Here is a 144,179-nt window from a genome sequence, read left to right on the forward strand (position 1 = left end):
CAGGTCCCATGCTCCCTACCCCCTCTTCCAAAGATTCTAATTGATCTGGGGTGGGTCTGGACACGGGGATTTGTTTAAAGCTCTCCAGGTGATTCTAATGTACATCCAGGTTTGAGAAACACCGATGAAAGCCAATCAGAGTAATCCGGTCTAAAATACTGAATTGCAGTGTGGATGAAATGGATGCCTCCCATTTCCATAATGCTGACTGGAGACCAAACATGTCATTACTATTATTATAGCCACTGGTGGTAGCACTTTGCTCTTTGCTACTAAATGGAGCATGCTCTTTTACTTTCATGGTCTCCGGAGCGATAGATTTGCGAGGGGTGGAGGACAGACAGTCCAACAGCTGTTTGGCAGTGGAGGCACACTCCATTGGCATGTTTTGTATGGAAAGAGGTGAAAATCATTTAGATCAGAATTTGTGGCAAACCAGGATTTGAACCCAAGTAGTCTTAATCCAGAATCTGAGCTCTTAACTGTGGCTGCCACAGTGTCACTCCACATGAGGTTATGGCCAGGCACCTCCAATGAGAGAGAGAAGCACCTTCAATGGTGGTGGAGGAAATGAAAATTCTTCATTTCATGTGCAAACATAATGCAGTATCTTTATAACTGCCTGTAACATTGAAAAGAGCTTATATTTCTGGATTTAGCTCTTGTTTGGACATAAATTCCATGTCAGTTATGATTCATACCACCTCTCCCTCCTTAATTTCAGGGAAAACTTCCTCTCACTTCTCAGGAAAAACAAACCATGAAGACAGTGGTTCTCAAATATTTTGGTCTCACGACCTCTTTATACTCCTAAAAATTGAGGACCACAAAGAGCCTTTGTTTATATGGGTTATATCCACTAATATTTACTATACTAAAAGTTAAAGCTGAGAAACAAAAAAATTAATCCATTAAAATAACAATAAGCTCATTACATGTTAACAAATAACCTTTTAAATAAAATATAACCATAATTTCTAAAACAAACAAAAAAATAGTGAGAAGGGTGCCATTGTTCTAATTTTTGTAAATCTCCTTAATATCTGGCTTATGAAAGACAGCTAGCTGGATCTCACATCACCTTCTGCATTCAATCTGTTGCAATATAGTTGAAGGCTATAAACCATAGAGATAATGCAGTTGGGACTTCCCTGGTGGCACAGTGGTTAAGAATCCGCCTGCTAATGCAGGGGACATGGGTTCGAGTCCTGGTCTGGGAAGATCCCACATGCCACGGAGCAACTAAGCCCGTGTGCCACAACTACTGAAGCCTGCACGCCTAGAGCCTGTGCTCTGCAGCAAGAGAAACCACTGCAATAAGAAGTCCGCGCATGGCAACGAAGAGTAGCCCCCACTCGCCGCAACTAGAGAAAGCCCACCTGCAGCAATGAAGACCCAACACAGCCAAAAATCAAAATAAATAAATCGATTTAAAAAAATACACCTCTTAAAAAAAAAAAAAAAGATAATGTAGTTGGAAAAGGAGAGCCTCACAGACTTCCTGAAAAGGTCTCAGGGATCCCGAGAGGTTCTTGGACCACACTAGGAGAACTGTTGTTCCTGGTAATGCAAAGCCATTGAAAGATCATCAGCAGAGGACAAGCTGTTATTTTGTGGCAATGTTAGGGTGAATTAGAAGGAGGAGGACTGAGATTAGGGCAGCAAGAAGGAAAACTATTAAAAGGGTTCAGGCAAGACCACAGGAAGCCCTCCACTAAACAGAGACAATGTGGATGCAGAGAAATGTATTCACAACAAGTTAGAGTCCATGGGAGCTGGTATCCAACTGCATGCAGGTTGGAACAGAGAACAAATCGAGATGACTTTAGCTATTCAGGGATGGAAATCCAGGAGGATGGTGATGATAAGGGTATAAATAGGGCCAAATAAGATCATTTCTGGTTTAAGTTGGCCAAAGAGGCAAGAGATAAGCCAGAAAGAGAAATGAAGATTCAAGACCATTGACTCAAGGAGATCCAGAGAAATGGACAGGCCCTGGGAAACTTATCTGTTTAAACTGCTATACTCAATATGGTTTAAAATGACACCAACACAGCATTTGCCTTGAGAAGGTAAAATTAATTTCTTTAAAAATGCAAATATCCCTGAAAGTTATGGAGAAGCTCCCTAGCCAATGAAGCACACCTTGGCATTAATTAATTTAGTCAGATTGCTTTCTACCTTAATGAATACATGAGAACTTCAGATCACAGACCAGAGTCGGGCAACTGGTCTGGGTAGGTACCATGGTGGGACTCTGGGTCTACTATGGGATAAGGATAAGCATGGAGGAAAAAGAGAGGGAAAATGTTAATCCCCTGTGGAAGATATTACCATGTGGATATTTCTAGTTTAAGAAGTGACTGGAGGGACGAATAAAGTCACTGGGTAGCTGGTTGGCAAAAAGTGCTAGTTAGAGCTAAAAAAGCACCAAAGACAATTTGCTCACTGTAAAGGATTTTTAGGGGCTTCTGCCCAGTTCCAGAGATCAGATGAGATGCACATCATCCCATTAGAAATGAACTCCATTCTCAACCAGCTTCTCATTATGCCTGAAAGAGTCTAGAGAGTTGAGTAATATGGATTTTGGGGTGTGTGTGCATAATTCAAGTCTGAGACAGATGCAATCCCCATGGGCCAGGTAAAGAGGGCAAAAAAGGTGATATCTTTTACCTTCTAAATTCTACAGGTTAGGGGCCCAAATCTACAGCAGGAGCTCTCTTTCTCTTCCACTTTCTGAGCAACAGGGACCCATGAACAGTTCTCTGGATTGAGCAAAGGATTACTTTTTGTATGGTCAACAGAGTTCAGCATATTCCGAGGATGCAAGAACAAGCAAGATGTACCAATAACACAGAGTACAAATTAAGAATACAGATGCCTGGGTGTAGAGCAAATGCTTAACTTACTAAACATAATTGCTCCTTAACTCTAAGTATCCAAACAACTTTGACTTAAATAGATATTGGTATATAAAAACTTATTTTCATGAGCTCAAAACGATTGTCTTGGTCTTCTTAAAAATGAAGTAGGGTTTCCCTGGTGGTGCAGTGGTTGAGAGTCCGCCTGCCGATGCAGGGGATGAGGGTTCATGCCCCAGTCTGGGAAAATCCTACATGCTGCTGAGCGGCTGGGCCCGTGAGCCATGGCTGCTGAGCCTGCGCATCTGGAGCCTGTGCTCCACAACGGGAGAGGCCACAACGGTGAGAGGCCCGTGTACAGCAAAAAAAAAAAAAAAAAAAAAAAAAAAAGAAGTAATGCAACAAATTTCCAGTACACAGCACCCAGACTAAGACCAAATCTTTCAACTCAGAATTCAGCACCTCTCCAATAATGTCACATTCTTCAGCATTTGTGATGATGCTCCTTATTTTCCATTATTACTTTAAAAAAAAATTGTGACATGGCCTGGGAAAGGCAGCCTTGATCGTGTCAACTCCCTCCTCTGTAGAATGAGACCAATGATAATTAATGTCCTGCTTGTCTAATAAGGTTTGTAAGGATCAAATTCTGTAAAAATGTCATTGACAGATGAATGGATAAAGAAGATGTGGTACATACATACAATGGAATATTACTCAGCCATAAAAAGGAATGAAATTGGGTCATTTGTAGAGACGTGGATGGACATAGAGACTGTGATGCAGAGTGAAGTAAGTCAGAAAGAGAAAAACAAATATCATATATTAATGCATATATGTGGAATCTAGAAAAATGGTGCAGATGAACCGGTTTGCAAGGCAGAAGTAGAGACACAGATGTAGAGAACAAACGTACGTACACCAAGGGAGGAAAGCGGGTGCGGGGTGGTGGTGATGGTGGGATGAATTGGGAGATTGGGACTGACAATACTAATATGTATAAAATAGATAACTAATAAGAATCTGCTATATAAAAAAATAAAATTCAAAAAAAAATTCTGTAAAAATGTTTTGTCAACCAAATGTCAGTTACAGCAGAGCTCCTAGAGAGGCTGTATCCTTCTCTTGCAGACAGGAAGGCCCAATAAGGGAAGAGGCATTTACTGTAGTTCTTCTATATACCATGGTGGTCATATCCCATTTTATATATGAGGCACATGGAGATTAAGTAACTTACCTAACATAAACTACCTAATAAGTGGTAAGGATAGGATTTGAACCCTGGTTGGCAGCTCAAAAACCCAGGTATTCCTGGCGCTAGCTTCACACCTACTTTATTACTTAGGTCTAAAAAGGAAAAACGAATGCAGCATTTGTTTTTTACATAATCATGAAGGTTCTCATCACCACCTTCATCCTCAAGCTCTTAGTCATTCCAAGGTATTGTTTAAAATGTGTTAAACCTTCCCAAAGGGCTAAAGCTGGCAGGATGAAATACTCAGTATTGCACTGTGGGATGAAGCCCAAGAAATAAAATAAAGGCAGAGACAGTCAGTTGTAATAAAAGTAAAATATTAAACCCTCAGCTGCCCTGCCTGCCAAAGACTGCATCCCTCAAGTACACATAAGCCTCAATGAGTGGTGTTTGTGATGTACTGACGAGAGAGAGCTTGGATTTTTTTCAGCCTTACCTGACATCACTAATAGGATGCAAACTTTGCCCATCATGGGTTAGAACCCCCCCTGTCTAGCCATAGAGGCCGCACTGCTCATTTTTTCTGTGTGTGGTGGAGACACCAGGCAGGATAAAAAAAATGGACACGAACAAAGAGGTCCGAGAGACCTGGCTGTGAATTCCAACCTCATCACTCACCACCTGTTCACCCTCAGCCAGTCCTTAACTCACTCATTGCCAACACTTCTTCTTATTGGTGCATTTACCTCTGGAGTGAGTGAGATGGCGCACGCGAACTCATCAGCAGAGGTCTGGGAACACAGTGGGCACTCCAGAGGGAGGAGTTTCTCTGATGAACCCCATGGACTGGCTCATGTCCACTAGGAAGTGCTTGACTTTTTTTCTTGTTAAACAGATACTCTCTGGTAGACTAAAGATGGTCACACATTTCTACTACTCTTGCCTTTGAGAGGTGGAGTCCAATCCCTCTCCCCTTGGGTCAGGGTTGGTCTTAGTGACTTCTTCCGCCAATACGATGTGGCTGAAGTATTGTTTTGGGATTCAAGCCTAATTCTTAAGAAGCCTTGTAGGTTTTGCCCAGGCCTCAAAGCCGTGAGGTGCCATGTATAAAGTATGACCACCCTGAGGACACTATTGCTGTGAGGAAGCCCCACTTTGTCCTGTGAAAAGGCCTGAGGGAAAAAAGCCCCACCTCTTGGAGTTATTCCAGCCCAGATCCCAGCCACTGTGGAGCAGAGAGTCTGCCAACCCCTGACCAAACTGCAGATTCATGAACAAAATAAATGATTGTTGTTGTTTTAAGCTACAAAGTTTTGGGGTGATTTGTTATGCAACAAAAGATAACCAGAACACTCTGTCCCCCCTCCAAATTAAAAACATCAGTTTGCTGAGTCACATAAAGTAACATAATAAGTTTATGTTGACTCTATAGTTCTCAAGTCAGTTTTAGACACTGAAAAACCATTTTGTTTGTGGACAATGTTAATCCAGGCATAAGTGAACAATTGGCTGACCAATGACATATATGATATTGTTTGTGTATGTATGCCAGAGTTTAAGTTATCTAGGACTTTACTAAATATCTAACTCATCTCATGAAAAAAAATGCTATAAATAACAGCCTGTCATCTCAGATGAACTTATGAAAACCACTCTCTGAAGTCAGACTAACTGATCTTAGTTAGTCCCAAGTGCTTCACCCTTTCAGCCGTGTACAGAGCTGGGCTCCAGCCCACAATCAGCTACCTAGTAATCAGTGTGGTTTATTGAAGGCCACTACCCACCTCCTAATCTGGGTTGCTTGCGTTTCTAGGCAAGCTTGCAAACAATGAAAAGTGTTAAGACAAGGTTAGTTTCTGCAGCTATCCAGATAGTGTTTGAGGAAAATCCCTTCAGCTTTCCAATATGTTGGACCTGGGAGGATGGGCACTTGTTATAGAATAAGACTGGACTCTAAACCACAGAATACTTTTCTGATGCCTTTCAGATAATATATGACCTTATAACACTATGCACACTCTGGGGCATACAATCAGCACAGGTGAATTCAACAAACATTCTACTGCCTTCTAAATCTACTATGCTCTTTTTCATTTCTTGTTTCTTTTGCCTGTAAAACCTGCCTTGTTTTCTTGAGGATGTGTGTGTGTGTGTGTGTGTGTGTGTGTGTGTGTGTGTGTGTGTGTAAAATCCTATTTATCCTTCAAATGTTCCCTATCCCATCAAGGCAGAATTAATCATTCCTTGATGACACTGCTTCTTCAATCCATAAAGCCTTTTCTCTAACAAGCAAGCTTATCATTAAAAAAAAAAAAAAGGCAAAAACCCCTATAGAATACATGGAGAAAGCACAGGAGAGAGTCCCTATAACTCTTGGCGATGTTCCATCAGGCTGAAATCAGGCTGACGTGATCTGTGTTTCAGGGATTAGAATTCAATAGCAAAAATGAGTCAATTAAAACACCCAACCAGAATGCTGTCTGTAGATAAAGTGCTTTGCACTGGGGGCACAACATAACCTGAATTGCTAAATTCTAAGGGCTGACTGGTGATTTGCATCTCAATCTCTTTTCATGTTATTTCCTTGGCAAAAGTTAACAAGGAGCCACCCAGCCTAGGAAAGATAGGTCCTCTATTTACCTCAGCAAGAATTAGACAAGCACAGTGAATTTCAAGTTTTCCCAACTCAATGCCTTTGGTTTGACCCGGAGTGAGCAACGTCTGTTGTCCCAAATGTGTCAATCTGAACATCAAACCCGCCAACTGGTATTGGATTTTACATTCATTCAGTGACAATCCAATCCCAAAGACTACACACTCCCTATATGGCAACTGGCACTTTGTGGCACAATAGGCAAAACACATGAACAACCTGCAGAGAAAATCAGGATCGAACACTTCACTCTACCACCAAACCTAAACAAACCACATTTTCACCACTCATTATCTGAGAGCACACATAACTATGCAAAACATTCCAAGTCAAAGGCTGTACAGTCACTGAACGGTAATAGGTTCTATGTGACTAAATCCCACAGCCCACCATTCCCTCTTCACGAGCAGCCCAGAGGGGATCATACCGGAACCCCCTTTATTCTGCCACAAAACCAAGAGTAATAATGTTTTTGACACTCATTTTCAAATTGACTGTGCTTAACGTGCCAATTTAGAATTATCATAACAAAGCCTACAGTAATTATGTACAGTAACTGATGCCCAAGGCAGTAGAATGACTTAATGCTTGATAATTCAAGTACCTAGATGAAGCAGAGGGAAAATGTACTGTCCTTTACTGACCAAACCCTGGTCTTCCTCCAGAAGGTGTGTAAGTTTCTGGCTCTGGGCAAACTATAACATTGATCTGTTCTAGGAAAGAAGAAATGTGACATCAACTTACTTAACAGTTGGCAATAGAGGGCCTGTAAACTTCTCTTCATGGTATCATCTGGTCCTGCTTGTCCTCCAGTTTATTCATGATTCTGTCTAGGAAATTGGGAGAAGAAAACTGTTACATCTGGGAAGCAGAATTCAAGTCAAGAATCAGAAAGAACTCCACTCAATATGATCCTGGTTGTAAGGCCCAAAATACCTGATTTGAAGAGAAAAATTCTTGGAGTAAATATACCATAGTACAGTCTACGTTATAAAACTACCAATTAATCAATTAGATTCTGAAACTACATATACCACTCATATGGGCAACTAGAGGGTGAGAATCTGGCTTTGGAACTTTTGAGGACTTCCAATTCTTCTCCCCTGCATCTCTAGTCTTGAAACAGGAGAAACAAGAAACTTCTAATCTCAGTTCTGTTATTGCTCACCAAACAAAACACCCCAAAAGCGTCACCAGTCTGAAACTGTATTATATTAAATAACTTTTCTATTATTTTCTGATTATAAAAGATACCTCCAGTGAAGAACATCTGGAAAATACAGCTAAACAAAATATAGATAAGGGTGTACAAGAAACTACAAACTACCTATCTCTTCAGCCTTTCGTGTGTATACTTCTACTGGTCTGTTTTGCTTTATGTATTATACATTCTAATGTTTCTCCCTAGCAGTAGTGACATCTTCCTGTGCTGTTACTGTACTTTACTACCTTTTTCTTTTCGTTTTTTTTTTTGGCCACGCTGCTCGGCTTGCAGGATCTTAGTTCCCTGAACCCAGGCCCTCAGCAGTGAAAGAGCGGAGTCCTAAGCACGAGACCACCAAGGAATTCCCACCTTACAACTTTATTTTAAATGGTACACAGTATTTTTTCAAGATAAATTCCTAGAAATGGAATCACAAGGACACAATCTAAGGCTTCTAAAAATATATTGCCAAATTGCCCTTCATCAATATCATATTATGAAAATCTCCATTAGACTGCAACTTACCCAATGATGGAAATTTGTATTTTCTTTCCATCTTTGTCAAGAAAATCAGCACATATTCCATCTCATTACTTTAATTTGCATTTTATAGGTTTATTAGTCATTTGTCTTTTTAAAGTTTTAAATTCACATTTGACAAAGAGTATTTCGTCACACTCCTGAAACTTCTCCTAGGCCTATCTGTGAATTTCCTTGTAAAACCTGGTGAAAGCAGCTCTTTTGCCCCTTTCCCACTTCTGTTCCTATTGTAACCTTAAAAGAACCTAATTACAGGAATGGATCATTAGGCAATTTAACCTAACTCCTGACTTATGCTCTCCTGAATGCATATCATGTCTTGTTTAACCTGCTGGTTCTTTTCCTAGACAAAAAGAAGAGTGAAGAATGAAGTAGTTATAGAATGACTAGCTCTCTACCCTCAACAGCTCCCTAAGGAATAGTGCAGGCAGGTCATGTAGGCAAGATGACATCTGAAGAGAGAGTCAGCCAGTCTGCACTCAATGGGGAATGATACAGAACCCAACCTCCTGTCTCAATGATTCGCTGAGAGTCTTCCCCCCATTTTTCCCTTTAAAAACTGTCATGGCTGAGCAGAATCTTTGGAGTTGGTCTCTGGACACGAGTCTGCCTTCTCCTCAGATTGCCAGCTTTTCTGCTTAAAGCACCTTTCCTTTCTACTGACACTTGCCTCTGGAATTATTGGCTCTTGAGTGGTGAGCAGCCAAACCTGAGTTCCGTAACACTAGTTTTAGCAAGAACCCTGCTAAATCAGTTTAACCAGCACCCCAAACCCTCAATATATAGTCACCCTCAATATCTGGTCAGATTTACTCTACTACCCCCAGGTGATGACGGGCCTGGCCTGCCTTCAGCAACAACCCTGTTGGGCCAGTTCAGCCAAGCCCCTGACCCCTGATGCTTCCTGTTAGTAATTTTCCATCCACTGACCCCACACTGCTCCTTGCCCATGCTTTGTTCAGAGTGGAGCCCAATCTCTCCCCCAACAGTAAAATCCCACTGCAGTGGTCCCTGCACCCATCCAGATGGTCCTGAATAAAGTATGCCTTGCCACCTTTAACAAGTGTCACTGAATATTTTTTAAAGACATTCTTTAATCATTCTCTATTGGCATGCTGGGTTTATTTTTATGATACCCCAAGTGGAACTGATTTATCTTTAAATGTTTTCTGAGATATAATTAATGTATCATAAAATTCAGCCTTTAAGTATACAATTCAGTGGTTATTAGCACATTCAAAAGTTGTGTGACTGTTACCAGTACCTAATTCCAGAAAATTTCCTCACTCTAAAAAGAAATCCCCATGTTTGTTAGCAGTTATTTCCCATTGTCCCCTCTCCCCAGTCCCTGGCAATCACTAATCTACTATGGGTTTACCTATTCTGTACATTTCACATAGATAGAATCATATAATATACGGCCTTTTGTGCCTGGCTCTTTCACTTAGCATAGTGGTTTTGAGGTTCATTCATGCTGTAAAGCATGCTGGTTTTTTTCTTATTTATTTATTGTAAGAACTATACACACACACAAGCACACACATTACCATGGTTAGAAAGGCCTTCTTTACTTAATTCAGGATTACATAAATAGTTGCCTGTATTTTCTTCTGGTATTTTCTATTTCATTTAGATCCGTTTCTGGACTTTGTGTTATGTTTTACTTCTCTGTCTGCTCACTGTTTCATTAAACAATATGTGTTGTTTAAACTAAACTCTTGGCAGAATTAGTCCTCCATTATTACTCTTCTTTTTAAGATTTACCTTGTTCTTTGAGCTTATTTTTCCCCCCAAATTAACTTTAAGATAATTTTTTTTTTTTTTTTTCCCTGTACGCGGGCCTCTCACTGTTGTGGCCTCTCCCGTTGCGGAGCACAGGCTCCGGACGCGCAGGTTCAGCAGCCATGGCTCACGGGCCTAGCCGCTCCACGGCATGTGGGATCTTCCCGGACCGGGACACGAACCCATGTCCCCTGCCTCGGCAGGTGGACTCTCAACCACTGCGCCACCAGGGAAGCCCCTCACTGTCATTTTAAGGTCTTAAAACAGAGATGGCAGGTGATTTCTCTACAGCACAGCTTCTAGGGAAGCACAGTTTTCTAGACCAGGGTGATCAGGTGTCCCTCCCTTACAGGACTGGCTCCCACTAAGAGGTTTAATAACAGCAGAAGAACTTAGCACGAAAAGAAAGCAGTAACATCCAATGGAGGTTAATTTAATTAGTTCCTCCCTCCTTCCAATTTTTTGGGGTCTGGCAATATTCAGGGAAGTTCAACAAATTAAATTTCTTATGCTTCTACTGTTGAGATACCTCCTGAATTGTTTTTTAAAGGTCATTGTTCCTGGGTAGGAAAATGATATCTAACATGGCTTAAGTATCACTTCTTGACCTGATGTAAATGAAATCAGGGTTGACATATCAAAAATCCTAAAGGCCTTCACCCTGGACATTAGCCCTTTGGCCCAGATGCTCTAACAAAACCCTGTTGCCAAAGGTCACTCCCCACATTCACAAAACTGCAATATTCAAGGCTAGAGAAAAAAATACTTTTTCAAGTGATAACAAGTTAAAAGCTGAGATCTCTGTTGCCATGGCGATTGGATTTTTCTGCAGTGCTGGCCTTTGCTGGCAGATGAAGGTAGTACTATAATCAATAAGAACATAGTACTTTCCCACATTCCTCTTGGGGAAAGGATTCTAAGCAAAAGCATATAGAACCATATTTGATGGGTCTTAAATGTTCATGGGTTGAAATTTCCCCTGTGAAATACTAGCATGCTCAATAAAATGCCAGTCTATGCCTTCACCATTCTCTGCTGAAGGATTCACTAAAAGTCAGAGTATACAGGCCAATTCCTGACTTCTATCGGTTCCTTGTCAATATGTTTCTCTACTGCTTTTGGTTCCATCTAATCAGTCCTTCATATGTCTGAATTGCTTCTTAATCAAGAACCAACTTGAGTTGAGAATCCCTTAGACCTTGAATTTTGGAGTAAGGTTAAAGGGCGTAAATGAATCTGTCTAGAACCCTGTGTCTCAAATTTGCAATCAAGTAATCTGCTACTAAACATCTTGGTGTTACTTTATTCCGTTATCATTTAATCTGAAATCTCTCTGGCTTTGTTTTTCTTTTGATCATTTGGTTATCTTGAAGTCCTATAATGTTTTCTTCTTCCCCACAGAGGAACACCTTGATAGAGAGGAACAATCATTTAAAGATTTTCCTAATATAATAGATGAATGGATGATATCTCCTCTTACTTCCCATGTGTGTATACTGAACAGTCAGCAGCCACTCCCTGTAGAATTCCACTTTAAAAATACGGTGATTCAAGCAGAGTATTTACACATGTTTATCCCTGACAGGAGAGAAATCCTCCTCTATGTGTAACAGTCTTCTCCTTCCAGAGAAAAGTAAATGGAATAAAATAGGGTCAAATGGATATATGCCTAACCACTAGATCAGTCCATTTAAACACCCGGGCGTCATTACACGTAGACACCCTAGAACTAGGACGGTGTGCACAGGTATGGGTAGCAAAAGGAAAGGGAACCAAGGTAGAGTTAGTACTATGGATCCACCAAACTTTTTTCTTCCTTCTACAGGTCATGAGGCCAACTCCATTTCCAAAGCTCCCGTGCAGTTAGGTGGGACCATGTGGCAGAGAAGTTCTAGTCCGTGGCCTGGATACAGACCCATCTCTATCCTGCACCATCCTCTACTCTCTTTCTAACTTAGTTGCCAGGTAGATACAGAGAATCCAGTGGAGGGATGCTAAATGTGAGGAGGCAGACTTACATTATAGAGAAATCCTAGGTCCCTAAATGGAATAGGGAGGGCCCTTCTCCACCCCAACTCCTGCCAACCTACACTGGATGAGGATGTGAGTGATTAATTTTTATGTCAAAACACTGAGATTTTGGCTTTTTGTTAATGCAACCAGTATTACCTATCCTGACTAAAAAAGGCAGTAAATGGATCCTGAGACATCGTTCCTTTTGTATGTTTAACCCACCTTAGGAAGTGTCCTGAACTAATCTTAAATAATTCACATTAGAATTTTGAGGCAACTCGTGGTAGATGGACACTGCTCATTGATCCTGTGAGCTTAAGGATCAAGAAGCAATATTCTTAATAGTGCAAACCTGGAATTGATGGCCAAAAACATAAATAAAATTTCTTGTCCTTTACTTTCCCAAGCTCTCCATGCCTATGAAAAAAAGGAATAAAATAAACAGGATTGCCTCTAGAAGCTGGAGCTCACAAATGTCATTTCAGGGTAGGGACGGGGAGGACAAGGGAAGGAGAAGGGACCGTCTGTAACGTCTAATCTCTTTCAAATTATTCACTCATCATTTCTACAGGGAGATTATCCTCCTCCAATACCACTTTTCATTTTGCAAATGTGTAGTGTGCAGACTTTCCTGGTTTGATGGGAAAGGTTTCCAAGAAAATTAAATGTCAAGGCTGCTTGGCTTATTGGTTTTGTTCTGTATAAATTCCCTTTTTAATTCAGCTTTGAATAATAATACTCTTCAGTGTCAGTGTGACAAATTAGCTTCAATCTTAATGGGGTGTGAGAATTGAGAAAGGAGGTGAGGGCTAGCTAAGGTCCTCATCTTAGCAGGTTAGAAATAGAGAATTAAATCTAAAAGACAGCCTTTAATGGCTCTGAGGAAGAAATGGCACATAAAGCCTATTGATTATTTGTTCCTGTCTTTTTCCTTTTCCAGAGGTCAGTGACCTGATATATGCAAAGATTAATGTAAACTAGGACCCTCCCCTGAATGTAGATAGGAAACTGCTTGGAAACCCCTGTTGTCCTGTTAGATCCCCCTCAAGACTACTCCCGAAGTGAATGAGTTAGTGAGCACCTTGGAGACCCAGGCCCAGAATTCCTCCCTAACCCTCAACCCTGCAGGAGCCCCACGTAACACTATTCTACTCTATGGCTTCCACCATTGGGGTTGGCAGTGGTGGGCTGATGGTGAAGACTGGCTTAGGGGTGGAGCTAATATTTAGTCAAAAAAGGTTTTAATCTTTCTTTACCCCCTCCCCTCAGTTTACATATATTAAAATAAAAGACAAAAGCTAAGAGAACAGTCCTTGTACATATGTGAATCTTATCAGTCCAGGCTCTCAGAGATAAAGCTTTAGTCTACGTTATCTCCACATGCAGGCCACACATAAGCATGCGACCTCAGGATTCTTTCCCATTAGAATAAAAGAATGTTATAACCGTGGAATGCTTAAAATAAAATATAGTGCAATTCTTTCACGCTACAATGTGAGGATACAGCCCAGAGAGGCTAACTGACTTGCCCAAGGTCTGTTTCTCTGATATGACTGACTGACTTGATATGACAGGATACACACACACACACACACACACACACACACACAGGAGAAATGATATACCAATTTGCACGTTAAAATCTCAAATGTCTGGAAGCAGTATGATATTTAAAATACCATATCTTCAAAGCATGTATCATCCAGTAAAATGATTCTTAAAGACTTGAAATTTAGGATTAGAAAAGCTGTTGCCAATGTGGTTGCCAAGGTTTTATCAAAAGGAAATTTGGATTGGGAAGACTTATTTCCTTATATGCTCTTTCCAGGGATAACTGCACAAATCAGTGGACGACACATTTCCCAGAGATTGTCACAATATGTTCTTGACTGACATTTCCATTTCTACTCACAAACAGGACAGACTAGTTTTCAACTGGGTTTTGATTCCTAAGCCTTTTCAGAGTATTAAAACTTGACCCCAGCACAGCAGTTGATGTTTTTAAAAATCATTTTACATGACATGGCTTTGCAGGCACGACTCAGAGCTAGGACAGTAAGAAATAAATTACAAGCTGTGTTTATAGCAGGAACAGAACAGTGGTATCAATTCAAATGGTTTGAGAGGAGTTAACCACTCCCACTTCCAATGTTCTGAAAGTAATGTTCAGAAATGTGCCTCAAATGGATCAGAAATTGTTATTAACTCTGTGAAGCAACCCTTAACAGTTCCTAATAAAGTGGACAGTATTGGCTCTAGAGAAAACAATAACAAATGAAACCAAAAAAATGGGTATTACTCTTGACTTTCCAACATGAGAAGGATATCAAGCCTGCTCTGGAGACTGCATCCTCTGACAGACTGAGAAGGTCCTCAATTCATCTGCTAAAGGCAGCAGAGGCACCTGCTCATTCTTGGGTGAGAATTTTCCTATAGCTGGAGAAATTGATGAGCACTTGTTGAAGTTCTGCCCCTTGCTCCACAGCTAAGAGTTCACCTGTAGGATCTCTGGCTCTGCAAACAAGAAGGGGAGTGCATACACAGGCAGAATGTCAAGGAAGAGCTCACCAACTCTCCCTTCAACCTGCTCCACTGCAGGCTCAGGGGGCCTTAGACTACTGCATAGGGAAAAAGTGCCTGAGCACAGAACAAGAGAAACCTGCATGGCACTGGACATGAAACGGTTAATCAGGCACACCTCTGAAGACAGGGAGAAGTGCAGGCAAAGGGCAGAGTGAAATCTAAGAGTTAAACAGAAGGCACCCATGTGTCCATTCAATGGGGGCAAGAACAGTTTCTGGCTTGGACTCCCAAGCAGAAAGTTACTTTTCCAACCAAAAGTAGCTGGAAATAGAGTAATGAAGTCATTGCATTGAGAGAGGACACAGAGTAGAGAAATATAGACAGAACCAGAGCAACAAAGCCAAGTCAAACCTGAATTAAGTGGTAGATCAGGCAGCTGTAATTTTGAAGAATGTGTGGCAGGAAACAAACTTCCTTCCAAATACAGCAATGAAGATCATATTTGAAGAGACCTTTGAGGAGGTGTGTAAGCAGAAACTGGAATGAACTCTATAGATGATAAAGAAAAACCTTATTGATGTACTATCATGCAATCAAGAATATCATGGAAAAGAGTCAGCAGGGAAAAAAATTAGTGTTCCATTGAATATCCTTTTACAAATTAGCTACATACATTTATGGTTTGTTTAATTTATCACAGAATGTATGCAGTGGGCTTTCCAAGTGTAACCCACAGTGCCTGCAACTTAGAAGTGCAGGGGAGAACACAGCTTTGAAAATATCCTCTGTAACTAACCTGTCTTCCTTTTGAGCCCTCATCTGCTCTTAGAGAGAAAACGAACGTTACACTATTCACACTCTTAACCAACCCCCAGTTAACTGACCTGCTGAATGAACCAGCACCCTCGTTCCTCTCCATATCACACTGACCAATTCCCTTGCAACACTGAGAACTCACAGGTAACGGTTTCTCTCTGGGGTATCTCCACGTCGTCTGCTTTCAAGAGCCAGTTGTGTCTCCAAATATGTTATGCCCAGTTTACGTGTTATTTTAGTTACATAGCATAACACACTGTGAAATGAGAAAGGAGTGCCTGAAGAGAAGGATTTGTCTGTATGCAAACTAAATCAAATGCTTTGAACAGACTTAATTAAGGCAAGTTTCCTCTAACAATGCTTTCAATTAGGTGTCAAGGCAACTGTAAAATATTTTTTAACTGTAAAAACTCGAAGATTCTATGCTCAAATTTCATTGCAAGAGTCAAATAGTAATTGACGTAATAAAGAAACTACTACTAGAAATTGTAGACAAAGCATTATGATTTATGCCAGAAATAAGCAACAGAACTCTAATTGGAAGACCAATATGTAAAGAAAGAAAAGGTCTTAGGCCCGCATTAAAAGATTGCCATATGAATGTACATTTACAATAAATTAAAATAAAATGTTGACGATATATACATATATAACTTTTCTTATGATTCTGTTTTAACCACTTAGTAAAAAATTAGTTCTGATCACTTCTGATGTAACACCTTTTACTGTAACTAAATGTCCAATCCAGCTTAAAATTTAGTCCAATACAATAATTTTACACGTTCCTTTAGAAAATATCCAGATTCTCTGATAGCGTCCCCTCTTCCTATAAATGGCACTGGCCCTCCCAGCATCTGGTGGGGAGAGTCATCAGGCACTGCACGAGGCCTGACACGTGCACTGCCTCACACCCACTGGTCTGCAGTGATATCCCTTGTTTCCCTGTCACCATGTGCCCTTCTGGCCTCTGATAGGAGGCTGCCCACTTCTTTCACCTCCAGCAACGCTCCCAGGTAGGTCTGGCCAACTCCCCTTTGCTGTTTAGCTTTTCCTCAGCTGGCTGCAGACCCCAAAGTGTGCCCCAGCACCATTTGGCCCCGGGCTGCCTGTCCGCCCCTACATTTGCTGTGATGCTTCTGGTTCTCACCTCAGCATGGAGAATGTCTGCACAGGGCTCCTTCCCACTCCCCAGTCCCAACAGGAGCACAGAGATAGAATCTGGTACCTGGGCGCTTCCCCGAATGCTTCGGTCTCCCAACACCAGAGCTCAGAGAAAAGTCTGGAGATGCCCCTCTTGTTCTTGCTTCTGTCTCCCTCCCTCTTTCCATTTCCTTCCTCCCATCTTTACCCTGGCTGGGACAGAGGCAGACCTTTTATTTCTCTTACATCACGTTTTCTTCTTCCTGACTCCAGTCTCCACACTGTGGGAGAACCCTGTGAGCTGGGCCCTTCAGGCTTGTCTTCTCTTTACCTTAGGAGCAGGTAAAGGAATTTAATGGGCCTTCCCACTCCTCTCTGACTGCTTTCAAGCCCACCATCGTGCCAGTCTCCTGCACTAACCCCATAAGCCCACTGCGCCTTAGGAATGATGAGCTGCAACGAGACAGGACTCTAAGGGGGGGAGGGGAAGATGCATTGGTTTAATACCTGTGAACACATACATTTATTTATTCATTTTTATTTATATATTATCATTCCAGAGTGAGAGCTGAAACATTCCCAACTAATACTTTTGTTATTATTATAAAGTCTCCTCTACCTCCAGCTAAGGATTAACACCTGCTATTGCTATATATAGATGTCTGGACTGAACAGTACATTCAGTATGCTGGTGCCAGAGAGGACACAACTCAGTGAGGTGCACCTCCTACAGAAACAGCTTTTACCAAGGCATATTTTGTCCGGGTGCTATTTCACAAGAGGCATCCTCCCTGGACTCCAGAAGGCTTCACTGAAAGGACAGGTGTATTAGGACACCTCCAGCTGGGCTCTATGCTCCCAGACAAGGGAAGAATGAGGTTTGCTGGCTGAAGCAGCTTCTCTCACACACATAGGCGAATAAAGGCAGAAGGCAGTATATTTAAGGTTACAAGCCTATTAAAACATGGAAAGAAAATGCCTTATCATGAACCTTCGAAGTAGCAGACATAAAGACCACATCATGACAACAGTACACCGCTACCTAATGACCATGGGGTTCCTAGGATTCCCCTCACATGGTCTGCTAATGCGTAGATGTGCCCAGTGATTAAAGCCATATGGGAATCTCAGGCTATTCTCCCCAAAGTGTGACCCCTGCAGGCCTTTTTAAAGAGCCCGCTCTCACAAGCCCTCTGGGGAGACTCCAATCTATGCATTTTCCTAGATAAAAGCAAAATTTAATCTTTTATATTCTGTTAGGACTATCAGTCCTGAAAAGTTAACCTTCCCTGCCCTCAATGCAGTGTGGTCAATTGATCTACCACTGTCGGAAAAAAGGAATCTGCTTCCATTAAAACTGGAATAAAAAGCTAGCAGTCAAGCACCTGCAGAAACTATTAGACCTTGACAGGTGTGACAGATAAATGTTGGAAAATCAAGTCAAGGGGAGCTGCCTAGACAGGGTGAAATCTACCAGATGGAGTGCTAGGGAAGGTAGATTTGGGGTTCAGAGGCAAAAGCTTACTGCTTAAGCTTTTAGCAGACTAAATCCTCTGTTCAACTGAAATTTGTGCTTCTGGGTTTAGTCTGCTAAAAGTTTAATTTTCTTGGAACAGAATCACTCTTTGAAAACTTTTATATGTTCCACTTAAACGTGCCTCAAAATGTTTCTCTCTTTGCAATGAGGTCTCTTCCTTAGAGGACAATCTCTGACTGGGTCCAGGCTGTGGGAGGAGCAACTTTAGTGATGAAGAAGTGATCCCAAGCCTTCGGTATTTAGAAAGAACGCAGATTTTGCTCTCAAAAGACACAGAACTAAGGAAGGAAGCTGTCAACTAGACTGAAATTAAGCACATGTGTGCACGCTTTCCAAGTTCAGAGCAGTTGTAAGGAACAATGCAGCCCCCGGATGGCTGCTAGGGGAAGAAGGGTTCTCTCTTTTCTTATGATAAAAGAAAAATAAAGAAGTCGGGGGTGATGGGGCATAGGTATGGCCACCCAGGCTCTTCTTTTCTGGACAACTGACCACAGGTGAGACTCATCTAAACCTTTACTGGCACTTGGCATGGTCAACTTCCTATGGTTGCCTAGCTTTCTGAAGATCGTCTTTATCTGAAAACGATTGGGAAAAGAACATTCCCTGAATAAAGAATAAATTGACTATTTCTTGGAGTGTTTTTTAGACAGAATGGCCCAATAGTACCATACAACATCCTTTACTTCACACAGAATGTTCACAGCACAAACATAATGAACGTGATTCAAAAAAATGTATTTCATGGCTTCATTTTATTTCCTTTGTAACCAAATGATTCTCTCTGGAAATACCTACTGACTGATGATTGTCTAATTCTACCAGCTCCTCATTTGTTAATGCTGTTTATGTGACTCAAGCTGTTCTCCAACACCACTTCCAACAACTTCATGAATTCTAGCCTTGTAAACAGTAAATGTTTAATAATTTCTATGATGAGAAGCAGAAAAAGGTAATGTTTAAAAGGAGAATTCTGGAGCCATCACCCAGTGCCCAACCTTGGTTCTGCCATTTCTAAGCCACATGTCCTTGGAAAAATTTCTGAACTCTCTGTGCCTCAGTTTCCTCATCGGGAAAATGGGGATAATTTTACCTTATAGGGTTGCTGGTGAGGATTAATGAAAAGCACTTAAGAGCAGTGCCTGGCACACAGTAAACACTGTGTAGGTGCTGATTATCATCATCAGAATCTGTAGGAAATGTTCAGGAGCAAGAGTCTTGGTATGCACAAGTCATGGGAACTTCTGACACCCAAAGTGGTAATCAAGACATTAAAGTCGGTAAATGAGGTAACTAACAGTTCTGTATCAGGTAATTGTGAGAATACAGCCATTTGTATTTTTCTTTTTTGAGACTGAAAATTTGTTTTTATTATAACCCATCTTATTATAAGTCTCCACATTACTGCCCTGAAGCCTTTGCTTTTCTTGAGGGGGGGGCCGTCACTCTTCTTTTTTTTTTTAATTTAATTTAATTTTTTTATACAGCAGGTTCTTATTAGTTACCTTTTTCATACATATTACTGTCTATATGTCAATCCCAATCTCCCAATTCATCCCACAACCACCCCCTCCCCCCACGCTTCCCCCACTTGGTGTCTATACGTTTGTTCTCTAGATCTGTGTCTCTATTTCTGCGTTGCAAACCATTTCTTCTGTACCATTTTTCTAGATTCCACATATATGCGTTAATATACAATATTTGTTTTTCTCTTTCTGACTTACTTCACTCTGTATGACAGACTCTAGGTCCATCCACCTCACTCCAAATAACTCACTTTCGTTTCATTTTATGGCTGAGTAATATTCCATTGTATACACGTGCCACATATTCTTTATCTATTCATCTGTCGATGGACACTTAGGTTGCTTCCATGTCCTGGCTATTGTAAATAGTGCTGCAGTGAACATTGTGGTACATGACTCTTTTGGAATTATGGTTTTCTCAGGGTATATGCCCAGTAGGGGGACTGCTGGGTCAAATGGTAGTTCTATTTTTAGTTTTATAAGGAACCTCCATACTGTTCTCCCTAGTGGCTGTATCAACTTACATTCCCACCAACAGTGCAAGAGGATTCCCTTTTCTCCACACCCTCTCCAGCATTTATTGTTGGTAAAGTTTTTTTTTTTTTTTTTTTTTTTTTTTTTGCTGTACGCGGGCCTCTCACTGCTGTGGCCTCTCCCGTTGCGGAGCACAGGCTCCGGACACACAGGCCCCGCGGCCATGGCTCGCGGGCCCAGCCGCTCCGCGGCATGTGGGATCCTCCGGGATCGGGGCACGAACCCGCGTCCCCTGCATCGGCAGGCGGACTCTCAACCACTGCGCCACCAGGGAGGCCCGGTAAAGTTTTTTTTTTTTTTTTTTTCGGTATGCGGGCCTCTCACTGTTGTGGCCTCTCCCGTTGCGGAGCACAGGCTCCGGATGCGCAGGCCCAGCGGCCTTGGCGCATGGGCCCAGCCGCTCCGCGGCATATGGGATCCTCCCAGACCGGGGCACGAACCCGTATCCCCTGCATCGGCAGGCGGACTCTTAACCACTGCGCCACCAGGGAGGCCCCGGTAAAGTTTTTGATGATGGCCATTCTGACTGGTGTAAGGTGATATCGCATTGTAGGTATGATTTGCTTTTCTCTAATGATTAGTGATGTTGATCATCCTTTCATCTGTTTGTTGGCAATCTGTTTAACTTCTTTAGAGAAATGTCTATTTAGGTCTTCTGCCCATTTTTGGATTGGGTTTTTTGTTTTTTGATATTGAGCTACATGAGCTGCTTGTATATTTTGGAGATTAATCCTTTGTCATTTGCTTTGTTTGCAAGTATTTTCTCCCATTCTGAGGGTGGTCTTTTTGTCTTGTTTATGGTTTCCTTTGTTATGCAAAACTTTTAAATTTCATTAGGCTGCATTTGTTGATTTTTGGTTTTATTTCCATTTTTCTAGGAGGTGGGTCAAAAGGATCTTGCTGTGATTTATGTCAAAGAGTGTTCTTCCTATGTTTTCCTCTAAGAGTTCTATAGTGTCTGGTCTTACATTTAGGTCTTTAATGCATTTTGAGTTTATTTTTGTGTATGGTGTTAGGGAGTGTTCTAATTTCATTCTTTTACATGTAGCTGACCAGTTTTCCCAGCACCACTTATTGAAGAGGCTCTCTTTTCTCCATTGTATATTCTTGCCTCCTTTATCAAAGACAAGGTGACCATATGTGTACGGGTTTATCTCTGGGCTTTCTATCCTCTTCCATTGATCTATATTTCTGTCTTTGTGCCAGTACTGTACTGTCTTGATTACTGTAGCTTTGTAGTATAGTCTGAAGTCAGGGAGCCTGATTCCTCCAGCTCCGTTTTTCTTTCTCAAGATTGTTTTGGCTAGGCAGGGTCTTTTGTGTTTCCATACAAATTGTGAAATTTTTTGTTCTAGTTCTGTGAAAAATGTCAGTGGTAGTTTGATAGGGATTGCATTGAATCTGTAGATTGCTTTGGGTAGTAGAGTCATTTTCACAATGTTGATTCTTCCAATCCAAGACCATGGTATATCTCTTCATCTGTTTGTATCATCTTTAATTTCTTTCATCGGTGTCTTATAGTTTTCTGCATATAGGTCTTTTGTCTCCTTAGGTAGGTTTATTCCCAGGTATTTTATTCTTCTTGTTGCAATGGTAAATGGGAGTGTTTCCTTAATTTCTCTTTCAGATTTTTCATCATTAGTGTATAGGAATGCAAGAGACTTCTTTGCATTAACTTTGTATCCTGCAACTTTACCAAACTCATTGACTAGTAGTTTTCTGGTGGTATCTTTAGGATTCTCTATGTATAGTATCATGTCATTTGCAAACAGTGACAGTTTTACTTCTTCTTTTCTGATTTGGATTCCTTTCCTTTCTTTTCTTCTCTGAATGCCATGGCTACGAGTTCCAAAACTATGTTGAATAACAGTGGCAAGAATGGACATACTTGTCTTGTTCCTAAGCTTAGAGGAAATGCTTTCAGTTTTTCAGCACTGAGAATGATGTTTGCTGTGGGTCTGCCGCATATGGCCTTTATTATGTTGAGGTAGGTTCCCTCTACGCCCGCTTTCTGGAGAGTTTTTATCATAAATGGGTGTTGAATTTTGTCAAAAGCTTTTTCTGCATCTATTGAGATGATCATATGGTTTTACTTCTTCAATTTGTTAATATGGTGTATCACGTTGATTGATTTGCATATATTGAAGAATCTTTGCATCCCTGGGATAAATCCCAAGGGATTTCATCATGGTGTATAATCCTTTTAATGTGCTGTTGGATTCTGTTTGCTAGTATTCTGTTGAGGATTTTTTCATCTATGTTCATTAGTGATATTGGTCTGTAATATTCTTTTTTTTGTAGAATCTTTGTCTGGTTTTGGTATCAGGGTGATGGTTGCCTTGTAGGATGAGTTTGGGAGTGTTCCTTCCTCTGCAATTTTGTGGAAGAGTTTGAGAAGGACAGGTTTTAGCTCTTCTCTAAATATTTGATAAAATTCACCTGTGAAGCCATCTGGTCCTGGACTTTTGTTTGTTGGAAGATTTTTAATCACAGTTTCAATTTCATTACTTGTGACTAGTCTCTTCATATTTTGTATTTCTTCTTGGTTCAGTCTTGGAAGCTTATACCTTTCTAAGAATGTGTCCATTTCTTCCAGATTGTCCATTTTAATGGCATGGAGTTGCTAGTTGCTTGTAGTAGTCTCTTATGATGCTTTGCATTTCTGTGTTGACTGTTGTAACTTCTCCTTTTTCATTTCTAATTTTATTGATTTGAGTCCTCTCCCTCTTTTTCTTGATGAGTCTGGCCTATGGTTTATCAATTTTGTTGATCTTCTCAAAGAAAAGAAGTTTTAGTTTTATTGATCTTTGCTATTGTTTTCTTTGTTTCTATTTATTTCTGCTCTGATCTTTATGACTTCTTTCCTTCTACTGACTTTGGGTTTTGTTTGTTCTTCTTTCTATAGTTCCTTTAGGTGTAAGGTCAGATTGTTTATTTGAGATTTTTCTTGTTTCTTGAGGTAGGATTGTATTGTTATAAACGTCCCTCTTAGAACTGCTTTTGCTGTATCCCATAGGATTTGGGTCATTGTGTTTTCATTGTCATTTGTCTCTAGGTATTTTTTGATTTCCTCTTTGATTTCTTCAGTGATCTCTTGGTTATTTGGTAACATATTGCTTAGCCTCCATGTGCTTGTGTTTTTTACATTTTTTTCCTGTAATTTATTTCTAATCTCATAGCGTTGTGGTTGGAAAAGATGCTTGATATGACTTCAATTTTCTTAAATTTTCCAAGGCTTGATTTGTGACCCAAGATGTGATCTATCCTTGAGAATGTTCCGTGTGCACTTGAGAAGAAAGTGTAATCTGCTGTTTTCAGATGGAATGTCATATAAATATCAATTAAATCTATCTGGTCTATTGTGTCACTTAAAGCTTTTGTTTCCTTATTAATTTTCTGTCCGGATGATCTGTCCATTGGTGTAAGTGAGGTGTTGAAGTCCCCCACTATTACTGTGTTACTGTTGATTTCCTCTTTTAGAGCTGTTAGCAGTTGCCTTATATATTGAGGTGCACCTATGTTCGGTGCATATATATTTATAACTGTTATATCTTCTTGGATTGATCCTTTGATCATTATGTAGTGTCCCTTCTTATCTCTTGTAACATCTTTATTTTAAAGTCTATTTTATCTAATATGAGTATTGCTACTCCAGTTTTCTTTTTATTTCCATTTGCATGGAATAGCTTTTTCCGTCCCCTCACTTTCAGTCTGTATGTCCATAGGTCTGAAGTGGGTCTCTTGCAGACAGCATATATATGGGTCTTGTTTTTGTATCCATTCAGCCAGTCTGTGTCTTTTGGCTAGAGCATTTAATCCATTCACATTTACAGTAATTATTGATATGTATGTTCCTATTACCATTTTCTTAATTGTTTTGGGTTTGTTATTGTAGGTGCTTTTCTTCTCTTGTGATTCCCACTTAGAGAAGTGCCTTTAGCATTTGTTGTAGAGCTGGTTTGGTGGTGCTGAATTCTCTTAGCTTTTGCTTGTCTGTAAAGCTTTTGATTTCTCTGTCGAGTCTGAATGAGATCCTTGTCGGGTAGAGTAATCTTGGTTGTAGGTTCTTCATTTTCATCGCTTTAAGTATATCGTGCCACTCCCTTGTGGCTTGTAGAGCTTCTGCTGAGAAATCAGCTGTTAACCTTATGGGAGTTCACTTGTCTGTTATTTGTCACTTTTCCCTTGTTGCTTTTAATAATTTTTCTTTGTCTTTAATTTTTGTCAGTTTGAGTACTATGTGTCTTGGCATGTTTCTCCTTGGGTTTATCCTGCCTGGGACTCTCTGTGCTTCCTGGACGTGGGTGGCTATTTCCTTTCCCATATTAGGGAAGTTTTTGACTATAATCTCTTCAAATATTTTCTCGGGTCCTTTCTCTCTCTTCTCCTTCTGGGACCCTATAATGAGAATGTTGGTGTGTTTTATGTTGTCCCAGAGGTCTCTTAGTCTGTCTTCATTTCTTTTTATTCTTTTTTCTTTATTCTGTTCCATGGCAGTGAACTCCATTCTGTCTTCCACATCACTTGTCCATTGTTCTGCCTCAGTTATTCTGCTATTGATTTCTTCTAGTGTATTTCTCATTTCAGTTATTGTATTGTTCATTTCTGTTTGTTTGTTCTTTAATTTTTCTAGGTGTTTGTTCTTTAATTCCTCTAGGTCTTTGTTAAACATTTCTTGCATCTTCTTGATCTTTGCCTCCGTTCCTTTTCCAAGGTCCTGCATCATCTTCATTATCATTATTTGGAATTCTTTTTCTGGAAGGTTGCTTATCTCCACTTCATTTAATTGTTTTTCTTGGGTTTTATCTTGTTCGTTCATCTGGTGCATAGCCCTCTGCCTTTCATTTTGTCTATCTTTCTGTGAATGTGGTGTTCGTTCCACAGGAGGCAGGATTGTAGTTCTTGCTTCTGCTGTCTGCCCTCTGGTGGATGAGGCTATCTAAGAGGCTTGTGCAAGCTTCCTGATGGGAGGGACTGGTGGTGAGTAGAGCTGGGTATTGCTCTGGTGGGCAGAGCTCAGTAAAACTTTATCTGCTGATGGGTGGGGCTGAGTTCCCTCCCTATTAGTTGTTTGGCCTGAGGTGACCCAACACACTGGAGCCTACCTGGCTCTTTGGTGGGCTCTGGGAGGGCTCACACCAAGGAGTACTTCCCGGAATTTCTGCTGCCAGTGTCCTTGTCCCTGCGGTGAGCCACAGCCACTCCCTGCCTCTGCAGGAGACTCTCCAACACTAGCAGGTAACTCTAGTTCAGTCTCCTGTGGGGTTACTGCTCCTTCCCCCTGCATCTTGATGCACGCACTACTTTGTGTGCCCTCCAAGAGTGGAGTCTCTGTTTCCCCCAGTCCTGTCAAAGTCCTGTAATCAAATCCCGCTAGCCTTCAAAGTGTGATTCTCTAGGAATTCCTCCTCCTGTTGCCGGAACCCCAGGTTGGGAAGCCTGACATGGGGCTCAGAACCTTCACTCTGGTGGGTGGACTTCTGTGGTATAACTGTTCTCCAATTTGTGAGTCACCCACCCAGTGGTCATGGGATTTGATTTTATTGTGTTTTCACCCCTCCTACAATCTCATTGTGGATTCTCCTTTGTCTTTGGATGTGGGGTATCTTTTTGGTGAGTTCCAGTGTCTTCCTGTCAATGACTGTTCAGCAGGCAGCTGTGATTCTGGTGCTCTCACAAGAGGGAATAGCCATGACCATCATCTATCTGGTGGTAAATTATCTAGATGACAGGGGAAGGAGAAAGCCAGAACCAGTGACCTCGGGCTCACAAATAAGTGAGTAAGATAATGAAAAAAATATCAACTGATGACCAACTCACCTCACAGAGCTGTATCTTGCTAATAACAACCACTGCTTTTACTTGCCTAATCTTCATCACTTTCCTAAATTTTAGGAACATGGGTCAGAGTGATATGAGGTTTAACTGTTCATTATCTAGGGGTGGGAAAGAAATCAGTCTGAAGATTAACCATGCCCGAAAGGTATGCATAGATAATTGTCTGTCAAAAAATAAAATCATCACAATTCAGCATGAATATCTACATCTTTGGATGTGTCTTTATATCAAAAATATATACTAATGAATAGAGGTGATAACCCCCCTACCAAAAAAAAAAAAAAAAACGAGCAGTATATTTTAACAGACTTTGATCTTTTTAAAACTCTGATTTTAAATATTTTTGATTTTAATATTCTGACTATTTCTTTGCTGAGGAGGTAAAATGATGTTTATTTGCTTGCACATCATGAATACCTAAATTGTTTATGCTTTTAGATGATGTTTTAGAATGTTAATGTGTTTCTGAATATTGAACATGTTTTGAACTAAATATGTTCACAATTAAAATTTTGGTACCATATTTTGACTAGTTTTGGTTTAACCATGCTTTAAATTATCTGTGATCTTTCCTCTCACTCCATTTATACCTTAGTTAATTGAGAGCTGGCAGATCCTAGAGTCTACAGCAGGGTTTTCAATAGGCAGCATCTTAGAAACTTTCAATGTGCTTGCTTTTTTTTAACTAAGCAGAAATGGAATGGTGGCCTAAAACATTTGGGTAGCCTCAACTGTCTTTTCCTTTTGTATACAATATAGGTCTATGTATGTATAGGTAGACAGTGTGAATAATAGTTTTCCATAGCAGTCATAAATGGAGCTAAAAATGCTTACTTTGGAATTCTTAAATAAATTAATGAATACATAGATAGATAGATAGATAGATAGATAGATAGATAGAATCAATCTCCCAGGAAGCACACTACCATTCTTTACAAGTGGATGGAAAATAACATTGTCATCTCTTACCATGAAGTTTTAATGAAAGTGTTACCTTAATAAATATGAGAATGCTGTGGTATAAAGTTAGCCCTCTCTCCATATCTCCCCACTGCTAACAACAGAGTCCTATTGAAGTAATGAATGCACTGTCAACACACTCAAGAAAATAAAAACTTTTGAATCCAACCCTACCCTTGTTTCCAGTATATCTGTGTTGAGATGGCCCGTTGTTATTCCACAAGCTAATCACATCTTCTGTTGGCATCACTGTTTTTACTCATCGGGGCCAATCTAAACAGCCATCTGGTACTTGGCAGATAATTGCCTTTTCCAAGTCCCAGGAGCCTGTGAGGCATCTCAGGGGAAACTGAACTAGATCTATCTTTCCCCCGTAGAGCAACTACTGGAGCTAAGATGGACGGAAGGTTACAGTGATAATATTCAACTGGAGTAGTACAGATCTTGTCCAATGTTACAATGAACCTGGAGTTTACATGCGAAATGATGGCTCTGATAACACTCTTTAGTATGACTTAGTCTAGAATCTGCTTCCACTTTCCTTGGCAGCCTCGTATCCTACCAGACCAGTCCAACTGAGCCAGCATCTCCAGCCGTGAGGCTCAGGAAGTTGAATAGTTCACGAGCTCTCTCAGGTGATTCTAATGTATAGCCCTGCCACTGGGGATGAAATAGTGAACAGCACACAGTCCCTTTCCTGCATAGATAATACTTTACGGTTTTGTTTATAACCACCATTTTTCTGAGCATAAAATAAATACAAGCTTACTGCAGAAAGCTTGGAAAACACAGAAAAGTCTAAAGATAGGCCCAGAACCATATTATCCAATGATAACCACAGTTAATATTCTATATACACCTGTAAATATTTCTTTTCCAAAATGTAAGATTATATGTACAAGACAGTCTCTATTCTTTTTTCTTCATTTACCAGTATGTCATGAGGAGTTTTTAATGGGATATTGTCTTTTTATTGATTTGTAAACTCTCTTTACAGTCAATGATCTTAAAATGCTCTTCGCAGTTACTCTGAATCACCCAGTGCGTACTGCATCTAAGTCTCCCCAGGCCCAATCTGGATTGGAGGCCCAATCTCTCTGGAGGATCCCAGGGGTATTTATTCTCTCTGGAGGATCCCAGGGGATGTCTTTCAGGCTCCAAATAAGCAAAGAAGCCCTCATGAAGCCTATTCATCTCGATGAGAGGGTGATCTGAAGACTGTCCTCAATCCAGCCCTTCCAGCCACTCTACTCTGCTGCTTTTGACTCTTTTAGGAGTGATATAGAAATATACTATGTAAAGAGAGGTTGTTCTTTATGAGCCCACTGTCTTCCCAGGTGTTCAATAAGAATGCAGAAAAATGGCTTTTAAGAGGATCAACTACAGTTTCATAAATTTAAAAAAATTAAAAAAAAATTTAAATTTTATTATGCTTTATGGAAGTAGAGTTGATGTACAATATTACATAAGTTAGGAGGAGTAACAACTGACACTGCAGAAACACAAAGGATCATGAGAGATTACTACAAGCAACTCTATGCCAATAAAATGGACAACGTGGAAGAAATGGACAAATTCTTAGAAATGCACAACCTGCCAAGACTGAATCGGGAAGAAATAGAAAATATGAACAGACCAATCACAAGCACTGAAATTGAGACTGTGATTCAAATCTTCCAAAAAACAAAAGCCCAGGACCAGATGGCTTCACAGGAGAATTCTATCAAACATTTAGAGAAGAGCTAACACCCATCCTTCTCAAACTCTTCCAAAATATAGCAGAGGGAGGAACACTCCCAAACTCATTCTACGAGGCCACCATCACCCTGATACCAAAACCAGACAAGGATGTCACAAAGAAAGAAAACTACAGGCCAATATCACTGATGAACATAGATGCAAAAATCCTCAACAGAATACTAGCAAACAGAATCCAACAACACATTAAAAGGATCATACAACATGATCAAGTGGGGTTTATTCCAGGAATGCAAGGATTCTTCAATATATGCAAATCAATCAATGTGATACACCATATTAACAAATTGAAGGAGAAAAACCATAAGATCATCTCAATAGATGCAGAGAAAGCTTTCTACAAAATTCAACACCCATTTATAATAAAAACCCTGCCGAAAGTAGGCATAGAGGGAACTTACCTCAACATAATAAAGGCCATATATGACAAACCTACAGCCAGCATCATTCTCAATGGTGAAAAAGTGAAACCATTTCCACTAAGATCAGGAACAAGACAAGATTTCTCACTCTCACCACTATTACTCAACGTAATTTTGGAAGTTTTAGCCACAGCAATCAGAGAAGAAGAAGAAATCAAAGGAATCCAAATCGGAAAAGAAGAAGCAAAACGGTCACTGTTTGCAGATGACATGACACTATACGTAGAGAACCCTAAAGATGTTACCAAGAAACTACTAGAGCTAATCAATGAATTTGGTAACATAGCAGGATTCAAAATTAATGCACAGAAATCTCTTGCATTCCTATAAACTGATGATGAAAAATCTGAAGGAGAAATTAAGGAAACGCTCTCATTTACCATTGCAACAAAAAGAATAAAACACCTAAGAATAAACCTACCTAAGGAGACAAAAGACCTGTATGCAGGAAACTATAAGACACTGATGAAAGAAATTAAAGATGATACAAACAGATGAAGAGATATATCATGGTCTCGGATTGGAAGAATCAACATTGTGAAAATGACTCTACTACCCAAAGCAATCTACAGATTCAATGCAATCCCTATCAAACTACCACTGCATTTTTCACAGAATTAGAACCAAAAATTTCACAATTTGTATGGAAACAAAAAAGACCCCGCATAGCCAAAGCAATCCTGAGAAAGAAAAACGGAGCTGGAGGAATCAGGCTCCCTGATTCAGACTATACTACAAAGCTACAGTAATCAAGACAGTATGGTACTGGCACAAAGACAGAAATATAGATCAATGGAAGAGGATAGAAAGCCCAGAGATAAACCCATGCACATATGGTCATCTTGTCTTTGATAAAGAAGGCAAGAATATACAATGGAGAAAAGAGAGCCTCTTCAATAAGTGGTGCTGGGAAAACTGGTCAGCTACATGTAAAAGAATGAAATTAGAACACTCCCTAACACCATACACAAAAATAAACGTAAAATGAATTAAAGACCTAAATGTAAGGCCAGAAACTATCAAACTCTTAGAGGAAAACATAGCAGAACACTGTATGACATAAATCACAGCAAGATCCTTTTTGACCCACCTCCTAGAAAAATGGAAATAAAACCAAAAATAAACAAATGCGGCCTAATGAAATTTAAAACCTTTTGCATAACAAAGGAAACCATAAACAAGACAAAAAGACAACCCTCAGGATGGGAGAAAATACTTGCAAATGACAAAGGATTAATCTCCAAAATATACAAGCAGCTCATGTAGCCCAATATCAAAAAAACACACAACCCAATCCAAAAATGGGAAGAAGACCTAAATAGACATTTCTTCAAAGAAGTTAAACAGATTGCCAACAAACACATGAAAGGATGATCAACACCACTAATCATTAGAGAAATGCAAATCAAAACTACAATGGGATATCACCTTACACCAGTCACAATGGCCATCATCAAAAGCTTTACCAACAATAAATGCTGGAGAGGGTGTGGAGAAAAGGGAATCCTCTTGCACTGTTGGTGGGAATGTAAATTGATACAGCCACTAGGGAGAACAGTATGGAGGTTCCTTAAAAAACTAAAAATAGAACTACCATTTGACCCAGCAATCCCCCTACTGGGCATATACCCTGAAAATTCCATAATTCCAAAAGAGTCATGTACCACAATGTTCACTGCAGCACTATTTACAACAGCCAGGACATGGAAGCAACCTAAGTGTCCATCGACAGATGAATGGATATAGAAGATGTGTCCCATATATACAATGGAATATTACTCAGCCATAAAAAGAAATGAAATTGAGTTATTGGAATGAGGTGGATGGACCTAGAGTCTGTCATACAGAGTAAAGTACGTCAGAAAGAGAAAAACAAATACCATATGCTAACACATATATATGGAATGTAGAAAAAAGAAAAAAAATGGTTCTGAAGAACCTAGGGGCAGAACAAGAATAAAGACGCAGAAGTACAGAATGGACTTGAGGACACAGGGAGGGCGAAGGGTAAGCTGGGATGAAGTGAGAGAGTGGCATGGACATATATACACTACCAAACGTAAAATAGATAGCTGGTGGGAAGCAGCCGCATAGCACAGGGAGATCAGCTCGGTGTTTTGTGACCACCTAGAGGGGTGGGATAGGTAGGCTGGGACAGAGACACAAGAGGCAGGGGATATGGGCATATATCTATACATATAGCTGATTCACTCTGTTATATAGCAGAAACTAACACAACAATGTAAAGCAATTATACTCCAATAAAGATGTTAAAAACAAATTACATAAGTTATAGGTGTATCACAGTGATTCACAATTTTTAAAGGTTATACTCCTTTTATAGTTATTTTAAAATATTGGCTGTATTCCCTGTGCTGTACATTATATCCTTGTAGCTTATTTTATATCTAATAGTTTGTACCTCTTAATCCCCTACCCCTACCTTGCCCCTCCCCTCTTCCCTCTCCCCTCTGGTAACCACTAGTTTGTTCGCTATATCTATGAGTCTGCTTCTCTTTTGTTATATTCACTAATTTGTTGTATTTTTTAGATTCCACATATAAGTGATATCATACAGCATTTGTCTTTCTCTGTCTGACTTCTTTCACTTAGTATAGTGCCTTCCAAGTCCATCCAGGTTGCTGAAAACGATAAAATTTCATTCTTTTTTCTGGCTGAATGGTATTCCATTGTATGTATATGTATGCATTGGAAAAACCCGAACAAACTTTTTGGCCAACCCAACATATATAAATATCTATATAGATATATATATATACACACACACGCATATATATATATATATATATATATATATGCATACACAGATACATACCACATCATCTTGATGGACACTTAGGTTGCTTCCATATCTTGGCAATTGTAAATAATGCTGCTTTGAACATTGGGCTGCATGTATCTTCATGAAATTTATCTTAAATAAGCCAACTTATATCCCTCATATCAATGGTAGTAGTGTTTTTACATTTTACTATTGTATGGGAATAAATGCATAAAGAAATCTTTTCCCACAAGATAAACTGCATTCCCCATCTACACTGCTATGTACTTTTTTCAATCTGGTATCCTGAATGGATATATTAATGCTATTCCATGTGAACTTTAAAATATACTTGTTACTAATGTTATTTTCAGTAGAAATATTTGTATTATGAACACAAAGTTAATAAAAGAAGTGACTCACATAAGAAGCCCCCTAAAATAACCAGGGTTGTCACATTTAGCTGCAAAACCTGTCATATCCACAACTGTATCAGCAGTGCCAAATGTGGTGCCTGGTATACAGTAGTCATTAATACCTGAACAATATCAGGTTAAAGATCTTGACCATGTCCTGTGGCCAGTAAGTTGGCAGAGTGAGGATGCTCCCTAACCTAGGACTCACTACAAGTGCAGTGTTCCTTTTATATCACACTGCCTCCCGCTGGCCTCTTAAGCTCCAATATGTACAATGCTTGTCATTCATTCTCACCAATGACAGGCTACTGGGTCTTCACTGTTCAGCTTAGAGACCCTCCCTGACTCAAGGTGTCAGGCTTTCCCCACATGGCTCATGAGACTGGCTGGGTTAAGGACTGTGTTAAGCCATTGGCGTGTTCTGTTACCTGAAGAACCAGCCTTTAAAGGAGCGAAGAAACTCTTCACGGTGTTAGAACAAGTCAGGGAGAAATCCACAGCCCTTCCTGTGACTTGACACTTGGTCTTATCTGTTGAGATTCATAAAAGTATTCTTGCCACATAGTAGAAAAAGGCACTAAATATAGTTCATACAAAAGCAGGCACACAGAGATAGCTGTGATGGCTACTCTATAAATTAATTCAACTTAAGAGACCAACTCTAATGCAAGGAAAGGAAAAGGAACATTATGAAGAGACAGTTAATCAAACTGTGCATCTCTGATTGCTACTTACAAGATGAAACCTAGGTAAGGGTAACTAGAAATAGGCAAAATCTTAGCTTGGGTTAGTGAGAAAACTGAAAATCAGAAACTTGAGGCTGAAACAGATAGCTGTCAGAGAACAGATCCTGGTATGGGGCAAACTGGGGCCTTCTCCAGCAGCCCAAGCTTTAGAAACCTGGTGACCAGTGCTGATTTGACCCAGGCAAGAAAAAGGTGAGAGCAGAGGAGGATGCTTCACATTGGACAAAGTTCTCCAAAGGCTCATAGACTCAGGCCACTGAGCACCACCCCCTCCACCCCTCCTGAAGGCAAAGGGCCGGAATACCCTCCCTCTCCCACAGCCTTCAAGGCTGCGGCCTTCAATCTTCTTAATCTGATTTTCCTGGTGCAGAAAGGCCTGGGGATCAGGCAACAGTGCGAGCTCCTGAAGGACTGTCCCCAAGCAGGTCCCAGACGGCCTGGCAAGGGCAAACAGGAACAGCCTTTCCGCCCGCACCCCCCCACTGTCACCCATGACAGCCATTACCACCTGTACTTCTCTGCCCTCCTCATCCCACCCTCCTTGACTCCTGGCATGTGTGAGGAATTGTGGGGCCATTTACCCATGATTAGTGTAAGCTGGGCTGTGAAACACTGTGCCGTTCCAGGGGATCATGTGTGGTTCTCACACCTCTCCTGGCTCTGTTGCCTTCATTGTCTGGCTCTTCCCCACCGGATGGGGATGATAATGACCACTTTAAATGTCAAGTTACTCTAGGAGGATGGATGAGAAGAAAAGAAAAGTAAGGCAAGGAGCCAGTAGCCCATTTCAGAAAAAGGGTTCCCTGACCCCGGCCTTCTGAGTCTCTTTCTTTCCCTCATGAATATTTACGTCTAACTCCTTCCCTTGGTCCTCTCTGGGAGATGGCCGCTGAGAAGCTCAGGAGTGCGGCAAGCGGAAACGGGAGAACTGACAGGCATGTGATCAGAAAGCAGGCCACAGCTATTAAAGCCAGGTTCTCTGGATGTAGACCTCTGACCCAAATCTAGATGGGGTGGGAGAAAACCCTAGCCTCAGACGTTACTATAATGCCCACATCACCTTTTGGAAACCACCTACCCACTGTTCCATACGCTGCCGGAAATAAACAGACAGAATGCCGCTGGGAGCCCTGAGCCCTGAGCCCTGCTCCTCTGTACACCATTCAACTGCATACAAATGATAGCTATTATACAGCCAGGATCCCCCAGGGAGATGATTTCTGTCCCAACCCCTCTCATAACTTGATGAGTCAGCTGAGGTCAGCTGGTTGGAGCAGTGGGCTCAGGGGAGCTGCTTTGGCAGACCTGGCGATTGGCAGAGTAGAGCCCTGCTTCCCCGATTGCAGTCTGTCTTCTCAAGAGTCTGTCTTGCAATGTGTGCTGGACCTGAGGGAGCCTAACAGATGGCTCTTGAAGCCAGAACCCACTACTGGAGAAAAAAAGTCAGGGGTAAAGTGGGACCTGGCCCTACTTGAGGAATTGGGTCACTGTTAGGCTGCGGTAGTGAGATCACTCTTCATCCTGCTCCGCTCACATCAGGCTGTCTGGCATCAAGTTCTTTTCTCTGCCACTAACTGTTGCCCTTTCTTTTCAGGTTCAGCTTCTAATACACAATAGTAAAGAATGAAATAATACAGCAAGTTAATAACTACATCCAATCAGAGTCAGTAAGGGTCTAAGAGAGGAAAAGCTCTGTGATAGGAGATATCTCCTCCTGTCCTAGGTCTAAAACCTTGTAGCAGGAAACCAAGAATGAAGACATATACCTTCTGTGTATTTGGTTCCTAATAAAAAGTTCCTAAGAGTCAATGTTTCCCAAGTAGAGCTATTTAGTATAGTCTTTCTTAAATACCATTCAGTTCAGAATTCACTAAGATCTTTATTCAGTTTCCCATTTTTTGTTCTGTGTGTGTTAACCTGTGAATATCCCTAGTCTCACCCCCACCTCCCCAACCCCAGGTTTCAAGCCTGCCTTGATTCCTGACTTTTTGTTACACTGATTCAGAAAATGGGTCAAATACCTGGTGGTGCTCAGCCAGGCCATGGGTTTTGGAGGAGAGCTCTTTGGTTGGGGGTTGGCAGGGAGACAGGAAGAGAAAATTGGTGGAGTGGCTGCCATGAGTGTTGGATATGATGAGCAACAGAAATGGCGAGACAGGATTTTAACAAGTTTCGTTATAGGTGAAAAATACACCCTCCTACCTTGGGCACATTCTTAAGGGTGTGAGTAAAGATTTGTGCTGCTTTCAGTCATATTTTTCTGCAGGATATCTGTTTCTCTGAACACGTCACTACATAGAATCAGGACCAAATAGAACCCCAGTTACATTAAGGTTCCACCTTTTTGTTTTTTGCTAATATAATTAATACTAATAGTGAACATTTATGGAGCACTTACCACATGTCACTCATTAAGTATTGATCGCCTACCTACTATGTTCTCAACACTAGTCTAGGCACTGGGAAAACAACAACAGGCCCTGAAAGGTCCCTGGCCTCATGAGGTGATGTCCTAATGGAAGTAAAGAGATGAACAAGTAAATAGACAGATTCTCTTTATGTGGCTACTTCAGACTGGGCAATTAAAGACTGCCTCTCTGAGGATGTTAAGCTGGGATCTGATGGGGTGAGGAAGCCGGTCACATGAAGATCAATGGGCGAGCACCTCAGGAAGCAGAAACAGCTTGTACACAAGGGCCAGTGTCAGCAGGTACTTGGAGTGTTAAAAGAGGCAGAAGGTCAGTGTGGCTGAATCAAAGGAGCGAGACTGTAAAAACTGACATCCGAGCCGGAGGTAGGGGGCAGAGGGCACAGGGCTACACAGGTTTGGGTGAGGAGCAGTGTGGCAAGATTAAGAAGTCACTGGAGGACTTTAAGCAAGGAAGTGACGAGACAGAATGTTCATGTTTAAAAGATCTTATTGGTTTTTTATAGAAAATAGCTTTTGGGGGGACAGGGTGAAAGCAGGAGGGCCAGGTAGGAGGCTATTACAGGGACTCAGGTGACAGTGTAGCCTTAATGTCAGATGCCATGCTTTCCATGCACATAGTTCATTAAATCTTCACACAGTCCCTCAGAGAGGTATATGAAATCACACAAGGACTAGAGCTTGGCCTAAGGACAGTGCTGGACAAACCCAGATACACAAGTAGTGTGGGATGGCTGGGCTGAGTGACTTGCAAAAGCAGGTCTTCAAGGTCAACAGAGGTTTGAAGTCACGGCCAGCTGAGCAGTGACAGCAAGGTGTGGTCAACTGATAAGATAACCCTGGGAGAAGCTCCGTCAGTTTTTCTACACAGGAGAGCATTCAAAGGTAGCAGCCCAAGGCAACCCTGCTCTAATTAGGGTTCCTGGCCCCGGGGTCCAAGGCTAAAATATTTTTAACCTTGTCTCCACGGCAGTGTTCAAACTCTTTGGAATGAGCTCTAGGGCTCGGGGACTTCCAGGACCTCAGTGTGCAAACCAGGTCTTGTTTGGTTCTTGATGGCAGAAAAGAGTACCCAGTGGAAGCCCTTTTCTCAAGTACCTTCCTGAAATTTAAAAAAAATTTACTAAAATCTACACTTAAAGGTCATGGCACAGCTTTTAGGTACCTTCCCATTTCACTGCTTCAGTTTTCACAAAATCTCAGCTTCCTGCTGAGGCTGGTGTTTCAGTGTTAAATGAATAACACCAAGTAAATGGGAACAAAATTTAATTACTGAGGTAACCCAAGTATAGTATGTTAATTAGATATTGAGAAAAGTTATCAGGTTCCTCAAGTCACAAAGTTGGCAGTACCTATTAATTTGTTTGCTTGTTTCTTCTCTCTCTTTCTCACTTTTCCTCCCTCTCTCCCCACTCTCCATCTCTGTCTCTCTCCCCAGCCTCCTCTTTTCTCTCCTCTTGCCCTCCCTAAGCCAACAGTAAGTAAATGTCAATCATGCTAGAAAAAGGTATCTTTCAATCTAGGATTCCAGATACGCCTGTTTAAATGGATGTGGAGAACTGAAGGGACAGGGGTTGGATTCTTTCAGACCTACCCCCAAAGCTGATTTTGTCCATAGTTAAGAAAGCTATGCTAAAATATAATATAGGTTTAAAAAATTCTAGCAAATGACATCTGTCAACCTTCAGAGCACTCCAACTACTACTTTTTCCCTCCTGCAATAAGCAGAAGTTGGAAATGAAGTAGCAGAAGAGAACACAGGGCTGGCAGACCAAAGATCAGGGCTGTAACTCTGACAGTTACTTGTGAGAACTTGAGGAAATCTCTTCAGCCCTCCAGACCTCTGTTTCCTGGTTTATGTAACAAGGGAGCCAGGCCAGGGTACTCCCTAAATTGAATTCCAGCCTCAAAAGGATCCAAGCATTCTTTCAAAGTCAAAGAACATCTGAATGAAGATTACAGATGACAGTGACTTAATATGTCACATATGGAGTTACTCCTGTTTAAGCCTTAGATTTCTAAGAGTTGGGCTGTACTCCGCAGGCCAGCGAGCCCTGCACTCGCCCAGAATCAAGACAGAAGAAAGAGCCCAGAGTCAGTAACAGAGACACCAGTGGTTTAATGGATGGGGGAGCTTACGTGTCTGAAGCAGGGTCCTGGAGCAACACCCCACTGTGTGTAGCAGACGGCGGAGGAGGGCAGGACAAGGCAGCAGTCTTTGCTCCCGGGGAGAGAGGGAAGTTATCAGTTATAGCGGGAATTGACGTCAGGATGGCTCATTGGTTACCAAGGAAACCAGGAGCACATCCTTTACTGCCCCTTTGATAAGCTATTGTGGTGGAGATGTTCTGATCTAAAGATTAGAACAGTCGCTAGCTGGGGCAAGTATGTAGGCATTTACTGATGGGGCTCTATGATGAGGGAAGGTCAGTCAGGTGAGCAGGGTGTAGGTGAAGCAGGGACTGGCCAAGCAGGGGATGCACAGAGAGCAAGAGAACAACCATTTTGGGTGGCCTGATCATACACTAACTGAGGTCCTTGCACAACATCATAAAGCCAGGTTGGGGGTGGCAGGGGGAATGAGGGGATACTTATATTACTACCTAATTTAAAGCTGCTCCATTCTTTTTTTGGCCCCAGGGTCCACACCCACTGCAAGGTGGTCAGTACCTACACCCTCTTGCCCTTCAAGTGCGAGGGGTTTGGATAATGGAAGTGAAAAGATACTGAACCACTAAGCCAAATGCATTCTTGCTTGCTAAGATTGCATAAACAACCTAGAATGAAAATGCAGTCTTGTTTTACACCCAAGTCCAACTCTTCAGGCATGGCTATGGTTTGAGAACTGGAACCACACACATATTCTTGTGATCTCACACCCAGACCCACTAACCAAGCAAACACCGTTGTTTCCTCCTAGGATTCCACCGAATGATGTCAGTTCCTCTTCTCCCACCAGCTCCACTTTCCAGAATCTGATCCTCCATCATGGAGTGCTGGCAACAAACACTGCTTTCCCTGCGTGTTAGGCCTTCATGAGCCTGAGGGCTTTAACCCGAAGCTGAGTGATGCACCTGATGTGAAGTAGGCCCTGAGGCAAGTCCACCTGCCCTGGAGGATGCCTTCTGCCAGACAAAACAGAGAGAGAATTCAGAAAAAGGGAAAAGTGGAGGCAGAATGAAAGGGTACAGAGTAGAGTTAAAGGAAAGAGGCCCTAGAGCCATAATGTCTGGGTCTGAATCCCAGCTCTGCCAGTGGTAGCGGCATGACATTAGGTAATTCATTTAACTTCTCCGTGACTCAGTTTCCTCATCTGTAAAATGGAGATAACAACAGTACCCACTCATAGCGTTGTGAGAATTCAGTTAACAAGAACATGTGAAACAGTGCCTGGCCCAGAGTCAGAGCTATGTAAGTGTTAATCATCATCACATCATCAACATTGCAGTTTCTTAAAGCTGAATATAAACTTGTGGTTCTACTCTTGGAGAGAATTATAGCAGAAATATGCCAAGTAAGGTAAAAGAGCCCTCAAAGATTAAGTAGTTGGGGGGGTGGATCCCCTTGAGCAGATGGTGGCAAATAAAATAGCCATTTAGAGCATGGATAAACTCAGCCAAGGAGAACTGAGAGAACTGCATAGGTGTATAAATGTTTTAAAATATCTAAATTCCAGGAAAATGGGCCATGCGGATTTACCTAACTTAATTAAGAAAACTAGAATAAAAACTAATTTACCGGTAGAGACCACAAAATAACCAGAGTGATGGATCCTACTCATCATTGTCAACCGGTATGATAATCACTCACACGTGGAGGGCCTCACCACTGGCTTACACAGGAGACAACCATGGAGGACAGCCTATCAGAAACAGCGGGATGTCACAAGTGAAGGTCTGGGGAGAAGGTGAGTGCAATCTGGGGAGAAATACATGTTTTCCTTTGTGTATAGCAAGCCTGCGTTTTTGCTGTCCTCTTCCAAGCGACTCTTCATGTGCTCCGACAGATACAGCAGGACTGTCACACTCTCCCTGTAGGGAAAGGCTGATGGTGTTTACAGCCTGGTAATCGTATCTACGGGCTGAGCTCTACCTGCTGTGCTACCCAACTTTTCGCACACCTTGATGAGCAGCTGGTTGACATTAGCCATCTGTGGGAAAGGTCAACGGGAGAGAGTAACCAGGGACACTAGCTCTGTGACAGTATCTCTCATGACTGCCTTTTTACTGAACGAATTCTCCTGCCCTGCATTCTTGAGACACTCAGTCTTCCCAGCCCTGCTGGAAGAGGGACGTGGTCTCTCCCCTTTCCTTCCATGAAATGCTGCACATACTTGGGGGTGGCTTATCAAAGTATCAACTGCTTTTCATGCATGATTGAATTATGGGCATTTTTTCTCCGATTAACTCTTCGGCATTTTTTTTTTTGATTATCTATGAAAAATGTGTCACTTTTGTGCTGTTAAAAAAAGAACTAAAAAGTTTGCTTCCTTAGGCCAACTTACTTCACATCTAACCAAGCTCTAAGATATATGAGGCACAAGAGAGAGCAATGTGGAAAGCAGAATTGCCTCTGTTTTTTGTGTCTGTTTTAATCTATAAATAAAGGGAGTTGATAAGACTCACAGGATCATTAGAAGGATTAAAGGAGATAACCCATTTGAAAGTGACTGCTCCAGTGCCTGGCATACGGCGCGTAGAATCTGCTCCCCAAATGGGTTAATCTGTTCAGTCTAAGAAGACTAAGCGCTCAAAAGGCCCACGTCACTACCTCTGGTGCTGGCACCAAGCAGTCTTTCCACACACTCATGCTGCCCGGGGATGGGGTAATCGTTCATCCAAGACCAAAGAGGGGTTCATTCACATGACTAACCTGCACCCTCATTCTAGCTGATGGCTCAGATCCTCAGGACTAGTGACGACTAGACTGGAGGCTTGCTATATTCTTTCATGCAGAAAAAGGTTCAATAAAAAGTGGTGCTGTCTTAGGCACCATCCAAGAGGATTTGTCTTTCTCAAGTTTTAAAAGTACTCTTATTCAAAATGCCATTCATTGCATGGCTCTCAAGAACAGGCTTATAGCCATATGGTCTGAAATGGGTCCATTTTTTTTCTCACAAAGTGAGGAAAGTATCTCAAGTAGAGTAAGAACTTGAAACCTGAGCAAGAGTACATGTTGCCTAAAATAAGACCCAGGTATTACTTTTTGTAATAACTATAGACTAAAAATTTTAAAAGAAAGAAATATATACAATAAAGGTAACTTGTCTTTTGTTATTTTTCAATTATTCTTCCCAATATTGTTATACTCAAATAGAAATTCTATCCTGACCAGTAACTTCCCTTCAATAAAACTATTAATTCTATCTTGAAAAACAGAAGTAGACAGAAAAGCTCAGTTCTATTATGCTATGTAGCTACTTTAAATACCTGATAGGAAAGATGAAAAAAAAGACATGACTGGTTTGAGACCAACAGTTTTGAAAAAGTGGAGTTAGCAAAGATATAAACAACTCCAATATGCAGCAGACAATACCAGTATAACATACCTAGGACCTGAATATACAGGTACTCAAGTAATATGAAGGATGAGTGATACACAGTCTAGTCAGAGTGTGCTAGGAGATTATGCTACAGTAACAACCCCGAATCTGACTACTTTAACATGATAGGAATGTATTTCTTGCTCATGCTGTACGCTCAACATTAGTTGGCTGGGGGCTCTGCTCATCATGGCCACTCGACGGAGCGCAGGTTGATTTAAGACCCAACGATGCTTCCACAGTCACAGTGGCAGAGCAAGAAAGGAGAAAGCAGTGAATCACACACAAGCTGTTAAAACTTCTACCTGGAAGTAACAGATGTCCACTTGGGCTCACATTTCATTGGCCAGAGTAAGGCACACGGCCATACCTAACTTCATAGTTGGCAAGGCAGTACAATTCTTTCATATGTCTGAAAAGCAACAGCTGGACACACTTGGTGAACATCACTAATTGCTACCTCAAATGACAACCTTATTATCTAAGAACTTTGCAAAGTTCTTTTACACTCATCTCATTTGTATGAGGGTATTTGTAACCCATACCCTTACAGTGTGGGTTCTATCAGCATTCTTTTTACAAATAAAATAACGAAAGCTCACAGAGATTAAAACTTGCTTAAATCACATAAATAGTAAATCAAACAGTTTTTGGAACTCCAAATCTTAATCTTTTAGTTAAAAACTTCTGAGGTACAATCTTTGCACCCATAATTTGCAGTGCATTCCAATTTGCTATTTATTTGCACATTATCATTAAACACATTATCTGACATTACTCTTCTCTTTATGTATATTATACATGTACTATATCTCTAAATTGTTTCCTGAGGACACACTGTCGTATACTTTGTGTTCTTCACAGAATCTCATCTCATCTCATCCCTTCTCATCTTATCTCATCTTACTTCATAAAAGGCAGTATATTTCTAAGTTTGTCTTGGTTGACTTATAAAACACCTACAGAATCACCATTTTCTGAACACTGAGGCTGTGCTTTGGGCATCAGAGAAGAAAGATGACAACCAGATAAATTAAATCAACGACTTTATTGTTAGGGAGAACTTAAGCCTGCTCCATTTGGAGATGTCCTCCACATGCCACTTGTCTTTACAGCTGCAGGTTTCATAGGTGTGAAACTTGACCTGCGCGTGCTTCCTGTTTTCATCACATCAAATCACACCACCCGCTACTGACGACGCATCACTCTTAGAACAGCCTCCACAGATTTGCACAGACTTCTGTTTACCTTTGTTTAGATACTGAAAGTCCCTCTCTTTGTGAAGTCACTAGGAGTCATCTTGCCATCATAATGTCACTTCTATAGATCCCCATAAGCAGAACTCCTCCTGAAACACTGGAATGAATGCAGTGCGCCTGCATATAGGGCAAGATTGGAAGACTCAAAAACCAAGTGCTTGATTAGCACCCAAGTCCGAATAAAAAGCAGAGGTGATAATGGTGGAAGTAGTTCTCCAATAGCATGTCTAATTTGCCTTAATATAACCACAGACTGAACTCCCCCAGGACATGCTACTTAACTTTCCTCAATTTCCTTGTTTGTAAAAGTGGGATAATGGTACTTACTTCATAGTGATGTTGTGGGATTAAGTGAGGTAATGCAAAAAACAGAAGAAGCTTAATGCATAGTAGGCACTCACTAAATATTGGTTATTACCTTCCTTTGAATTTTGCCAAATGCTTCCTCTGGAGCCAGTTGAGCTCAGATATTAACATATAAGGAAATTTTAGAGCTGGAAGGGACTTTGGAATCCATCTACTTCAGAGGAATTCAAGAGATTTGTCTGGGATCATAGAGTTTATGGTGGAGCCAAGATGAGATCTGGGTCTCCTGACTGTAATTTTATGTTTAGAAGGAATGTCTTGTTTAGAATAGTGTTGGACACAGTAAAGAAACTATCTACTTGATTCTGCATGAACCAAATTTGATTTACTTTGGTTAGTTTTCATTTCTTCTGAAAAATCCATCTATTTAATAAGTACATAGAATACAACCAACCCCCTCGCTGTTAAATTCTGTCCTGAGAACAAAAGGAAACAAACCCAAATATTAAATCAAAGCTCTATGCAGCCTAGAGGTAGGACTCTAGTCTGAAATTAGTTCTATTTTGCTCACCAGTTTAATGATATTGTTAGTTGTTTGTTTTTAATTAAGCCGCCCTTAACTGCTACACTGAATGAATTTTAAAAGCTAACGGAAATGCTTGCTGTGTTGCAATGTACTTTATAGTGAAATAATTTGAATTGGTTCTGTTTTAAAAGTCTTAGATAAGGGCATTTCAGAAAACAACTTAAAAGTGTTTTTCCAGGTAATGAGAGTCTGGAAATTCCTGCAAGTTTCCAGACTCTCCAGACTCTGATAGTTAAATTTCAATTCCTCTAAAGTAAGCCACTGAATGTCTTTATTTCTGTGAAATAGAAATCATGACCTTTGTAACCCAGGGGAGATACAGAGGAGCCATGTGACAAAGCCATTACCCAAACAAATGGTGGCAATTTGCGAAACAACTATAAAGGTGGATGTCCTCTGTTCATTTTTTCTTTCCAGAATCAAATCAGTGTTCAATGGAGAGCAGGTGTGCCATCCTAGCTTCTCCTTTGCCCCTATGAAGGTTCACCTGAGATAGCTCTTGGCCAAAACAGATGAAGTGAACAGAAATCAGCATGCTGCTATTACACTGAGAAGCCAAAAAGAGATATTGCCTCCTTCTGGGGAAAGAGCCTGGTTGAAACAGTAACGTGAATTCCCAGCAGACCAGCTGTTTACACAGGAATATGCTATTGCTGTTCCTTAGCAACGAAAGCTGTTCTTCAAAGGCACAGTGAATGAAGAGCTAAGTACCTTCTTCTGTCTCGTTTCTGAAGTGTGACTTGAATCTCCAATTAAAATGAACACTCTACTGGCATCTTGGAAGGACTCATTCAACTGACAAAGTTTGCCCATGGAGCTGAGAAGTCAGATACCATTTTGATCAATGGAAGTCTCCAACAACAAAATAAATGCCTTGTCACTCTATTTGTTCAGGTCAATTGTAGATGCACAGTAGCATCTGGTCTATTCTTTTTTTTTTCCCCTTCATGCTTATTTCTTTTTGAAATTCATTTATTTTTTATACAGCAGGTTCTTATTACTTATCTATTTTATACACATTAATGTATATATGTCAATCCCAATCTCCCAATTCATCCCACCACCGCATCTGGTCTATTCTTGTTGGCATCTACCCATGTCATTCAACTTCCCATTCCCTTACCCAGCCTGGTGTTCACTCTGCCACTAGCACTAAAAGAGACAACTGATGCATGAGACAACCAAGATATCATGGAATGGTTAAACAAACAAACTTCTACTTAACATGAGAAGATAACAGAAAATTTAATGACAATCTGCAATTAAAAATATTTAGGAACTGCTATATAGTCGCTCTACTGCTATTTAAACATAAAACACAAAAGAAAGATCTGGCACTCAAATACTTCATTAAATTAGCTCAAACTACAAGACTTGTTTTACTGCAGTACAATGGGCTCTTTGTTACTGTTAATTTAGTGCCACTGCTTAAAATCCTGGGCTTAATGCCTATGATCCTCCCCCACCCCAAGTTTCTAGCAGATTCTTCTTGGAATATAAGGGACAAAATGACCTTACAAAGAATATTTATTCTTCAAAGGTAGATTGTATTTGATTTCCACAGTGGTTTTCCCACTGAATATCTCGAGTGAACTTTGGAAAGTCCCCTCAGTAACCTAGTTCAGATTTATTATTTCTTATTCATTAATTAATCTATTCAATTTATTCAACAAGTATTTATTGAGCATCTTGGTGCCAGGAACTGAGCTAGGTGCTAGGGATGTGAACAAGATAAACATGTTCCCTGCCCTCAGACTTAGAGTCCCAAGAAGGCAACAGAAAATTAGCAGCCACTTACAACGCAGCATGCCAACTGCTAATGACAGAGGAGGATCGATGCTAAAGGAGCACCTGGAAGGTACACTTACCCAGACCTAGAGGGGGTTCAGGACAGACTTCCTGGAAGGAATGGTGATAAAATAGAAGAGGTGAAGAAGCAGTAGAAAAGCATTCTGGGAAGAGGGCGTATCTGGTATACAGGTCAGGAAACATGGCAAGTGAAAGAAAAGGACAGAAATTCACTCTTGATACAGTTGGGTTGGGATAATGAACTCAAGAGAGGTAAACCGGGGCCAGATTATGAAAGGTTGTGGAAGCTAAGTGAAGGTGATTGATTTTAAGAGTATGCGGGAGGCATTAAAAGAGAGGAAGAGGGGAGACTTCCCCAGCGGTCCAGTGGTTAAGACTTCGCCTTCCAATACAGGGGGTGCGCGTTCGATCCCTGGTTGGGGAGCTAAGATCCCACAAGCCTTGTGGCCAAAAAACTGAAACAGAAACGATATTGTAACAAATTCAATAAAGGCTTTAAAAATGGTCCACATCAAAAAACAATCTTTTAAAAAAATAAAAATAAAAATAAATAAAATAAAAGAGAGGAAGAGGGGAGTGTTCCTGGACCATGGCCTCCTGCCATCTTGGTACCTGCTGGAGTGATGACGGTCTGTGCCTTTAGACTACCTCTCCTCATACACAATGACACTTGACCCGACGCAACTATTTTTTTTAATTAAAGATTTTTGGGGCAGGACTTCATTTCTTATTTTATTCCGCTTTTCTTTTTCTTCCAGTTTTATTGAGATATAATTGACATACAGCACTGTATAAGTTTAAGGTGTACAGCATAATGATTTGACTTAATACATCATGAAATGATTACCTCAATAAGTTTAGTGAGCATCCATCATCTAATACAGATAAAAATTAAACAGAAAAAAATTTTCCTTGTGATGGGAACTCTTAGATTTACTCACTTAACAACTTTCATACATAACATACAACAGTTAATTATATTTGTCATGTTGTACATTACATCCCTAGTACCACCCCACTTTAGAAACTATTACAGACATTTCATAACCACTGAATGACTTTTTCTTTGGTATAAAATAACTCCTTTGTTAGAATAGAAAAGCTATCAATTGATCATGTTCTTGATCTAGAAGGGACTCTAAAGATCATACGTTCTAACCCTTCTCACTTTTCAGGTAGGGAAACCAAGGTGAAGAAAAGTGAACTGTCTCATCTGAGGGTCTGTGGGTGCTGAAGGGTGAGCAAGGCCCAAAACCCAAGTTCCTATTGGACATCCCTCTCCACAGCAGTATCAGACAGTGAAGTCTATCAGGCTGATTTAGGCATTTTTATTATTATATAAGCTGGGATAAATGAATTTTTTAACCCTATAGTACATTTGAAAGCTGAGGAGCTCCCTTGACTATTTTTCATTAGGAATGTAATATAAGAAATACTATGATGCAGCCCTGTTAATAATGCAGATTCATATTTTGAATGCATATAAGACCTTTAAATGAAACCTCAGGACTTTGTCCAGTGTTAGGATCATCTAATTAGAAGCACAATCATATGATACCAGCAGTGTCTTCATGGAAGGTAATTTTTTTTAAAACACTGATGCCCTTAGAAACAAAAGGACAATACCACCATCTCAGCAAAACCTGGCGCTCTGGCTCCAAAGTTATCCTATGCATTTCTCAACTGTCCCAAGAAAAACAGCTATTATTACAGACTTCATTTACTGCTTTTAAAGATTCCCTGAAAACGAAAGCAGTAGCCATAAACTTTTCAGGCAATATACACCCCACAAGCATAATTTAATTTAGCACATGAGGTTGAGTTTTATAACCTGGGGAAACATTTGGCTAGGAATTCAAATAGGCCATGTCATGGCTTCTGCTCATTTTAAAAGACCATGAGTATTTTTAAAATTAGGAAAACATAGGCAAATGTTAGATTCTGTGCTTTCTTCTTTTTTTTTTTTTTTTGCGGTATGCGGGCCTCTCACTGTTGTGGCCTCTCCCGTTGCGGAGCACAGGCTCCGGACGCGCAGGCCCAGCGGCCATGGCTCACGGGCCCAGCCGCTCCGCGGCATATGGGATCCTCCCAGACCGGGGCACGAACCCGTATCCCCTGCATCGGCAGGCGGACTCTCAACCACTGCGCCACCAGGGAGGCCCTCTGTGCTTTCTTCTACAGTAAAATGACATATAAACCGTGGCCCAGGGCTCCCCTGGTGGCGCAGTGGTTGAGAGTCCACCTGCCGATGCAGGGGATACGGGTTCGTGCCCCGGTCTGGGAGGATCCCATATGCCGCGGAGCATCTGGGCCCGTGAGCCATGGCCGCTGGGCCTGCGCGTCCGGAGCCTGTGCTCCGCAACGGGAGAGGCCACAACAGTGAGAGACCCGCATACCGCAAAAACAAAAAACAAAAAAAACTGTGGCCCATATCCTTCCAAGACCTAGTCCTTGAGGACACTGTTCTACAGTTTACTATATGAGCACAGTTGGGAAAACTGTGCCCTGTTTGCTTAAAAATCACCTACCAAAGACCTAACTCATCCTCAGAGGAAAGCATGGTTGAGAAATACCTTAAAACAAAAAACAACAACCAACTGACAAACCAGCATGCACTGGATATTTACTGGGTATATTTCAACAATTTTCCATTTTTCTCAATCAGTTTCTGTTCATTTGTTTATCCATTCATTAAAGAATATATTTTAGGGCTTCCCTGGTGGCGCAGTGGTTGAGAGTCCGCCTGCCGATGCAGGGGACACGGGTTTGTGCCCCGGTTCGGGAGGATCCCACGTGCCGCGGAGCGGCTGGGCCCATGAGCCATGGCCGCTGAGCCTGCGCATCTGGAGCCTGTGCTCCACAATGGGAGAGGCCACAACAGTGAGAGGCCCGCGTACCGCAAAAAAAAAAAAAAAAAAAAAAAATATATATATATATATATATATATTTAAGAGAATTATATGTGGAACCAAGGAAGTTACAAAAAGTTAATTTTTGTAGTGTTTATATAAAAACTGGGGCAACATATGTATTTGAAAGAACAGAATTCCTAATTAAGATATAAGTAAGTGAATTGTGGCCTTGTGGAGTTTGTAAATGCAGGTGCTGAAGAAATGCAAAGCAAGAAAAATACAGGAGAAAACTTTAAAAACTTTTAATTTTGAAATAATTTTAGATTTACAGAAGAGTTGCAAAGATAGTACTGAGTTCCTGTATACCATTCATCCAACTTCCCCTAATGCTAACATCTTATACAACCACTGTATAATTATCAACGAAGCAATTAACATTTGAACAATATTACTGACTGAACTACAACTTCACTTGAATTTCCGTTTTTTTTCCACTAATGTCCTTGAAGGAGCTCCGAACATGGCACTCCAAAATATGCCACTTTGGCATATTGATTATTATGAACTAAAGGCACTTGAGAAAGAGCAGATGCAGGAAGGGCTCTCTGACCTCTCCTTTTCTACCTAAAAACAGGCCACAAAATTTCTTAGAAAGGTGCCCCTCTGTACCAGGAAGAATAGAACATCCTTATCCCTAGAGACTGGGAATCAGTGCTGAAATGGATCTGTAGAAATAAACTTACTAAAATAACTTTTTTCTTCCACTGGTTTCCCTCCCACCCCATTTATGTCCTATTGCCTTCTCCATAATTTACTGCCCCCAAGTCCAAACCCCTTTGACTTGTCATTTCTTCACAAATCTACCATTTCTTTGTCTAAAAGGTATAAAAGCTTCCTGCTCTGGTCACTTCTTCAAGGTCTTTATTCTCTTGTGAAGGCCCCCACGTATAGGCAAAAATTTAGTAAAAGGCGTATGCTTTTCTTCTGTTAATAATTTTAGGTCAGTGTAGTTCTTAAGCCCAGCTGGAGATCCTAAGAGGGTAAAGGAGAATTTTTCCTCTCCTGTATCCTCTTTCTGTTCCTGGCTCCAACTCAGGATCCCACATTGCATTTAGCCTCCTTAGCCTCCTTCAATCCATTGCAGTTTCTCCGTCTTTCCTTGCCTTCACTCTTTCATGACTTTGATACTTTTGAAGAGTACTGGTCAGGTATTTTGTAGAATGCACCTTGATTTGGGGCTGTGACTTGTGGGGAAGAATACCACAGAGGTAAAGTATTCTTTTCATCATGTCATATCAGGCTGTACATGATGTCAATGTGATTTAGTCCTGGTGGTATTTACCTTGATCACCTGGTTAAGGTGTGTCTGCCAGGTTTTTCCACTGGAAAATTACTGATGTTCCCTTTCCATTCTCTACTCATAAGACATGAGTCACTAAGCCCAGCTCACTCCAGGGGAGAGGAATCAAGCTTCACTTATTGGAGGAAGAAGTCTCAAAGAATTTGTCAACATATGTTAAAACCACCAATAGTAATAACTATTTTGGGAGAGATACTTTGAATCTATGCAAATATACCATTTCTCAAAGTTTTGCTCTAAATTTAGTATCCATTGATGGATCTTGCCTATAGCAATTTACTGTGGTATTCTAATGATGATTTTTTATTTCTCTCTATATTTTCTAAATTTAATAATTAGACTTCTTTTGGAAAGAATATCCCCTCTCCCCATTTATTTATTTATATTAGTATGGTATCATTGATATTTATTTTCTTCTTTGGATTATAGAATACTATATTATTTTGTTGCTAAAATTGCTCCAGCTTTGGCCTTTAGAGATTCTTTTAGATTAGCTTCTGTGTCTTTTTAACATGGTCTCATTTTTTTTTTCCTTGAGCATTTCCTTTCTTTCTGGCATTACAAGATGCTCTAGGTTCATCTGGTATTTTCCTCTACCAGCCCTAGTTTCAGCCATTTCCCCAAGGAGCACTGGTTCATTTTACTAGAAAATGGTACTTAGAAACCAAGATCTGGGCATTAAGTATGTTCATTGCTACAGGGGTATTACTGTCCCTAGGCTCTCTCAGAGAACAGAGCTAGAAAATATATGTACGTATATTAACCTATGTCTATATAGATAACTCAATTACCATACGTACATTAAAATAAACATGAGTTCATATTGTTATATCCAACTTTAATCCACCAGCAATGGATTCATTCAAGCATTCACAGCAGGAAAGTTTCTAATCAGAGAAAGGTTTTAATCAAAGAAAGATTTCTCAAAACAGGTGAGTCTCAGGCCAGGCTGAGAAGTAAAAACAATGAAATGGTCATTAATTGAGTTTCTTTGAATAAAATCTTCTCAGCAGGTGGTAGTAGTAGATCATACTGAGTACATTTTATAGATCAGAAAAGTGAGGCTCCAGAGAGGTCAAGCTCCTTGGCCAGTATCTAACATACTGGTAAGAGGTAAGCCTTCCCCTCCCTGTGGGATGTTCATAACTTGGAGTATATCAGAGGGGAGGAGACGGAGCACTACAGGCCAGGGAAATACAGTGAGTGGAGACAGAGAGGAGCACGCACTGGGCTGGCAGGGCACCAGCCTGGGGACAGAGCACGGGGTTTCTACTCCCAGTACAGTGCAGCATAGTTAGGATCTACCCAGGGGCCAAAGGGAATTCCACACCTAAACCCTGTTTCTGCTTCTCTCTCTACCCCTGCTTCCTTGTCTGGAAAGCAATTTACAACATTTTTTTTTTTTTTATCATACCAGGCAATAATAAAAGGCAAAGGAATGAAAATATGAATGTAAACTCTTCTGCCTCATAAGCAGTTTTGCTTCTGGGGCTGTTCTGAGGATAAAATAATGCAATTGAAAATGAGCTTTATAAACACAGGCATTCTTTTATAACAGGTCTAGATGAATATAATGTACTTTAATATCATGGTAAGTATTAATTGAATATATTAGTCTACAAAATCTGGAAATGAGATAAATTCAAAAGATCCCATTGAAAAAAAAATGACTAAAGCGAGATATGTTTCTAGTACTTTTAACATATCAAGTAGTTTGTGATAGTAATTCCAAATGTTGAGCTTCTTTTAAATTCAGCCCTCGTATATAAACTCCCAGAAGATAAGCTCATGCTCAGCAACAGTTTTGGATTTCCAAGAGGCCAGAGGCCATGGGCATGAGTGCCACATACTTGTTTCTTTTATCTATATAGTTTATCGCTACCTCTGTCACACATGACAAGTTATCAGCATGGGAAGAGAGGCAGTATAGTATGGATTAAAAGCACAGAGCTGAAGCCAGATCATCTGTATTCAAATCCTGTTTATTCAACTTATTATTTGTATTTGTATAACTTCTCCATGCCTCAGTCCCCTCATATGTAATCAAGAAAATGACAACTTAATACAACTAGGGCTGCTGTGAAAATAAATGAATTGACATATGTAAAGCATTTAGAACAGTGCCCGGAGCATGGTGAAAGCTTAGTAAGTATTAGCTATAATTATACTCCACTAACAATCTTATCAGGTAGAGTTCCTTACTGAGGGGACATGGGTTGTTGGTTCACAGTACTGGAAGATATTTTATTATCATATTTAATCACATGAGGAGAGAGAGATAAACAGTAGGATCACACTGAGTACATGTAAAGTCCATTTCTTAGAATGGACTACATGTCCAGGATGTCATTTTTAAGGAGCTCCAGGGAAATATGGAGTATGAGACTCTGTTTTAGGGCAGCAGCTCCCTGGCCCAGCCTCCCTCCCTCTACTTCCCAACACATGCCTCCACCCTGAGCAGGGCAGTGTTCTCACAGTTTCCCAGCAAACATACTCACCCTTACTCACCAGCTGAACTGCCCTCCCATCTCCCCTACACATGTTAAATGCCATCCAGCCTTAAATGCTACTTCCATTCTGGCTCCTCTTCAGCACATTTCCTCATGTCAGCCAATCTCGACCTCTGTTTTTAACTCTTTTCATATATATGCTGAGAAGCACCCCATTCCAAACATAATTTCTACCACATTATACATGTATATTAGATGTGTGTACACCCAATTGGATTGTGAATTCCTTGAGAACAGAGCCATGTCTTACACAGGCTTCTTTTACAGCCTTCAGCAGTGGTTCTCAACTAGGGACGATTTTGTATTCAGATACCATTTGGTAATATCTGGAGACATTTTTGATTACACAACAGGGGAACTGAGGTGCTACTTACATCTAGAGGGCAGAGACCAGAGATGCTGCAAAACAACCTACAATGCCCTCCCTCGTAACAAAGAATTATCTGGTTCAAAATATTCATTGTACCAAGGTTGAGAAACTTCTGCCCAACAGTAACCAGGATAATGGAAAAATAAGATTCATTCAAATTTCATGATTTTTTCTATAATATCTCAATGAGCTAAGCACTAATTCAACTCCCATTCCAGGGTCATATCCACTAACCTGGGGTTCCTTATCACCAGCAATAATGATCATAAAAACAAGAGGGAATACTTTGTCTTTATATTGTTTGGGCCTTGTGGTCACCTAAGTAGCACCAGCAGCAGTGATTAGGTTTTGAGGAAAATTATATAAATACATGAAGAAAAGGTGGGATTTCTGGAATGCTTGAGTGAGGAGCTCAGCAAATCTTTGCCCCCAAAATCAATGATAAACCTGGACAAATTTGTTGAAAACAACTAAATTTGTTGAAACTTGTTAAAACAACAAAAATCAAAGTGGAAATAAATGAAATAGAGACTAAAAAGACAATAGAAAAGATTAATGAAACTAAGAGCTGTTTGTTTTTAAAAAATGTCCCATCAAACAGAAGTCCAGGACCAGATGGCTTCACTGGTGAATTCCACCAAACATTTAAAGAAGACTTAATACCAATCTCTCTCAAACTCTTCCAAAAAATGGAAGAGAAGGAATTGCATCCAAACTCATTTTATGAGGCCAGCATTACACTAATACCAAAACCAGACAAGGACACAAGAAAATTAGAGACCAATATCCTGATGAACATAAATGTAAAAATCCTTAACAAAATATTAGCAAATTGAATTCAACAATACATTAAGAGGACCTTATACCATGATCAAGTGGGATTTACTCCAGGGATGCAAGGATGGTTCAATACCCACAATTCAATCAATGTAATTCACATTAAGAAACTGAAGGATAAAAATCAGATGATCATCTTAATAGTTGCAGAAAAAGCATTTGACAAATGTAACATCCATTCATGATAAAAACTCTCAACAAAGCGGGTATAGAAGGAATGTACCTCAACATAAAAAAAGGCTATATATGAAAAACCCACAGCTAACATCATACTCAATTGTGAAAAGCTGAAAGCTTTTCCTATAAGATTAGGAAGAAGACAAAGATGCCCACTCTTGCCACTTTTATTCAACATATTATTGGAAGACCTAGCCATAGTGATCAGACAAGAAAAAGAAATTAAAGGCATTCATGTCAGAAAGGAAGAAGTAAAACTTGTCTCTATTTGCAGATGACATGATATTATATATAGAAAACCCTAAACTCCAACAAAAGCCTGTTAGAGATAATGAATAAATTCAGTAAAGTCACAGGATACAAAATCAATACACAAAAATCTATTGTGTTTCTACAAACTAATAAACTTTCAGAAAGAGAAAATTTTAACAAGTCCGACTTACAACTGCATCAAAAAGAATAAAATACCTAGGAATAAATTTCACCAAGGAGGTGAAAGACCTATACACTGAAAACCCTAAGACACTGAAGAATACAGAAATAAATAGATAGTCCATACTCATGGATTGGAAGAATATTAAATGTTCATACTACCCAAAGCAATATAAAGATTCAGGGCAATCCCTATCAAATTTCCAATGGCATTTTTCACAGGAATAGAACAAACAGTCCTAAAATTTGTATGGAGCCATAAAAGACCCCGAATAGTTAAGGCAATCTTGAGAAATAAGAACAAAGCGAGCGACAGCATATTTCCTGATTTCAAACTATACTACAAAGCTATAGTAATCAAAACAGTATAATATTGGCATAAAAAGACACATAGACCAATGGAACAGAATTGGGAGCCCAGAAAAAAAAAAAAACATGCCTATATGGTCAATTAATTCATGACAAAGGAGGCAAGAATATACAATGGGGAAATAACAGGCATTTCAATAAATGATGTTGGAAAAACTGGACAGCCACATGCAAAAGAATGAAACAGGACCACTGTCTTACACCATACACAAAATGAATTAAAGACTTAAACATAAGGCCTGAAACAATAAAACTGAAGAAAACATAGTGGGTGAGCTCCTAAACATTGGTCTTGACAATGATTTTTTGGATTTGACACCAAAAGTAAAGGCAACAAAAGCAAAAATAAACAAGTGGGACTACAGAAAACCAAAATGCTTCTGCATAGCAACCATCAACAAAATGAAAAGGCAACATAGAGAATGGGAGAAAATATTTGCAGATCATACCTTATAAGGGGCTAATATCCAAAAAGTATAAAGAACTCATATAAATCAGTAGCAAAAGACAAATAATCTGATAAAAAAAATGGGCAGATGAACAGACATTTTTCCAAAGAAGACATACAGATAGCCAACAGATACATGAAAAAATGCTTAACATCACTAATCATAAGGGAAATGACAAATCAAAACCACAATGAGGCATCACCTCACACCGTTAAAATGGCTATCATCAAAAGACAAGAAATAACAAGTGTTGGCAAGGATGTGCATTGTTGGTGGGAATGTTAATTAGTGCAGCCACAATAGAAAACAATGTGAAGATTGCTCAAAAAACTAAAAACAGAACTACCATATAATCCAGCAGTTCCACTTCTGGGTATTTATCGGAAGATAATGAAAACACTAATTTAAAAAGATATCTGCATTTCCATGTTCATTGCAGCATTATTTACAATAGCCAAGGCATGGAAATAACCTAAGTGTCCATTGATGGATGAATGCATAAAGAAATTGTGATACACACGCACACTCATAATGGAATATTATTCAGCCATAAAAAAAGAAATCTTGCCATTTGTGACAACATGGATAGACCTTGAGGGCATTATGCTAATTCGAGAAAGACAAATACTGTATGATCCCTCACATATGGAATCTAAAGAAGAAAATGGACTCATGAATTCAGAGAACAGATTTGTGGTTACCAAAGGCAGGGTATGTGTGTGGGGTAGGGATGGGAGAAATGAGTCATGGTGATGAAAAGGTATAAACTCCCAGGTATAAGACAAATAAGTTCTGGGGATGTAATGTACAGCATGATGACTATAGTTAACAATATCCTATTGTATATTTGAAAGTAGCTAAGAAAGTAAATCTTAAAAACTCCATTACAAGAAAAAAAATATAACTATGTATGGTGATGAATGTTAAATAAACATTGTGGTAATCATTTCAAAATATATACATATATCAAATTATGTTGTATACCTGAAATGAATACAATGTTATATGTCAATTATATCTCAATAAAAACAAAACTACCATTTAAAAATTCTGGAAACTGACCAAAGGCATACAACTAATTAAAGATCTACTCAAGAAAACCTACTGAGTCTCAGTAAGAAGGGATCCTGTGACATTTTAGCCAGAGATTGCTCCTATCCCTTGCCCCCTCCTGCTGAAGCTTCATTACCTGAAAATCCTACCCAAGCCTACATAGATGGAGAGGGCTGTGGGAACCGGCAGTTCTGCTTCCCTGCTGCAGGGGCTGACTTTATTTGGAGTAGAGCAGGGAAACATTCCTGCCTGGGCACTGCTGGAAACAATAGTTACCTCAGTGGCAAACAATCAGGAGAGGCTAACACCATGAGGAGCCTGAGGTCTTGATACTGGTTGGGACAAGCACAAAATGGCAGACAAGCCAGAAATGTAATAAGGAGATCCAGGGAAGGAAACAACCAAAGAAAGCCTGGCCAGGGGCCCCCTTAACTCTGATGGTCTGGAAAGTTGTGCATGCTCAGCAGAGTCCAGACAGGGCTCTAACGAGCTACTTGCTACTTGTCCTGGGCTGATTTTCCCCTAGTCATTCGTTGTGTGTCTAGCAGATCAACTGATAACTAAACTCATTTATACCCACCCACTGTGGTCACAAATTATACAACATTACAGACCATCTGCATTGCCTCCTTTATTACACAGGTGGTAAAACCAAAGCCTCTGAGCAGTTTAAGAACATGAGTTTCGAAAAAGTTAGTAGACAATCAGCTGAGGTTAGTACAAATGGCTCCTTAGGGCTTTGCAGAAATTTATTTACCTGCAAAAAGTTGGCATAAAATTAAAAGCTGGTGAGGTAAGTTCAGTCTCCCTATATCAAATATACATAAAGATCTTCCTCAATCTTTATGCTACATTTAGTCTCCCTTCCCTTTGTTTTATTCTTTTCTCTTGAGAATTCTTTTGAGGAAAAGAGACTAGTAGGGGCTCCTCAGGAGTCACTCCTTGTGGGCTCTCAAACAGGTGATAAACTCTGCACTGGAGAATGGATCATATCTGTCCTATGAATGATGATCTTTCTCATGGTCATTGCTCTTAACTGATCCTCTTACATTCTGTTCCATGTTGTCGTATCTCCTGACTTCTGGTTCTAGCTCTTCATTTCATGTGTTTTGTGGGTGACAAGCCATGCTAAAAATACTGCAGTCTTTTGGTTGGGTACCTGTAATTCTCAGGGAAAATGACTATGACATAGATATATGCTCCAGTTCCAACTCTCATCTCAAAACTATTAAGTATTAACATTTTCATCTTTATAACACAGCCTCTCTCCATAATAAAAGGCTATCCATGCATGTCCTCAAGCTTTCTTATTGTAAATTTTGCTTATTCAAGCAAGTGATTATAAGTTCTCTTGAAGACAACAGAACATTCCATGTGCACTAAAGGCTCTGTTTCCCCAAAGCTTGGTAGAATGCAGGAAGCTACTTCAGTTTGGTACCAAGGAAACCTGCTCCCAAAACAACCCTTATACGTTATTGTTGTTCCTGATAGCTTGACATTTGGTTCATCTTTGGCATTCAGTCAAATTTAAATTGCTACGAAAAATAAGGAATAAATCCCTGTGTTTATACAGCTGACATCTTTGCTGCTCAGAACTTTGTATAATCTGCCTTTGTGATAAGGACTGTCAGAAATTTTAATAGTTTAAACGTCACTGACAAATAGCCTAACGGGCATTCAAGAAAGAGTACAAAGGAAAGAATACAGTAGGGCTGGTATTGCACTGTGGACCAAGCCCCTTATTCAGGTTTTTTCCTATTTTTGTTACTTGAAAACAGCACCTAGGGATAAAAGGCTGGAACCTGGGGCAGGTATAGAGGGATGGTATCTCTCTCAAGGGAAAACACCTGGGTGAGACTAATTTATCACAGAAACCACATCTGTTCTCTCAAATGAGAAAAAGTAAATACCAAAACATGCCCAGAGGCAGTGTTTTGTGAATTTTCCTACTAATTGTACCTGGGTTCGAACTGTGGCCACTGTGTATCTGCTCAGTGACCTTGGACAGTTTCCTTACTCTCTGAGCTTCTCTGAGTTTCCTTAACTGCACAATTGATTAAATGAGATAATTTAGGTAAAATTTAGGTAAATTAGATAAAACACTTCGTATGTGCTCACCTATGTCACCAACTTTCTGCCTTACCAATGCCATCCAGAGGCAGGTGCTAACAGTGACAGACCCATCTCAATGCAGATACAGGAATCTATATATATTTGTACTTTTCGACAGCAACAACAAAAATTATAGGAATCATTCTGTAATTTAACGACTCAAATTCTTTTTTTTCCAGCCAGGATGAAATGAATAACTTTTACTTGACACTTTTCCTCCTGAGTCACTTCTAAAAGATAAGGTATTTTAACAGCAGCGGATCCACACATCAGGATCCCATGGGTCAGCCATCACCACTAACATAAAAAGGCTAGGAATATTTCAGATCTGATGCTGCCAGATAGAGTACAGCTCCCCAAACATGACAGTTTATAGCACATGTTTTTCCCCCCCAAATTCCCTGGCCAGCTCCCTCCTCTGTCAAGCAATGTCTGGATGTGATGGGGCCCTCTGCATGCCTGAGTCCAGAGCACTCCATTATGGCACCAGGTGGAAGGCAAGGAGTCGCTCAGGTTCCGGACTGACACACCACACCTGCTATTAAAGCTACTTACCACCCTGGCAGGGAGAAGCTCTTTTCAACTCTCAGCAGTGCCTACTGCAATCATTATGTATAAGTGACGAGTAAGTCACTGAATCACCGTGATGACTCATGCATCGAAAAGAAAGCCCCCATCTGAGCTCATAGGCCAGGTGGCAATCTACAGGGGAAGAATCTGATCTTGCCAACCAAAAACAGCAGGTAGGAAGCATAAGCCCTGCAAATACTTTTTTAAATTAAATGAAGGATTTTTTCCCTTCCCTCTTCCCTTGCTCTGAGTCTGTCTTCTTTCCATTCCTTCCTGTCTTACCATATGCTCTTAGACACTCTGGGTCACATCTGCCAGCCTGTGGACAGTGCTAAGATTAAAAATAGACCCCTGACAAGAGGTCCCATCAGCCAAGAGCAAGCACTGCGCAGCAGCAATCATTTTACAAAGAGCAGTGAAGGCAGTTCTACATTTCAAATTCCTGACCTAAAATTTAACTGAAATCCAATTATTATTTAATTATATGTTATTTATGGCTGAAAACAGATCCTTTGCATCCTGAAGTAGAGATCTATATTCTAACTCAGGAAGCAAAAGAAGGAAAAACAGTAATGACCAGAGCCACCAGATAAAATCAGAAAATGTTGCTGAGTTCTCAGCACAGATATCCCTAATATATTAAACATTGATTCTTCTAAAACCAACTCACCATCTGTCCTGAAAACATCAAATGCTTTATGTTACAAACTAACCTCATCCTTTCCCTGTAGTGGCATTTCACCACACCCCCAATATGCACACCACCTCCCATGCTCTCAATCCTGCTAGCCCTCTAGATTATAGTCCTTGAAGTGTATCCTCTAATCTCTCTGCTTCAAATCTGCTATTCAGATTTTTACCTTGTCAATGTCTTTTAAAATTTCATTTCTCCTCTTCATTACCTTTGCTTACCCAGCCTCCTCCTTCCGGATGACTACTGCACCCATGGCTCACCATGCAGTCATATATTTCACTCCTAAATAATGCATCTAATCATGTCACCCCACTGCTTTAACCGCCCCCCCCCCCCAACTTTCTGTTGCCTTCAGTTTGGCATTTAAGGCTCTCCACAACCCAATAGCTAGTTAGTTCACCTCTCTAGCTCCACCTGGCACCAACCCACTCCTAAGCTGCAGCCTGGTGCGCTGTGAACACACCCAGAGCCCTCCACCTCCTTTCCTGAGATGTTCCCCACCCCCCTGCTCCTTACACTTAGCCTCCCCTCTCTGTGCTTGCAACACATTGTCCTAATCTCGAATTTGTACTTAGTTACACTGAAATTATATACTTTATGGGAGTGTTTCTTATTCCTCTCTGTATCACTGACATGTAGTTTAGAGTTCACTATTAAAAAAAAAGAAAACTCACTAAAAGAAATTCTAAAGGAGATACTTCAGAAAGAAGGAAAATGACTGCAGATGAAAACTTCAAAATGGAAGAAAGTAATGAGGGAAAATATCGACAAACAGATGGATAAAACCAAGCAAACTTTATTTAAAACTATAAGAAAAATCTGTAATTTGTGGAAGAAGAATAGGGAAGCTGAAGAGAGGTAAGTCTTTGAATTTTGGAGCATGAGTGAAAACATACTCATTAAATAGAAACTTTAATTTAGAATATGTCTGCTGAAGTAGCAAGAACAGCTACTAAGGGAGTAGACATAAAGCATAGAACCTCCAAAGAAGTAGGCGGAAAAGCTGGAATGGGAAAAAAATTATCATTTCAGAAGGTAGCAAGAAGAAAGGGGGGAAAAATAGAAAACATTCACCAATAAAAGTACATAAAATAGCGAGACAGAAATAAATTTAAATATATCATTAACCATAATAAATGCAAAAGACCCCACTTTCTAATTAAAGGTAAATATTTTTTAAACTGAATAAATAAAAATCTAGCTATACATTGCCTGTAAAAGACACACTTAAAACATGGAACAACACACAAACACAAGAATTATAAATCTGCATGTATCTATTAATATTACCTGAAAACATGCAAAGCAAAAACTGACATGGTAACTAGAGAAATGGGCAAATCACCAGAGAGAGAAACTGCAATATAATTCTCCTAGTCAAGATGGTTTGACCTCCAGGGGATAAGGAAGGTGGTAGTTTACTTCTTAATTTGAATGGTGTGTACACAAGTATTCATGTTTCTAGTTCTTTAAACCGTACCTATAAATTTTATATTCTCTTTAATATGGATGAAACATTTTACAGTTTTAAAAAAGGTCTAGAACAAACTTAGTCCAATTAATGCAAAAAGTACATAAGTCTGTTGTGTGCCACGCCACAGCATTCCCACATTTTACAAGTAGCGCTTGAGAGAAGATGCTAATTTTGTAAACTTTGAGAAATGTGTCTTGAATAATCATTTCATCTCCCAAAGAGGAGGCAGCAGATGTTATAAAATTCTAGAATAAATCCCTTCAGGAAACATTCAGTTTTAAGTGTAACTGTCTCTACTTTTTAGTTTTAAATGGAAAGGTTTCTATGCAAAGGTGTTTATATAAATATTCGGCTGTTTACCTCTGCGCGCAAGGTAGAAAAGCAGAAATATGATGACAATTCAGGTACACTGGACAGGCATTGGCTCAACAATGATGGAAAATTTAGGGAGAGTAACCTATCTACCTCATTAGCGTAATCCATTCATGTTTAACAAGTAATTTGTTTCTAACGGTAAAGAGAGCACCAAAATTTTGCAGATGATTTACTTTTTTGAAGAGTGTGAATTATGTTGGGTTGAATTATAGGGAAATAAATTATATTTCATTTGCATACCAATATGCTCCCTTGGGTGGGTGAGAAATGCCCAGAGATACATCTGGCTTAGGCATCAGCATATAACCCACAGCCTGGCTTATCTGTGTAGCAGACTGTATTTTCCAAAAAAGGCTACTGCTGTATTTCCTGTTCCACATGCTCTTCCAGAAACTTTCCACTTCCCTATCAAGAGATGGAATCTATTTCCCTTCCCATTGAACCTGACCGGCCTTTGTAACTGCTTCAATGAACAGAATGCACTGTAGGGATGCTGTGTGACTTCCTAGGGTGGGTCATAAAAGATAAGGTTCCTGCCTGACTTTCTCTCTTGGGTCATGTGCTTTGAGAACACTGAGCTAGCACAGAAGAAGTCTGGCTACCCTGCAGCAGTCATGCTGGAGAGACCACAAAGAAACAGAGATGCCAGAGGAGCCCAGCTGTTCTAGTCTTCCCAGCCCAGGCTTCAGACATATAAGTGAGTGAGCTTCAGATGATTACAGCCTCCAAGCCAACACAGCTGATGCTGACTGGAGCAGAGATGAAGAGTCCACGTCGAGCCCTGCCCAAATTGCAGATCTGTGAGCAAAATAAATATAGTTGTTGCTTTAAGACACTAACTTTGTTGTGCAGCACTAGATAACTGTTGTCATTCATATCTAGGGGAAGGACATTGAATGCAAATGTCACCCTCTCATGTACCCAAAGGATAAAAGACTGAGAACCACTGACCCAAACAACATGCCTTCTTAAAAACCAAAATGTTGGTACGATATTTTACCCAGAAAGTAGCAAGCACCACCACTGAAAGTTAAATCTGATTTAGGATTACCACTGATCTTTTGCGACTGATCAATGACTGTGATTAGTGGGTATCTTTATAAACCTATTATTTTAAAAAAAGTCTTTAATATTTTTGCTTTCAGTATCTTCAAAGGATCTCTGAGATGCAGGTTAACAACCTCTGCTTACAAATGAAATTTACTCCATTACTGTATCTCCCTTTCAATTTTGGTCTATTTATGTTGGTATCTTCAGCACAGCATCACGTGTCCTTCTCAAACTCAATGGAACCAAAGTGAAATCACTGCTATTGGATGTTAGTGGAATTAGTAGAAAGTAATCAGATTTTAGAGCCAAATAAAATCCTTGCTCACTTACTATGTGACTCTAGGCAAGCTACATAACTTTTCTGAGTACTTTTACTGATTTGTAAAATGGAAATAATACCTATCTGTCTTGTAGGGTGGTTATAGAATTAAATGAGCCAATATACAGAAATATTTAGCATGCTTCGTACAGCTAATAGGAAATCAGTAAGTTTCCTTTCCTTGACACCTCTGTTTGGTTTCTTTTTAAAACTGAATGTCGGCCTAAAGGAGTATAAAGGCCCTGCGTTTGCCTGCTAAAAGTAGCCATCCAGAGAAAGTCAGGCTCAGCTTCCTGCCTGTGAGTGCTGCTCCAACACTTGAAAGTAGGCCTCCAGCCCACACCGGGAACTTGAACAGGAGCACTTCACTGTGGCCCTCTGTTCTGCTTTGCTTTGTTTTAGCTGTTGTTTAAATGGTAAATATTTGAGCAAAGTTAACTCTGCATTCCAGCTGCTGCTTTTTCCTTTATTATGCATCTTTAGCAACAAAGAACTGATACATATCTTTTCATTTAGAAGTCACTGGGGGACTTTATGCCACAGAGATGGCTGAACTGAATTACTGAAGGTGGCAAAAAACAGGTAACCCACGGGTTTTAGAGGTTTTGGCCAGGAACCTCAAAATATGAGCAGACAAAATGATGTTATGGGGAAAGTCAGAACAAGCCACCCTTCTGGATATCTTCATCTGGTTCATGCTCAGCCTCTAAGTGCAAGATGAAGCTCCTGGGGTACACAAAGCACATGATTGAGAACCAGAAACCTGCCTCCCACTTGCTACATGATCTCAGGAAGTGACTTTGCAGGCCTCTGGTTCTTCATCTGGGAAGCTGTGGGATTAGCCGAGATGATCAAAACATGTGATAGCTGACAGGTGCCTCAAGACCACCTGGTCTAACACTCTCACTTGACAGGTGAGAAGTGAGGCCCAGAGCAAGCCAACGGCTTTCCTGATGTCACACCTCTCACAGCTCATAGACTAGGGGTTGGCATCCAAGGTTTTCCTGCTGTCACAGATAATCATTCCACAAAGTCCTGTTTAAAAAGTATTTGATTCTGATGGTAATGAGGAAGGAGAACAATGTGCATTCCTACTCAAAACAGTTCAAAATGACTCAACAGGCTGAATTTCTGAGCTAGCTTTCTTGCCTAGGGAGGACTCGTTACTGTCTTGGGTAACACATTATTTCCTAGTTCTGGAAAGGCTCTGTAAGCAGTTTTCACTTTATATGTTCCAGAACATGAAGGGTGAATTTCAACAGTATCATCGATAATGTCCCTTTAAAGTGGCAGGTACCCAACAGGAACTGATGAACTCTGTGCTCTATAACCTGATGGGGTGATGGGGTCTATCATGCTATGTGCCAAACAAGGTTCAGACCCAAGCAAGGTGCAGGGCAAAATATTCTGGCAAGACTAAGGGGGGGTCTTTATCTTCCAAGTCATTACCTACCTATCCCCTATCTACATATTTCTTAATTCCTCCTGCCTAGGGAAAAAAGAGAGGTTCTCAAAGGTTAACAGGTCTAACCACAGGTGACCATACTGAAGAACCCTGATTTGCCCAAAGAAAAATACTTGCATGGGTAGAGGGGAGAGTGAAGTTTCCTGGCCCAGCCACTCTAGAAGTCTGGAGCAAGGGGCAGAGGAGGAAAAGTTCCTTATTCAAATTAACATACATCAAACACTATGACCTTAATTAAGAACTAAACTGGAATTTGAACATTTGAATCCTTCGCTAAAACAAAAATTAGAGCCAAATGTGGAGAATGAAACAATGAGAAAGATAACGGAAGGCCTATAACCAGGAAATACACTGATGTAATGGAAACGAGCCAGCATGGAGGACAAGCCCAGAGGAGCCTGAGTGAGGCATGCTGTCAATGTTGGCATGTTTTTATCTGTTGGAAAGACAATGTGGGTATGTCTGGGAGAAGGGTGGAGAAAGTAGGGTCAACCAGACAGACAACTCCTTGCCAGGCAGGTTCTAATATACTGATAGTTTGAATGAAAATTTCCTTTTAAGAATGTAAACTCTTTGTAGTTCCATGTTTATGAAGTGAGATTCTCTCTCCATTACACTTCTCAGACAGGTCTCACAATCTGAGGTATGTGGGAGTAAAGAAAGGAAGCTGGAGAAAAACAGTCCTCTCTATGCTGTCCAGTATGGCAGCCACTACTAGCCAAGGCTACTGAGTGCTTGAAACATGGCCAGGGACACAGAGGGACTGAATCCTATTTTAAATTTTACTTTAGTTAAATTAAATTTAGAAATAGACACTGATTCAGTTAATGGAAAATTGATATGCATGTTTGGAATGATTTGGGTATGTGAATCCACCTTTTCAACTGTACAGATCATATGTTTTCTGTGAAAATTTACTGTCTAAATTTAGATGTGCTATAAGTGAAAAATGTACACTGGATTTCAAGACTTAATATGAAAAACATGCAAAATATCTCATTAATAATTATATTAATTACTGTTAAAAATGGTAATTTCAGTATACATTTGGTTAAATATATTAAAATTAACTTTACCTGTTTCCTTTTACTCTTAAGTGGCTACTAGTAGATTTAAAATTACGTAGAAGGCTCATATTTGAGTTTCACATTATATTTTTATTAGATAGTGCTGCTTAGATTCTAGAAGGTCTAGATAAGAATATCATTTTTTTAAAAAACATCATAACCAGTAGATATTTTGGCTTCTTTGTCAAGATCAAACTAGGGAAAGGTTATACCGTCTGAAGAGTCCAAAGATAGTCTTTTTTTTTTTTAAAGATATATGCCCCTTCCTTCCTTCCTTTCCTTTCCTTTCTTCTTCCTTCCTTCCTTCCTTCCTCCCTCCCTCCCTTTATTTATTTTTGGCCACATGCAGGCTTTCTCTAGTTTCAGCGAGGGGGGTGCTACTCTTCATTGCGGTGCACAGGCTTCTCATTGCAGTGGGTTCTCTTGTTGCGGAGCACCGGCTCTAGGAGCGTGGGCTTCAGTAGTTGTGGTGCGTGGTCTCAGTAGTTACAGTGCACAGGCTCTAGGGTGTGTGGGCTTCAGTAATTGTGGCATGCAGGCTCAGTAGTTGTGGCTCACAGGCTCTAGAGCACAGGCTCGGTAGTTGCGGCACACGGGCTTAGTTGCTCCACAGCATGTGGCATCTTCCCGGGCCAGGGATCGAACCTGTGTCCCCTGCATTGGCAGGCGGATTCTTAACCACTGTGCCACCAGGGAAGTACAAAGATAGTGTTTCTAATTATATTCTCCCAGTAAATTAAAATTTGACATTTGGTTTACAAGCCTCAGATTAATTTGTGTCAATCAACCAGTATCTGACCAATTAAAGTAAAAATGACACTAAAATTGCAGACCAAGACACTGACGAAGGGAGTGAGCTCTGAAACAGAACAGTAACCCCTAATGTGGGTCGTATGGCATCCTTTGTATTTATGCATCTCTACAGTTCAAATATTTGATAATAAATATCACATTCTATTATTCTTCTTTTACATGACCCAAAAAAGAAACCACATTAAAAGTAAAGAAACAACTACATATAATCCCAATATATATACATATATATATTCTAAAGAAGAAACTACTTTAAATACCCTCTGAACACAAAAATCAAATATATGGCAAATGATAATAATTATATATACTTCACATGTACAAGCAAAACTTTATCAGCTAAAGTAAGTTCCCCTTAAGATTTTAACCTAAAAAAAACCCAGAAGATCTTCGACCTAAATCACTATGACAAACTAAGCCTATCAGATCACTAGTGGGAAGCAGCCGCATAGCACAGGGAGATCAGCTCGGTGCTTTGTGACTACCTAGAGGGGTGGGATAGGGAGGGTGGGAAGGAGGGAGACACAAGAGGGAAGAGATATGGGAACACATGTATATGTATAAATGATTCACTTTGTTATAAAGCAGAAAGTGACACACCATTGTAAAGCAATTATACTCTAATAAAGATGTTTAAAAAAAAAAAGATACAGGCAAAAAAACCCACAAAAAACTAAGCCTATCATTATCATCATAGGAACCTTGGGATCTTCTACCACCCCCAGAAATTGTATTCAATGACAGCAGCATCCATGCTCACAACACTCCAGAGAGGCAAGGGTTATCTCTCACATCCATTTTAAGAGCTGGAAACTGATCAATCACAGAGAAGTTAAATAGCACATTCAAGGTTCAACAGTTGAAAAAGCTAAAAGCTGTGGTTTCTGCTTAGACTCTGAGGTGTCATTCTGGAAGCTGCCACCAGATGTGTAAGGTGCTTATTAATGGAGCAGTAGCTCATCTCAGAGGGTCTCTTTAAGGTTTGATACCAGTAGCACACAACTTGGTCAATTGTGCTTTTTCTCCCCCTATAAAAACAGAACTTAATATAGCAGCATAATTAAATAACAAATCTTTAATCACTACCTTTGTTTTATGAATTTAAGATATAATATTTACATAAATTAAAAAATACCTTCAAATTAAGTATCTCTTCCCACTAAATTTCACTATTTTAAATCTATATAGAATTTAAATCTGGGTTTATTCCAGACTCTAATCAGAATTCTCCCTGAATTAATTCTGGATTGTAATTTCTCCAAGCCTCAGATCTTCAGAATAGCACAGAAGTTCATCACATAATTGTCCTGAGTTAAACTATTCTTACTCCTCCTGCCTGTTTTTAGCTTCAGAAGCCATTAGTTTCACAGGGCATCTAGGGTCTCATCTGCTGGGGCCGTCCTCCCTTCACAGGATGCACGGTCCTTCTACCTTGCCCACACCCTTAGCCTTAGAGAACGTTTTCTGGGTTTAGCCCCTTCCTCCCCATGGCTTACCTCTGCTCCACCGCCCACTCTGGGCTCCCATTCCCAAGCAGAAAGAACCATAGATGCAGCCGTCTTGCTCTCTCCACTCTGTGGTCTTGTTCCAATCAGGGAAACATTCCTATGGCAACCAACATGCCCCACCATCTCACTCCCCTTCCCTGAAAGTTCCCTATTTGCACGGCAGACGTTTGGCACGGACACTGAATTACTTTAACTTGCCTAGCAACTACTAGCCTGTTCCAACCTCTCTAAAGGGGCTTACTTTTTTCTTCTTTATCTTTCAGAACGCAGGCAGGGGCTGGCGGGTTGGCCTCGGAAAGAGCAGCTGCCAAGTCAGCTTCGCTGGGTGCTGGCCTGGAGCACACACAGCTGCTGGGTAAACTGTGGCCTCCCTTGCCCCAGGGATTTTACCCACAGGCTCAAGGGCAATGGCCCAAGAGTGGGCAGCTCGAAGGCGTTCACTCTGGGCTAGATCTAGGGAAATTTCAATTCTTAGAGAACTGGCGATCTTGCTTATCCTCAGCTGTAAGAGTTGAATTATCAGTACATTTGCCTCCATTCAGAAAACCAGGTTTATCCATCCATTATGTTGTGTACTTAGGACCCTCCTATTGATTTATTGATTTATTTAACAGACTAGCAGCCAGGTATTTTAACTTACAGATTATATTTTACTCATTTAGGTAATTTTGGTATCAGAAACCAACGTGGTCCCAACTGACTGATCCACACTTTCCCCCTCAATGAATTCTGAAGAAATAGTTGGCATCTATTACTTTCTCTGAGAACCCATAGAGGTGAAGGACAAAGAGGTTTCAACAATGAATAAACTGTGTTTCTCCTGCCTTTGTGCTGTTCTGCTGATAGAATTCTGTGCTTGCCTGGTAACGCTTCACAACAGAGGCCAACAATGGATCCTAGCTCCTGAAAGCAACTGACAAGATCATCACGTCAGATCCTGGAGGAAAACAAAAGCTACTGACTTCCACAAGGAAAGCAAGGCCACTGATGCAGAAGAGGGGAGTTGCCAATCTCGGCCAGGAATAGAAAAGTTGACGCTGGTAGGGCCTTTTTATTCACTTTCATGACTTGACAAGGACAGTTTTAATCCCGAGATCCTATTTTAGTGAAGACACATAGTAAGTACTCAGTGAGCATTTACTGAAGTGAAACATATTATACCTTGTTGGTGAAAGTATAAATTGATACAGTAATTCTAGAGGACAATTTGCACTATTTAGTGACACTAAAAATGCACACACTTTCACTAGTAATTCCCCTGCTTTGAATGTATCCTACAAATATATTTACCAAAAAATGTGAAAAGATATGTCCAAAGATATTTATTGCAGCATTGTTTGCAACAGGATAAATCTGGAAACAACCCAAATGCTAATAAATAGAAGGTAAGTTAAATTACAACATGCCACGACAATGGAATACTATATAGCCATTAAAGTGAGGTAGATCTATATGTACTGATATGGGCAGATATCTAAGATATATCGCTAAGAAAAACACATTTCACAACAGAATCCATACACGTTTCCATATATACATATGTAAGTACAGATGTGTGTTATGTGTATATATGTATGTATATGTATTTATGTATATTTGTGTGTGTGTGTGTGTGTGTGTGTGTGTGTGTGTAGATGAATAGAACATTAGATCATTTCCGGAAGGATCTGCAGAAACTTTAACACTAGTTACCTTTAAATAATGATACGTAGGAATCAGAGAATAGGGAGGAAGACTTATTTTCACTTTATAGCTTTTTAAAATGTTGATTAATTTTAAAACAAAGTAAGTCTTATACTTTAAAAATGTTAATAATTCATAACTGCTTTCATATTATTAGTTTAAAAAAAAAATAAAGCCAGCAGGTTATTTTTACCATTCAGGTATATACCGTGTTACTAATACAGGAGTCTCTTAAACCATCCACAGCTGTTGTGGTAACTGAGAAACTGCAGAAGTGGAAGCAGCAGCTCACATAAATTGTTTACAAAGCCTGTGCTTTTAATGTGCTGAACAGTAAATATAGCAAAATGATTAGAAATTAAGAAAGCCTATTAGAGCTATGTAAATTAAGGTAAAAATTGTGGAAAACACATTACAATACACACAAAATAAGCCAAAATAAACATCTCTTCCCAATGCTTGAGTCTTTTTGTTTGTTTGTTTGTTTGTTTATTTTTTGGAGTTGGAGGAGAGGAGGAAGCAGAGAAATAACTCCTGCTGCTAAATTAGAAATCATAAGCCTCAGAAGCCCTGAACATATATAAAAATTAAGAACCAATAAACTGGATCCAAGGACTCTAAATGATGTTTAATCAAATAAAAAGTCAGAAAGCCGAAAATGTGTCTTTTTTGGGAGAGTACTTAAAATGCAGAGAGGGACAGCTGAAGAGAAATTTCCCTTAGTCACTTTCAACTCAGTAACAAGAAAATGAGAACCATGATATAAAATTAATTTTTTCAACTTACAAAGGTTAGAAAGAACACTCCATTTTTAAAAATATAGTATTAAAATTCATTTCCACATTATTCCAGCCTCCCAAATATTCCTATCTTTTTCTTACAAACTCAAGAGAAAAAATTTCCCATGGTACTCATTATAAAACCCCAGAATGCTCTTGACACTGCTATTTTAACTGTCTATTGTTCTCCTAACTCCAGGAAATGTCTGAAAGCCAGACATAATGACTGTTGTGACGGTTTTCAGTAACAAGAAGTGAAGTTTCCTGTCAAAAGAAGTGCTCTCTCCATTTTGATCACATGTAAAACAAGATACTTCAACAAGCACCTTCATAGACAGAGCAGCTTCTCTGAGACCCTGAAAATGTACTACAAAGGATGAAAGAATAAATCAAAATGACAGATAAATTTGTGGGAGTTTTTTCCTTTTAGCTAGAGCAAACTATATGATTTATTTCCCAAGTAGCATTGATTCCCTGGGCACAGAACTGGCTTTTTACTCTAGAGCTGTTAAGGGTAGGTCCAAATATTAATACAACAAAGGAGCAGAAAAAAAAAAGTTGGGAGTTGGTACTAGATTCTCAACTAAATGGAGTGGATATGAAACACATTACATAATAATGTTCTCCCAATAACTGCTTAAAGTCACCAAGGTTCATAATGTCTCATGACAACTGAGAGGCCCAAGTCTTCATTACACTGGTCAGGTGAGCAGAAAGAAGGAGGAAGAGTCTTGGACCAGGATTCAGAAGCCCTGGCTTAAGTACTACAGTCCTTGACCTGCAGAACCATGGAAAGAAGAGACTCACCCTCATTTGCCTCACTTCTCCCATGTAAATGAATGGGGATGGATGTGCCAGATCAAGTGAGGTAACATGTGGAAACAATCTGAAAAAACTGGGGATGCCAAAATGGTCTTACTATTAAAGAAAGGAAGAGTTTGCTTCTGTGAAACTCTTATACAAATATATTCCTGTGTGACTCAGTTTCCTTATCTGTAAAATGAGAATAATAATAACACTCACTTCATGGATACTCTGAGGATTAAATGAGAGAACATACGAGATGTTCTCAGAAGAGTGTCTGTCATAGACAGAGTAAATGCTCAAAAATATTAGCTATAACCTTTAGTACAAAGCTACTTTATTTACTTAGAACCGTGGATCCCTAGTACTGGAGAGTCCCTAGATGTTACATAATTGTAGCATACAGTGAAAAATATGAGACACAAACATAAAGTAGGAATAAGCTATTGCCCATAGCACCTGCCTTGTAACTAGTGGCCCAATCAGGCACAAAGCAATAAGCACAGAAGGATGGCTGGGATAGGGCTTGGACCAAGTATACAACAACTCTGAGTATAGTGAGAGGCAAAACACTGCCAATCTCTCTACTAAAGGTTAAGAGGCTTGTACACTGAATATGATATGCACGGGGGCAGAGACTCTGTCTCTTTGCTATGCCTGACTGGTTCCATAGTAGGTTCCCCCCCAAATATTTGAAAGATGTGCCAATGGAGGGATGGGATGAACACAGGTAGTGCTTTCAACACAATCCTCTTGCAGAGTTCCTATCATAATACAGACTGCTCAATATTAAGACAGTCTATATGAAAGGAAAAGGAAAACCCCAAAGATGTATGTATCCTCATTCATCAAGTATTAACTCAGTGTTCTCTACAGGTAAGGCACAGGGCAGAAGTTGTTTTATGAATAAAGGTTTGTTTATGTAATTACAGAAATCTAACCAAGTTTTCAGGGGAAGAAGTTGGCCTCCTACATGGACTAAAATTCAGTCATAATGGACATAACTAATTACCTACCTCCCTAATTGGCTTCTACAGGCAACTCTTCTCTGCAGCCAAACTTTAGCAATGCCATTTAAGTGTCAAGACATTTTTATCTTAAGAAACCAAGGGAAACTGAAAGTCTTGTTCAAAGGATGTAATTGTACCAGCCAGTTTCCAAGGGATTTAGAAGTATGTAATTAATTACAATAATACCTTACAACAAATTCATACTGATGGAAGGAAGATCTGTGTGACAATATTGAATTATGGACGAGTTTTAAAGAAGTGGAGTTTTATTAGAGTAATTCAAATTAAATGCTAATAAAGTATTACCAAGTAGAAATCCTCGTAGGACTACTTTAACGACTAGAATCGCTCATAATCAGTACATAGTTAGGATGCAAATAGATGCAAGTAAGGCATTTGAAAACAGCCCTTTCTCTTAAGCAGGTTAATATGTTTCTTGTCAAATTTATTTACACTATTCATTTGCTCAGTGGGTCCTTTCTTCACAGATAAAACAAAGTAAACTTCAGACTTACCTCGAAAAAATTATTAAAGACCATGAATTAAAGGGCTACAAATGGATGACATTGCGGAAGAGAGATCCAGGGCTCTGTCAGTTGGCTGCAGCCAACTACATCTCAATTTATTTTTAAATGAGTGTTTATACTCCTCTGTTCATGCACATTTATCACAAGAGGCTCAGTCTGTGCATACAAAGCAGAAAAGGACTTCTGAATAATATCAGGGTGCTGAATGGAGTGGGAGAGTGGGTGGAGGGGAGTACCTACCCTTTTGCCTTCTTTCCTATGTTATTTTCCTTTCCTCTCTTATCTGGTATTCTGGGATACACTCCAACACCTTGTTCAAACTGAGGAGCCTAAGGAGCCTGACAACCTAGACTCAGAAAAGGCACGTGTGCAAATGCTTTTTGCAGCTTGTGTAGAATCATCAGACCTTGGTGAATGAAGCTAGCACATACCCAAAGCACTCCAGAAACTGCAAAGAATGATCCACGTTACTCACCTGACACAACCGCCTGTGAGACAAGAAAGCAGATGTCTTCATTTTACAAGTAGGAGAGGTTACGGACGCAATCAGGGCCGTACCGTCAGAAAATGATAGAGCCCAGCGTCGAGTCCAATCCTCCCACTCTTGGTCTGCAGTGATGGCCCCATACCACACTGCCTAGAACTTAACAAAGCTTTTTTTTTTTTTCTCCCACACACCCTTACAGTAAACTGACAGCCCCTGGCATCAATCTCTTATATCCATGGGAAGCAGAATCCTGGGTGGAGAAGGAGTCATGGCCCTCGGCCTCACTGTGATTTCACAAGGGACTTAATAGGCTCTGGAACAGCTACTTTTCAGATGTTAAGCACAGTTTTATCTGCATCTTCTCCTCTGCCAGTGAAAAACATGGTTTGGGGACAATGTCCAAAGAAAACTACCTGTTGTTGTGAATGTTTAATTCTTAGTAAAGTTGAGAGGGACACTGGGGGCAGGAGTGGCTAGGCTTGTAGGGTAAATGAGAGCCAACTGAAACACATTTAGCAAACACAAAACTTAACAAAAATGCTTAATTAAATTACCTCCAGGGCTTCCCTGGTGGTGCAGTGGTTGGGAGTCTGCCTGCCGATGCAGGGGACACGGGTTCGTGCCCCAGTCCGGGAGGATCCCACATGCCGCGGAGCGGCTGGGCCCGTGAGCCATGGCCGCTGAGCCTGCGCGTCCGGAGCCTGTGCTCTGCGACAGGAGAGGCCACAACAGTGAGAGGCCCGTGTACCGCAAAAAAAAAAAAAAAAAAAAAAAATTACCTCCAAAGTTTGGATGTTCTCCTTCCCTTCTTTTTGGAAAGAATGATCCCATATAAGGCTCATGACACTCTACAACCATAAGTGATATATTACTACAGGGGGGCGGAAATCATGTTTTCATTGGAGGCATAGCAAACATCTGATAAAATTATAATAGCAGTTCAGGTTCGGGGAATCTCAGGATTGGAAAGTCTTAAAACAGTCTTAATATCATACCACTGAGTGATTCCCACACCTGGATGGCACCAGTGTCCCAAAGAAGGGCTTACGCTCAGCTGGCTGTGAGAACCACTATCAAGCAACCCCCAGAGACCAGGCAACCTGGTGAGTAGCCAGTATCCTGTTAAGTCCATGCTGTTCCCTCCCCCAGAAAAGCTTACTGATAAATCCTAAAGAAGGCAGTTTTAAAATAGCTACTCCCTCCTGGCTTTTACAGTTTGGAGAGTTGCAAACCTCATGTTTGTTGATTACTCTAATGAGCAGCTAGAACTGTTCACAAGAGAAGGTAGCCAGCAACATGGATTTCCAGGACTGCACTTTGAGAACTGCAGAGATTTGTGAAACTCCTCATAACTTTGATTCTTTTTTTCCAAACCCAGTGCACTGAATCCAGCCTCACAAATCTTCATTTAGCATTTATTAGGGGCAAGGCATTGATGCCGGCTACCTTCTGACTTTGGATTCAGAGTAAAACATGACAACTTAGCCACAAGCAAACAAACAGACCTAGAGATACACATACACACACACACACACACACGAGAGAGCAAATACTACTAGTGAACCTGTTGAGAATATCATTAGGAAGGACCTGTGAGGTCAGCAATGATTACCATAGCAACAACAGCCAATGGGCACTCCATTATTGCTCTCAGTGCAATGATTTGAAATCTGAGTTTCCCTTGGGAGGTTTCTGTTTGCTTTTGCAAGAGGCCTGGAGAGACTTTTGTGTACTTTTGTCATTAAAGGTTGCTCACAGTCCACATACAAAACAGAGACTAAAGGTTCAGAACTCTATTATTCACTGATTTACTTGTTTTTAAACAGTCATCAGAAACTGTTCAGGGAGTTCTCTGGTGGCCTAGTGGTTAGGATTCAGTGCTGTCACTGCTGTGGCCTGGGTTCGATCCCTGGTCGGGGAACTGAGCTCCCACAAGCCTCGTGTTCAGCTCTAGCCTATTAAAAACCATTCAGTCACTCACATGGGAAGGTTCCCTGCTACATTAGACCAACTTTTAACCTCACTTGTTCCATTTGGAATTAACATTCCTCTGATACTGTGATCCAACCTTAAACTGTCAGCCTGTGAAATGGTCTGAGTGCACTTAAATGATCTTTAGCAATCAAGCCAAAGTAAATACTTTTTGAATTAAATGCACATGCAGATATATTTTCCCTTGAATGCACTAAGTATCTCATGGTTGACACTGAGTCTTTAGCAAATATATTTTGGGTTATGCTGAACACAAGTCAGTTTAAAATTTGAATTTGATGATATGGTATTCACCCTGAAGGGAGAGCATCTTAGAATTGGAAGGCATTTTAGAGACAACTTAGTACCTCTTCATAGCTAGGGTACAAAAAAAAAGAGTACATTTCATTTACTTTGTAAATAAAAATCTGTGATATATAAAATACACATATACACATACATGCATATAAAATACTAGAAGAATGCACACTGAAGTTTTAACAGTTATCTGTAAATGGAATTACGCATAGTTTTATTTTCTTGTTTAGTGCTGACTTGTATTTTCTAACTTTTTTCCTTTTCAGGGGGTTGAGTTAATCGTTATCCTGTTTATGGCACATTATTATCATTGTTCTTGTAAGATTCTCTTTGCTTTATTTATTATTCCCCTTTTTATCTCCCCACTTGTCTCCCTCATCCCTCATCCAACCACTCTGACGGGTTTAACTGGTACCTCTTTTGTACCTCCCTTCATTTCTACTAAGAGTATAAGCTTGAAAGCAGAGAGCCTCATTTTGTGCACTTACAAAATGAGTATCATTTTGTGGGCATGCATTTTAACTTGGGGAAATGGCTTTATACTGTATCTCATTTTTCTTACTTTTTACATTTGGCACTATGTCCTTAAGATCCAGTCATGTTGATAAATGTTCATCTAATCAATTGCTTCTAACAGATGCACAATACTCCTTTATGTTCATTCAACTAAATTTGAACCACTTTCCTAGCGGAGGACACCCAGTTTACCTCCAGCTCCCTCTTACCATCACAATAACCTTGTGAGAATACCCTTTTATGTGCTATTATGGTGTTTTACATATACATACATACACATATAAATATATGTGCATATATGTATGTATGTATATATGTATATGTATGCATATATGTGTATATATATACACATGTGTATATATATATAAATATATAGAAAAAAAAGACATTTTCATACATCTCCAAGAGTATAACTGCTGGGTCATGGGATATGAGTGGGCCTAATCTCAACAAGCAGTATCACAGGCTCTCCAAAATGGCAGCATCAGTCTACCTCCTATTAGCATTGCATGACGGTCCCCACAGACCCAGAAACAATGGGCATAACTGATCTCTCTGAAATGCTATTCACATCATTACTGATTTAATTTGCATTTCTCTCATCACTAGTGACTCGGAGTACCTTTTCCAATGCTTGAGAGCCTTTTGAGTTTCCTCCTCTTAAACTGCTTTTCCAAATCCTTTGTCCAAATTTTCTACAAATAACATGTATCACTTTAAAAATAATCTCACGCCTCCAGTGAAATCAGTTGAACAAGACAGGCATGAGAGGCAACAAGAAAACCCACACATGAGAACAGATGGCAGTTAATCTATCTTCTGAAAATGGCAGTGACTCTGGAGTCAACAGAGAATTTGAGAACCGCACAATAGCAATAGCAGGGACAGCAGCAATGAATGATGTTATGTGAAACATATCCACCCCAGTGGTCCCTGGCTCATAGTAGATGTTCGTTAAACATTACTTCCCTCCCTTATCTTCTTAGATTATCACAACAAACCTGTGAAAAGGAAAACTGTGTATTATTTATATTCTCCTTTAGTGGAGAACAAAACTGCTTGGATGGATGCCCTGAATCACCTGATGAGTGAGAGAAGCACGACTAAGGCAGGTGCTTCTAGCTCCTCCCTTCATTTCTACTAGTAGTGCACACTTGAAAGCAGAAGCCTCCATTTGCATCCCAGCTCCTCAACTTATTAGTACGTGGAGTTAGGCAAGTCAAGCCACTTTTTTGAACCCCCCCCCATCAAATGGAGTAATAATGATGGTATTTTCCTCATGGTGTTGTATTGAGGATTAAATGAATGATTCCCTGTAAGCCATGCAGAGTAGTGCTTGACACCCAGTAAGTGCTTAGTGAGTATTAGCTTGTCCTTGGGGTATGGAGATTGTACTAAACTGACACCATAAACAGTCTTTCATATATGCCCACCAATTACAAGGTTTTAAGAATTCATTTTGAAGGGTTAAAGGCCACATAGCATAGGAACACTTTATATCTGAAATATTGTATTTCATTCTAAACATTTTTCATAAGACACCTTTTTCCAATTTAGTTTTAAAAAATATCTTGAGGAGGTAAACATTTTTTCTTGAAAATTTCTGGGGTGTTCTTCCCAGGTCCTCACATCTCTAGTAACACATCCAAGGACTTCACTGACTGGATAAAACAGAATTGTTGGAAAATAGGCCTCCATACGGAGTAGGCTAGCACTTTTGTTCTCCTTGTACAAGGATTATTCTTATATTTCTATCCACTGAGGTAAAAAAAGGATGTCAACTAAAGAAGTAAAGCAACTAGTGGTAGCCGTGGCCTGAATACAAGCAACCCTCATTTTTCTCAGCTTTAAAAAATAAAATAAAATGGAAGTATGCAGCAGGGGAATCAAATCAATCGCGTGTGACAACTACTAGGGTTAAAGGGAGCAACAGCAACAGAATGAGGGCTGCCTGAAATCTTAAGTGGTCAGAACTCACTGAATTACAAAAATCAATACCATGGTGCCAAGAGAAGAGCTAGGAACCCTAATGTTCCTGGTTCCGTTATAACGAGCCAGGATCTCCCGGCTGGTTGTGCTGCTTCTGTGGGACTCATATTCCTTATTGTAAGATGAAACACAGGACAAAAATATCCTTTCTCTCCACATTTCCTTCCAGCCCTAAATTCTAGGACCTCATACTTTATTATTACATCTAGATTTTTAAAAATTTCTTACATGTTTATATGGATGCTACCTTTCCCAGCAATTATGTTAGTGGTGCAACACTTATCTCTCTGTGATCTGAATGCACACGAGAATCCAGCTGCCACATCTAATTCAAGAGAGATATTGAACCTGTTGAAAATGACCAGATACTCCTTCCAAAGACACTGTTTTATCTATGCTTTTCCCAGACATGGCTCCCCTGCAAATGCAGGGTCAAAGGTGTAAAGCTGCTTCTTTCTCCATGTGTATTTTCTCTTTTTCCCAAGGTGGACCTGTAAAGGATAAAGCACCCAGTGGACCCCAGAATTAACCACCACAAATACTGTGCACACAGGATTCTCTGAGACGTGTCTAGTACACACAGCCATATCCTGAAGTCAATAAATGAGACCCTGAGAAATGCCCTGAGGCCCAGAACAAATGAGTATACACACTTCACCAAACAATACAGAGCCACTTCAACAGGTACCTCTCTGGGCTATCAGTCAAAGAAAACCATCAGGGAGAAAATGAACAACATCCAGTCATCAGTGACTCAGCCCCACGTGGCTTGGCTCAAAGGTCGTGGTGAGGTGGGGGATGGGGTGAGAACATGTCATCTTAACAAGGTCATTTTGCTACATGGGAAATTTTTATGTGGCCCAAAAAACATTAACATCCATTTCGTGACATTGGAGGGGGACTTTACTAATTACTTTATATTATCTAAAATTTTATGAGATAAGAAGTAAATGTGTATAAGAGAGTCGTCCTCACATACCTCTCATCTCACTGAAGGCCATCAAGTATTCTAATAACAAGGGAAATGGGGAATCCTCTGAGAACTGACGTGTAAAGTCAGTTGTACTATACTGCCTGTTTGAAAACACAAATTTGTTTCAATGCAATTGGTATACAAGGAAACAATTTGAGCATAATGCAAATTTTTTGTTTGCTTGTGAGCAATTTCAGCCAGAAGGAACACTAGGAGACTGCAGAAACCCACACACAGCTGAACCGAAGTACATCCACTAGCGTGCTCATACCTCTAACACCCACCAGGTACCTAGTTATACAGGCCACCCATTCACATCTGCTGTTACAATTTCCTTTCAGATTTCAAACAACCCTCCTTCCACCACTTACAATAACTCACAAGCTGCAACCTTTCCAACACCCACTTCCACAAGTAAACTTAAAAATAAAAACAAGTGATTGTGTATTTCCCAGTCATTTTGTTCCTGGGGGTACCTACAACCACCAATTTTTCCTTCTTATCACCATTCTTCCTGTAACCGAGGTCCTTGTTCACTACAGCCTTCAACAGCAGACGCCAGAATTTTTGTTTTTTGGTTTGCTCCCCCCGTCCTCCCCTCAGTGGAAAAAGAGCTGTTTTCTTTAGGAAAGGAAAAAAACCCTGCATTGCTATTAATGTGGACAAAGTATATAGACTCACTGCAGATACACCCTCAAAGCCCTCAGGGCTGGTTCTTGTTTTCCAACAGAGTGGATCTGTCAATACAGACCTACCAACTCTCTCCCACCAGAACTAAAGGATGACTTAAATCTCCTCCTTTATGGTGAAGTACTGAGGATAATTCGAGGAGGGCAGGGCAGTGAAGGCAGTTTTCACTCCATTTACTGACGGCAGTCAAGGGCATGGCTGGAACTTAGTATGAGTCAATGGCAAGCAAAGAGACAGATTTTCTTAGACTTAATGTGAGGCATGGAGGAAAAGCCAGTTTGTGTGTGGATGAGTAATGTGCATGTGCACGAGTTCACTAGACTTAGGGGTATATATGTATTCCTTGCCCTGTTCCTAAACTGCTTCAGGGCAACTTCAAGGATGCATATTATATACTATACTACAAATACATGCAAAATAATAAAAATGAAGCATGGAGCATGTGTGTGTGTGTATATATAATCACATATACATAAATACACACATATGTATATGTAAGTCATAATTCAAGCCCTAATTAAAGAGAGTCTTTGTAATCTTGGCTACATAAAAATGAGGAAAGAGGTCAAAATGGAACCCAGGAGAAACAGAGACGTAGGTAAAGGAAAATCAGGCACTGAAGCCATAATCCTGGGTTCGAACACCAGTTCAGCAATTTACTTCTGGGCAAGTAATTTCAACTTCTTCAATTTTAATTCCTCATAGATAAAAGAGAATGCTCCCCACCTAGAGTGTTATTTTCAAGATTAAATGACAATGTTCCTAAGGTCACAGGGGATCACAACTTCTGTGCCAAATCTCTGGTTTTATACTGTGCTCAGAAATTCAGATGGTTGGGCGTCCCAGAGTTCTCAGCTGTCTGGGACACTCTGGGTCTGAAGGACAGGATATGAGCACACACCCATGACCCCAGACCCAAGGGACAGTGGGGCAGAGCCCAGCTGGCCTCAAAGGAGTGGGAGAGTCGAGAAACTCTGGGGGGACTGTAGCCTGATTTCCAATTGCTCCAGGTTGGGAGAATCTGTAAGACAGCAGTTCCCAAAATGGGACCAGCAGTATCCGCAACACCGGGAAACTTGTTAGAAATGCAAATTATCAGGCCTTATTTCATACTTACTGAATCAGAAAGTCTGCGTTTCTGGGCTGGTAACTCAAGTTTTAAAACCACAGCCTTAGGAGATAGAGTTTTGCTTCCGTAAGTTCAGGAGTTTTTATCTGTTCCAAGTCAGAGTTTTGAAAAGAATAAAAGAAGAAGAATCCCAGCATCCTTCTGGCACTGTTCTACAATTTAGCAATGAATTCACACCACCCTCTGGCTATTCTGGCCACCCAGCAACACTTGTCACCTCCTCAGACCACTAGAGGTATGGTCAAATCCTGATCCAAACAAAAATGTCACAAACATGCCAATCAAATGGCATTGGAGGATTTGTGGACCGAAAGCAATGGAAGGTGTAATCCTCTTAGAATGAAAGAAGTCTAGAAAAAGAAAAAAATAACCTATTGGAGTGTGTAAATAGGCTCCACAGCGGAAGGACTGATGTGAAAATACTTCCTTTCATACACCCAGCACCAACTATTTATTTCTGCTTGTCATCCTGTCTGCCAGTGTCTGAAGTTGGGGTTACATGCTCAAACAGGGCAAGCTACTGTACCTGGTGACCTACCTCCCTACCCTACCCTCCCCACACTCAGATAAACTCCAGAATCACCAGAGTTTAAGTTTATGTAGCTCTTAAAACATCTAGGTCACTTGATTTTCTTCATTTTCATTTATCTGCTTGCTTACCTGGTTGCATTTTCACCAGTCTTCTGAGAGATGGATGGGGGAAAAAGGAGAAAGAAAAAAAAGTGGGCAAAACAGGCTTGCTGAAAAAGATTTACAATTACAATGGAAGCTATAATACACAATTTGTGATTAATTAATGGATTTCATTACCCTGTAGGGTTCTGTAAGGGGTGTCTCCACTTACCAATCCTGAAAAGAAAATCTGTAATAGCTACAAACTGCAATTTCCAAGCATCCTATTACATACTAATGTTACACCAAAACTAAGATCAGTCTAGATTAGTAGGCAGGGGGCCGCACCTCCTGTAAGGTGTTAAGATGATGGTATAAATCACAATTATCAATTAAAATTGCAATTATTAAACAGAATAGAAATCACACTGAACAATACCTATGGCACAGACTCGCTTACTGACTTATGTATTGTTAACGTATGAATGGCAGGCAGCATTTCTAATTTTTCCCACCATAGAGGTTATGGTGGGAAATCAAACCTTTTAGAAATTAAGTAATTCTTATAATTACAAAGGAATACTCATGTTACACAGAAAACTAAGCAAACGGATATACACTGCGTCTAATAACAATACAAAAGTTTCCAAGGAACATTTTTGGTTATGGTACTTGTCCTATTCCCTTTAGAAATAGTCAGATTATCGCTCTGAACTCTCCCAGTTTTGATGGAGATATCACATAAAAGGAATCCTAAGTCATGGAACGTTGTAATTAGGATGAGCCTTGGGAATCATCTAATCCAACCCTTCCTCATTTTACAGGCAGAAATACTGAGACCCAGGGGATTCGATATTTGCCCAAGATCACACAGCTTGTCAGTGGCACAGTGAGAACTCGCACTTCCCTCTTCAGACTCTCTAATATACTGTTCTTTCCACGGTACCATTCTGCCCCCAAGCTTCAGGCAGAGCTCACCGAGGATAGGACTGCACCGGAAGGCCAGAGAACGGAGGCTCCAGATCAGAGCTTCTACTACACATTTTTCCCTGTGCCTGTGTTTGGCTGAAATCTAATCACATGCTCACGCCACGTACACTCTCTTCTGGTGGTGACCCATGGGTCTGCCTCTAGCACACTCTTAGGACAAGACATTTTGTCTTTCAGGGGCTCATGCTAGCCTTGCAGGAATGCTGGAAGTAGGAAGCTCTCCACTAATTAGAAAAATAAAAATAAAATATGATTCCTAGGACTCAAAGAGTGAGATACAGATTTTCAGACTCAGAAAAAGATGAGATGGAAGTATTTAGAAGATGTTTAACTCCTCAGTGACTGCTTTCCAGGCCCAAATGGCAAGGAAGTCAGTTAATTTGTAAATATTCTATACGTAAGAGACTCTCCAATATTCTACTTTTCTAAGCGCTCTTCTGTTAGAAACCGTTCAGTGTCTCCCTCATGCTTACAGAATAAACACTAAGGTTCTTAGACTGCAGGGCAGGTTTCTTACAATCTGTTCAACACTATTTAAATAAGATTAATTACTTACTCTTTTAAAACCTATGCTGTATTAGTTACCTATCACTGTGAAACAAGTTAACCCAAAACCTGGTAGCTTAAAACAACAATAAATACCTCACAACGGTTTCTGTGGGTCAGGAATCTGACAGCAGTTTAACTGGCTGATTCTAGTTCAGGGTCTCCCACAGGGATGCAGTCATCTGAAGACCTGACTGGGACTGGAAGACCTGCTGCCAAGATGGCTTTCCTATGGCCTTGCCACGTGGACCTCCCCAGAGGGACGCTGGTCTCTTAGGGCATGGTAGCTGTTTCCCTTCAGAGTGAGAGACTCAGGAAAGCCAGCTGCAAGCTACAAGGTCTGTTTTGACCTAGCCTCAGAATCACACATCATCATTTGTAATATCCTATTGGTTTCACAATCCAGTTTGGTGGGGGACTATACAAAGGTGTCAATACCCACAGGTGGGGATCATAAGAGGCTATTGAAGGCTAGCTACTGTACACACCATATTAGCCACCTCACTACCTTTGCTTACCCAGTTCTCGCCACGTGGTTTGCCCCTCCTCCTCCCGCTCATCTTAATGTGATTAGTAAAAAAGAACATGATCTGGAGTTAGATCAAGGGTTCAATCTCAGTCAAAGATGGAATCTGATTTTGAGCAAGTTTCTCAGCCTTACCTCCTATATCTGTAACACAAATACTACTACAATCCCTACTGCAAAAAGTAACTGTGATTACTGAATGAAATTCAGTATAGAAAAATACTTCACAGATTGCAAGCATGTAAAGTTATTTCTCAGCCACCACTTTTCTTCTAGGCCTGCCTATACGCCACTGTTTCTTAAACCTTCACCTCTCAATTGAAAGTCCCAGCCTCCTCCTCTAGGTTCTGACAGTACCATGTGTATTCCTACACAGTCTTCTCACATTGTGCATTTATTATAAGTATTTATTTAAATGAAATTCACCCCTACTGGGTTATAAATTCCTTAAGGCTAGAATCTCTCATACCACTGTCTATAGAATTGTCAATATATGTTTGATTAACCAAACTGGCATGCCTTTATCCTTTAACCACCATCCAAAGAGACACGGAGGCCTTTCTGTACACACTGTCCATGGGATACACATGATATAACAGAGAGAAAAGTTAATTTTAGTGCTAGACATCCAGAGCATCTTGAAGCCTATGATAGAAAAAATAGTTTGGCACTTTGGAACATTTCTTAGATATCAAAAGCTGAGCTCCTAGGATAAGTGATGATTTTGAGGAATACATGCCTAGCCAGTTTATCCCTCCACTGACAGAGGAGAGTCAAGGGAGATTTGGGGTAAGAGTGTTACAGGCAGAATTCTAAAGATATACCGACATTTCCTGTTCCTGGCTACTAATCCAGCCATTAATCTAGGTACTGCTCTGAAGGGACTTCACAAATGGATTAAGGTTACTCATCAGCTGACCTTAAGACAGGGATATTATCGAGGTGGGTCCAATGTAATCACCTGAGTCAGAAGAGTCAGAGAGATGCATGGAAAAAGGAAGGCAGAAAAGATGAGACAGAAAGTGAGGTCAGAGAGATTCAAAATGTGAGAAGGACTCAACCCACCATTGCTGGCTTTGAAGATGAAAGAAGGGAGCCATGAGCCAAGGAAAGCGGGTGGCCACAAGAAGCTGAGAACAACCCCCAGTTGACATTCAGCAAGGAAATGAGGATTTCAGTCCTATAAAGGCAAGAAACTGGGTTCTTCTAACAACCTGGTAAGCCTGAAGTGAACCTTGATTTTGGCCTCGTGAAACCCAAGTCTGAGAAGTCAGCCAAGTCACCCTAGACTTCTAACCTACAGAACTGTGAGATAATAAATGTGTGGTGTTTTGAGCTGTTAAATGTCCAGTGATTTGTTATGGCAGCAACAGAAAACTAATGCAAAGAATAAGAGTTAAATACCGTTATGGGTTTCTGAGAAGGAAATAGAGCCTTTCTCTCCCCATCTGCACTCTGAGCCAAGCCCATGTAGACGGGGGATGAAGCAAAAGAAACCCCAGGTGAGTTCAGAAGCTGAGAGAAACTCAGCACCCAGCAGGGTCTGGAGGGATGGAAGAGCCATGGCAGCACAGGGGGAGCGTGGACATGCATGGGGGCCACTGTACAGGTCTGCACTCTCCAGTGAGGTGATGGAGAAACAAGAATTTCCCTCAAAGTATCAGAGGTGAAGCAGGTGCACCAGGCTCCAAGCAACCAGAGCTATCGGCAGGGTCTGGGGCCAGGAGACAGAATGAAAACTTTCAGCTGTGCACTCAGCAGAGCTAACACCATTGGAAACCCTATATCTGAATGGAAGTGTCACAGATCTCAGAATAACACCTAATCCCCAGAACCTCACCCTAAGGGAGATGTAAAGTGAAAGGCAAAAGGAAAGAATCCCAAATCAACTAAGTATTTACTCAAACTAGAGATTGAGGGGAAGTGTCTGGAAGTCTCTGAATTTACCATTAAATTGGCAAAATTTCATTTCCTGCCAGTGGAGAAAATGGAGGCTCAAGAGGTGAGAAAATTCACTTATAAACAAATAAAGTTCTATTTTGCATACCAAATCTGTGACTGATTATAACTGCTAGAGATAGGTACCATTTATCAAGCAGTTATTATCTTCCAAGAGCCATATCTTACATTCATCCTATAATTTAATATCCATAATAACCCTCTGAGTCTTGCATTGTCATTATCTCTATTTTACAGGTAGAGAAATCAAGACTAAGAGATGTTAAGAAAATAGTCCAGAATGTTACAGCTGGTAAATGGTAGATTCCAGATTCAAATATCTATCCACCTAGTATTTCCTCTTTGAATTCCTTGCAGCGAGGGTTTAGAAGGGATGCTACTATTTATGAAAGCATTTTTATAAATCGTTCTGTGATTATACTATTTATAGGATCACTTTTATGAATTCTTTGGTCTCACAATAATAGCAATAGCAACCATTAACTTATTTTGAAGGCACAGAATATGCCAAGCAGCTCTAAGTGGCTTTTATGGATCATTTAAAAGTTATGACTTTCTGGGCTTCCCTGGTGGCGCAGTGGTTTAGAGTCCGCCTGCCGATGCAGGGGACACGGGTTCATGCCCCGGTCCAGGAAGATCCCACATGCCGCGGAGCGGCTGGGCCTGTGAGCCATGGCTGCTGAGCCTGCGCGTCCGGAGCCTGCGCTCCGCAACGGGAGAGGCCACAACAGTGAGAGGCCCGCGTACCACAAAAAAAAAAAAAAAAAAAAAAAAAAGTTATGAATTTCTCCATTTTATAGATGAGAAAAGTGAGGTCCTGACTTGTCCGAGGGCACAGAGTATGAGGCAGGGCCAAGATCTGAACCCAGACACTCTGACTCCAGTCTTTGTGTTCTTACCCACAGGCTGCACAGCATCCCCACCTTGAGCCACCCTCAGAACTTAGATGTCAAAAAAGAAATGCTGCATTGGCCCAGAACAGAGATTCTGACAGCAGCATGGAGGGGTGGTTATGGAAGAATATTGTCCCTGAAGTGATCTCGCTTTTTTAACCCAGTTTCATTGCTTAGATGTTTAAGATACACCATCAATTCAATAACAGCTACTGAGGTTATAAACAAACACATTTATTATAAGTCCTATTCAAATTTCAGAAACATTAAACATATCTTGATAATGAGGATATATATTTATATTTTTCAACTTGTCCCACCTTCTGAAAAAGCAAAATCAAATTCACTTATCCAATACTTTCTAAAAGTCAAGACCATGGAATCAGAGATAAATGACATGGTCCTGGTCTCCCTGGGCTCACAGTTGAATATAGGGATACTTTAACCTATAGCATGAGGCACTAAGTGAGCAAGTAGGGGGAACAACTATCTGGAAGGGGAGGGTCTATGAAGAAAAGTTTTCTGGAAGAAGCCATGATACCAAAATTCAATTTGTAAGGATCTGAGAGCAAATAACAGGCCAAAAATAAAGAAGGGAGAGGCTATGACTTACTTAAGGAGCTGTAAACACAGTGAAAAACTGACAGTGAAAAACTTCTTTCACTGACTTCTACTGAACTCACTCCTGAATTAACACTCTCCATCCTCTCTGAAAGGCATACTGACACTCAAGCCCAATACTGATGGTTTCTCTCCAGTAGACCAGGGCACTTGATGCCTCCCCCCAGTTGAGGGATATGCTCGTTAAGGGTCACTTATATTGGTTCCCAACATGTATATGTCAGTTGTGCTTGGCCTTAGAATCTAATTAATTTAATTAAACATTGTGTAATTTAATTAAATATTATATAAGCCAATGAAATAGGAGTGTGAACCAAAAGAGTTATTGTTTCTAAGAAAACTAGGTTGAATCTTTCGGAAAGACTCAAAAAAACTAGCTGCCAAAAAGTTACTGTCAAATTACAAGTGAGTGAGATAGCCATAAAAGACTGGAAGATACACCATAACAACCTACAAGATTCTGCTCTTTTATTCATTCTACTTGAAAGAAACTCAAACTGGAACTCATAAGTGACATATTATGGGTGTGGTTACACAGGAAAACTGATGAGGTACTTTGATGAGTGGAGCCACATTCAAGGGAAAGGCTTTGGCCCTACCTCAAAAGACTGATGAACAAATGTGAACATATATTTTAAGTTATAATAAACATTTTTACTATATCATTTTTATGTCTCCCTATTTTAACCAATATTTTTTATTAAAAAATCATGTCTCAGATCAGAATGCTTCCACCATCATTTAAGAGGACTGAAGGCAAGACTGTAAGTGGGCAAGTATCTACAGATGAGGCTAGAGAGGTTGTGGCAATGCAACCACAAGCTCTGCACACATGCTGGAATATGTTGGTTCACATACAGACTATAGAGAAGTCATTGATGTGATAAGATTCCTGGTTGAGAAAGATCATGTAAACATGGAGAATGCTTTGGAGAGTCAAGACTAGAGGCTGCTGAAGTGAACCTGTGAAGAAATGATGAGGCTTTAACTAAGGCTGGGATAGTGAGAGGAACATAATTTGCAGTCAGCGCATAAAGTAAACAGTACCTGGTGAGCTGGTAAGACAACGGTGAAGTGGTATGGCAATGGGAGCTCTCATTGGACTCTTATGGACAACATCTGGCATATGTTTCAAAAATCCTTAAAACTATAGGTAACTTTGACCCAGACATTCCATTTTTAGGTCCTCTCCACATAAAATAATTAGCAAATTTCACACCAATTTTTACATATAAGACTGTTTTCATTCCCCCATTACATATAAGAGGAAAAACTGGGAGCCAAGTTAGAATGTCCAAAAATAGGGCATAGATAAATTATGGTTCATCTAAATAGTGAATATTTCACATACATGCATGTGACAGTAAGGAAATATTTTTAATTAAGGTAATAAAAACACTATGATTTCAATTTTGCAAATCAACAGTTAAATACACAACTACATATGATATCTAGATATAGGTATAAACACACACAAAACAAAGCTTTTAAGGCTATTCACACTGATTATGGTTATAAATAACAACAGTGATCTCTATGAAGTGGTATCATAGGGTTTTTATTTTCTTTACTGAGCTCAAGTGTACTTTCTAGATTTCTTCCAGCTCACATATTACTGCTATAATCAGACAAGTATTAGAAAAAACTTACTTCCTGGTTTCATATTTGATGGACTAGATAGGGGAATCTAAGTCTAATGCATATTTATAGTTTTAAAGAGGACTCCTTTGGGGTACTGAACAAATCCTAACCCTTCCCCATTTTATTGATTACATCACATATCCCCGTTGGTAAGTGTCTAGGCTGAATTTCTCATTTTTTCAATCCAAACTCACAAAGCAGGCCTGCTCTGTCCTTGATTTACTTCGCCTTTCTCAGACTGAATCAAATTAAAACCAGAAGGTTAAGGTAAGAAACCTAAAGCAAATATTCTTACACTGGGAATCTACGGCTAGCTCTTTATAAAGTTCTGGATGAGTTAATCATAGCATCCGCACAGAGTAATGGATATGGTGAGGCTTATTTCCTTTACTAATAGATCTAGTCATAAAAAAGTAACAGTAAACCATGTCTGTGTCTCTGGATAATTACTAAATGATGTCGAACTATAAATAAATTCTACATAGAAGTCAAACATTCAGATAGTAGTAAAACAATAAAATAGGTAATAATAAATATAATACATATTAATAAAACAATATAATAAGTAATTTTAAAGCAATCTTCTCAGTGCCATCTATACACATACATGATTACTTAGAAAAACAGAAAGGCAAAGTGACAAAAACTGGACATGAAAGGATATTTCCATTTTATAATAAAATAAACTTATAAAGTAGCTGATAATTTACAAAGCAGCCTCACATACATTTCATACATAAATTGAGCTCCTATGATGAAGACATTATCATACCATTTTATAGGTGAAAAAACAGACTCAAGAGGGAGTTAATTAGTAACAAGATCACATATGAAAGAATAAGTCTCACTGGAAAAGTAAATATATAGTAAAGGTAATAATTAATTACTTATAAAGCTAGTGGTGTAAAGGTTAAAAGACAAAAGTAGTAAATGTAACTATGTTTACAATAATTAGTTATGGGATACACAAAATAAACAGATGTAAAAATATGACATCAAAAACATAAAACATGTAGGGGGACAGTAAGTAAAAATGTTGATTTTAAAGTGGGAACACACTTAAGTTGTTATCAACTTAAAACAGAGTGTAAGTTATTATATGTAAGCCTCACAGTAACCACAAAACAAAAACCTACAGTAAATACAAAAAAGACAAAGAGAAATAAATATAAATGTAATCACTAAAGAAAGTCAAACAACAAATGAAGAGAGCAAGAAAACAGAATGGTGAAAATCACTGCCACAGAACAGAAAAAAAGAATGAAAAGAATGAAGACAGTCTCAGAGACCTCTGGGACAACATTAAACACACCAACATTCGCATTATAGGGGTCCCAGAAGGAGAAGAGAGAGCGAAAGGGACTGAGAAAATATTTGAAGAGATTATAGCCAAAAACTTCCCTAACATGAGAAAGGAAACACTCAATCAAGTCTAGGAAGCACAGGAGTCCCATACAAGATAAACCCAAGGAGAAACATGCTGAGACACATATTAATAAAACTGATAAAAATTAAAGGCCAAAAAAATAATAATAACAGCAACAAGGAAAAAGCAACAAATAACATACAAGAGAACCCCCATAAGGTTATCATCTGATTTTTCAGCAAAAACTCTGCAGGCCAAAAGGGAGTGGCATGACATATTTAAAGTGATGAAAGGGGAAAAGCTACAACCAAGAATACTCTAGCCAGCAAGACTCTCGTTCGAATTCAAAGGAGAAATCAGAAGTTTTACAGACAAGCAAAGGCTAAGAGAATTCAGCAACACCAAACCAGCATTACAACAAATCCTGAAGGAACTTCTCTAGGTAGAAAAGAAAAGGCCACAAATAGAGTCAAGAAAATTACAAATGGGGAAGCTCACCAGTAAAGGAAAAGATAAAGGTAGGAAATCATACACAAAGAAATTTGATATCAAAACCAGCAATCATGAGGAGAGTACAAATGCAGGATATTGGAAAGGCATTTGAAATTAAAAGACCAGCAACTTAAAACAATCTTGTTTCTATATAGACTGCTATATCAAAGCCTCATGGGAACTACAAACCAAAAATCTACAATAGATACACACACAAAAGAGAAAAAGCAATCCAAACACTTCACTAAAGACAGACATCAAATCACAGAAGAAGAGAACAAAAGAGGAAGAAAAAAGACCTTCAAAAACAAATTCAAAACAATTAAGAAAATGGCAATAGGAACATACATATCAATAATGACCTTAAATGTAAACGGATTAAATGCTCCAACCAAAAAAGACATGGACTGGCTGAATGGATACAAAAACAAGACCTGTATATATGCTCTCTATGAGAGACCCACTTCAGATCTAGGGACACATGCAGAAAGTGAAGGAATGGAAAAAGATATTCCACGCAAACTGAAATCAAAAGATAGCCAGAGTAGCAATAATCACATCAGACAAAATAGACAAAATAGACTCTAAAATAAAGAGTGTTACAAGAGACAAAGAAAGACACTACATAATGATCAAGGGATCAATCCAAGAAGAAGATATAACAATTGTAAATATATATGCACGCAACATAGGAGCACCTCAATATATAATGCAAATGCTAACAGCCATAAAAGGAGAAACTGACAGTAACACAATAATAGTGGGGGACTTTAATACCCCACTCTCATCAATGGACAGATCATCCAGACAGAAAATCAATAAGGAAACACAGGCCTTAAATGACACATTAGACCAGATGGACTTAATTGATATTTACAGAACATTCCATCAGAAAGCAGCCTAATACACTTCCTTCTCAAGTGTACATGGAACAGTCTCCAGGAGAGATCACATCTTGGGCCACAAATCAAGCCTTGGTAAATTTAAGAAAATTGAAACCATACCAAGCACCTTTTCTGACCACAACGCTATGGGATTAGAAATCAATTACGGGGGAAAAGACTGTAAAAACCACAAACACATGGAGACTAAACAATATGTTACTAAACAACCAACAGATTACTGAAGAAATTAAAGAGGAAATTAAAAAAATACCTAGAGACAAATGACAATGAAAATACGATGGTCCAAAACCTTCAGAACTCAGTAAAAGCAGGTCTAAAAGAGAAGTTTATAGCAATACAATCTTACCTCAGGAAATAAGAAAAATCTCAAATAAAGAACCTAACCTTACACCTAAACCAACTAGAGAAAGAGAAAGAAACAAAACTCAAAGTTAGTAGAAGGAAAAAATCATAAAGATCAGAGCAGGAATAAATGAAACAGAGATGAAGAAAACAATAGCAAAGATCAATGAAAGTAAAAGCTGGTTCTTTGAGAAGATGAACAACACTGATAAACCTTTAGCCAGACTCATCAAGAAAAAGAGAGGACTCAAATCAATTAAAGAAGAAATGTAAAAGGAGAAGTTACAATTGACACTGCAGAAATACAAAGGATCATAAGAGACTGCCACAAGAAACTCTATGCCAATTAAAGAAGAAATAAAAAAGAAGTTACAATTGACACTGCAGAAATACAAAGGATCATAAGAGACTACCACAAGCAACTCTATGCCAATAAAATGGACAACCTAGAAGAAATGGACAAATTCTTAGAAAGATACAACCTTCTAAGACTGAATCAGGAATAAATAGAGAATATGAACAGATCAAACACAAGTACTAAAATTGAAACAGTGATTAAAAAACTTCCAACAATATATGTATGACTGATTCACTTTGTTATAAAGCAGAAATGAATAAAAAAAAATTAAAAAATTAAAAAAAATTAAAAAATAAAAAACTTCCAACAAACAAAAGTACAGGACCAGATGGCTTCATAGGTGAATTATATTGAACATTTGGAAAAGAGTTAACACCTACCCTTTTTAAACTTTTCCATAGAATTGCAGAGCAAGGAACACTCCCAAACTCATTCTATGATGCCGCCACCACCCTGATACCAAAACCAGACAAAGATACCACAAAAAAAGAAAATTACAGGCCAATATCACTATGAACATAGATACAAAGATACTCAACAAAATACTAGCAAATCGAATCCAACAATACATAAAAAGGATCATACACCATGATCAAGTAGGATTTATCCCAGGGACACAAGGAATCTTCAATATCCGTAAATCAATCAGTGTGATACACCACATTAACTACTGACGGAAGAATAAAAACCATATTATCATCTCAATAGATGCAGAAAAAGCTGTCCACAAAATTCAACACCCATTTATGATTAAAAACTCTCCAAAAAGTGGGCATAGAGGGAACCTACCTCAATATAATAAAGGCCATATATGACAAACCCACAGCAAACATTATTCTTAATGGTGAAAAAGTGAAAGCATTTCCTCTAAGATCAGGAACAAGACAAGGTTGCCCACGCTCACCACTATTATTCAACATAGTTTTGGAAGTTTTAGCCACAGCAATCAGAGAAGAAAAAGAAATAAAAGGAATCCAAATCAGAAAAGAAGAATTAAAACTGTCACTGATTGCAGATGACATGATACTGTACATAGAGAATCCTAAAGATGCTACCAGAAAACTACTACAGCTCATCAATGAATTCAGTAAAGTTTCAGGATACAAAATTAATACACAGAAATCTCTTGCATTCCCATACACTAATAACAAAAGATCAGAAAGAGAAATTAAGGAAACAATCCCATTTACCATTGCATCCAAAAGAATAAAGTACCTAGGTATAAACCTACGTAAGAAGACAAAAGACCTCTATTCTGAAAACTATCAGACACTGATGAAAGAAATTGGAGATGACACAAACAGGTGAAAGGATATACCATGTTCTTGGATGGGAACAATCCATATTGTCTAAATGCCTGTACTACCCAAAGCAATCTACAGTTCCAATGCAATCCCCATCAAATTACCAATGGCATTTTTCACAGAACTAGAACAAAAAATTTTTAAATTTATATGGAAATACAGAAGACCCCAAATAGCCAAAGCAATCTTGAGAAAGAAAAACAGAGCTGGAGGAATCAGACTCCCTGACTTTAGACTATACTACAAAGCTAGTCATTAAAATAGTATGGTACTGGAACAAAACCATAAATATAGATCAATGGAATAGGACAGGACAGAAAGTTCAGAAATAAACTCATGCACCTATAATCAATTAATCTATGACAAGGGAGGCAAGAATATACAGTGGAGAAAAGACAGTCTCTTCAGTAAGTGGTGCTGGGAAAACTGGAGAGCTACATGCCAAAACATGAAATTAGAACACTCTGTAACACCATACACAAAAATAAACTCAAAATGGATCAAAGATCTAAACAAACGTAAGGTCGGACACAATAAAACTCTTAGAGGAAAACATGGGCTGAACTTTCTTTAACATAAATCACAGTAAAATCTTTTTTGATCCACCTCTTAGAATAATGAAAATAAAATTAAAATAAACAAATAGAACCTAATGAAACTTAAAAGCTTCTGCACAAAAAAGGAAAACCATCAAGAAAATGAAAAGACAACCCACAGAATGAGAGAAGATATTTGCAAATGAAGTGACAGACATGAGATTAATCTCCAAAATACACAAACAGCTCATGCAGCTCTATGTCAGAAAAATAAACAACCAATCAAAAAATGGCAAAATATCTAAATATACATTTCTCCAAAGAAGATAGATGGCCAAAAAACAAATTAAAAAATGCTCGACAGCACTAATTGTCAAAGAAATGCAAATCAAACCTACAATGAGGTACCACCTCACATCAGTGAAAATAGTCATCATCAAAAAGTCTACAAACAATAAATACTGGAGAGGGTGTGGAGAAAAGGGAACCCTCCTACACTGTTGGTGGGACTGTATATTGGTACAACCACTATGGAGAACAGTATGGAGGTTCCTTAAAAAACTAAAAATAGAACTACCATATGATCCAGCAATCCCATTGCTGGCCATATCTTTGGAGAAAACAATAATCTGAAAGGATATATGCACCCTAATGTTCACTGAAGCACTATTTACAATAGCTGAGGCATAGAAATAACCTAAATGTCCATTGACAGAGGAATGAATAAAGAAGATGTGGTACATATATACAATGGAATATTACTCAGCCACAAAAAAGAATGAAATAATGCCATTTGTAGCAACATGGGTGAACCTAGAAATTATCATACTGAAGTAAGTCAGACAGAGAAAGATAAATATCATATGACATCACTCATATGTGGCATCTAATTTTAAAAAAAGATAGAAATGAACTTATTTACAAAATAGAAACAGACTTACAGATATCAAAAACAAACTTATGGTCACCAAAGGGGAAACGTTGGGGCAATGGATAAATCAGGAGCTTGGATGAACAAACACACACTACTATATATATGATAGATAACCAACAAGGGCCTACTGTATAGCACAGGGAACTCTACTCAATACTCTGTGGTAAGCTGTACGAGCAAAGAACCAAAAGAAGAATGAATATATGTATATGTATAACTGAATCACTTTGCTGTACAGGTGCAACTAACACAACATTGTAAATCAACTATACTCTAATAAAATTAAAATATTAAAAAAGGAACAGAGAGGAACTACAAAAACAGCAAAAGAATTAACAAGATGGCAATAACCATGTACCTAACAATAATTATTTTAAATGTAAACACACTGATTTCTCCAATCAAAAAACAGAGTGGCTGAATGTATAAAAACACAAGACACATCTATATGCTGCCTACAAGAGAGACAAATCAGATCGAAAGACACAAACTGAGGGGATGGTAAAAGGTATTCCATGCAAATGGAAACAAAAGGAAAGCTGTAGCAAAACTTATACCAGACAAAATAGACCTAAAAAAAAAAAAAGGACTGTAACAAGAGACAAAGAAGGACATAACATAATTATAAAGGGCTCAATCCAAGAACACATAACAACTGTAAAAATATATGCACCCAATATAGGAGAACCTAAATAGATAGAGCAAATATAAACAAATATAAAGAGAGAAATTGACAGCAACACAATAATAGGAGGCGACTTCAACACCTCACTTACATCAGTGGACAGATCACCCAGACAAAAAGCCAATAAGGAAATACTGGCCTTAAATGACACATTAGACCAAGCAGACATAATAGCTATAAATAGAACATTCCATCCAAAAGCAGAATACACATTCTTTTCAAGTGCACATGGAACATTCTCCAGGATAGATAACATGCTAGGTCACAAAACAAGTCTCAATAAATTTAAGAAGATTTAAATCATATCATACATCTTTTCTGACCACAACAGTATGAGACTAGAAATCAATTACAACAAAAAAACTGCAAAAACCACAAACATTTGGAGGCTAAACAATATGCTAGTAAACAAGCAATGGGTCACTGAAGCAATCAAAGAAGAGGGACTTGCCTGGCAGTCCAGTGGTTAAGACTTCGCCTTCCAATGCAGGGGGTGCAGGTTCAATCCCTGGTCGGGGAGCTAAGATCCCACATGCCTCAGGGCCAAAAAACCAAAACATAAAGCAGAAGCAATATTGTAACAAATTCAATAAAGACTTTAAAAATGGTCCACATCAAAAAAAAAATCTAAAAAAGAAACAGAAGAAATCAAAAGATACCTGGAGACAAATGAAAATGGACACACAACAATCCAAAATCTATGGGATGGGGCAAAAACAGTTCTAAGAGGGAAGTCCATAGTAATAAATGCTTACCTCAAGAAACAAGTTTCAAATAAACAACCTAATTTTACACCCCAAGGATCTAGAAAAAGAAGAACCAATGAAGCCAAAACTTAGTAGAAGAAATAACAAAGATAAGAGCAGAAATAGATGAAATAGAGACTTTAAAAAACAAGAGAAAAGAGCAATTAAACTAAGAGCTGGTTCACTGAAAAGATAAGCAAAATTGACAAACCTTTAGCTAGACTCACCAAGAGAAAAAGAGAGGACTCAAACAAATCAAAAGTGAAAGGAAAGATGTTACAACTAATACCACAGAAATACAAAGAATCATAAGAGACTACTATGAAGAATTACATGCCAACAAACTGGACAACCTAGAGTATATATAAACCCCTAGAAACATATCATCTACCAAGACTGAATCATGATGAATAGGAAATATGAACAGATCAATTACTAGCAAGGCATCTGAATTGGTAATCAAAAATCTCCCAACAAACATGAGTCCAGGACCATATGGCTTCACCAGTGAATTCCACCAAACTTTCAAAGCATTAATATCAATCTTTCTCAAACTCTCCCTCAAAATATGGGAGAACTCCTCCAAATACATTTTACGAGGTCTGTATTACCCTGATACCAAAACCAAACAAGGATGGCATACAAGAAAGAAAATTACAGGCCCAAATCACTGATAAACATAGGCGAAAAATCCTCAACAAAATATTAGCAAACTGAATTCAACAATACATTAAAAGGATCATACACCATGATCAAAGGGGATTTATCAGCGATGCAAGGATGGTTCAACATCTGCAAGTCAGTCAGTGTGATTCACCATATTAACAAAATGAAGGATAAAAATCATATGATCATCTCAATGGATGCAGAAAAAGCATCTGACAAAATTCAACATCCATTTATGATTAAAAAAAAAGAACTCTCAATAAAGCGGGTATAGGAGGAACATACCCGAACATAATAAAGGCTATATATGGCAAGCCCACAACTAACACCATACTCAATAGTGAAAAGCTGAAATCTTTTGCTCTAATATCAGGAACAAGACAGGATGTCATTCCAGCCACTTTTATTCAACATACTATTGGACGTTTTAGCCACAGCAATTAGGCAAGACAAAAAATAAATAAATAAAAGGCATCCAAATTGGAAAGGAAGAAGTAAACTTTCTATTTGCAGATGCCATGATACTATGCATAGAAAACCCTAAAGATTCCATCAAAAAAAATGGTTAGAACTAATAAACAAATTCAGTAAAGGTGCAGGACAAAAAATCAATACACAAAAATCAGCTGCATTTCTTTATAGTAATAATGGACTATCAGAAAGAGAAATTAGGAAAATAATCCCATTTACAATAGCATCAAAGAATAAAATTCCAAGGAAGAAATTTAACCAAGGAGGTGAAAGATCTCTATACTGAAAACCACAAGACATTGATGAAAGAAATTGAAGACAGCACAAATAAATGGAAAGATATTCCATGCTCATGGATTGAAAGAATTAGTATTGTTAAAATGTCCATACTACCAGAAGCAATATACAGGTTCAATCCAACCCCTATCAAAATTCCAATGGCATTTTTCACAGAAATAAGATAAATAATGTTAAAATGTGTATGGAAACATAAAAGACCCCAAATAGCCAAAGTAATCTTAAGAATAACAAAGCTGGAAGTATCATACTCCCTGATTTCAAACTGTATTACAAAGCTAAAGTAACTGCAACAGTATGGTATTTGCATATAAAAGGACACATAGATCAATGGAACGAAACAGAGAGCCCAGAAATTAACCCACACATATATGGTAAATTAAGTTATGACAAAGGACCGAAGAATATACAATGGGGAAAGGACAATCTCTTCAATAAAAGGTGCTGGAAAAACTGGATAACTACATGCAAAAGAATGAAACTGGACAACTATCTCATAACATATACAAAAATTAACCCTAAAGGGATTACATACTTGAATGTAAGACATGACACCATAAAATTCCTAGAAGAAAACACAAGTGGTAAGCTCATTGACATAGGTCTTGGCGATGATTTTTTGAATCTACGTCAAATGCAAAAGAACAAAGGCAAAGATAAACAAGTGGGAGTACATCAAACTAAAATGCTTCTGCACAGAAAAGGAAACCACCAAGAAATGAAAAGGGAAACTACAGAATGGGAGGAAATATTTGCAAATTATGCATCTGATAAGGGGCTAATATCCAAGATACATAAAGAACTCATACAACTCAATAGCAAACACAAACAAAAAAAAAAAACAGAGCTCAAACAATCCAATTAAAAATGGGCATAAGAGCTGAATAGACATTTTTTTTACAAAGAAGTCATACAGATGGCCAACACGTACATGAAAAGATGCTCAACGTCATTAATCATTACAGAAATGCAAATCAAAACCACAATGAGATATCACATTATACCTCTTAGAATGGCTATCACCAAAAAGACAAGAAATAACAAGCATTGGCAAGGATTTGTAAAAAAGGGAACCCTCATGCACTGTTGGTGGGAACGTAAATTGGTACAGCCAATATGGATAACAGTATGTAGGTTCCACAAAAAATTAAAAATAGAACCACCATACGATCTAGTAATTCCACTTCTGGGTATTTATCCAAAGAAAATGAAAATACTAATTTGAAAAGATATGGCTACCCCTATGTTCATCACAGAATTAGCCAAGATATGGAACCAACCTAAGTGTCCATCAATGGATGAATGGATTAAGAAACTGTGGTGTGTGGGGCTTCCCTGGTGGCACAATGGTTAAGAATCTGCCTGCCAATGCAGGGGACACAGGTTCAAGCCCTGGTCCAGGAAGATACCACATGCTGTGGAGCAACTAAGCCCGTGAGCCACAACTACCGAGCCTGCGTGCCACAACTACTGAAGCCCATGTGCCTAGAGCCTGTGCTCTGCAACAAGAGAAGCCACCATAATGAGAAGGCTGCGCACTGCAACAAAGAGTAGCCACTGCTCGCCGCAACTAGAGAAAGCCCATGTGCAGCAACAAAGACCCAACCCAGCCAAAAATAAATAAATTTAATAAATTTAAAAGTAAATAAATAAAAAAAGACTGTATAGTTAAAAAAAAGAAAAGAAACTGTGGTGTGTATATATACAGTAGAATATTATTCAGCCACAAAGAAGAATAAAATCTTGCCATCTGCCACAACATGGATGGATCTCAAGGGCATTATGCTAAGTGAAATAAGTCAGAGAAAGACAAATACCATATGATCTCTCTTATATGTGGAATTTAAAAAACAAAAACAAGCTCATAAGATACAGAGAACAGATTGGTGGTTGCAAGAGGCGGGGGGTAAGTGGTGGGAGAAATGGGTGAACCTTTTTATAAGTTTAAATAAATTGAATAAAAAAATTTTTTAAGAGATTAGATTTTTTAAAAAATGGTTTTCACCACCAGTCTAAACCATGAGAAATCCACTTCTTTTCCTTTTTGTCTGCTCCTTAAATCTCAAGTATACTTGAAACGCATTAACCAGCACAAAATATTGTTAAGGTTTTCCTTTGCATAAGACATTTAAATTGATTCTTTAACTACCAAACACCACAGATGCAGGTTATTAACCTTGAGTGATTGCTTTTGTAAACACACTGCATCCTGAAGACAGATCAAAGGCTGTATCTTGCTCCCATGATGACCCACTGTCATGGCCTCTAAGTAACTTCAATAACATTGTTTGGAATCGCCAATTTAACCAAGTTTTAGTTTTTTCCCCTCATGTATACACAATGTTTCTAACATGCAGTGGGGTTGATGGAGAAAAGAATGGGGAAGATACTTGCATTACAAATACAGACAATGGCATCTCCTCCACAGAGACACCTAGACATTTCCTCTGAGGGCCAACTGCTCAAGGTTAAGTTGAACTGTGCCCTGGTTTCTTGGTTGCCATGTTTGCAAACCTCTATTTTCTCCCCACTGGTTATTTATTCAGTGTCAGTTCACGCACGGTACTTTGCTGGGCTTTACACCAAATTATTTAAATATACTTGGTCTTCTAAAATGTGAGAAATATAATCCACAGAAAACCGTAGTGACTGAATTAAATAAGAGAACAAGCAGTCACAAAACAAGCAGGCCTTCAGAATCTGCACTGCTCTTTACCATCAATTGTCTCCTTTGATATACCTTATAGGAAAGACAGTGCATACTGCCGGGTGAGGCAGAACCATCAGAATTGTGTGCTTGGTTGAGGTGAGGCCGTTTAGACATAATCCGAAGAAATAAGAAAGACTGTACTGCTCATTGGTAGAGACATCCTAAGAGACTCCCTCCTCTCCCAGCTGCATTGGAAAATGCCACCCTCTGCATCCTCAAGAGTGAACATAAGTGAGCATTGCTCATGTGCTCCATGAAGATACTGTGGAAGAGGGTATGAAGACCAGATCTTCATTCTTTGGGATAACCTCAGACAGTCCTCTTTCTTTAGCATAGCTTACAGATTCACGGGCCAAGATGGCAAAAGAGAGAAAACTGCAGTTGAATGGAAAGAATATTTGTAAGGGAACGAAACAGCAGCTGGCTTTCAGCTTTGCCACAATTATTAAGTGTTCTATGGAGAATTTTTGTTTTGCATAATGAATTAAAAGCTAATACACATAAATCAGACCAGCTTTCTACAGGGGCTGAGAGGCAGGCACATGCATAGTAGATGGAAACACCTCCTGTCTCTGACTCTACACACCCACACTTCCCACAAACCTCTTCTAGTCCATTATCTGAAATGCACACCATTAATGAGTCAGGCCTTTGAACCTGCTATTAGAACACAAATTCCTTTCTGAGAGGCAACATATCAGGCTATCAGCTATTAATGACCTCTTCATTAATCAGAAAATAAGAAGCTAGTTATCTAGAAAGGGCCTAAGGGAATGATGAGAAAAATGGAATTATTCATTTATCAACACTTTTTTGAGGATCTACTAACTAAACACCATAGTACCAAGTGGGGATACAGTGATGAATTAATTCACTCACTAACTGCCTCCTTCATTCACTTGTTCATTCATTCAACAGATATACCAGGAATTGGGACATAAATTCTGCCCTCAGAGAGAGACTATAATCCGCTACAAGAAATATTATTTGTATCTACAAAACAGGAATAAATACCATGAATTTTTAAAATGCTATTAGGATGGAAGTTAGTAGATAAGAGAGATTAATGTAGATGAGGTGATCAAATACGGCTTCATGGAGAAGGCATTTAACCTGAGTGTTGAAGGATGGCTAGCATACGAATATGCCCAGTGGGAGAGATGGCTGAAGAAATGGCCTAAAACTGCTAACCTGCTGCTTAAGGGAGCCAGCCAGCATGAGGCAGCAGAGCTCTGCTGGTGCCAGACGCCTGGGGGGATGGAAGGGGGGAAAGTGAATGAGGAGGTGTGCAAAAAGGAGGACATTCCAGAGGCAGGCAGCATGTCTTGCTTTACCAGTGTGCCTGGGGCCAGGCTTGCACGTATTGATGTCTCAGGCCTTCTGCTTCTGAAAGTATAATTCTGTGGATCCTGGAGATTGTCTAGCCAAAGAGCCCTCATTTTACAGAAGAGAAAACAGGAGTTTGATAAATTATCCAAGGCCACAGAGCTAGTAAGTGGCTGATTTGAGACTATGACCAAGGTACACGGAAATGAATAAACGTAGCATTTTTTCCATGTGTGCTGAGGGCTATCAAGCTAGCTGGCAGCATCTCTCATGTCTGTATGTGTACACATGAGAGTAGAGGAAGAAAGGGAGAATGATCAACTCTGAGATTAATCAGAAGAGACATGGGATATGAGAAGGTTAAGAAACACAGACCTGCATATTTCCACATCATGAAAGAAGCTCCGTTTGGAAACAAGGACTTAACTGGAAACTTGGGCTCAATATTTCCATCTATACAATAGTGGTCTATGAACTATGATAACTCAAGCTTCTAAGACCTTAGCTATCAAGGTGCCTGCTCCACACATCAACTCCCCTCACTGTCATTAATTACTATTGTTATAAATGCAAATAGAAGGTTCATGGATGGCCAAGGATTGACTTCTCAACAGGATAAAATGGAACCAGCAGAAAAGCAGTCAGCCATCCACCACTTGAGTTTAAATGAATTGAAAACATCTCGCTTGATAGCCAGATTTCCAATTCAGAAAGATAAGCTGTCTTAACAGTAAACATGAAATGCCAAGAAAAACATAAAAAATATTTTAAAGCAAGTTGCATTGGGCCTTCTATCTATCTGTTCTTAGAAATCTCTGCCTCCATCAGAATTAAGTTTCCTCTACTCGGTAAGTCATAAATTTCCCCAAATTCCAGACCATTCAGAGCACTGTTGAGCAGATGAATGTTTAAAAATCACAGAATTAGAGTTGTTGGCAAGTATCTTAGACATTATCTGTTCTGACTCTATTTTCACATAAGATGGAACTAGCCAAGAGAAACAATGACTTGGCCAAGGTTATATACATAATAAAGATATAGAACCAGTTCCAGAAGCAGATTTTCTGCCTCGGGACTTTGTCTACCTAGGGCCTGAGGAGCAAGCTTTGTTGCTATTCTCCTCGTTGGCCAGGTGGGAGGAGGATTCTACTCTCCTTACCAAGAGCACAGTGTGCTCAGGGTTCAGGGACAGTTCCAGCTCCCCACCTCAAGTGGGATTTCACTTCAACCTCTTGAATCCTTACCTACAAACATAAAATATTAAAAGTGAGATTATCTTCTTCCTCCCAAGCCACTGATGTGACAGAACAACTTTTTCAGGTAAGTCTAAGTGAACTTTTTTAGATACTTCCAAGCTTTGTGCCATTTCTTTCTACAAAATTTCCCTTTTCACTTTTAAAAATTTGATGCTTTATGAATGAATGCATTACAATATAAATATATCTTCAAAAAGTACTACAGAATTAGAAGTTATGGACAGATCCTACAATACAGAATGGTTAAGGGTATGATCACTTGATGGAGAATGAATTTGCTACTAACATCATCTTGGTAATTAACAACAAGACTACACTGTGAATTAGGAAAATTTTTTAGGATTTAATGTTAAGGGAAAAAAATCCAAGTTACAGTAGTAAATACAATCTATGATTACACTTTGTAAAACCATGTTTTTAAAAAGGTTAAAAACTAACTAATAATTGCCACTGTGTTGCAGTTATAGAATGTTATTTTCTTTTTCAGTTTATTTATTTATTTATTTTTGGCTGTGTTGGGTCTTCGTTTCTGTGCGAAGGCTTTCTCTAGTTACGGCAAGCGGGGGCCACTCTTCATCGCAGTGCGTGGGCCTCTCACTGTCGCGGCCTCTCTTGTTGCGGAGCACAGGTTCCAGACGCTCAGACTCAGTAGTTGTGGCTCACGGGCCCAGTTGCTCCGCGACATGTGGGATCTTCCCAGACCAGGGCTCGAACCCGTGTCCCCTGCATCGACAGGCAGACTCTCAACCACTGCGCCACCAGGGAAGCCGTAGAATGCTATTTTAAAATGCTATTTTTAAAACTATTTTTTTTTTTTTTTTTTTTTTTTTTTTTTTTTTTGCTGTACGCGGGCCTCTCACTGCTGTGGCCTCTCCCGTTGCGGAGCACAGGCTCTGGACACACAGGCTCTGCGGCCATGGCTCGCGGGCCCAGCCGCTCCGCGGCATGTGGGATCTTCCGGGATCGGGGCACGAACCCGTGTCCCCTGCATCGGCAGGCGGACTCTCAACCACTGCGCCACCAGGGAAGCCCCCTATTTTTTTTTAAAAATAGCAAATGCTGTTTTGAAAACTTCTAAGATTCTAAAAAGTGAACTATTATAATATTTTGATATATTTAAAATTGTACAACTAAAGCAAATTATAAATTTAAAATTTGATAGAAAACTTTTAAATATCACTTGGGTAAAAGAGGCTTGAGAATACTATCAGCTGCAGGTCCTAGACCCTGGAGTTCAGGAAACAATGGAGATGTTTCACAGCACTCTTAGTATGCCAGCTACTCAATGAGAAATAATTCTGCTGACTTTTCATACCTGACTCCTTACCAGTCTGGATCTGAAATGAAGTTGATTTATTCCATCACTTAATTGTTTATAAATTCAAGGCTCAAATGATGCACTGTTTCTTCCTGGCTCCCCTCCCTGCCACCATTAGCTTGGCATCAGAGGAAAAAGCCGCAAGCCTCCTCCCAAGGTATGCCTTGTAATTTTGAAGCTGTAAGTATTGCTGAAGTCACCATACTTTATAGACTCAGTATTTTCTTATTATACAGGGACAGACCAGTTGAAACTTAGCAAGAGAAGGTACCAAATAATGTGTATTTTCAGAGAGGGTCAAAACAAGCATGATATGTTTGTGTTCTTATGCTACCATGATAGTTCTTAGATGACTCTCAAATCAGAGAAGTATCTCTTTGTCAGAGTATTTAGAAAGAGAAGATTAGTAGATATAGAGAATTAGGGAGTATGCTCTTTCAGGTATGAGCCAAACTGTGTATAAAACTTTGGGGCTTGTAAACGAGAAGGCCATGTACAAAACAGTAGACATTTATACAATTCATGAATTTGAATTCCAGGTAGCAGAGTAGCACAGAGGAAGCGTGCTGGGCCCATGAATCTGAATTCCTTATTGAAATAAAAAGTTATACAATTTCATATATTTTCATACTTTGTAAAAGTTTACACAATATTTTATGTACTTTATATATATATATATATATATATATATATATATATATTAGATGTTGGGGTAGGAGTTTATTAATTAAGTTATTTATTTTTGCTGTGTTGGGTCTTCGTTTCTGTGTGAGGGCTTTCTCTAGTTGTGGCAAGCGGGGGCCACTCTTCATCGCGGTGCGCGGGCCTCTCACTATCACGGCCTCTCTTGTTGTGGAGCATAGGCTCCAGACGCGCAGGCTCAGTAGTTGTGGCTCATGGGCCTAGTTGCTCCGCGGCATGTGGGATTCTCCCAGACCAGGGCTCGAACCCGTGTCCCCTGCATTAGCAGGCAGATTCTCAACCACTGCGCCACCAGGGAAGCCCCCATATATCTTTTTTTTAATGAATACATTTTATGGTGAGTAAAGTTGGGATTATTATTCCCATTTTACAGATGGAGACTCTAAGGCTCAGAGAAGTTGGCTTGGCCAAGGTCACTCAAAGGGCCAGGGTTCAAAACCAAACCTCTAGACTTAACATAGTGCTTTCTCTCTACTGCCTCTTCAGCCTAATTTGATTAGGCTTTGCCTAAAGGCAGAAAATGATCTTGATGATTTCACAGTCTTCTTCAAGCCAAAGAATTTGACCAGTTTGATGGTGAATAAGTTAAGAGTAGTATTTAAAAAAATAGACAGTTTTAAAAGTATGATACAAATGAATTCATAAATTCATAATAAGAAAAACTATTCCACTCATCAGATAGTTTTTTTAATGATCTTACTACACCATATTATGTGCCATAATCAATAAACGTCCAGGAAAGAATAAGGAACAGGAAGTTATGACAGATGTGCATTAAACAGATTATTATAAAAGTAGATACATTAGGACTTCCCTGGTGGTCCAGTGGTTAAGACACCATGCTCCCAATGCAGGGGGCCCGGGTTCAATCCCTGGTCAGGGAACTAGATCCCACATGCTGCAACTAAGACCTGGCACAGCCAAATCAATCAATCAATCAATCAATAGTAGATACACTGGCTGATCTAATCAACCAATCCATAAGAATGGCTGTCCTTTGCCTGGGTTTGTGGTTAGTTATACCGTATAATTGCCCCATCACTCATGCCAATATGGGAAGCTAATCTGCAAAGAGAACCACTCTGTAGAGTACAGAATAAGCCAAAACAATAATAAATACAAGTACACAAATATATGGAAAAATTCAATTTCTTGGGCAAAGAAATACAAATTAAAATAAGATACCATGTTTTATCTATGAATTTGCGAAATAATTTTTAACAGTAACAGTGTTGGTGGAGCACATTGAAACAAACAATCTCTCATAGTCCTAGATGAAATATAAACTAGAGTCAGCTTTTTTGGAAGCATTGTGGTAATGTTTATTGAAAATGTATGTATCTAACCAATAACTTTATTTACATTAATTTATCCTAAAAAATTCGCAAACACTAGTTGAATGTGCAAGGATAACCATCGTTGTTTTACACAAGTATAAAACAGCAGATAATGATCATTTAACAAAAGGAGAACATTAGCAAGTAAATTCTGGGACATCCATAGAAAACTATTCAGTCCTTAAAAGCTCATGTTCTTAAAGAACATTTAATGACATGGTAAGTTAACATGATGTGTGAAAATGTAGGGCACATATTCTTTTATACTGTATGATCCCAATTTTATAAAATAAAAAGTACATACCTGTACGTATGTAAATTATACTGGAAAAACTCCAAATTGTTAACCAATGGATTTCTCTGGATGCTGACTGCATGGATGATTGCTTCACCTCACTCTTACAATGAAACTTTGGAATTTCTTACAGAATCAGTACAAGAGTGGTAGGGCATTGACTTATCAATCTTTATTTGGCAATATATGAGTATATAATATCCTTATAATGGTGGGAAATGACTTATTGATGCGTATGGACAGCTTTGTCCCAAAGTCATACTGCCCAGAGCTGACATGGGAAGGAGCCAATGATACATGGACCTCAAAACCCTTACAGACTGGACCCTAACAAAGAAGCAGCTAAGTGAAATTTCCTCTTAAAATTAAGTTGGGAGAAAAGACTCACCTGAAGAATTGTTATATTTGTCAAGCAATGAGAATCACAGCACTGCCTTAAGATGCCAGAGTTCAGAAATGTTCACTGACAACCTTTTGCCTGGCTCCTGAGGCTTTATATGAAGGATGTGAGGGATCTATTTGTTCTAAAAGCAATATCTCCCTCTCAGGTAATGAATGTTTCATTTTCTAATTAGGCCACAAGCTCTCCAGGATTTCAGTAACATAAGAACATAAAGTAAGGCCCACTGGTCACCTTCTTCCATCCCTACCATATTCTTCACCTTCACTGGTCTCATTTTAATCTGCTGCTTATGCTCAGCCTACAAAGCTGGCAGAGTATGAACTTGCCTTTAAATTTCATTAGTTGAGCCTTTCATTTTTGCGTATTTTGGTTCAGGAATTAATCTACATATTGAACACATGTTAAACTGACATTTGATTGAACTTGGAATGTTTACCAAATGCTGGTAAGCAGCCAGACAACAGACCTGTTTTCCATCTCTTCAAGATACTCAGACTACCTTCAGCAGGTCAGCTTATGAATAAACAAGATTTCTAACCAGACCGTTAGCTTTTTTCCCACAAGAGTCAGGAAATGAGAGCTAGTTGGCACCTCTGAACCATGGGGTCTAGTACAAATCTGAAATTAAGGAAGGTAGATATTCATTAAGCCAGACTCTGCAGCTCCTGAACCTCTTCTCTCTTCTCTTTCCTTGTCAAGTTCACTGTTTACTCAGTCACTATCCATATGAAGTGACAACTTATATTGGTGTCACCAAACTTATCTCAACATAGGGCACCATAAAAGGTTATGAGACACATTCAGATTAAAGTGGACCAAATAAAGCTATAAAAAATGAATTAATTACTGGCCCAAAATAGGATTCATATGCGTTTTATTTAAAAGAACTAAAATCTATTTTAAATTTAAAAATTCAATATATAATGCTATGTTAAAATTATAGAAAAGGCACAGAACATAAGCTGGCAAACTGACCAGACAACTGACATCATTCTGATCTCCCGTGCATCAGTGTGCACGATGACCAGGGCTGCACACTTAGGATGGTTGTTCTTGGCATTTGTGGCCATGGCACAACCAGTATTAATGACACAGTAAGCTTTCCTCATTGGTCCCAAACAGCAATGTCAAGGACTGTCATAATGCCACAGCTATATGACTCTGGGTTCAATCTAGTAAGCAGCTATTGAAATGTCTATTATCAATCAGAAATGTCCTTAAAAAGAGTTATCAATGTCAATATTTATTCCAAGCCAAACACTCAAATACAGTGTTAATGTACTGCCTAGCACCATAAACCATGCAAACACTCTTTGTGTGATGAACTGCTAGCACAGATCTATAAAAATGGTTTGGAATTAGTTTAGGAGGAGAACACAGTGGCCTAAGCTTTGCTACTGAAAAAAGCAGCCCCAGCAGCAATCTATCCCCACAGTTGCCCTATTCTTAGCATTGCCCCATCCCTCCTACCCTGCCGGCTCTTCCATGGCTAATCTGAGAACATCACCTTCACTAGAACACTTTTTCTCAAGTGTTCCAAACCCCTTAAGCTGTCATTTATTGCCCCCTATGATATATGGTGAACGCTTCTCAATTTACGTACCATTACTTTTTTGTCTTATCCTCTTTCTACTCCAGCCTAATTTACATACGCAGTTCCTTCAGATACCTCCTGCACATTAGTTTGCTCACAACTGGGTCTCTCCCTCCACAGCCCTCCTCTCTGCTCTTAGGAATCATCCCATTTGTGAAGGTCCAATTTAAGACCTTCATGTTTTACCACCTCTGTGAGGCCTTTTCTGCACACTGTCAACCTTGCAGCACATGCTGTCTAACCCAGAGCACCCTTCTCAGATGCCCTTGCATTGCTGGTTAGCTTACTCTGGGCCTTGTCTTTCCAACAAGACTACAGACACCTTGAGAGCAATGACCACGGCTATCCTTGTACTGCCCCAAATGCCTACCTAAAATATTTGGGACCTGACTGAGAAAGAAAACCCTAAAGTTAATTCAACACTCTAGTAACAATCTGTTTCTCTTCACCAAACAGGTACAATACCAAGATTATGATATTTTTCTGTAGCTCTCTCAAAGCTCTCTAATGGGAGTGGTCTCCCTTTCTAATGAAGGCATTATTTCTCAAAGGCACTAGCTAGTTCGACCTTGACTCTAATGATATAATAGGCAATGACCTGACTTTCTACACGATGACCAGGCAAAACAAAAGGCTCTTCTCTAGCTGCAGCCACACATGGTAGATGGATGACAACCCCAAGTGCTCAGGTGTCAAGGAAGAAAGATGGACACGGTCCTTGCTCTCAAGATATCTGTAGTCTTGTTAAAGAGACAAGGTCAAAAGCAAGTTAATCAGCAACACCAGAGAGTGTAAGAAGGGTGCTCTGGAGTGGACAGTGTGAGCCTGGTACAATCAGTCTTAATGACAGAAGTTTCCCTCACCTGGTTCCAAAAAGCAATGCCAAGAGTTAATTGTCATAATGCCAAAGCTTCATGACATTTTTTAAGGGCCAGCATAAAACAAAAACAAAAAATCAAACATGAACAGAAAGAAAAAAAAGACATTCCCTTGGTTAACCCCTAGCCACCAGTAGAAGCCAGTGTCTGATCTCTCAGATGAGGGTTGGGCAACAGAGCAAGCTGGTAAGTGGCCACCTCTTGTGGTTATAAGATGTGGAGCCTGGAACACAGTTTCCAGAAGATTTACACCACAGGGTTACCAGATTCAAACTGGGCAGAATTAGAAAAATGAGTCAGTGTGGGATGGCAAGGTACGAGGGAACTCCTAGAGGCAGTGTTCAGAACTCAACAAGACTTTCTATCCAGCCCAGCGTCCTGAAGAGTGGAGAGCAGGTCAAGGAGATGCAAAGCAGAGTCAAAGCCAGACAGCATAACAAGGGAGAAGCCCAGAGAAGAGGGAGACCAGGTGAGTCAGGTATGTCTTTATTAGGATTGCAGCCAACCCCTGGTGGCCACCACTGAGTGAAGTTCAAGAAGAGCCAAAATCTTAAAGTTGAGTTTTCTTCCTCAGGGATTCCCAACATCCTGAACTTCCTCTTCCAAGTGGAAGCTTAAGATTCCTGGGATGAATACAAGGGTTTCTACACATCTGCATTTTTCCTAGTCATTTTGTAATTTTAAAACTACAAAGGAGGCCACTCTCTCCACACCTATAGAAGTGGGATGTAGAATCGTGCAGCTAACCCACAGCAATGCCCAACCAGTGTCCTGGACAAAGAGCTCTCCCTTCTGCTAACAGGGTCTTTGCTGGATTTGGGCCAACTTAATTTAGCTACATGAAATGTCCTCTCTCATTACCATGTCTGACCTGGGGCAGTGCAAGGTGCTACAGAATCATCTGTTCTGTGGAAGCAAGACCATGTCCTGTTCTCCAGTGCATACCTTGTCCAATGAAGGAAGACGAGACCTGTTTCACATGGACGATGTTTCAAAGAATGCTCATCTTATGATGGTTCATCAAACTGTAACTATTTTATGCAGTTGTTGTAGTTGTCTTATATTCAACAATAAAAAAATTCAGAGAAATGAGGCAGACAAAATCCCAAATGTGTAACTATAAGGTAGATGGAATTCAACAACTACTGGACCCTTGCTATGCCGCAGGTCTTGCACTTATATTGTGTAGAATTTGTCATTTAATCCTCACCTCCAACTTACAAGGGTGGTTTTGCTTCACTTTTCAGATTTGGTGTTGGCGGTGGGGGAGCCTTGAATGCTCCAGAAATTAAGTAATAAGAGAGCTAAAGTGTGACTCTAGGCATATCTGGCTCTGAAGTGAATAAGCTGCTTTTACCTCTAGCCAATCCTGGACAGGCCAGTGGGGCTGAGAGCCGAGGAACAGACTCAAGGAGGAGGGAGCAGAGAAGGTCACTGTGGACAGCAAATATTTGGGTATGTCATCCTTTTCACCATTCTCTGGGCAGGATCAGTATCTGAGAATTCTTTCTATTTCTTTCCATGTGAAATTTCCTTAGTAAGCAATTATCAGTATATTCTTTCTCTTCTTTTCCCTTGTTTAAAAATGTGGCTCAGCAAAGAGAGAAATGAGTGGAAGAATTGAAAAAGAGAAAATTAGTAAAAAAACAGAAACACTTGATTTAGAAAACTTATAAATTCCATTTCCAAAATCTCCACTGTAAAAATATTGCTCTTGAAGACTGAAACACTTTTTTTTTTAAATCACAAATGGCACACTGATCTAACTGATGGTTTTCAAACTTTTTCAAGGAGTTCTAAAATCCCTATAATCTAAACTGTTCCTTCTATTCTTCCACAAAAGATAAAATTAAAATAATTACAAAAAAGAAAAAATCTACCAAGAACGTACAACATGACATCTTATTGGGACATCTTATTGTCACAGAAAGCAAGTAACAACTCAAAGATTAATAGGGTTTTGTCAAAACAACACAGAAACCAGATTAAAGAGACTTCCAGTAGCCAAATTTACAGGAAAAAAAGACTATTATTGTAATACACTGAATGGATTAAAAACCCATGAGGATACAAGCATTAATATAAAAAGGGAAAGGGAAACCCTTATAACTCAGTTATATTCCCATCTCTTGTTGCAGCCTCTGAATTATCCTTCAGACACCTTTGAGACTATGAGGTCGAGGAAATGGAAAAGAGGAACAGAAACAACTCTTTTTATATTTAGAGTTTCATATAAGGAGGCAAGAGACTCTTCCCCCAACTTCACACTTACTTTGTGATACTATGCCTTGAATAGGTTGTATTCTCTAAATGTTTGCAAAGTTTAATAATTTGCAGAGTTAAGATAAAACAAACTAAGGGCTTCCTTGGTGGCGCAGTGGTTGAGAGTCCGCCTGCCGATGCAGGGGACACGGGTTCGTGCCCCGGTCCGGGAAGATCCCATATGCCGCGGAGCGGCTGGGCCCGTGAGCCATGGCCGCTGAGCCTGCACGTCCGGAGCCTGTGCTCCACAACGGGAGAGGCCACAACAGTGAGAAGCCCGCATACTGCAAAAACAAACAAACAAACAAACAAAAAAAAAGATAAAACAAACTATATAAAGCAAGAAATATTCCTGGAAGGAAGAGATAGTGAGAGAAGAGTCAATCCTAACAAAAGCTGAAAGGTAGAGATTGGTATCATGAGACCTCTTGAGGAGCTCCTGGCAGTGGAGACAGCCGTGTGGTACAAGTGAAACACACCCGGCCCAAGCCTGGTTCCTGGATAAGAGTCTCAGCCCTTCCACCCAGTAGCTATGTGTCCTGGAGAAGCTCCCTACACCTCGAGTCATGGCTTCCTTAACAAAGGAGTCAGTCTCCATGACCTTCACTCTCACTCTGTGAGCCCATGGATATCTGAACTTCCCTCTCTCTGTGCCATGTACATCCTGGGGTGAGTAAGCTCCCCTGTGTCTCAGGTTCCTCAAATGGAAATGTTAACAGTTCTTGAACTTCATTTGGCTGCTGTGAGAATTAATGAGATAATATATGTAAAGTGCTTGGAAGAGTACCTGATACACATGCGTGGCATGTAAGCATGCCAAACTTGGTAGCTATTGTTGTCAGTATGGTAATAAAAAATTGCAAGTATTATTTCTTTTGCTATCCATCCAAAATCTTCTCCAAAAGCTAATAATCCTTCAAAGACCAGTTCTGAGGCTTTCATCATCCTGGCAGGATTTGCCCTTGTCTGCATTCCTCGTTCTCCTATAACATTGTGTCTTTCAATAGCTCCTGGAAGTCTACACCATTTCAGGATGAGTTAACTTCACAGCATCCTGCTCCATACCATGATGTAAGATCATTTTTTTCTCTAGAGTAAGACGAGAAGAGAGGAGTGGCTAGAATAGGTCTAATGGATTGACTTTTTTAGTGAGAGTAAAAGGAGCCTAACCAAAGGAAAACTAAGCATTGGGAGAAAACCGACTGACTAGAGAGCACATCATTCACGACAAGCAGGCAAGTCTGGTTATAAGATTGACAGAAGGAAGATGAATGCTAAAGTTGGGTGCATGCGGTTCATGATACTGTTCTCTCTGGTTTTTATCAGTTGAAAATCCCTAATACTTTTTTTTTTTTTTTTTTTTTTTGTGGTACGCAGGCCTCTCACTGCTGTGGCCTCTCCCGTTGCGGAGCACAGGCTCCGGACGCGCAGGCTCAGTGGCCATGACTCACAGGCCCAGCCGCTCCGCGGCATATGGGATCTTCCCGGCCCGGGGCACGAACCCGTGTCCCCTGCATCGGCAGGTGGACTCTCAACCACTGCGCCACCAGGGAAGCCCCAGCAAAGCATTTTTAAAGGCAAGGTGAGGGTGGCGGGGGGATCCCCAGGGTATGTGATCAGCTCCTGCACAGTTCTCTGATTGGCTGATGGTGATCGATCCTTAGGCACCAGAAGGTCTGGGGGCTATGTGCTTATGATCATCAAGTAGTTAATTTTTTCATTTGGTGGTGGTTTTTAGCATCTGAAAAACTCAGGGAATATGCATTAACTACTATTATCTGGGTACTTCGGAGAGGAGTAAAGCAGAGGATATGGGGGAGGGGTCTTCCTTGTTACAAAGAGTAATCTCTTGGATGCCTTTTCTCTGCTTCCTGTAACCATGTCAAGAGCTTCAGAGCTTTACCTTCAACATCTTAAGAAATTTTATTTATCTAGGAAGGTCTTAGCTATGCACACAATGGGATTGTGAAGTTTTTAGAATTACTATATGTCCCCTTTCTACATTACCTCAGGACTAGTTCCTGAGGAAGGTGAGAAGGAAAAGCAGTAGAGTCAACACCTTCATCTCCCAATTATTTAATGTCTCATCCCTTTGAAAGTCTCTTAGCGAAATGCAAAATGTGGGTTTTTTTAATTATATATTCCTTTATAACAAACCAAGAAATATTGTCCTTGGAATGCCCTCTGGGTTAGAACTATCTAAAAATAAAGTATTACTTCAGGGACATGAAAAGAAATATAAATTTCCCAATGAATGTGACACCACAAGGAGAATTAAACAAAATAAAGAAAACAAAGAACTATAGAACACACTTTTTTCAAAGAGGTCCCTTTTTAGTCCCCAGTATCTTAACTGGGTAGGTCTGGGGACAGCATTCAGCCAGAAGGGGAAGGTAAATAATGTCTGAAGGTTGGATAAAGGGAAAAACATCTAAAAAGGAGCAATATAACTCACCCAAGAGCCTGTTCCAGTTAACAGTCCACGTGGCACACACGAATGACTCTCATCTGTCTCCATCCAGTCATTTAACAGACTTCCTGAGCGCTCAGTGTGTGTGAGGGCTGGGGGTGATGGGGGTGAGAAGTGAGAGGCAGTCTCCAGGGCCCTCACAGTGTGCTACAACAGAGGCTCGTACACAAATGGCTAAGCCAGGCTGAGGGGTACAACAGAGCATCAGAGGAGGGCTTCCCAAGTAAAGCCTTGAGGGAGGCAAAATAGCCGGGTGGTTCAGAGCACAGATTCAGGGCCAGGCTTCCTGGGTACAAATCCCAGCATCACTGGCTCTGTGATTTTGATCGATTTATTTAACCTGTGTCTCAGTTTCACAAAGAAAAATTGTTTTTTTTTTAAGTTACTGTTTTAAAGGCATACTGAGCATTAAATGAATATTTCGTATAATGTCTAGAACAGTGCAAATTCTTGGCAAATAAATGACCATATAATATATTGTCAAATAATATATTGTCCAAACTGAGATATTTTGAGCATGAAAGATGGTGATGCTAATACTACACTGGAACAGAAGGAATCAACTAGAATTATCCAAGCAAATGGGACATCTGGTCACCTTATACATGTGTTCGTTGATTTTACTGAAGGATGTTGGCCAAGCAAAGAAGCAGGGGAAGGATGTTATGGCAGAAGGACAACAAGTGCAAAGACAGAAGGCAAGAGGCTGAGACAAGTTCAAGGAATTCAGGCTCCTTTGTCACCTGCTCCCATGCTTCTTGCTTCCTTTCCTCCAGAGCACTCAGTGTGGTTGGTAGTCATGCCCCTGCCACTGTGAACATCTGACTTGCACTTATTTCCCCCATCATAGGCTCCAGAGAAGCCTGGCTTTGCTCAGCAAGCTTGGTTACCGGCACAAAGTGGGCACTCTTATCTGTTGAATGGTGGTTGAAGGAACATGGCACGGCAGAGGTGAGTATATAAAGTAGACTGCAGCAGTCACGAGGTGTGCTGCTCAGATTTATTTTCAAGGGAAAATCTGCCACAAGAAGCACAGTGAACCAACAGCTCCCAGCTATGGGTGTCTTTAGGATCTGCCTCAACTTCCAAGCTGAGGCTACGCTCTCCTCATGCAGTTCCAGCCAATGACTGAGCAAGGCTTGCCATTCCTCACTGGCAGGGACCCCCTATAGGTGATTTTTGACCCAAAGCTTATTCTTGGGTCAGACAAGACTTTCTCAGAGCTGCACCAAAGTCTGAGGCTCTTCCTACCGAGCTGTCCTTCCTCCCTGCTTTCTTTTTCACAGGTGTCAGACCAACATCGCATCGAAAGCTTTCCCTTCCTGTTCCTGTTCCCTCTCCCCATTACCACCTTCTTGCATTTGTAATTCCATGTTGGTGTTTGCTTCCTAGGGGAAATCAATCAACATGAAAGCAGAAGGATACAATGCTGAAGCATGAAACGGGAGTCAGAGCCTCCAATACTATGCTAAGAAATTTGACTTTTATTCTAGAGGTGATAAAGAAGTACTGCACTACAGGAAAGTGGTGACTGAGCTACACTCCACAAACAATAGGGTACAGAATGGCTTGAAAGAACAGCACAATCACCTTCCAGTTAAATATCCAGATGAGAAATGATGAGGGCATGGATGAAGACATAAGTGACAAAGCCTAACCACAGGTGCCAACCATGTGTCTTAGAACTGTGCAAGGGAACTGTAATTTCCCCCATTTTACAGCTGAGGAAATAGGTGCAGGAGAGGACAGCAGCTTACCCAAGTCACCCATCTGGTCAGCTTTAGAGTCCATGCTCTTTTCATCAGACCAATCTCCCTCACAGATAGAGGAGCCCAGAGGAGAAGCTTTAGGGAGCTGAAGAGGAAAATGTTAAGTTCTGTTTCATATATGATGAAACCCAATTTAAAGTCTGCCTAGCTATAAAACTTACATTCCCATAAGCATTAGAACCTAGTATTTTTACAAAATCTGAGAAAATACCTAAACATTATACACAGGGCTGACAGTACTTCTCAATGACAATACTGAACTGCACTGGCTATCCTCTATATAAACTTCTTTCAATCCGCACACAGCACTGAGTGCCTACTATTTCTAGCTTCTGAGTGTAAAAAATAAATATATGGAATCTGTCCTTAAGGATCTTAAAATTCAATGGAGGAAACAGACACACATGTGAATAACCAAGTATGTGGTCATAAGAGATATGAACAAAAAGCTATGGGAAGATATACAAGATCGCTGATTTTGACTAAAGAGCTCAGGGAAGGATCTCAGGGCAGAAAGTGTTTGCTTTGGGCCTTGAGGAGGGAGCAAGCATTAGATAAAGCCTTCCTTCCCTGAAATCAATGTCAAGTACCAAAGGTGACCTATAAATGCCCTTGGAGGCATTTGCCTAGAGAAGGTAGGGCGAAGATGCAAATGACTTGCTTAGTTTCAGTATCACAATTCCCATTAATCAGTTCTTTAGGAGCTCCTGGAAATTAATCACAAACCAGTTTCTGAAATTCACCATCCTTTTGCCTTCACATGCTTATTCCTGCTTACTCAATATACAACAGTGAGTGAATATGAATGGGGGTGGGCAGCGGAGAGTGGACACTAGGCCACCAGGTCTTGGGAACATGGTTTAACAGTCTCCAATCTGGCCTTCCTTACGGGTCTTTTTTTGATGTAAAGAAAAGCCTGTACAGCTCACTTGAGCACAGAGAGCTCTATCTTATCAACCAATTCCCCTAGACAAAATGGTAACAGGTAGAGTATGTGAAGAGAGTCCACTTCTCCTGGTTATTCATGCCTTGGCATGCAGCAAGAAAATACCTGTGCTAAACTCAGGTCTACACCCTGTGCACTAGGGTAAAGCTTCTGGTCTTGTAGAGAAGCACCTCAGCTGCACTCAGAGGCCTCTCTATGCCTCTGGGTGAGGCCCTTCCTTAAAGACAAGGTACACCCAACACTGCCATCCCAGCAGATGAGCAAGATGCCAACTGTGAACAGGTATTCTTTTCTACTTTCAAGCCTGCCCATCTGCCATTTACTTTATAAGGATACCTTGCTGGGGCCCTCTCATCTGAGAGGGACTATTAGCCCTTCTGATCTGCTGTTCCTTTAAGTGCATCTCCAACAATCCCCAAAGAATCATTGGGAGGATTTGTATGACTATGCTTTTGGAGAGACCACTCTTTTTTTTTTTTTTTTTTTTTTTTTTTTGCAGTACGTGAGCCTCTCACTGTTGTGGCCTCTCCCCTTGCAGAGCACAGGCTCTGGACGCGCAGGCCCAGTGGCCATGGCTCACGGGCCCAGCCGCTCCGCGGCATGTGGGATCTTCCCGGACCGGGGCACGAACCCGCGTCTCCTGCATCGGCAGGCGGACTCTCAACCACTGCGCCACCGGGGAAGCCCGTGGAGAGACCACTCTTTGGACAAGTCCCAGACAAATGTGGTATACAGTACATATTTTGTCTCAACTGACCAGGCTTACAGGCCCATTCTTTACACACAGGAAACAAATCTTGGGAAAAATAAGTGATTTGGTAAAATGAAGCTACCAAGGATCTCTTTCCCTTCTTATATTACAGCTCTTTCTGCACCATAAGATCTAATAGATCTAATAAGATCTTCTAGGATCTAATTACATACCACTGGTACTGCTTACTGTCTTTGACCATTACATAACTATAATATTTTCATACTGTTTTTCAAGTTTGTCTTCTCTTCCCTATTTAACTGAAGGATTCTGAAAGGGAAGAACCATGCATGCTATTCCCCTCACAGTTTTGAGCAGAGAGCTATACATAAAAGATTTTAATATCTATTTTTTGATAAATGAATACCTTTTTGGGTCTTTAAAAATGATCAGGTTTTTTTTTGTTGTTTTTTTGTTTTTTGTTTTTTTTTTGCGGTACACAGGCCTCTCACTGTTGTGGCCTCTCCCGTTGTGGAGCACAGGCTCCGGACGCGCAGGCTCAGCGGCCATGGCTCACGGGCCCAGCTGCTCCATGGCACATGGGATCCTCCTGGACCGGGGCACGAACCCATGTCCCCTGCATCGGCAGGCAGACTCTCAACCACTGCGCCACCAGGGAAGCCCAAAAAATGATCGGTTTTTAAATCAGGAAGAAATAGACAATCTGAACAGACCAACCACTAGTAGTGAAACTGAATTTGTCATTAAAAATACTCCCGCAAACAGAAGTCCAGGACCAGACAGCTTCACAGGGGAATTCTACCAAACATATAGAGAAGAACTAACACTTATCCTTCTCAAACTATTCCAAAAAAATTGAAGAGGATGGAACAATCCCAAATTCATCCTACAAGGCCATCATTGCCCTGATACCAAAACCAAAGACACTACAAAAAAAAAGAGAATTACAAGCTAATATTTCCTGATAAGTATAAATGTAAAATTTTAGCAAATCGAATTCAACAATATATAAAAATGATCATACAACATGATCAAGTGGGACTTATTCTGGGATGATTCAACATTCACAGATCAAACAGTGTGATATACAACATTAACAAAAGGAAGGATAAGTCACATGATCATCTCAGTAGATGCAGAAAAAGCATTTAACAGAATTCAACATGCATTCATGATGGAAACTTTCATCAAAGTTAGAGGTAAAGAGGAAACACATCTCAAAACAATAAAGGCCATTTTTGACAAACCCACAGCTAACATCACACTCAATGGTGAAAAGCTAAAAGCTTTTCATCTAAAATCAGGAACAAGACAAGGATGCCCACTGTCTCAACTTCTATTTAACTTAGTATTGGAAGTCCTTGCCACAGCAATCATACAAGGAAAAGAAATAAAAGTCATCCAAGTTGGAAGGGAAGAAGTAAAACTGTCACTGTTTGCAGATGATATGATACTGTATATAGAGAACCCTAAAGTCTCCATACAAAAATTATTAGAACTAATAAGTAAATTCAGCAAGGTAGCAGGATACAAGATTAATATACAAAAATCTGTTGCATTTCTTTACACTAATAATGAAATATCAGAAAGAGAAAATTTAAAAGACAATCCAGTTTAAAATTGCATCGAAAAGAATTTTTATTCTAGTAATAAATTTAACCAAGGAAGTGAAAGACCTAAACTCTGAAAACTATAAAACATTGATGAAAGAGTTTGAAAATGATTGAAAAAAATGGAAATATATACCATGTTCCTGGACTGGAAGAATTTAATAGTGTTAAACTGTCCAGACTATCAAAAGCAATCTACAAATTTAATGCAATCCCTATCAAAACAACAGTGAATGAAAATGGGGATGGGCAGCAGAGAGTGGACACTAGGCCACCAGGTCTTGGGAACATGGTTTAACAGTCTCCAATTTGGGCTTCCTTATAGGTCTTTTTCTGATGTAAAGAAAAGCCTGTACAGCTCACATTTTCCATAAAACTAGAACAAATCATCCTAAAATTTATATGGAACCAAAAATGATGTCAAATTGCCAAAGCAATCTTGATAAAAAAGAACAAAGGTGGAGGTATCATGCTCCCTGACCTCATACTATGCTACAAAGCTACAGTAATCAAAACAGCATGGTACTGCCACAAAAACAGACACAGATCAATGGAACAGAATAGAGAGCAAAGAAATAAACCCATGAACTTGCGGTCAATTACTCTATGACAAAGGAGGCAAGAATATACAATGGAGAAAAGACAATCTCTTCAATAAGTGGTGCTGGGGAAACTGGACAGCTACATGTAAAAGAATAAGATTAGACCATTTCCTCACACCATATACAAAAATAAACTCAAAATGGATTAAAATCCTAAATGAAAGACCTGAAACCATAAAACTCTTAGAAGACAACATAGGCTAAGCACTCTTTGACATAAATCATAGCAATAAATTTTTGGATATGTCTCCTAAGGCAAAAGAAATAAAAGCAAAAATAAACAAATGGGACCTAATTAAACTTAAAAGCTTTTGTACAGCAAAAGAAACCACTGACAAAATGAAAAGACAACCTACCAAAAGGGAGAAAATACTTGCAAATGATATGACTGATAAGGGGTTGATATCCAAAATATGTAAACAGCTCATACAACTCAATATCAAAAAACCAAACAACCCAATCAAAAAATGGGCAGAAGACCTGAATAGACATTTTTCCAAAGAAGATATACAGATGACCAACAGGCACATGAAAAGATGCTCAGCATCGCTAATCATCAGAGAAATGCAAGTCAAAACTACAATGAGATATCACCTCACACATGTCAGAGCTATCATCAACAAGTCTACGAATGGCTATCTTTAAAAAGTCTACAAATAACAAATGTTGGCAAGGATGTGGAGAAAAGGGAACCCTAGCACACTGTTGGTGGGACTGTAAATTGGTGCAGCCACTATGGAGAACAGTATGGAGGTTCCTCACAAAACTAAAAATAGAACTACCATATAACCCAGCAATTCCACTGCTGGGTATACAGTCGAAGAAAACAAAAACAGTAATTTAAAAAGACACATGCACCCCATTGTTCATAGCAGCATTATTTACATTAGCTAAGATATGGAAACCACCTAAGTGCCCATTAACAGATGAATGGATAAAGATGTGGTGTGTGCATGCGTGTGTATACACATGTATATATGTACTTACACACACACACACAGCCATAAAAAAGAATGAAATTCTGCCATCTGCAACAATGTGGATGGACCTAGAAATTATTATACTAAATGAAATAAGTCAGAGAAAGAGAAATACTTGTGTTATCACTTATATATGGGATCTAAAATATAAAACAAATGTATATAACAAAACAGACTCACAGATATAGAGAACAAACTAGTGGTTAACGGTGGAGTGAGGCAAGGGGAAGAGGCAAGACATGGGTAGAGGATAATGAGGCACAAACTACTATGTATAAAATAAATAAGCAACAAGGATATATTGTATAGGACAGGGAAATATAGCCATTATTTTGTAATAACTTTAAATGGAGTACAGTCTTTAAAAATTGTGAAACACTATTGTTCACCTGAAACTAATATTATATTGTAAGTCAACTATATTAGTAACTAACTAAATAAATAAATCATCAGTTTCTTCTCCGTTTTTTCTACAGAATCCAAGAGTGATAAAGTATAACTGAACAGTGTGTGTGTTTGTGTGAAGGGAAAGGGGGAACATTTCACATGTGGAAAATGAATAATTTAGTCGTATTCAGTGCAACTACTGTGACTGAATAGATAAATTCCAATCTTAAAACTCTTCCCGTTGAATGTATCTCAAATTTCTAATTACTTTCTAAGTTGCATTTACGTTTCAGTTGATTTTATTCACTTAAATTACTGAGTCACTATTAATAATTTAAAATGGAAAATATCACTAGTAATTCCATGGTTCTTCAGAGGGTCACAGTCTTGTAACTATGGCTTTACTTTTTCCTGGGCTTCTCCCGCCCTTGCTTAATCTAACCCTGTATGCTCAGCTCAGCAATTCAGAGCAGCTCTGCTTAGCATCACTCACTGCAAGGGGTTCAGACACTGGCCTGTTTGGGGGTAACCCATCTTTTTTACCCTTAAGAACTGGATGAAGGCTGGAGCTGTCCCTTGGGTGATATTGAGTGAGCGATCCCAAAGGATTAGGAAGGAGGGGGTCCATGCCCTGCTGTCCACAAGCAGTGACTCAGCGGTGCATCTGTGGGTAGCTGAAAACAAAGGCCGGAGATATGTTCATACTGCACGTAAGCTCTCCAGACTGCACCCTGCCGGCCAAGGTATGCAGACGAGACTTGCTCTGCCCCACTCCCCACACACTCTGCTTCACAGTTCAGTTCAGGAAGCTCTTTTTCCTCAGGGCTGATTTACCTTGTCTTGGATTAGAACACCCACAAAAGAAAGCTGGCAGCACCCAGTGATTCCTCTGAATGCCCTAGGGCTTCCCTGGAAGACACACACCGGCTGCATCCTGGCCACAGAGGCAACACTGAGTCAGTCTGGGAGAGAGCTCAGGGGACCCTGGCCAGGTTCCTGTCCACCCTTACATAGAAGACAAGGACTGGAGACCTTTGCTGAGTGGGCCACCTCTCCTGTGACTAGCAGCCAGGAGAAGGGCCTGAATAAGCAGAAATCTACCTGGTCACAGGAAAACTGGAAGTGCAGGGGTATTTGAGGGAAAAACAAGAAGAAAAGTTGAAGTTTTTATTTCTGGCTTATCATTGTGAGAACTTTGAAGGCTATCGCTGGAGAGGAAATGTGACCAAAACATCACTCTTGGACACTGAGTTTGCCCTTGTTTTTCCTCAGAATTTCTCAGTTCCCCAAGGAGGAACTCAATAGAACAGAGCGTCAAACTTCTGGGCCTGAACAACTCACTGGAATCTGCGTCGGGGGCCCACGGCCTCTGGCCCTGTGCTCTTGGCACACTGGTAGCCTGGGCGCCCTGCCTTGCCCCCTGCTGCCCAGCACTTCCTCTGGGCAGCAGCCCTCCCCCAGGTAGCTGGCTCCTTACTAAACACCACTACAATCACGACAATAGAAAAGGAAAAAAGTAGTAGAAGAAACACAAAGCACATTTAAATAGGCACTTTTTCTCTCTGCAAAAATAAAATCTAACACCCCAGACTCCTTTTTCATTACTTTTCAACTTATAAAACTTTCAACTTATAGTTGTCAACCCTGCACGTCCCCCGATCAGTGCCAAGCAGCTGGGCACCCACTAGCTTACTTCTCTTGCCTCTTACCCAAGTCTCTGGCTCAGTCAGACAAAGAATGAGGAACCGCAGGAGCCCAGCCCCCAAGTCCTGGCCTCTGTGCCATGAATCCACCTGCCCCTCGGGCTCTAGCATGACCATCTGATTTACAGAACCAAGGCAGAGCCCCCAGCCCTCCCAGCACTGACTGCTGTCATTCCCTGCATGGGTGTGGCAACCTGATTCTGATTTCTTGGCCCTGGACGTGATTTCTCTTCCAGCCATCAGCCTCTCCCTAGATCTGGATCTCTCTGACTTGAGCCCAACTCCAGTCAGCCTTGGAAAGGTGGTTTAGCAAAAAGAGGGATTTTGCAGGGATTAGGCAATTCTGGCTCCACCCACTTCCAAGGCCCTCCTACATCTCAACCTGGAAAGCTGTCTTTTGGCCTTCAGCCAAATGAAGATGGACTAGAATATCAAAAAGGTAACCAGCCCTAATATTCTGATTCTAGATTCTAAAAATATCCAAGGGAACAATTTAAAGTAGAAGATTATAAGATGTCAACTTTAAGGGCAGAGTAGCTTAATTTTTATTATACACTGCATTTGCAGTTTTTCTTTAACCTTCTTTCCCTTTAAGTTCTCCAGTTTATGGTCAACTTTTTTTCCCAGGCACTCCCACCCCAATCTGCAGCATTTTGTCACAGACATAAGTAATAAGTTACTCAAAATCCTAGGACCAGTCTCAGCTTCCAGGACACCTGGAGGAAGTCCCTCTCCCCACATGTATCTCAGCCTCCTCATATGCATAGTAAGGATGACAGTCATATCCTTGACTCCTCAAAGTATGAGAAGAACACTAAGCTGAAACGATAGACACATGTAAGGGAGTAGTAGTACTACCATCTTTAATCTGTTCTCCATCTTGACCTTTTACTCTGGCCTCTTAGTTTAGCTCTTAAATAACTAGATGCGTTTCCTAGACTCAAAGATCAGAACCCTAGCAGGACAAGGTGCAAAATAAGGGAAATTCCGGGATGCTAACTAAGACCAGAGCTACTGGCTTTCAATACTTTTCTGAGAGAAAAACAGTATGCTGAGGCCTCATAACCTACTCCTCAACTCCTGTTTGAGTCACGGCATTTTCCCTAGCCTATCCCCATAGTCTTTTCCTTTACCCCTGGCCCCTGATTCTCAGCAAGTGCCATTGCTGATCTCAAAAACCAAGAGGGAGAATTCAGAAAGTCCTGTTGTCAGAGGACCCTAACTGAAAGATAAAGCAGATCAGGTATCATTAAAATCTGTGTATTGTGGGGAGGGCAAAAAAGTTAAGGTGAGGCATTGATATGGCAATGAGGCCTCTGAAATGGCCAAGTGGAGAGCTGCTGCTCTGGGCTGTTTCTCTGACTGGTTTCTCATATTGCACATCATCACTGACCTCTTTCCCCATTCTTTGAGAGACATGATCCTCATCTCGACCTTCTCCATCCCTTCCTCGACCAGACTTAGAGAACTCATCAACCACACTCTGGTCACTGTTACTGACCAGAGTGTACCAAAGCCCCCTGCTGAGTGGGTGGGACAGAAGTTGCAAACCACTGAATTAGACTCAGTGTTGCCTCTGTGGCCAGGATACAGCCGGTGTGTGTCTTCCAGGGAAGCCCTAGGGCATTCAGAGGAATCACTGGGTGCTGCCAGCTTTCTTTTGTGGGTGTTCTAATCTACACAACTTTAGTACATGTTGTAGAAGTGTCTATTGGTATCTTCCCTGACTCACATTTTCTAAAGAAATTAAAAGCTCAGCTACTTGACTGTTAAGTCCTTTGGGGGCTGACACTATGACTTTTGGCTTAATTTTATAGAGTACATTTCATACACCACAAGGTCAAGTACATGTATTTAAAAATACATGTATTTTACTACATATATTATATTTCAAAGTACATGTATTAGAAAGCTAGACCCTAAAATCCTACTTCTGCTTTCCTCCCTCTCCAAGTCTCATTGAGTCTCTCTCTTTCTTTAATGTCCCACATCATCCAGAGCTATTTTCCTTTCTAGATCATCTCCTCCTTCCTTTGGACCCCAGGGTCTCCAGATACCACCCCCTTTCTCAGCAACCTGTCTCATGCTTCCTCACTCTTTCAGCCTCCTTTACTTGCTTCCCCTTGAATGCTGGTTTTTAAAGAAACGTTACTCCCATGTGGCTTTGTGCCTTTGTTCTCACCCTTCAAACCATCTGTTACTTCCTCTGTGACTCACTGCTGGTACAAAGCAGTAGAAAGCTCCTTGCTTCCCACAGCCACAAAATACAGAGTGGACTAAATAATGTCCTATCTTACCCACAACCTCACAAAGGATAAGGTACAAGGGAGACGGAATTACGGACTGGGGAGAAGTTAAAACCACAGGGATGTGCTAGATATGAAGAGTGATGAAGGAAAGGATGACAAACGAAGACTGTGATGAGGTGGACTCCTTGGGAATTAAGATTACTATTCAGTAAGGGTGCTTTATCTTGCTAGAAATCATAGCAAAATAGCAAGAGATGTTCAGATCACTGGTGATCAAAGAAATGCAAAAAAAAAAAATATGAGTTTACACACACTAGCCTGGCAAAGATTAGAAAGTTGGACAATGCCAAGCATTGGTGGGGACTTGGGGAAATCAGGAAGCCACTAGCACCTCCAAGAAATGCTGGTGGGGGGACTGTCTGATACAGCCATTCTGAAAAGCAGTCAAATACTACTTAGTAAAATTAAGTATGACCCAGCAGTTCTACTCCCTGTGTATATATATCCCGGAGAAATGCTCACACACAGTCAAAAGACACTTTGATGGCAGCATTGTTTCCACACAATCTAGAGAGGTAACAGCTAATCATCTGATGCTTGTCTCCTCTACGGTGAATCAGTAGATGAGAAGAAACAGGAGACTTGAGACAGAAAGGCAGGAGGAACCATACACACTCGCCCTGACTCATTCATGTGCCATTTTATAAGGGTGATTGGATTTAGACTGTTGATATATGAGCTCCCAGAGGACAGGCCAGAGTTTGATTTACTTATGAACTATAAAACTTAACACAGAATAGGCACTCGGGAAGAGTATTTGTTGGGTAATGAGGTGGTATGGAGTGAGGATGGGCAAAACACTAGTACTATACAATGACACCAAAATTCAAAAGCCTCTCTCTCACCTTCTAGGCCTTCCTGATAGATCAAAGTTAATTGCTGCTTCTGCTGTGCTCTTGAAGTTCTGAATTTATGTGTCTATGTGTGATAAGAACAGCAACAACATAAAGCAACATTATTAGTCACTAAGGAAATGCAAATCAAAACCATAGACACAAGGGTGGCTAGAATTAAAAAGTCGGATAATAAGTGTTGGCAAAGATATGAAGAAATTGGAATCCTCACACACTGCTGGTAGGAATGTCAAACTGTGCAGCCACTGTGGAAGACAGCCTGGCAATTTCTCAAATGATTAAACATAGAGTCACCACACAACCCAGCAACTCCACTCTTGGCATATGCTCAAGAGAAATGAAAACATATATCCACACAAGAACTTGTACACAAATATTCATAACAATATTATTCATAATATCCAAAGAAGTAAAAACAACCCAAATGTCCATTTACTGCTCAATGGATAATCAAAATATGGTATTTCCAAACAATGGAATATTACATGGACATAAAAAGTAATGAAGTAGAGATACATGCTACAACATACTTTAAAACATTATGCTGAATAAATGAAGCCAGCACAGAAAGTTATATATGTAATGAATTCATTTATATGAAATGTCCAGAATAGGCAAATCCATAGAAATAGAAAACAACTTAGTGGTTGGCAGGGACTGGGGGCAAGAAGTTAGGGTGTAGCTGCTAGTGAGTATGAGGTTTCTTCAGGGGATGATGAAAATGTTCTGAAACTATATAGTGGGGATGGCTGTACAACTCTGTGCATATACTAAAAACTACTGAATTGTGTATTTTAAAAGACTGAATCGTATGGTATGTAAATTGTATCTCAATAAAGCCGTTATTTTAAAAAAGAGGCCTTAGGGGGCTTCCCTGGTGGCGCAGTGATTAATAATCCACCTGCCAGTGCAGAGGACATGGGTTCGAGTCATGGGAAGATCCCACATGCCGTGGAGCAACTAAGCCTGTGCGCCACAACTACTGAGCCTGCGCTCTAGAGCCCACGAGCCACAACTACTGAGCCCACGTGCTGCAACTACTGAAGCCTGTGTGCCTAGAAAGCCTTGCTCCGCAACAAGAGAAGCCACCTCAATGAGAAGCTCACGCACCACAACGAAGAGTAGCCCCGCTCGCCGCGACTAGAGAAAGCCCGCACGCAGCAACAAAGACCCAACGCAGCCAAGAATAAATTTTTTAAAATAAATAAAATAAATGTATTACAAATAAAAGAGAGGCCTTAGCACACGTTTTGACGTCAGTCTTAGTAATACTTTTTTGGATCTGTCTCCTCAGTCAAGGAAAACAAAAGGGACTATATCAAATGGAAAAGTTTTTGCACAGTGAAGGAAATGATCAACAAAACGAAAAGGCAGCCTACCGAATGGAAGAAGATATTTGCAAACAATATATCTAACAAGGGATTAATATCCAAGATATACAAAGAACTCATACAACTCAATATCAGAAAGCAAACCACCAAATTAAAAAATGGGCAGAGTCCTGAAGAGACATTTTTCCAAAGAGGACATGCAGGAGAGAGGAACTCAAAGTAAGAAGGACAGAGAGAGAGAAGACAAGCAAGCATGCGTTTTGAGAGGGAAGAGATGGGGGAGCCGTCGGTGAGACGTGATATGTGAGGCAGATGAAGACAGACAGGGAAGGAGGATGTGATAAGTGGTGCTGTGCATCATGGGAGGCATTCCCCTTTGATTCTGGTTTAAGAGACTTCAGGAAAGATGTAAACCATTTTCACTGGTATCTGTGAAATATCAGACTATTTCTGACTACTGGATGTTAGACTATTTCTGGACGTGAAACTGTACTATGACTGACCAAGAGGCTACCCAGTTTTATGCAGCTTATATAAACCTTCAATTCAAATAATGTCCACATAGCCAAATCTGATCATTTGAGCACCAAAATAGTTAAGGACTGTAATGAATTATAAACCTTTGAAAAAATAGTAATCCTTCAGTCCACACCAATCATAAACAGATGGAGAAATACATAAATGGTAGAGAAGGGAGTTCCAACAGCAGAATGTCTAGTGCTGATTGTTCAATGTGCAAAGTGGGGGTGGGTAGGTCTGGAAAAATCATTTTGCAACCATCCCAGGAAAGACTGATTTAGGCAAGAATCATTAATGGATGCTAGATGTAGGGGAAAATATTTTATGAGAAGCAAGATATTTGCAATAGTAACTATACAGTGGAGAAACTGGACATCTTGACCAGGTGACCAAAATTACCACCACCAACGTAGGACAGGTAGACATCAAGTACTTCTAAATGTAATGATCTCAGAAGGAGTCAATATAACTTACATAGTATCCTGGCCAGGAATGCATAACCTGAATCTAATCATGAGGAAAAATCACAGTGTTCTTCATTTTGGATTTGTTTATTTAAAAAAAAAAAAAAAAAAAGCTGTGCGGGAAGACTGTTTTCTTCAAAAAGATAAATGTCAATTGAGGGTACAGAAATAAGCTCTTATAGTTATGATAAACTGATTTTTGTCAAAGGTGTCAAGGCAATTTCATGGGGAAAGAACAGTGTTTTCAACAAATGGTGCTTGGACAATTGGATAACCACATGCAGAAATGTTAATTTGGACCCCGCCTCACATTTTAAACAAAAATTAACTCAAGATGGATTATAGATATAAATGTAAGCTATGAAAGAAAACATAGAAAATATCTTCATGGTGCTGGATTATTCAAAGATTTCTTAGAATCATCAAAAGCATGAAACATAAAAGAAAAAAGATGATAAACTGGACTTTATCAAACTTTAAAACTTTTGCACATCAAAAGAAAGCATTAAGAAAATGAAAGTCACAGATAGAAAATATCTGCAAATTGTATATCTAACAAAGGACTCATATCTAGAATATAAAAATAACTTAAAACTCAAAGAGAAGATAACAAACAACCCAAATGAAAATGGGCAAAAGATTTGAATAGACATTTTACCAAGAAGATATACAAATGGTCAATGAACACATGAAAAAGATGTTCAACATCATTAGTCATTAGGGAAATGCAAAGTAGAACAAAGAGATACTTCTTCACCCACTAGGATGACTATCATTAAAAAAACAGACAATAACACATGTTAGTGACGATGTAGAGGAATTGGAACCCTCATACACTGCCAGTAGGAAAGTAAGACAGTACAGCTACTTTAGAAAAAGAGTTTGGGAGTTTCTTGCAAAGAAACATAAATGTATCATGATTCCATTCCTAAATATCTATCCAAGAGAAATGAAAATGCATAGGCACACCAAGACTTACACATAAATGTGCAGAGCATCATTGTTCATAGTAACCAAAACGTGGAAACAACCCACCTACATACAGAGAGAGGCAGGGAGAAAGTGTGTACATGAGCATGCAAATGGGACAAAATAGTAACAGTACGTGTATCTGAATCTGGGTAGTGAGTATGTGGGTGATCTCTGTACTGTATTTAAACTTTTCTAACAACTGAATTCCTACTGAGCACTTTTTGCATCTCAAGCACTGTACAAGGTACTGGGCTCCTGCCTTCAAGGACATCAGACTTGCATTAGTTGGCTGTCCAGGGTCCCCATCTCCTCAATATGAATTTCCTGAAGGCAGTAAACATTGAATTACAAAAAGTGTGGTGGGGGGGCAGCAACAGAAAATTTAGGGTTGCTGCAGTAGCCTGTCTTCCATGTACCCATCTCCAGCTCAGAATACAATTCATTTCTAATGACAAGTGGCTGTTAAGTGAACAAGAATCAGAGAAAGTATTCACTGCAAAACGTTTATTGTAGTCAGAGCAACAAAAGTTTTTTCTGTGGGTCATCTGCCAGGACATGGACAGATGGATGAGTCCTTATAATAGAGAATGAGTCCTTAAAATGAAATGTTATAATGAAATTTAAATCATGCTGTCTTCTTAATAAACAGTCTTCAGCATTTATTGTATCTTTCCTTTACATCTGTATTCATAGAAGTTCCTCATAAGTTGCATCAGAGTCGTAAGCCTTTTCCAGAGGAAAATCCACTTTGAAGTTCCTCAGTTTCTACAGCTCACTGCCTGCAAGCTGTAAAGATGAGGGGACAGTGGTAGCAGGTGCACCACAGCTCTGCAAGTGCCCAGGCCGGGCTGCTCAACACAGGTGCCTGCCCACTTGCTGAAGCCAGTCCTGCGCTATGGGCTCACTCCTCACTTGAATAAGCCCTCTTCTCCCAAAACTGCAGGCCTCCCAGAAGGCAGGCACAGCTCCACACACACTGGGCACTTAGAGGGTCCCTCTGCATCTGTGACTCTGACAGGTATCAAAATGGCTTGAGTCACCTGAAAAGAGGTGTGAGAAGGTAGGCAAGGACCTGTGACAGTTGTTATACTGGTGGTGTCACTCAGTGCCCCCAGAGAGGAGAATTTAATGAGGTATGATGGGGGTGGGCACTGAGCCAAAAGACAAGAATGGGCAAAAATGCAGCAGTGGGCTTTTATAGGAAAATAAATTTAGAAGGATGTGTTAAATGTGGAAGGTGCTGAGGAGCATCCATCAAGGAGATATTTATCATCCTAGAGGAGAGAAATCTATCAGGCTTCGTGAGTAAAAATAATATATATTAAATCGTTAAATTCAAGAGATTAGATACAGGTATACAAGACACTGAGGAAAAGTAGGTAAGGTAAGCAGACTGAGGAATGTACACATTGTTATACAGCTGGACTCTGACCAGACAAAGATTGGACAGACCACGCACCATTCCCAGCTATGGGAATAAATGAAGGAAGACAGAATCCAGGATGGAATACCAGGTGGTCTTGCTATTTCCAGCTTCAGGGCAGGCCTAGGGAGGAGTTTGGGCATTAAACAAAGGGTGAGATAGAGAGGGGAAGGGCTTGGATGGTAAATAAAAGGATTTGTACTGAATTGGACAGTACATTCCTAGGAACAACAGACTTGACCCTGCCAATACATGTTGTCTCAACCATTTCCTCACACTACTGCAGAAATGAAGGAAAGTCTTGAGGGAGTAAGATAAGTGCCTTTCTTACCTAAACCTGCACTTGTCTAATTACTTCTTAGGTTATTTAAAAAAGAGTTGGTTCTTATATATAAAGACCCAGTGACAAACAAAAATCAACCACGTGACTTAGCGAAGTTCCATAAGATAGTAATCCAGGGCCAACAAAGTCACTCTACAATAAAAAATGAAATGGGGCTATACTTACGGAAACTGCATTCCTAGTGAAGTCTTCTAAACTAGAGCCATCTCAGCTACATCCTCACGAAGCGTGTCCGTTCACTACTTCACTAGTGGTGCTATCTTTAGGGAAGAGATGGTCTCTCACAATCTGGGAACAGCTTTCCCTCTCTCTAAATTCACCTCCCAGCCCCTCTCTGTTCTATCCAGAGGTCTACACCATTCTGTCCTGCTTGGAATGCCTTCCCTCTTCTCTGCTGTTTAACTTCTACCCATGCTTCCAGGTCCATACTGAACCAAGAAGCCTTTCCTGATTGCTCCCTCCACAGCGATCTCTTCCTTTTCTGAATCTCTAAGGCCTATCTGTGTACAACAAACTTAGCAGTTAGTACAATCAATTGTCTTATTGTTTCCCCATCCCAAATAATTATGAATGACCCTGGAAGGTAAACACCCCACCCTGCATCCTCACAGATAACAACATTTATAATTTTGTGATGCTATGAACATGCTTCCTACCCTTCAGTGCATTCTTCAGATATCAGCAAGAGTCATCTTAAAAGTTCAGCCAGATCATGTCACCCTTCCCCTACCTCCTCCATTTCAAACCCTTCACCAGTATTCCATTGCAGTTAAGTATGAATTTACACTCCTTACCCTCCTAGAAGGTTCTACACAATCTGACTGGCTCTTAATCTCCAACCTCACCTCTTACCACAATACTCCAAACCAGCATCTGCCTTCCAGCCATATCGACCTTCTAACAATTCATCAACATGTGGGCTTTTACCCTGCCTCAAGCTCCTTGTACATGCTCTGCCCTCCTGGTCCGAAACGCTGTCCCTTCCCCTCCCTCCAACGCACCCCACACACAGCACAGCTGACCCTTGAACAACACAGGTTTGAACTGCATGGGCCCACTTATATGCAGATATTTTTCAGTAGTAAATACTACAGTACTGCACGTTCTTGGTTTGTTGAGTTCACGGATGCAGAGGATCCGTGGATACAGAGGGCTGACTATAAGGTATACACGAATGAACCCTTGTGCTGTTCAAGGGTCAACTGTAGTCACATATCCCAGCTAACCTCTTCCTACTCATCATGTCTCAGCTAAATTAACCTGCATGAGAGGCCGTCCCTGACCACACCACCTGAAGTACGTTTCCCGTATTACACTCCATCTCAGCATCTGACGCTTCCTTTTTAATTTGTTTACAGCCCGATTGGCCCTCACCCTAACAGGACATATAAAGTTTCCAAGAGCAGGGCACATATCTTGGCACAGACTAGTTGCAGTGTCAAGTAATTATTGATTTCTGTGTTAACTGAGAAAATCATAACTGAAGACATTTGAAAAATGTTCTAAATTCTTCATCTAAGCAGGTGGTAGCACATGAACATTAGTAATTCAGAGAGCTGAAGTAGATGAGATTCTGAAGTGCAGCATAAAGGAAAACTTCAGGAACTAAAAAGAAGTTGTCAGAAAGGTCTCTTGGATCCAATGAGCAGGAAATTCACCTCTGATGCCAAGCTTCCGGCCTAGCAATACCTTTATAAAGAATGCATCAATAACCCACCACATGGGCAAATATTAAAAAGTCAGACAATACCAAGTAGTATCAGGATATGGAGCCCAAGAGTTCCCCTTACACTAGTTGGAGTGTAAAATGGTATAACAACTTTGGAAAACAATTTTGCATTGTCTAGCAAAGCTGAATATGCACATATGACACAACAATTTGATAATTATAGAGCCTAGAGAAAGTCTCACATGTGAGTACCTATTTAAGACATACATAAGGGAGACATGAACCTTGAGACACAAACAGGAACATTGATAGCACCGTTATTCATAAGGGAATAAAGAATGAATGCTCACATAAGGAAAAATGAAGGAACTATGGCACAAACTTCAACATGGAGGAATCTCAAACAATGCTGAGTACAAGAAGCAAGGTCACAGAAAAACATGCACATGATTGTTTCATTTTTTTACTTTGTATGTAAATAATGTAAAAACTTAAAAACCTTAAGGAATAACTGTGAAGTTTAAGATACTGATTACATCTAGTAAGGGGAAAGGAGGGGAATGCAGTTGGAAAAGAGCACATTGGGGGCTTCAAAGGAAGTGGTAATGTTCTATTTTTCAGCTGTGCACAAGGTACACAGGAAGTATATGTCTTATTCTTCATACCTTACCATATACATTATAACTACTCTTCTATGTATGATAAACTGACTCTTCTTAAACAATTAACAAACACCGACCCAACTACAGAAGAAGAGAGGTAAATGGTTTTTTCTTTGATTAAAGATACTGTGTAATGGAACAGAGATCCCTGCCAAATGGCTGCTATAAAGCCCAAGGCCATGTGTCTGTCCCTTCAAAAGCAAGAATATCCATCCCTGTAAACTGAGATTTTCTTAACTCCAGTCAGGGTTCTATTTTTTATTACCCTACCTTTTTTTTTCTTATTTCACATTCACTCTTAAATCTTAACTTGTTATATTTTAATGCATCTTTGTAAAGCATTCTAAATCCTTTATAGAGCAAGATGTAGTATGAAATAAATGAGACATACATTGAGATAATATTAGACAGAGCAGATTGAAGGGATCATCCTGCAACCAGTCACACAAAACACTAAAGGGGCTTGTTGCAGATGGAAATAGGAATAAAGTTGGTGGTTATCCCAATATAATACCAATTAAATTTCAAGTTCAGGAAAGTCCTTACTTCACAGAAAATATGAGTTTAAGTAATTCAGTGAAAATCCAGTAAGGAATGACATGCTTGCGCTGCCAAACATAGTAAAGTAATTGGAGTATAAGTACATGTGAAGAATTATGATCACAGTAAAAACTCACAGAAACCACACTAATGAAGCAAAGATGTGTAGCTTTTCATAGCTATTATGGTTGTTTTGAATCCTTACACTTAACTTAGAGAATATATTTACCCATTACAGAAGAACCTCCAGAAGAGTATATTTCCTTGTTTACAGACCCAAAATTGCCAAGCATTAGTAACCCTACAATTATATCGAAAAATTCAGATGTGTAATCCCACCCACTTTAAGCCTTTTCAAGGCTTTTCAAGCCACTTTCAGTGGCTGAACTATGCAGAAATAGGCACATGCTGGTATTGCAATTTTCATTTTAAAAATTATTTTTATTCCTAGAATGCTACATACAAATACATAACCACATGAATGCCATATGGACACAAAAAACCCTCTCATTTAAAAAATAGGCCCAGTTATGTATAAAACAACTTGTTAGAAATAAGATTGAGGAGTAATCAATTAAATACATCACAGAAGCTCTTTCTTTAAAAATAAAATTTATTCATGCATTTTATTTTTTAATTGAAGTATAGTTGATTTATAATATTAGTTTCAAGTGTGCAACATAGTGATTAAATATCTTTTACAGATTATACTCCATTTAAAGTTATTATAAAATAATGGCTATATTTCCCTGTAATATATAACATATCTTTGCTGATTATCTATTTTATACATCATAGTGGTTTGTGTCTCTTAATCCCATACCCCTATTTTGCCCTCCCCACTTCCTTCTCCCCACTGGTAACCACTACTTTGTTCTCTATATCTGTGCACTGGTTTCTGTTTCGCTATATTCATTCATTTGCTTTATTTTTTAGATTCCACATATAAGTGATAACACGGAGTTTTTGTCTTTGTCTGACTTATAATATCTAGGTCCATCCATGTTGCTGCAAATGGCAGAATTCCATTTTTTATCGCTGAATAACATTTCATTGTGTGTAGACAGATAGATACCACATCTTTACCTATTTGTTGATGGACAACTTAGGTTGCTTCCATATTTGACTATTGTAAATAATGCTGTTATGAACATTGAGGTGCATGTATCTTTTCGAATTACTGTTTTTGTCTTCTTCAGATATATACCCAGGAGTGGAATAGCTGGATCATATGGTAGATCTATTTTTAGTTTTTTGAGGAACCTCTATACTGTTTTCCATAGTGGCTGCACAAAATTACATTCCCACCAAAAGCATACAAGGGTTCTTTTTTCTCCACATCCTCGCCAACATCTGTTATTCACAGATTGTTTGAGGATACACATCTGACAGATGTGAAGTGGTAACTAGTGGTTTTGATTTGCATTTCTCTAATTCTTAGATATGTTGAGCACCTTTTCATGTGTTTTATAGCCATCTGTATGTCTTCTTTGGAAAAAGAAGTCTATTCAGATCTCCTATTTTTTAATTGGGTTCTTTGTTTTTCTGATATTAAGTTGTATGAGCTGATTACATATTTTGCATATTAACCCCTTAGTGGTCATATAGTTTGCAAATATTTTCTCCCATTCAGTACTTTGTCTTTTCATTTTGTCAATGGTTTCCTTTGCTGTGCAAAAGCTTTTAAGTTTAATTAGGTCCCATTTGTTTATTTTCCCTTTTATTTGTTTTGCCTCAGGAGACAGATCCAAAAAAATACTGCTATAATCTATGTCAAAGACTGTTTCGCCTATGTTCTCTTCTGGAGTTTAATGGGATCAGATCTTATTTATTTATTTATTTATTTATTTATTTTTATTTTTGGCCGTGTTGGGTCTTCATTGCTGCACGCAGGCTTTCTCTAGTTGTGGCGAGTGGGGGTTACTCTTCATCACGGTGTGCAGGCTTCCCCTTGCAGCGGCTTCTCTTGCTGCAGAGCACAGACTCTAGGCGCACAGGCTTCAGTAGTTGTGGCACATGGGCTTAGTTGCTCTGCAGCATGTGAAATCTTCCCGGACCAGGGAACAAAACTGTGTCCCCTGCACTGGCAGGCGGATTCTTACCCACTGTGCCACCAGGGAAGTCCCCTACCATATACTTTTTTTTTTTTTCTTTACTTAGAGGGTCAGGGAGCTGGGGCCCTGGGACCCTCTTCCTTCCCTCCATCCTCTTTTCTTTTTACTTTTTAAAAAAATTTTACTTATTTTTTTATACAGCAGGTTCTTATTAGTAATCCATTATATACACATCAGTGTATACATGTCAATCCCAATCTCCCAATTCATCACACCACCACCACCACCCCCTGCCGCTTTCCCGCCTTGGCATCCATACGTTTGTTCTTTACATCTCTGTCTCAATTTCTACCCTGCAAACAAGTTCATCTGTACCATTTTCTAGGTTCCACATATACGCGTTAATATACGATATTTGTTTTTCTCTTTCTTACTTACTTCACTCTGTACGACAGTCTCTAGATGTATCCACGTCTCTACAAATGACCCAATTTCATTCCTTTTTATGACTGAGTAATAATCCATTGTATATATGTACCACATCTTCTTTATCCATTCATCTGTCGATGGACACTTAGGTTGCTTCAATGACCTGGCTTTTGTAAATAGTGCTGCGATGAACATTGGGGTGCATGGGTCTTTCTGAATGATGTTTTTCTCTGGGTAAGTGCCCAGTAGTGCGACTGCTGGGTCATATGGTAATTCTATTTTTAGTTTTTTAAGGAACCTCCATCCTGTTCTCCATAGTAGCTGTATCAATTTACATTCCCACCAACAGTGCAAGAGGGTTCCCTTTTCTCCACACCCTCTCCACCATTTGTTGTTTGTAGATTTTTTGATGATGGCCATTCTAACTGGTGTGAGGTGATACCTCACTGTAGTTTTGATTTGCATTTCTCTAATAATTAGTAATGTTGAGCAGCTTTTCAAGTGCTTCTTGGCCATCTGTATGTCTTCTTTGGAGAAATGTCTGTTTAGGTCTTCTGCCCATTTTTGGATTGGGTTGTTCGTTTTTTTAATGTTGAGCTGCATGGACTGTTTATATATTTGCAGATTAATCCTTTGTCTGATGATTCATTTGCACATATTTACTCCCATGCTGAGGGTTGTCTTTTCGTCTTGTTTATGGTTTCCTTTGCTGTGCAAAAGCTTTTAAGCTTCATCAGGTCCCATTTGTTTATTTTTCTTTTTATATCCATTACCCTAGGAGGTGGATCAAAAAAGATTCTGCTGTGATTTATGTCAAAGAGTGTTCTTCCTATGTTTTCCTCTAAGAGTTTTATAGTGTCTGGTCTTACATTTAGGTCTCTAATCCATTTTTAGCTTATTTTTGTATACGGTGTCAGGGAGTGTTCTAATTTCATTCTTTTACATGTAGCTGTCCAGTTTTCCCAGCATCACTTATTGAAGAGACTGTCTTTTCTCCATTGTATATCCTTGCCTCCTTTGTCATAGATTAGTTGACCATAGGTGCATGGGTTTATATCTGGACTTTCTATCTTGTTCCACTAATCTATGTTTCTGTTTTTGTGCCAGTACCATATTGTCTTCATTACTGTAGCTTTGTAGTATAGTCTGAAGTCAGGGAGTCTGATTCCTCCAGCTCCGTTTTTTTCCCTAAAGACTGCTTTGGCTATTCGGAGTCTTTTGTGTCTCCATACAAATTTTAAGATATTTTGTTCTAGTTCTGTAAAAAATGCCAGTGGTAGTTTGATAGGGATTGCATTGAATCTGTACATTGCTTTGAGTAGTATAGTCATTTTCACAATATTGATTTTTCTAATCCAAGAACATGGTATATCTCTCCATCTGTTGGTATCAACTTTAATTTTTTTCATCAGTGTCTTATAGTTTTCTGCATACAGGTCTTTTGTGTCCCTAGGTAGGTTTATTCCTAGGTATTTTATTCTTTTTGTTGCAATGGTAAATGGGAGTGTTTCCTTAATTTCTCTTTCATAGTTTTCATCATTAGTGTATAGGAATGCAAGAGATTTCTGTGCATTAATTTTGTATCCTGCTACTTTACCAAATTCATTGATTAACTCTAGTAGTTTTCTGGGAGCATCTTTAGGAGTCTCTATGTATAGTATCATGTCATCCGCAAACAGTGACAGTTTTACTTCTTCTTTTTCAATTTGTATTCCTTTTATTTCTTTTTCTTCTCTGACTGCCACGGCTAGGACTTCCAAAACTATGTTGAATAATAGTGATGACAGTGGACATCCTTGTCTTGTTCCTGATCTTAAAGGAAATGCTTTCAGTTTTTCACCATTGAGAATGATGTTTGCTATGGGTTTGTCTTATATGGCCTTTATTATGTTGAAGTAGTTTCCCTCTATGTCCACTTTCCAGGGAATTTTTATCATAAATGGGTGCTGAATTTTCTCAAAAGCAGTTTTTCTGCATCTATTGAGATGATCATATGGTTTTACTTCTTCAATGTGTTAATATGGTGTATCACATTGATTGATTTGCATATATTGAAGAATCCTTGCATCCCTGGAATAAATCCCAATTGATCATGGTGTATGATCCTTTCAATGTGTTGTTGGATTCTGTTTGCTAGTATTTTGTTGAGGATTTGTGCATCTATATTCATCAGTGATATTCGTCTGTAATTTTCTTTTTTTGTAGAATCTTTGTCTGGTTTTGGTATCAGGGTGATGGTGGCCTCATAGAATAAGTTTGGGAGTGTTCCTTCCTCTGCAATTTTTTGGAAGAGTTTGAGAAGGATGGGTGTTAGCTCTTCTGTAAGTGTTTGACAGAATTCACCCATGAAGCCATCTGGTCCTGGACTTTTGTTTGTTGGAAGATTTTTTTTTTTTTTTTTTTTTGCGATACGCAGGCCTCTCACTGTTGTGGCCTCTCCCGTTGCGGAGCACAGGCTCCGGATGCGCAGGCCCAGCGGCCATGGCTCACGGGCCCAGCTGCTCCGCAGCATGTGGGATCCTCCCGGACTGGGGCACGAACCCGTGTCCCCTGCCTCGGCAGGCGGACTTTCAACCAGTGCGCCACCAGGGAAGCCCTTGTTGGAAGATTTTTAATCACAGTTTCAATTTCATTACTTGTGATTGCTCTGTTCATATTTTCTATTTCTTCCTGGTTCAGTCTTGGAAGGTTATACCTTTCTAAGAATTTGTCCATTTCTTCCAGGTTGCCCATTTTATTGGCATAGAGTTGCTTGTAGTAGTCTCTTAGGATGCTTTGTATTTCTGTAGTGTCTCTTCTAACTTCTCGTTTTTCATTTCTGATTTTAGTGAGTTGGGTCCTCTCCCTGTTTTTCTTGATGAGTCTGGCTAATGGTTTATCAATTTTCTTTATCTTCTCAAAGAACCAGCTTTTAGTTTTACTGATCTTTGCTACGATTTTGTTTCTATTTCATTTATTTCTCCTCTGATCTTTATGATTTATTTCCTTCTGCTAACTTTGGGTTTTGTTTTTTCTTCTTTCTCTAGTTCCTTTGGGTATAACGTTAGATTGTTTATTTGAGATTTTTCTTGTTTCTTGAGGTAGGATTGTATAGCTATAATCTTCCCTCTTAGAACTGCTTTTGCTTCATCCCATAGGTTTTGGATCATTGTGTTTTCATTGTTATTTGTTTCTAGGCATTTTTTAAATTTCCTCTTTGATTTCTTCAGTGATCTCTTGGTTATTTAGAAATGTATTGTTTAGCCTCCATCCGTTTGTGTTTTTTACTTTTTTTCCCTGTAATTGATTTCTAATATCATAGTGTTGTGGTCAGAAAAGATGCTTCCTATGATTTAAATTTTCTTAAATTTACTGAGGCTTGATTTGTGACTCAAGATGTGATCTATCCTGGAGAAAGCTCCGTGCTCACTTGAGAAGAAAGTGTAATCTGCTGTTTTTGGATGAAATGTCCTATAAATATCAATTAAATCTATCTGGTCTATTGTGTCATTTAAAGCTTGTGTTTCCTTATTAATTTTCTGCTCAAATGATCTGTCCATTGGTGTAAGTGAGGTGTTAAAGTCCCCCACTATTATTGTGTTACTGCTGATTTCCTCTTTTATAGCTGTTAGCAGTTTCCTTATGTATTGAGGTGCACCTATTGGGTGCATATATATTTATAATTATTGTATCTTCTTCTTGGATTGATCCCTTGATCATTATGTAGTGTCCTTCCTTGTCTCTTGTAACATTCTTTATTTTAAAGTCTATCTTATCTGATATGAGTATTGCTACTCCAGCTTTCTTTTGATTTTCATTTTCATTTTCATGGAATATCTTTTTGCATCCCCTCACTATCAGTCTGTATGTGTCCCTAGGTCTGAAGTGGGTTTCTTGTAGACGGCATATATATGGGTCTTGTTTTTGTATCCATTCAGCAAGCCTCTGTCTTTTGGTTGCAGCATTTAATCCATTCACGTTCAAGGTAATTATAGATATGCATGTTCCTATTACCATTTTCTTAATTGTTTTGGGTTTGTTTTTGTAGGTCCTTTTTTCTCTTGTGTTTCCCACTTAGAGAAGTTCCTTTAGAATTTGTTGTAGAGCTGGTTTGCTGGTGCTGAATTCTCTTAGCTTCTGCTTTTCTGTAAAGCTTTTGATTTCTCAATCGAATCTGAATGAGATCCTTGCTGGGTAGAGTAATCTTGGTTGTAGGTTCTTCCCTTTCATCACTTTAAGTATATCATGCCACTCCCTTCTGGTTTGTACAGTTTCTGCTGAGAAATCATCTGTTAACCTTATGGGAGTTCCCTTGCATGTTATTTGTCATTTTTATCTTACTGCTTTCAATAATTTTTCTTTGTCTTTACTCTTTGCCAATTTGATTATTATGTGTCTCGGCATGTTTCTCCTTGGGTTTATGCTGTATGGGACTCTCTTTGCTTCCTGGATTGGGTGGCTGTTTCCTTTCCCATGTTAGGGAAGTTTTCGACTATAATCTCTTCAAATATTTTCTCGGGTCCTTTCTCTCTCTCTTCTCCTTCTGGGACCCCTATAATGCGAATGTTGTTGCATTTAATGTTGTCCCAGAGGTCTCTTAGGCTGTCTTCATTTCTGTTCATTCTTTTCTCTTTATTCTGTTCCGCAGCAGTGAATTCCACCATTCTGTCTTCCAGGTCACTTATCCATTCTTCTGCCTCAGTTATTCTATTGATTCCTTCTAGTGTATTTTTCATTCCAGTTATTGTACTGTCCATCTCTGTTTGTTTGTTCTTTAATTCTTCTAGATCTTTGTTAAACATTTCTTGCATGTTCTAGATCTTTGCCTCCATTCTTTTTCCGAGGTCCTGGATCATCTTCACTATCATTATTCTGAATTCTTTTTCTGAAAGGTTGCCTATCTCCACTTAATTTAGTTGTTTTTCTGGGGTTTTATCTTGTTCCTTCATCTGGTACATAGCCCTCTGCCTTTTCATCTTGTCTATCTTTCTGTGAATGTGGTTTTTGTTCCACAGGCTGCAGGACTGTAGTTCTTCTTGCTTCTCGGGTTCAGGTCTTAAACTGAGGCCTTTAATCCATTTTGAGTTTATTTTTGTATACGGTGTGAGGAAATGTTCTAATCTCATTCTTCTACATGTAGCTATCCAGTTTCCCCAGCACCACTTATTGAACAGACTACCTTTTCTCCATTGTATATTCTTGCCTCCTTTGTCATAAAGTAATTGACCATAAGCATGTGGGTTTATTCTTTGCTCTCTATTCTGTTCCATTGATCTGTGTGTCTGTTGTCTGTTTTTGTACGAGTACCATGATATTTTGATTACTGTAGCTTTGTAGTATAGTCTGCAATCACGTAGAATTATACCTCCAGCTTTGTTATTTTTTTCTCAAGATTGCTTTGGCAATTCATGGTCTTTTTTTGTTCCATGTAAATTTTAGGATTATTTGTTCTCATTTTGTGAAAAATGTCATGGGTGTTTTGATACAGATTGCATTGAATTTGTAGATTGCTTTTGATAGTCTTGACATTTTACACTATTAATTCTTCCAAGAACATGGTATTTCTTTCCATTTCTTTGAATCATTTTCAAATTCCTTATTCAGTGTTGTACAGTTTTCAGAGTATAGGTCTTTCACCTCCTTGGTTAAATTTATTCTTAAGTATTTTATTTTTTTGATGCAATTTTAAAGTGGAGTTTTGAAGAAATTTCTCTTTCTGGTATTTCATTATTAGTGTAAAGAAACAGAAGTGATTTTATGTATTAATTTTGTATCCTGGTACCTTGCTGAATTCACTTATTAGTTCTAATAATATTTATGTGAAGACTTTATGGTTCTCTATATACAGTATCATGTAATCTGAAAACTGTGACAGTTTTACTTCCTCCCTTCCAACTTGGATGAATGTTCTTTCTTTTTCTTGTATGATTGCTGTAGCAAGGACTTCCAATACTACATTAAAGAGAAGTTGCAAGAGTGGGCATCCTTGTCTTGTTCCTGATTTTAAAGGAAAGGCTTTCAGCTTTTCGCCACTGAATATGTTAGCTACGGGTTTGTCATAAATGGCATTTATTATGTTGAGAGATGTTTCCTCTATACCCACTTTGATGAGGATTTTTATCATGAATGCCATGTTGAATTTTGTCAAATGCTTTTTCTGCATCTATTGAGATGACCATGTGATTTTTATCCTTCCTTTTCTTAAAGCAGTGTATCATATTGATCAATTTTTGGATATTGAAGCATCCTTGTATCCCTGAAATAACTGCCACTTGATCATGGTGTATGATCCTTTTTTACATATTGCTGGATTTAGTTTGCAAACATTTTATTGAGCATTTTTGCATTTCAGTAGAGATATTAGCCTGTAATTTTTTTTTGTAGTGTCTTTTTTCTGGTTTTGGTATCAAGGTAATGGTGAAGTAGAATGAATTTGGGATTGTTCTGTCTTCTTCAATTTTTTGCAATAGTTTTGGAAAGGACAGGTATTAGCTCTTCTTTATATGTTTGGTAAAATACCCCTGTGAAGCCATCAGATCCTGGACTTTTGTTTGCTGGGAGGATTTTGATTACTGATTCAATTTTAATACTAGCAATAGGTCTGTTCAGATTGTCTATTTCTTCCTGATTCAGTCTTGGCAGGTTGTATGTTTCTAGAAATTTGTCCTTTTCTTCTAGGTTCTCCAATTTGTTGGCATATAATTGTTCATAGTATTCTTTTATGATTTTTTGTGTCTCTGTGGTTCAGTTGTTATTTCCCTTCCTTCATTTCTTATTTTATTTGGGTCCTCCCTTTTTTCTTCATGATGATCCTGGCTAAAGTTTCATCACTTTTGTCTTTCAAAAAAAACAGGTTTTGGTTTCATTGCTCTTTTCTATTGTTTTTTGCTCTCTATTTATTCCTCTCTGATCTTTATTTCCTTCATTCTCCTGACTTTGGGCTTTGTTAGTTCTTCTTTTTCTACTTTCTTTAGATGGTAGGTTAGGTTGCTTATTTGAGATCCTTCTTGTTTCTTGAAGTAGACCTTCATTGCTATAAAGTTTCCTCTTAGACCTGTTTTTGCTGCATCCCACAGACTTTGAAGTGTTGTGTTTCCATTTTAATTTGCCTTGAGGTATTTTCTGATTGCCTCTTTGATTTCTTCATTAATCTATTGGCCTTTTAGTAGCATGTTGTTTAGTAGCCACGTGTTTGTGCTTTTCCCATTTTTCTTTAATTGATTTGTAGTTTCATACTGTTGCAATTGAAAAAAATTCTTGATATAATTTCTATAGTCTTAAATTTGCTAAGACTTGTTTTGTGGCCTAGCATGTGATCTACCCTGCAGACCATTCCATGTGTACTTAAGAATGTGTATTCTGCTTTTTTTGGATGGAATGTTTGGTAGATATCTATTAAGTCCAACTAGTCTAATGTGTCATTTAGGACCTCCGTTGCCTTGTTGATTTCCTGTATGGATGATCTGTCCATTGATGTCAATGGGATGTTAAAGTCTCCTAATGTTACTGTATTATTGTCAATTGCTCCATTTATGTTTGTTAATATTTGCTTTATATATTTAGGGGTGCCTGTATTGGGTGCATATATATTAATGAGCATAATGTTCTCTTCTTGTATTTATTCCTTTGTCATCATATAATGCCCTTCTTTGTCTTTTGTTACAGCCTTTGTTTTAAAGTATGTTTTTGTCTGATATGAGTATGGCTATCTCCACTTTCCTGTCACTTCCTTTAGCATGAAATATCTTTTTCCAACCCCTCACTTTCAGTCTGTGTGTGTCTTAGCTCTGAGTGAGTCTCTTGTAAATGGCATATAGACAGGTCTTGTTTTTTTATCGAATCAGCCACCCTATTTCTTTTCTTTGGAGTATTAATTCATTGACATTTAAAGTAATTATTGATAGCTATGTACTTGTTGCCATTTTATTACTTGTTTTCCAGTTCTTCTGTTTTCTTCTTCTTTTAGTTTCTTCCCTGGTGGTTTGATGGTTTTCATCAATGGTATGCTTATTTTCCCTTCTCTCTAGTTTTTGTGTATCTATTGTAGGTTTTTGATTTGTGGTTACCATGGAGTTCATATATGTTGACCTAAAACTATATTTACTTGTTTTAAACTGGTAGTCATTTAAGTTCAAACACATTCTAAAAGATATACATTTTTTACTCCCTTCCCCAACATTTTGTGTTTTTGATTTCATATTTCACATTTTCATGTTTATCTCTTCACTGTTAATTATAGTTATAGTTGCTTTCACATTTTTTTGTCTTTTAACCTTTGTACTAGATTATTTATGTGGTTGATTCTCAGTCTTTACTATACATTTGCCTTTACTAGTAGGATTTTTTTCCTTTCCTAAAGATCCTGACTTCCTATTATAGCCTTTTCTTTTCCACTTAGAGAAGACCCATTAACACTTCTTTTAGAGTAGGTTTATTATTGATTAACATTTTTTCATTTTTGCTTGTCTGAGAAGTTCTTTATGTCTCCTTCAATTTAAATGATAATCTTGCTGGGTAGAGTATCCTAGGTTGCAGGTTTTTCCCTTTGAATATATCATGCCAGTCCCTTCTGGCCT

This window comes from Mesoplodon densirostris, chromosome 5 (genome assembly GCF_025265405.1).
Source record: "Mesoplodon densirostris isolate mMesDen1 chromosome 5, mMesDen1 primary haplotype, whole genome shotgun sequence".
Lineage (NCBI taxonomy): Eukaryota > Metazoa > Chordata > Mammalia > Artiodactyla > Ziphiidae > Mesoplodon > Mesoplodon densirostris.